This window comes from Haliotis rufescens, unplaced genomic scaffold (assembly GCF_023055435.1).
Source record: "Haliotis rufescens isolate VD_foot unplaced genomic scaffold, xgHalRufe1.0.p SCAF_4, whole genome shotgun sequence".
Taxonomy (NCBI): domain Eukaryota; kingdom Metazoa; phylum Mollusca; class Gastropoda; order Lepetellida; family Haliotidae; genus Haliotis; species Haliotis rufescens.
The window spans coordinates 37323319-37429994 of NW_025964112.1; the positions used below are offsets into that span (position 1 = coordinate 37323319).

The 106676-nt window shown below is 40.5% G+C and overlaps 4 protein-coding genes across 12 annotated transcripts; all 4 read right to left on the reverse strand.

Moving 5' to 3' along the window:
• Positions 1-2292: 2292 nt before the first annotated feature.
• Positions 2293-20042, reverse strand: LOC124134694 (protein phosphatase 2C-like domain-containing protein 1). Of its 3 annotated transcripts, XM_046499711.2 has the most exons (7): positions 19915-20042; positions 18846-19098; positions 13699-14778; positions 11423-11524; positions 10113-10336; positions 9001-9021; positions 2293-3155 (listed from the first exon to the last, which is right to left on the reverse strand). In XM_046499711.2, exons 1-7 carry the CDS (start codon positions 19972-19974, stop codon positions 2577-2579), a joined length of 2319 nt encoding a protein of 772 aa, XP_046355667.2. In that variant the 5' UTR covers positions 19975-20042; the 3' UTR covers positions 2293-2576. The 3 variants fall into 3 exon arrangements, with proteins under 3 accessions (XP_046355667.2, XP_046355669.2, XP_048238356.1); XM_046499713.2 differs by lacking the exon at positions 9001-9021 and having other exon boundaries at positions 19915-20039; XM_048382399.1 differs by lacking the exons at positions 18846-19098; positions 19915-20042 and adding an exon at positions 16885-17209.
• Positions 20043-21492: 1450 nt separating this feature from the next.
• Positions 21493-35276, reverse strand: LOC124134748. The gene is made up of 9 exons (XM_048381560.1): positions 35185-35276; positions 34756-34902; positions 32878-33053; positions 28878-29037; positions 28509-28682; positions 27231-27330; positions 25068-25226; positions 23621-23653; positions 21493-23223 (listed from the first exon to the last, which is right to left on the reverse strand). The coding sequence occupies exons 1-8, from the start codon at positions 35274-35276 to the stop codon at positions 23621-23623; spliced, it is 1041 nt and encodes a 346-aa protein (XP_048237517.1). The 3' UTR covers positions 21493-23223.
• A 1707-nt stretch (positions 35277-36983) lies between these two features.
• Positions 36984-53038, reverse strand: LOC125372425. Its single transcript, XM_048382440.1, has 6 exons — positions 52938-53038; positions 43734-43824; positions 42058-42162; positions 40542-40565; positions 40219-40245; positions 36984-37188 (listed from the first exon to the last, which is right to left on the reverse strand). Exons 1-6 carry the CDS (start codon positions 52938-52940, stop codon positions 37040-37042), a joined length of 399 nt encoding a protein of 132 aa, XP_048238397.1. The 5' UTR covers positions 52941-53038; the 3' UTR covers positions 36984-37039.
• A 12110-nt stretch (positions 53039-65148) lies between these two features.
• On the reverse strand, positions 65149-84557 carry LOC124134690 (cell wall protein AWA1-like). 7 transcript variants are annotated; one of them, XM_048382333.1, is made up of 14 exons: positions 84301-84556; positions 77572-77646; positions 76430-76565; positions 75198-76363; positions 74662-74750; positions 73609-73670; positions 73226-73255; positions 72490-72671; positions 71345-71522; positions 70667-70846; positions 69915-70032; positions 68570-68722; positions 67677-67719; positions 65149-66965 (listed from the first exon to the last, which is right to left on the reverse strand). In XM_048382333.1, exons 2-14 carry the CDS (start codon positions 77636-77638, stop codon positions 66952-66954), a joined length of 2418 nt encoding a protein of 805 aa, XP_048238290.1. In that variant the 5' UTR covers positions 77639-77646; positions 84301-84556; the 3' UTR covers positions 65149-66951. The 7 variants fall into 7 exon arrangements, with proteins under 7 accessions (XP_048238290.1, XP_048238289.1, XP_048238291.1 ...); XM_048382332.1 differs by having other exon boundaries at positions 75198-75287; positions 75327-76565; XM_048382334.1 differs by having other exon boundaries at positions 75198-76036; positions 76130-76565; positions 84301-84554.
• Positions 84558-106676: the final 22119 nt, after the last annotated feature.

Below are 106676 nucleotides of genomic sequence, written 5' to 3' on the forward strand. Positions count from 1 at the left end.
CCTAATAGTAATATCGCAGCAGCAACAACTTTATTACAGACAGGCTCCACACACTGCAACCTAATAGTAATATCGCAGCAACAACATTACAGACAAGCTCCACACACTGTAACCTAATAGTAATATCGCAGCAGCAACAACAACATTACAGACAGGCTCCACACACTGCAACCTAATAGTAATATCGCAGCAACAACAACATTACAGACAAGCTCCACACACTGTAACCTAATAGTAATATCGCAGCAGCAACAACATTACAGACAAGCTCCACACACTGTAACCTAATAGTAATATCGCAGCAACAACAACATTACAGACAAGCTCCACACACTGTACCCTCAGTAGTAATATCGAAGCAGCAGCAACAACATTACAGACAAGCTCTACACAATGTACCCTCAGTAGTAATATCGCAGCAGCAACAACATTACAGACAAGCTCCACACACTGTACCCTCAGTAGTAATATCGTAGCAGCAACAACATTACAGACAAGCTCCACACACTGTACCCATAATAGTAATATCGAAGCAGCAACAACATTACAGACAGGCTCCACACACTGTTCCCTCAGTAGTAATATCGCAGCAGCAACAAAATTACAGACAAGCTCCACACACTGTACCCATAATAGTAATATCGAAGCAGCAACAACATTACAGACAAGCTCCACACACTGTACCCTCAGTAGTAATATCGCAGCAGCAGCAACAACATTACAGACAGGCTCCACACACTGTACCCTCAGTAGTAATATCGCAGCAGCAACAACATTACAGACAGGCTCCACACACTGTACCCTCAGTAGTAATATCGCAGCAGCAGCAACAACATTACAGACAGGCTCCACACACTGTACCCTCAGTAGTAATATCGCAGCAGCAACAACATTACAGACAGGCTCCACACACTGTACCCTCAGTAGTAATATCGCAGCAACAACAACATTACGGACAGGCTCCACACACTGTACCCTTAATAGTAATATCACAGCAGCATTAACATTACAGACAGGCTCCACACACTGTACCCTCAGTAGTAATATCGCAGCAGCAACAACATTACAGACAAGTTCCACACACTGCACCCTCAGTAGTATATCGCAGCAACAACATGTAGGGTCCACAAATCCAGACATACACTGTATGTTGGCGATATCTTGGCAATAACAATTTATGGACAACAAATTTACACTCAACACACTGTACGTTGATGGAGATATCTCAGCAATAACAATAGGGTTCACAAATCCTGAACCACACACTGTCACTGTCACTGTACCCTTGTAATATCGCACCCTTGTAATAGCCACCCTTGAAGATCCGCGTTACAATAGGTCTTCAGCAACCCATGCTTGCCATAAACGGTGACTATGCTTGTTGTAAGAGGCGACCAACACAAATCCAAGCTCCATAATCTGTACCCTTAATAGTAATATCACAGCAAAAACAGTTGCGTTCACAAAACCCTTAATAGTGATATCGCAGCAACATCAGAAAAGGGTCCACGAATCTAGGCTCCACACACTGTACCATTCTAGTGATATCGCAGCAACATCAGAAAAGGGTCCACGAATCTAGGCTCCACACACTGTACCATTCTAGTGATATCGCAGCAACATCAGAAAAGGGTCCACGAATCTAGGCTCCACACACTGTACCATTCTAGTGATATCGCAGCAACATCAGAAAAGGGTCCACGAATCTAGGCTCCACACACTGTACCATTCTAGTGATATCGCAGCAACATCAGAAAAGGGTCCACGGATCTAGGCTCCACACACTGTACCATTCTAGTGATATCGCAGCAACATCAGAAAAGGGTCCACGAATCTAGGCTCCACACACTGTACCATTCTAGTGATATCGCAGCAACATCAGAAAAGAGTCGATAAATCTAGGCTCCACACACTGTACCATTATTGTGATATGGCTGCAACATCAATACATAAGAAACGTACAACTTTATGGATAACAACTTCTGGTTTATTGAATATAGCGACGTAACTCTAGCTTCATAAAGGTGTAAGAATCTACATCAAAACCTTGCTATATGTAGTAAGCCAGAAGTTGTTATCGATAAAGTTGTACATTTTCTTATTACTCACTAACTTCCAGAAAGCCACTCAAACAAGTTAACATCAATACAGGGTCCACAACGCTGCTTTTAACAGTATTACAGTTATATCACGGCTTGTAAGCTTAATGTTGGAGGAAAGCCCGAAGTGATGTAGGTCTCAGACGTTTACCACTTCGGTGAAACCCATGAGCACAGGTATGGTGTTGACAAACCTAGAAAAATAATCGGGACGAACCGGGATTCGAACCCACAATCATAGGTTTCTGGTGTGCCCAAGGGACGCAACTATGCGAATCCCTGGCACCTTAGACGACTGGGCCATCCGTGCCCCCAGAACCACATAAAGACAGATTGCTAAATACAGTCAGTCAACCATTAATCAATATATCTCAACAAAAGTTAACATTAATTCAAAACAAATTAATAAAACAAAATCCATCAAGTAAATTTTGGCAGGGAAGATATCACAAAGTATCAGCTAGTACAATCTTTTGGTCAGACACCGCTCCCTGGAAGCAGCATGACCATGACGGATATATTGTCCTTGGCGCCCGCCAACAGTGCCGCCTGTACCAAATACTCTGCCATGTTCTTCGCCAACTCTCGCTGCTTCTCCTCCACTGTCTCTGGAACATGGTCGGGAATGTCTGCATGAACCGGGAGGGTCAGATAGTCAGGGTCAAGGTCGTGACCCTGATCTAAATCTGAAGCATCTTCAACATGGCTCCCAATCTCTGTTTTCAAATCTGCTTCAATGGTCAGTCCAGTCACCTGTCCATTCTTAATCTCTTCAACTGGTGTTGAGGTAGCTTGTGCATTTTCACTCATGTCATCTCCTTCGGACTGACATATATTCGATAATTCTTTCATAGCAGCTTCTACTTCAATATCAGGAAGGTCACCCTGTTCAAGGTCATGGTTTGAAAATGACACTTTTCTGCTGTCTGGCTTGTTAAAAGTGGCCCTCATGGCCTCAGCTTGTTTGGCCTTCTCGTTGTTTTCGATCTCGTCAAGGAGAGGCCGGAGACTGCAGGACATGCTGCTGGGCGGGGGTATATGGTGTGTAGGCAGCATCTGCAACAGTTACAGCATCATCTCTACTTTACAGGTTGTATTTATGTTACAGCCAATGTGTAAAATGACTGAAACTTTCACTTAGGCAATTTACAAAACGCCAAAATATTTTAGTCATTTTTCAATTATTTTTCCATTTATAATATCATGATGTCAAATTCCAAACATTTTCATGCCCTATTTCATCAAGCAGTGGCAAAAATGAAAATCAATGCATATTTTTTCATTTTTTTGCTTTTAATCCAAGCATAATTCGTTGATTGAGATGTTTTTAAGCCCTTTTGAATTTCTTAGTAACTTTTTGTCAATCTCACAGGAAACTAAGAGCAAAATGACTGAAATATCTTGTTATTTTGTAAATTGTCAGTCATTTTACAGATTTACTGTAAGATATACACTACATTCCTCCATCACGTGAGGCTGCCAACCCCTTTTCGTACACAGAATTCAGGGGTCTGTTTAGAGGGTAATTGGAACTCAGCAATGTTGAACATGGAACTCATATAACATCACATTTGGTACTCAGATTCAACATTTGCCAAAAATTAATCATGCATGTTAAGGTTTCCTGTATATATATTTGTTCTGATATTTCTTCAGTAATCATAGGAGAGGTTGGCAGCCACTCATCTCATCATGTTGGGCCCATGAGGCTTCCATGAGTCATAGACAGATGCATTTCATTCGTTGACTAAACATAAACACACTGCACTACTTCATCTCAAACATATCATATGTATCAAGGATGCTACAGACAATATGAATAATCAATTTTACTGTGCCTGACCTCATAAAGCCTACATCATTCCATATGTTAACTATAGAACATGAGTGAGTGAGTTGGGTTTAACGCCGCTTTTAACAGTATACACAGCATGTCAGCTTAATGTGGGAGGAAAACCAGAAGTGATGCAGGTATCAGACATTAACCACTTCTGTGAAACCCACGAGCACGGGTATGGTGCTGACAAACCTAGAAACATAATCGGGGCGAACCGGGATTTGAACCCACGATCATAGGTTTCTGGCGTGCCCAAGGGACGCAACTCTGCAACACGAATCACAGTGCCTTAGACAACTGGGCCACCCGTGCCCCCTATAGAACATGAGTGAGTGAGTGAGTGAGTAAGGTTTTACGCCGCTTTTAGCAATATCCCAGCAATATCACGGCGGGGAACACCAGAAATGGGCTTCACACATTGTACCCATGTCGGGAATCAAACCCGGGTCCTCGGCGTGACGAGCGAACGCTTTAACCTCTAGGCTACCCGACCGCCCTATAGAACATGAAGCTTACTTCTTCCGAAATCTAAGAAATTAAGAAGTGACCCATTTTACATAAATATGTACAGAAATTAGCACTGCCACCACAAAGCCTACTGCCAAAATCCCTTTGGACACTTGTGTAGTTTCTATTATCTGGAGAAGGTTCTTCACTCAATCATTTCTTGGATTAATCAAATACCCAATTCTTTTCCAGTTGCCTTAAGTTTTCATTTAACTTATTAAAACTATGCTTGGTAGTAAACATTGCAAACCTGATTTTGCAGATTTAATGAAAAATTTAGATGCTATCAATTCTACGATAAAAAAAACGTTCTCATCATGGTCCTCCTACATGTTGATGATGTTGGAGATTTAACCTATTTCGCACAGTGTGTGATTCTGTGTTACTGATTAGTGAGTGCGGTACAGTTTGACCCAACTTTTTGCACTATTTCAGCAATGTCATGGCAAGACTTCACAATGGCGTTCACACACTGTTTACTTGCTTTTTTCTTGTTTAACGTCGCACTCAGCAATATTCCAGCTATATGACGGCGGTCTGTAAATAATGGAATCGGGACCAGACAATAAAGTGATTGATACCATGAGCATCGATCCCAACAAATGGAATACGATGACATGTATCAACCAAGTCAGCGAGCCTGACTGCCCAATCCCGTTAGTCGCTTCTTACGATAAGCATAGTCACCTTTTACGGCAAGCATGGGTTGCTGAAGACCACGGATGTTCATGGGTCTCACACACTGTACCCAAGTGGGAATTGAACCCGGTCCTTTGTTGTGAAAAGCGAAAACTTAACCACTGGGCCTCCCAACACCCTCAGTGATGAGGTTTGACAAACACATGCTCCACCTGGTGAGATCACATCTATCTAAACCTGTCCTCTATTCTACAGTGATGGACTAAAGGCCACAAATCTGTCATGTTACTCCAGTGCAGTCAAACATAAATCTTTGGCGAAATGGAATTCTAGAAAAATGGAGGATCAACTGAGATCATTTTTCACATGGAATTTGTTATTCAAACTTCGTATAGTTTTACTCAAAAAATCAAAAAGACTTTAGAAGCAATATCCAAAGTGTTATAAGCCAATCTCATTAAAATTAGATCTCAGTTTTCTCTACCGCTAAACAAAGGTCTGAGGACATCCCATTACAGTCACGTCAGAACTACCTTTCGCGAACTTTGACCGACCAATGAAATGACTGACAAGAAATCGACATTAGCCGATCAGAAGGCAGCTTTCTCGAGCTTTACGACACTAGTTTCAAATTGGTGACTCCGTTTCGAAACATATTTTGACGTATTCTCAATTAAAATTTTAAAACTGATAAAAAGAACATTCTGGAATGGCTTATAGATGGCCTAGATTGTATGGATAGAATAATAAAATTCATAACTGTCGTTTGGAATACCCTCCGTTAAATATTTCGAGGTTGCATGATTAGAAAACACATTTCGACTGTCACTTTCATGATCTGGTTAGCGACGCTCTGATTGGTTGGATGAAAGGCCGTTCTGACGTGACCCTTAATCGGATGCCCTCAGATGTTTGTTTGGCGGAAGCGAAAACTAAGATCTGATTTTAATGAGATTGGTTATAAGCTTATGAAATTACTATTAGTAATCAAAAGAAATCCATCTTAATTTGCAGTTATATGTATTAAAAAGGCTTCAGAAACACACAGAGTGAGAAAATAAGCACATGACATGAAGTTTTCAATGTTTACTGCAGTTCTATGCTGCTATGTTAAAGGCCCTTGGCCCAAGACTGTGGCAATAGAGGACACTAGGACCTATGTTAAAATCACACATCTAATAAACTGTTGGTTCCCTCTCAAGAATCAAAACAAAAGATGTAAATAAGCCATTTAAGCATAATATCAAATCAATCAGTGTTATACCCAAACCAAAATATTTACACAACCATTGTTTAAAAAGTGCAAGTGAGAATAAAATACAAAGTAAGCATTTAGCAAAGGTAGCAATGTCACATTTCCCCATTTTAAATAAAATTTCCAATAAAGAAAATAATCAATCTCAGAAATAAAGATAATGTTTTTTCAAACATCAGCATTTAGACAGACATGCGTAAAACATGTTTATCAATCTAGTGAAACGTTTAGACTTAACCCTGACAGGATACTTAAAGGGAGAGTACTCTGGTAGACTCAGGTAAATTAGGAGTCCCAGCAAATATGATTGTTTATTTGTGGCTAAAATCTTAAGATGGATATCAACCTAGCAGTTGATTAAGGCCCTAATTAATCAAAGACAATGGGTCAGTTTGACAGAGGTCACTAATTGTAATGTCTACACCAAGACCAAGATGGACATTGGACCTACAGTTCTAATTTTACTTTATGTGTGTATTCTGTTACTGTAAAGGTGAGTATTCTGTTACTGTAAAGGTGAGTATTCTGTTACTGTAAAGGTGAGTGTTATGTTACTGTAAAGGTGAGTGTTCTGTTACTGTAAAGGTGAGTGTTCTGTTACTGTAAAGGTGAGTATTCTGTTACTGTAAAGGTGAGTGTTATGTTACTGTAAAGGTGAGTGTTCTTTTACTGTAAAGGTGAGTATTCTGTAACTGTAAAGGTGAGTGTTATGTTACTGTAAAGGTGAGTGTTATGTTACTGTAAAGGTGAGTGTTCTGTACTGTAAAGGTGAGTGTTCTGTTACTGTAAAGGTGAGTATTCTGTTACTGTAAAGGTAAGTGTTATGTTACTGTAAAGGTGAGTGTTCTGTTACTGTAAAGGTGAGTGTTATGTTACTGTAAAGGTGAGTGTCATGGTGAGTATTCTCTGTAATTTTATATGTGTTTTTCTGTTACTGTAAAGGTGAGTATTCTCTGTTATTTTTTTTTGTATTTTTGTTTTGTTTTGTATAGTAAGTGAGTGTATTGCTATCCGAGGCCATAATATTTATACCACTAATATCAATCTTACCATTAATATCAATCTGCTTAACAACACCTTCTGAAACTCATTAAATAATTTTACTTGTGTTTTCTAAAATTGTCTCTATATCTCTTCTTACTTGCACAAGTCACTACCCTGGGTCTTATCGGAAACAGGACTGAGAAATACAATTTTAATTACTAAAAAAAAGTTGGTGTATTCCTGGAATGGTAGATCTACTGTCATACAGGTATATTGTATTCTGAGAGACGTGTATTGTGTAAAAGTACCAAGATACATACATGCGGTTATCTCCCATTAGTCACACGTCCCATTTGTCACACACCTCAAAATTCCCAGTTGTCACACAGCCTGGGGGGATGCAAGGAGGGGATTAATTAAGACAACACCTACCAAGTAATGGACCAGTCCTAACTGGAGTACCATTCACAGGATTACCACAGAGACCAAGGTATACATACTGATTGCCATAAAGTCTGCAAAGGAAAATGTACAACAGTCGGAGACTTTGTACGGAATATCACAGACTACACCCATCCCCGTGAAGATGCCGAATGTCTAAAGTTTGTGAGCATCTTGAGGAAGAGGGGCCCTACAAAGAAGCAATGGATACAGCGAGCTGCGGCACTGCCACACCTCCCTCTTGGACAAGTACAAGACACTTGGTTTGACGCCATGGATGAGACACTTTAAGTTCCGAATCTTATATACGAGTCAAAGTATAGCCTTTATGATATATGTATCCATTCTCTGTCAACTAAAGTTCGTTTCAAGGCACCAATAGTAGTAATCTGTTGGTTGCTGTTAATAATGGTGAATTGTGCGATCTTCTGATTGTTTCACACACGATTTTGCCGAAATTAATTAAAACAATATTAAAAGGAATTTTGAATAAAATTAATGAAATCAGTTACAATCATAGTCAAGATATACAATGAACACTTTTTATAACCTGACAGTGTAATTACAAGATTACATTGTGTACTCCAGTATGGATTTGTTGACATGTTATTTCGGGTGTTTCGTGCTCACGGTAATGTCTTTGCGTTGAGGGAAAAAACATCAAAACTCATTATGGCGTGTATAATGAGCACCCCCTTCTACACATCTGTGTTTTTTGGAAAAAAAAAGTGCACACTATACTCAAGAAAATATGGTATATCTTTATATAAGTACATAAAATACAAGATTACTTTTCTACTTTTCTTGAATCACTCCATTCTAATACTTAGGTAACACAGGGTAGACCAGTCAGTGCCTTCAGCCAGAACCTACGTTGTGTTAAGGTGTGTGACAAACGGGACATGTAATTAACTGGAGGATACCTCATTTCAAGGTAAGTGGATCAAGGCTACTGTGGTAGACATTACTGATTAGTCAAATGGCTATCTCATATATTAATTTGATGACATCATTTACAACTGGATGTGTTAGGAATCTTTGCTGCAACATTTTCTTCCTAAGATTATGACAGCCTCTGTATCTATCTTCTCGTAATCCGCTATGATGTAACCGAGAAGGGTTTAGTACTATCAGAGTGGTGACGGAAGAAACAGAAGACATACAGTACTCTCTGAAACTAAAACACCCAAATGAAGAGAGTTGAAAGTTACATGTAAAACTCCAACCATTTCCATTACCTTCTGTAATTTTCTCAGTCGCTTCATTAAATAAACAATGAATTAATATTATTATATATCAACATACAAAATATATGCATTAATATGAAAATAATGTATGTGTTTTTTGTTTAACACTGCACTTAGCAATATTCCAGCTATATGATGACAGCCTGTAAATAATCTTGTTTGGACCAGACAATCCAGTGATTGATATTGTGAGCAGTGACCAACGCCATCAGGGCACAATGACACGCTATCAATCTGACCACTCAATCAATTAGGTTGCCTCTTACAGGCAGCATAGGTTTCTGGGGACCATTTCTATTGGAACCCCACTGATGAAAATAACGAAAAGTGATAAACATGCACTGACATTTCTTCAAACTGTCGCTCGCTATTCATCAATGATAATGTCAACAATGTTCAATGGTCACAATCATCATCATAATTGAAAATGTCATTGATCATATAGAGGGTGGGGCTAGTTATTTCATCCATGGCTGTAAGAAAGAGACAAAATACATCAAATACCAAATCCTCTTTCAATCAATTTACTGCCGACAAAATACTACATTTGGTTTTCAAAAGAAGGGGTCCAGGCCCCCTGGATCCACCCTCTGGATCCACCCCCTGGATCCACCCTCTGGATCCACCCCCTGGATCCACCCTCTGGATACGCCTATGCTAAAAATGCATTTATCAATTTTCTTCATTTACAAGTTAATCAACCTGCAAAGGTGAAAAAAACAAAATAATTTTAAAAATCTGTATTTCGTATCCTTGTTTTTGGCATATTGATGTGGTGGAAAAAGATAAAGAATGAAAATGTCTTAATCTTTATATAAATGCCCATTTTCTTCATGACCCTCCTAAACTTGTGCACCATTTTCAGATGCCGCTGTCCATGAACAGCTCATGATTGGTGACAATCACGACAACACTTATGAAATGTTGACAACAAATTGATGACAATAACAAACATGATGATAAATAGGACAAAAAAGATGACAATGACAAACATGACACATATGGCATTTCATACATTATTTCATAGGTAACACTACAATATGACAACTAGATAGCAACAACTGCATAAAATGTTTACAGCCTAATGTTGCATGTGAGTTTACCTTAAGCAGTAATGATGTGACCTCTTGATCTGAAAATATTTCCCACACTCCGTTAGTGGCGAAGACCAAAAACTGGGCGTACTGGTCAATAGGCACGCAGGTAGTGTATGGCTCCACCTGTAGGCATTTCTTCAGACTGAGATCACCATGGTTACCTAGCCCACGGGTGGTTGCCACGACGCCATTCACCTGGCATTCACGGGAACTTTCACTGAGGGTACCTCCTGCAAACACCAACATAATGTCATGACAATGATTTGTGATTTTATTGTCCTCCTTTCTGTTTCCTCACTTGATATCCATCTTCCCGAGGCAAGGGAGTTAACTGACCATAAAAAGTCCAGTTACCACCCTTGGTGAACTAGGCTGGAATTCTGGAGTGACATTTTGACTTGACAAACAAGGCTGTGCATAGTCCAATCAAAATCGCAATACGAACTAGACATCCGGTTTGTAAACGACATGGATTTCAAAGTGCAGATGATGGTCAACTGCAGGATTTGCAAAGCATGTGTACCGTCAATACGGGCGTCAACAGATATTTTCCAAATCTTTTCATATTTTTAATCAAGGTGCTCAGGTGATTTGATGCACTTTGCGAGTTAAGACCAATTTTATTACAATATTGATCTTGATTATCGATCAGATCGTCTTGATTGGGTGCCGCCATTTTGTTTGAAGCAAACGCATGGGATCTGAGAGATGGGTTCTGATTGGTCAATATTAGGGACATAGAAGGGATATAACTCATTATGGCCACTGGTGGTGCTACGATTGAGCCTGGAAATTCCAGCCTAATTTGGCAAGGATGGAAACTGGAGTTTTATAGTCACTTAACACCCATGCCTTGTGAAGATGCTTATTATCCAACAGAGAGATTATTATAATGAATATCTCAACACTAACATTTACGAAAATTGGAGTTAATTTCATTTTATAAAATTTATTTTAACATAGGGAGGCAGAGTTGTCTCCCTTATATGTTTTGCTGTTTGGTTCAGGATAGTTAAGAGGAACAATTACCACCCATTCCCAATGGGGGTGCTTTCACATGTTTCCTGTTGCGTTATCATCACAGTCATACACAAATATGAAATATTGTGTTTTACAGAGTTAAGATGGCAGAAGTAACAAAAATTGAAGAACGGAAGAAAACTGTACAACCAGTATCCTTGAGGGTTTGTGCTCAACTGGGACACCATTTTCCTGCATATTATCTATGTGTCTCATTTAAAGGTCTCAGATAATACAAACTGAGATTTCAAATCAGTTATTAAGGTATTTATATTAATGTCTATATTTGCACCTACCATTTTTGAGAACGCGGTTCCGTTCCTTTGGATTGCTAGGTGTGTGGTCCTTCGTTAACCTGTACGGCCTGTTTCCTCGCACCAGTAATCCATGGATATTACCTGAAAAGAAACGGAATATCAACAATAAGAGTGAGTGAGTGAGTTTGGTTTAATGCCACTTTGAACAGTATTCCTGTTTTATCACGGTGTCTCAGCCTAATGAGGGAGGAAAGCCCGAAGTGATGCAGGTCTCAGACGTTTACCACTTCGGTGAAACCCACGAGCATTGGTATGGTGCTGACAAACCTAGAAACATGATCGGGGCGAACCAGGATTCAAACCCACAATCATAGGTTTCTGGCGTGCCCAAGGGATGCAACTCTGCACAGCGAATCGCGGCACCTGAGACAACTGGGCCACCCATGCCCCACTCATGTGGCCTGAAGAGATGCAGGTCTCAGATGTTTTTTACCACTTTGGCGAAACCCACGAGCTTGAGTATGGTGCTGACAAACCTAGAAACATAATCAGGCCTAACCAGGATTCCAATCCACAATCATAGGTTTCTGGCATGCTTAAGGGACGCAACTCTGCAAAGCGAACACTATCAATATCTCAATGATAAAAAATTTAGCAGTAATTTAAACATTAAACCAACTGTGTTAGTGAGTGAGTATGGTTTTACGCCGCTTTTAGCAATATTCCAGCAATATCACGGCTGGGGACACCAGAAATGGGCTTCACATATTGTACCCATGTCAGAAATTGAAACCCGTGTTTTCATCGTGATGATCGAACGCTTTAACCACTAGGCTACCCGACCACCACTTTTAACCAACTAAGGAATGTAATATAGGAACAACAAAGAATTATAATCGCAACAATCTGAGATTGAAAGAGGGAATTTTGACAACCTAGGGAGCCAACTCTGAACAGGTAGATGCAACACCTGAAGCATCTTCCTGAGGCAAGTGAGTTGATGGACTATAAAAGTCCAGTTTCCACCCTTGCCGAACTAGGCTCTTGCCTCGGGAAGATGCACCTGAAGGTAATGGAACAAATTAGAAGTAGACTGGTAAGCAATATTAACATTAAAAGCAGCTTAAAAATAGCGTAAATTTGACAAGTCAAATGATAATGAGATTAGAGATTTCTCACATGAGATCAAATGAAATGGTACTGGGAGAATGGTGAGAAATGAAAAGACTACCGGAAAGTGAAAAGATCACATGAATAAATTTCAGAGCTTAACACATTGTGTGCATACAGTGTTCCATATTTAGGATTAAAAAACCATGGGGACATGTATTGAAATACTATATGCAATGCAATATATAGTCAAACTCCATTATCTCAAACATAGCGAGACCGTGTTGTAACTTTGAGATATCCAGACAGTCGAAATAGCGAGGCACAAACATTCAGACACAATAGGTAACAGTATTAAAGATCCATAGCAATACGATTGTATACATGAGAAAGTAGGAACACAACACAACAAAATTCTACAGTAAAGTCAAAGTTGGGACCGAGACTAAAGTTCAAGACAGCACTATGTACTTTTGTCTGAGATACTGATAAGCAGGCAAATTTGTATACATTTGTATAATGAGGCTGTCAGGTTCTAAGCATAGGGTCAAGATATCAGTACATTCAAGATAAGGGGGCACGGGTGGCCGGAGTCATCTAAGGTGCAGCGATTCCCTGTGCAGAGTCGCGTCCCTTGTGCACGCCAGAAACCTATGATTGTGGGTTCGAATCCTGGTTCGCCCCGATTATGTTTCTAGGTTTGTCAACACCATACCCGTGCTCGTGGGTTTCACCGAAGTGGTAAACGTCTGAGACCTGCATCAATTCGGGCTTTCCTCCCACATTACGCTGACACGCCACGATATAACTGGAATACTGTTAAAAGCGGCGTTAAACCCAACTCACTCACTCACTCACATTCAAGATAATGGGGTTCAACTGTATAAGGCTAAAAAAAAAAATAGTCTTGGTTCTCAAGCACTGCTCCTATCATCATAAAGTTTTGTTTATATTTCCATTTTCCCAAAAAAATCTTTAAACATTCCTCATCTAAAACACACGACCCTGGCAGTGAAATGCTACAATATTTAAGAACAACATGATTTCACCAAAATTAGTGTAAACAGAACTTGGTTTACATACTAGCTTGAACAACAACAAAAAAAACCAAAAAAACTCCACCCGCCTACATAATATTTTCAAAAGCCATTTCCTGAGAACCAATTATTTTTTATTTTTTCAAGCCTAAGGTATGTATTACAAACCTGCATTAGCCAGATGAACTAGCCCCAGTTGTATTGCAGGGTCCACATTCCCTCCTTCTTCCCCATCCTTCCCAGGAGAACTCTCCGACCCCTTGGAACTGTCCCCAGGCTCTGTAGCATGTACAATGGCAGTAAGAGCAGAACATCCACTCCAGCGAACCTTGGAACATTCATCCTTCCCATAAGATAACAAGATGTCCAGCAGGTGATATGCCTTCTTGAAGGCACTGGATATTTTGGGTGAGAGGGGGTGCTTAGGTTTGGAAGACTTTTTCGTCTTTGTCTCATCATCAACTTCTGGCAGCTTTCTCTTGTCCTTCATCAGTAGGTCATATTTAGCCTCACACAGAGCAATGATCTGCTGAACGATGTCCATACTCTCTTGGTGGAGCAGAACTCGCTCACTGTCCTTTGTGTCCGGTCGGTCAAACTTGTAGTGGGAGATGTCTGTCACGTCTGCAAGGTTGTGGGCTGAAGTGGACTTTGTTTTGGGGTCAAATTTGGCCATCTCATTAAGCAGAAGTCTGTGAAGCTCTGATGCTGCTACTTCTGCAGCAAAACGACCATGGTGGCCATCAAAAAGAGCAAGGTAACATTTGTCGCGATCATCGCCAAAATAATCTTGAAAGACCCTAGTATCCTCCATGACACTTTTCCATCTTTCATTCTGGCTTGAACACAAGCCTACAGCTAGAGTACACGATGGGCTGCAGTTCAAGGACACTCCATTTACATGTGTGTTAATGTTCTGTCGAATCTGTCGACACATGTCATACGTATCTTCGATATCAGACTTCAGACGTTCATAGGCGTCATTGATCAATTTTATGGCTTTCGGGTCAATAGGATTTGTCTCTGTGGCGTCACTCTTCATTCTGCGGAGGATGGCGTTTCTCCGCTTGAGGAGCGCCTCAGCATTGTCTGGCAGGGTGGAACACTTGAACTTCATCAAGGCGAGGGCGTTGTGGAAGCTACGGTGGTCAACTAGGGTCCGGATGTCGATGAAGATGCCACACTTGTCACACCTCACAGTAATGTCAGGCTTGTTGGTGTACTCTGTCATCAGAGTGTCTGGGGTATCTGAAAACATCATCATCATCATCACAATCACAATCATCATCATCATCATCATCATCATCATCCCTGTTTCGGGGCAGTCAGGTAGCCTTGTGGTTAAAGAGTTCGCTCGTCACGCCGAAGATTCAGGTTCGATTCCAGACATGGATACAATGTGTGAAGCCCATTTCTGGTATCCCCCGCTGTGATATTGCTGGAATATTGCTAAGCGGCATAAAATCAAACTCACTCACTCATTCATCATTTTTTCGGGGCAGTAGGGTATCCTAGTGGTTGAAGCATTGGCTCATCACGCCAAAGACCCGGGTTCGATTCCCCACATATGTACAAAGTGTGAAGCCCATTTACCGGTGTCCCTTGCCGTCATATTGCTGGAATATTGCTAAAAGCGGCATAAACCCATACTCACTCACGCACTCATTTTACAGGTTATCTGAAAATCCTCATTATCATTATCATTATGATAACCATCAATATCAACGTATAAGCAATATATTTTGGTATGAAATCACTCAAATCAAGCTCAGTACCGGTCTGTAAGAACTACGCTCCTCCATCACTCATTTGGCTGCTATGGCGTGGTCATGCTGGTCTGTTATTAGTAATTTAAATGAAGCCAAAAGAAGTCATACCCTGTAGGTGAGGTGAAATGGGGTTTAACGTCGCGTCCAAGATTATTGCACTTATATAGCGATGTACATGCACGTGTGTGTGTGTGTGTGTGTGTGTCTGTGTGTGTGTGTGTGTGTGTGTGTGTGTTTGTGGCTGCTGATGCCGATTTATAGTGCTAGCTCACTGAGATACCATGCCGCAGTTTAACATGAATACCCCACTCAGACACAGTATACTGACTCCGAGCCAACCAGTCCTTGTTTTAGCCCCTTAATGCCGAGCGCCAGACAGGGCAACAAGTACCATCTTTTAATGTCTTTTTGTATGAAGCGGCCGGGGATCGAACTCCGGACCTTTCGCTCTCCGAGCAGATGCTCTACCACTAGACCACGAAGGCGGTTTCATACCCTGTAACCTATAAGTTGTTTTTCAATCATTTATTGCTCAATTATACCATTTTTAGTGCTATTGTCATTGTATACTGATACATGCCTTGTTACATTGCATGTTAACCTGTATGTGTGTCTGTATTTATAGTACATACATGTATATCTTTGAGCCTTTCGGAAAGGTAAACCAAATTCGGGTTATAAAATATCATCTTATCTTTTCTATCTTCTGTGCCAGTCAATGAACAAAGTCAAATCAGCCCTATTTAAAAGCTGTAAACATCAAATGCGTTCAATGAATGAGATGTATATTAGCCAGGATTCAGGGCTTGAAGGCCCTGGTCAGGTCCAGGGCGAAGCATTGGTTCGACAAGGGAGTTACCACACTTGCCAAACTAGTCTGGAATTTCATGGCTCAATTGTAGCGCCACCAGTATCTATTACGAGTTATGTCCCTTTTATATCCCTCCTATTTACCAATCAGATCTCACTTCTCATATCACTTGCATTTGCTTCAAACAAAATGGCGGTGCCCAGTCACAAGGATCTGATTGATAATCAAGATCTTAACTGTAATAAAACGGGTCTTATCTCGCGAAGGGAATCATATCACTTGAGCACGTTGATTAAAAAAATGAAAAGATTTGGCTAATATATGTCAACGCCCAGTTGAAGGTACACATGCTTAGCAAATCCTGCAGTCGACCGAAACCTGCACGTTGAAATCCATGTTGATTACGAACCAGATGTCTAGTTCTATGTGATGCATAGACTCGTTGGTGGAGCCAAAATATAACTCCGGTATTCCAGCCTAGTTTGGTAAGGGTGGAAACTGGACTTCTATAGTCAGTTAACTGCCTAGCATCAGGAACATGGTCAACACAAGTGTAAGCCCCATTGAGGAAATAGGGATGTTGTAAGAGGCAACCAAATTGATCAGGTGGTCAGTTTCGGCAACTTGGTTGATTACATGTCTTTGTACCCGTGAAAATCGTTGTTCATAATATCAACCACTGAATCAATCATTTACAGGCCGCCATCACATAGCTGAAATATTGCATAGTGCGGCGTTCAACAACAAACAAACAAACAAGACCGAATTACTCACGAAACTTCTTGTAATAGTAATACATCATCAGAGGCGTGAGGTTAGATTTGGATCGGCACTGACTAGGGCTTCGTTTGAACCCTGAACGTCGTGGCATTGTTATAGATTTTTCTTTTCTCGTCCAACAACTGTCTCCTGGTTTATTTCACAACACACTGACACTGAGCAGTAACTGTGAAACAACTATACCACCAGTTCTTTAATACCGTACTTCCTAAAAAATAGTACATTATGAAGTACGACAACTAAAACAGTTCATCATTTAAGAGCCATTATAAAAAACAAAATTGCCCACAGATAATCTTCTGATTTATAATATAGACATTTTTTTGTTTAGCCTGCATAAATATATAAGGAAATGTATGCATTCATAGTGTTTAGTAACTGAATTGAATATCGAGTTTATTACATGATATACGGTATAATATGATAGCTTAATCTGATGATATGTCATCCATACTGGCCAACACAGAGAGCTAGATTTAGCAGATAGCACAGACAAAAGACACAGAGGGAAGTAAACCAGAAAACACTGGAACATGTATCACCTGGGATCAGAGCGATTCAAGGAACAATAGTTAATGCTGATTTTAGATTAAACAACAAACCATTTTAGAGATTACCTTATTGAAAAATATTCATTATATGATGACTTTAGCAACTATAAATAATTCATTAACTTCTGATAATAACACTGTATCATGACCTAGGTCATTTGAAATAACAGTGTATTGTCTCAGTCTCTAAGTCTTAGGCCCCCAAAAATATGTTTTATGTTTCTGTTCTTTTGGTTTTGTTTTTGGACGAGACTTCTTTTTTCCTTTTTTTCACAAGCTCATTTGCCTGATCCAACAACACAAAGAAAGACGTAGCTGTCTCTGGTACTTTGCGGGATTCAGGAAAGTTCAGTAGTCAAGACAAGTTGCACTTGACAGTCCAAAAAACCCTTTATCATACTCCTAACCCCACCCTAAACACACACAACCTGTTCAAACACGAACAGCATTGTGTGTCATGTGCAGTTGTACTTCCATTTTGGGGAAAGCATGTAAGAGTTGCCTGCTCTTGGTTAAAAATTAAAAAAATAATAGATGCAGGGGATGAAAGTAATGCGAGGAGGACATAACCAAAAGACCAGAAACATTAAACATATTTTGGGGGGGCTAAGACTTAGAGATTAAGACAATACACTGTTAATTCACAAGAGTCGTCCAACACCAAAACCCAAAGACCAGGAGCATACATGCAATTTTTCTGATTGAATTGTTTTAATCATCAGTTAATATTTACCAGAAAAAGAGTTGTATGGATACACCACTCTTTTTACCATATTTTCTTGAGTATAGTGCGCACTTTTTTCCTAAAAAACACAGCTGTGTGAAAGGGGGTGTGCATTATACATGCCATAATGAGTTTTGATGGTTTTTTCCCCCAACGCAAAGATATTACCATGAGCATGTACCACCGGAAATACCATGTCAACAAATCCATACTGAAGTACGCAAATTAATCATGTACACTGTCTGGCTATAAAAAGTGTTCTTTGTATATCTGGACTTATGTTTGTAACTTATTTAATACATTTTATTAAAAATTCCTTTTAATATTATTTTAATTAATTTCGGCAAAATCGTGTGTGAAGCGATCGGAAGATCGCACAACTCACCGTTATTAACAGCAACCACGGTCAGATTACGGCTACTGACGCCTTGAAAAGAACGTTAGTTGACAGAGAATGGATACATAAATTCTTGAGTATAGTATGCACTTTAGCATAGCTAGTAGCTTGCATAATATTTGATAGTTGCAATGACCAGTTGGATTAAACATGATTTGTATTTGTAAGTCCCAGGTACACGTGACAAAAAAAACCTGCACCAGTAAATGGGTGCAGAAATGCTTTAAAGAACAGAAAAAAACCTTCCTCATTAAGAAACACAAAAGTGATTGTCACATCAAACCTGTTCTCATGACGTTTTGTCCCTTAAACAATTCTGTGGCATATTTTGATGCCAGAATGTGGTGTAATTGTGACTCATTGTGCGCCTCCTTCTTCCCCGCATCCTTGCTGTCACCCTTCCCTCCCTCCTTCCCTCCCGTGGGGGTACCAGAGAGGGCGTCTTTCTCCAAGTTCTTCATCAAAATGCTTAGATAGGATCTCTTTTCTGAAGTTGTTGGGCTGGGATTTCTGTGTTGTGGTGTGTAAACTGGAAACTGGAAACAAAATCAACACAATAAAATAATTTTGTTAATAATATAGACACATAAATAAAAACAAGCAAGTAATAAATCATGAAACAAATTGATTCATGGTCAGATGAAGGAAAGAAAAAACAAATTGGCTGGAGTGAGTGAGTTGGGTATAACACCGCTTTGAACAGTATTCCAATTATAGCTTAATTTTGTGGTAGGAAGCCCAAAGCTAGGTTTCAGACGTCTAAATTACAACACATGAACAGGTATGGTGCTGACATGCCTAGAAACATAACATAGTGGTTGGAAGAGGAAAGAAAAATATGAATGAATGAATGAATGAATACTACATTGATAATGATAATAATTTATTAATATTTCCAATATCAATTCAAATTATTTGAACTTGCATTTTGTCCATATAACATCCAACGAGAATTTTCGAATATACAACAGATAAATCTACACTATATAGCAGGCACATATTTAGATATAAAACGTATAAATTAATCTTATTCTCACAATAAATGGGAACACTTAAGAGAAACTATACGCCCTAATCCCTGTAACAAAGGACACTACCCTTAAGCAGAGCTTGAGATAATCTCGTGTCGCTCAAACCCGAATTGCTAGAGCCGAAACATAATCTTCCCCACTTGCGTTACAACACACACAATCTTAGGATCAGTCATCTTAAGTATTTACTTCATTCCTGCTAGGGAATCTCTATTCTTGATGTTTGATCAAATTTCAACATGTAATCTATCACGACATCGACATATCGCATTCAATGGTGTCACCTTCAATATTATCTGTAACGAGGCATTGTTAACTAACCTGCGATATTGACAGCCTTACCGGGCTGTTCGGTGCTATGTACACGTCGACCTGTGACATCGTAACCAGGAGAACTGTAAACAATCTACCGGAAGTCTGGCTGTTCCGTTCTCCTCCCTGGTAATCGAAATAATGCGCGTACGCCCTTGTTTCTGCCTCAATTTGCTTATATTTTATTGATTGACTATATATTTTAATTCTATCCAACGAAATGTACATATTCTCTGAAATAATTAGACATAAGATCTTGTGTTTGTTTATTGAAATATATAGAGGTGGTTGATAAATCTCTTTTAAACGAAGTTATCCCCCTTTGCAATCTATTCATATTGGAAAACTCTTATGTACCAAATGAGAAGGAAATTGCGAATTGATTTTGGAAATTATTGAAAGTGTACGTTATGTTCCTTTTTTCTATCTTGTCGGAGGCATTCCGTTGGCAGATTATTGACATGCATGGCACAGGTATGTCCTACAGAGCCACTGGACGTACCATCCAAATGACAGAAATAATGAGTTGTTATCCATAAATTGTCTGTACGGTGTTCAGTGTCTGCAAGACTTCAAAAGTTGTGTTTTTGGAACATAATAACTTTGCACGAGTCACTGTTAATGGTTTATAGATATCTAGTAATATACATGGAAGTAATATGTGAACCAGGGTCATCGGCGTCACGAGCAATAGGCTACCCTACCGCCCGTTTTCTAATTGAACTAACAACGCTTTTTTTACAGTGAATCACCGATATTACGTATTGCCATTAAAATTCTAAATATTAACTAATCATGAGTAGGGTGTCATGTCCATTGATCGATTTGCAACATAGTGAGTGAGTGAGTGAGTTGGGCCTAACGCCGCATTTAACAATATCCCAGTTATATCACGGCGTGTCAGGAGGAAAGCCCGAGTGATGCAGGTCTCAGACGTTTACCACTTCGGTGAAACCCACGAGCACGGGTATGGTGCTGACAAACCTAGAAACATAATCGGGGCGAACTGGGATTCGAACCAATAATCATAGGTTTCTTTTGTGCCCAAGGGACGCAACTCTGCACAGCGAATCGCGGCGCCTTCGACGACTGGGCCACCCGTGCCCCGATTTGAAACATAGAGTCCATCTTCGTACACAAGACCCGATGGATCACTATTTATTTGTTCGGTAGTCACAAAGACCGTCCGAGTTTACAGCCTGGAAAATACTTTGAATTCGTTGTAATCCTTTCTTGCTTATCCTAGCCGCGATATGGCCACAAATCACAAACAGCAACATGATTAATGTTCACAACCATCACACTCTCTCCCTATTCTGTAACCAGTCGGGGCGGTCGGGTAGCCTAGTGGTTAAAGCGTTCGGTCGTCACGCCGAAGACCCGGGTTCGATTCCCGACATGGGTACAATGTGTAAAGCCCATTTCTGGTGTCCCCCGCCGTGATATTGCTTGAATATTGCTAAAAGCGGCGTAAAACCATACTCACTCCACTCCACTCACTGTAACCAGTCCTAGCCACCATGTAAGAAGATGAAGGTGACGTCATGTTCGTAAGAAGAATATTATAAAAAAAGAAGATACTACAGATTGATGTGTTTTGTTTATTTTTCCCTGAGATAATACAATGTTAATATCAACATCAAATCACAGTTAAAAGTATTGTGCATCCTGCTATGTAGCCTCTACATGCATTCGCTATATTATAATCACGATTCGGATACAAAGTTCGTTCAGTTCGTGTCACGATAAATAATGAAATCCACCTATGATATTATCAGAGAATAACCAGCGAATTACGTATTATCTGTCCCTGGTGAATAAATGGGGTTAATCCCGAGCCCTTGAGGGACAGATATTTCGTAATTCCGAGTTTCGAGTAGCTTATTCTGAATATTACTCTTGGTGGCGTTAAACACAACTGACACAGTCATTAGATAATACCGATACTGTATTTGAATTTCTGAACCTGTACAATATGTCATATATGTCTCATTGTGCAGACATTAAGATTCTCTGTTAATGTTACTGATTCGTAACAGTCACTGATCATGTATAAATATGCAAGGAAACAATATCACTACCTTGGCAGGTTATTAACTGATCTGCACGTTTAAAACATTGTTTAATGTTTACTTTGGAAGACCAGTAGTCCCTGACCACGTGGACTGGTATAAATTATGTATGATGTGAATACATCTCTAGCGTACTCAAGGGACGCAACTCTACACAGCGGCGCCTCAGACGACTGGGCCACCCGTACCTCCTACTCGACTCGAGGATGTTGTTGATGTTGTCATGTTAGAACTCAATTGTATGTTTTCTTCTTTTCTTATCACACCGTCCTGTTTGTTTGTTATACATGTGTATGAGTAGGCCCATTTCCGGTGGAACCCTGGGGCTTTATGTCTGAGGAGATATATCTGGTTCATTGTGCGCATGCGTGTTTCAAATGAACCATCCAAGATGGCTGCATCTTGGTCCAGGAACATGGCAATCTCATTCAATCAGATCTTGGTTCCCGCTGCCGTAGGCGAAAAATAAGATCTGATTTTAAATAGATTTGAACAATGATAACATGAATAAATAGTGTAAGATATGGATACAAGCGTTTGAAAGTAAATATGTATAAAACACTGCGATGAAGATGACTTATTCCAATTTCCTTTTTTAACAATCCAAATAAATCAAGAAATGAGAGGACGGAGGATCAATTTTCCTTATTTCCATACACATGTCTTTTGACATCTAATATGTTAACACGAGTCGATAAACGTATGAACTCCGAGGCTTGCTAACTAGATACAGTGGCAAAGCGATAAGTGATGTCATTTGACCGTGACGTCATGGTAACCCATGGCATCACGGGCGTCATGGTAACAATTTGCAAATTGTTGTGATGCAATTATTGTAGCGACATCTCCCATGAGATATCGCTTGATCTCACCCCAATGATGTCTCCGGTGCAAGCCAGTTTTGTATGATAGAGAATCTCACCCAGGTGTCTCTTGCACGCTTTAAAACTTTTATTGACGAGTATTGATATATTTTATTTCAAAAGACACAAGGGTGAGATTCGTTTTAAATCATTCTTCCAACTTTTCCATTTTGTCTTGAGTGTAAAAGGTTATGCTAACCAATTTCAGTTGCTGAGAGATTAGTGACGTCATTTGATTGTGACGTCTTGGTAACCGATGACATCACAATTGTTTGCACAGCATTCAGATGCATTTTCATTGCAGCGATATCTTCTATGGAGGCCAGTTTAGGTTGATAAATATAATGATTCTTTTGGACGCCTTGTAGACTTGGATGATCTCTCTGAAAACAACAACAACCAGAATACACAATGTCAGTTTCTTTAACTAACGGTCGTGCAAGTTAATTAATCATAGGTTCGCGTCACAGTGTGAGCTATTTATTAATATATGCATGTAAGGTTGTCTCAATAAAATCAAGAATTGATAAAATCAAATAAATTCTGCTAATTCAATACCAATCCAAAGTAGTGTTCTTCACGTCATTGAACTTTTTCACAAGTACATTTTGTTGAAAAAAGTATCTGTCATCACATATTTTGTAACGATTACACCAATATTTTATCATTTAATTGATAACCATTACATAGATTTAGATAGAAAAGATTTAAAGAAATATTACCAATTTTATGAATATTGAAATCTTAAAGTTTTTTTATGATATTTAAATTTGAACCTACCTACAATCTCAGTTGCGGCCGATTGATTGTATACTGGAAGAAAACATTCTGATGCATGAGTAATATATACTTTGGTTACTTCGTCATATAATCATTAGCTGTACTTTCAATTATACCAGGAGGTTTTCTCAATGTAGCTCACGGTAGATGGTGAGTGAGTGAGTGAGTGAGTGAAAAATAGAACCATATAAGTGAGTGTGCTGGGTTTAACGCCGCTTTTAACAGTATTCCAGTTATATCACGGCGTGTCAGCTCAATGTGGGAGGAAAGCCCCAAGTGATGCAGGTCTCAGACGTTTACCACTTCGGTGAAACCCATGACCACGAGCACGGGTGTGGTGCTGACAAACCTAGAAACATAATCGGGGAGAACCGGGATTCGAACCAACAATCATAGGTTTCTGGCGTGCCTTAGACGACTGGGCCACCCATGACCCCGGTAGTTGGAGAGGTGAGGTGATGTTAAATGGTGTATAACAAAACAAAACGATTCATCTGTAAATAGGAAGTCAGTCCAAAATTCAAGATGATGGCATTCCTAAAGACACACAAAAATATAAATGTCCCTACATTTGAAGTTAGAGGGCTAATTTCAACATTCTTGCACTTAAATAGCGACATGCATGCACTTGATTGTGTGTACGCGCGCGTGTGTGTATGGCTGCTCGTACTGGTCCGGACCAATGCCGGTTCTATAGCGCTAGCTCACGGAGACAACATGCCGCAGTTTATCACAGACGTTCACGAATGGTAGAGATACTGGTCATGGTAGACTATCTGGACAGGATCGGAGAATACGCCTTCATCACTGAGGGGCAGGTTTAAGTCTGCTTCATAACTCAACACAGAGTTCAGGGCTGTCACCAATAATGTGTTATCAGCGCCACTATTAGGAACTACTTAAAAGAAGCTGCTCTTCGATGTCACCGCACCCTGAACAGAATTACCCAACAGCTAAACACAGGCGTTTCAGAGTGAGTGAGTTAGTATTGTTTTACGCCGCTTTGAGAAATATTCCAGCAATATCACGACGAGGGACACCAGAAATGGGCTTCACACATTGTACCCATGTCGGGAATCGAAAGCGGGTCTTCGGCATGGGTTGCTGCAGATCAGTTCTAATCAGAACATTCACGGGTGCAGGGCGTATGCATACGTTTTAAGATTTTATGGGGCTAGCTGGCGACATAGTCGCCTCAACTCACTGGTATAAGAAACAAGTAAAGAAATATAAAGGCAAATTTAAAACCAAAGATATATGTTAAATAATTGCATTTTACAGGTTTACGGTTTGCAGAAAAGAGTACTCGGCAATTACTTTACTTGAGGATTGGAGGTCAGGCATGGTTCATTTTCGACTCGATCCAAAGTTAATCCCCAACTTAAGACCCACGTTCACATAGTGAACGTGTCACTGGCCAATCCGTATAATATTTATTCTTACTTACATCAACTTCTGTGTCTATGTGATCTAGCCGTGGCACAAAGTCTGGGAACTGTTCATCAATCTCATTGGCTCCCCACACCGAGCCTGTACGACCTTCTGAGCGATGCAACTTATAACTCGGCGTCGCACCAGGGCTCGCGGTACTTGCGAAAAACGAGGGCTGGAAAAATAAATCTCAATTTAGTGTAAACATTCATGGTATACTGCGATACCACAACGATTAGATAATTATTAAATGACAAAATGTATTATTCGTAATAAACAGGGGCCAAATGATATATACTGAGTTGTTTGAAATTGAAAGAACCGTTGTTAAATTTGATTATCTAGATTTTTGTAGTTATATAGCGACGTGCATGCACGTGTGTGTCTGTGTGTATCTGTGTGTGTGTCTGATTGTCCGGACTAATGCTGGGTTTATAGCGCTGGTCCTCTGATAAACCATGACGCAGTTTAAAATGAATACCCCACTGAGACACAGTACACTGACTCCGAGCCGACCAGTCCTTGTTTTAGCCCCTTAATGCCGAGCGCCAGACAGGGCAACAACAAGTACCATCTTTTAACGTATTTTGGTACGACGCGGATCGAACCACGGACCTTCCGCTCTCCGGGCGGACGCGCTACCACTTGACCACGGAGGCGGTCGTAAAAGGTGTTATGTGGCTGGATAATGTTGTGTAAGGATTGGTTAATGAAGACAGGGATAAGAAATCTGTTTGCAACCACATGACCCCTACTATGTTGGAAATGACTACAAAAACAAATTTATTGATTTTCAAAGATACGATGTTTAAGATACCCATTAGCAGTTGTGTATTATGCGATTTTTTATTTAAATTTTTCAATAAAATTATATTTAATATTTATGTTTTTGGACATATTACCGCTAAATTAAGATATTCAAACATATCAAACATATGATACAATCAACTGAGAAGTCTGGTTTCTCTTTCTGCTTAGTTTCTATGACAATTAATATGTATACGTGATTTTACGAATTGAATGGTCTTGTAGTGAATTTTATCATTACGCGTTCAGTCGCGACAAGACTTACTTTGGGGGAAATATGTGTGAGTGGAAATTAGGCTAGACCTTTTAGTTTATGGAGTTTTGACCCAAACATTTTCAATCTCATTAAAATCAGATCTTAGTTCTCGCCATCGCTTAACAAAGATCTGAGGACATCCGACTGGTCACGTCAGAACGACCTTTCGCGAACTTTTCAGGTCGGCAGGTCGAATTTTTTTTAAAAATAATTCTAATTTCTAATGTCTCATATTTATATATTTTTCTATTTCCCCAAAATGTTCAGCAGGCGAGACAAAGTGAAGAGAAATGCAAGCAAGAGAAATGAGGATAGAAACAAGTTTAGAGTCACCTCCCTTCCGATGGATCATGACATTTTCGTTGTGTTTTTTACGATTCATTTTCAGTGGGAATTAATTATTGCATTTAAAATAACCTATATTGATGAGACAGTAAATAATTAGTATTTTATAACATTTCACTTATTTCTGTTCAGCTGAATGAAAAAATGCTGCTTTTCATTTTAATTAGTTTCAATAATTAAAATTTTTGGAGTCGGAGACTCTTGCGACTTTGAATCTACGAGGATCAGTTGTCACGTGACAAGCAGGAGACAAGTTTTGAAGTGTTTCGACATAGAAGTAGTCATGTTTCCTATATAGATGTAACTTAATGCGCGACGGGCTTTGCAGAGCTTGGTAGAATTATGCAAGACACTCAATCTGAAGTATATCACACTGAAATACTGCCATTACCCTGAACTGTACTGATGGCAGTATAAACACGCTTGATTATAAACAAGAGTGAGTAAAACTTTTTAACAGTATTCCAGTTATATCACGGCGTGTCAGCTCAATGTGGGAGGTGATGCAGGTCTCAGACGTTTACCACTTCGGTGAAACCCACGAGCACGGGTATGGTGCTGACAAACCTAGAAACATAATCGCGGCGAACCGGGATTCGAATCCACAATCATAGGTTTCTGGCGTGCCCAAGGGACGCAACTCTGCACAGCGAATCGCGGTGCCTCAGACGACCCGTGTCCCCAGTATAAACAGGAGAAAAAGTCAGTACATGCAATGTAGCTTGTGAAGGTGGTGTGACACAAAGTGAGTGTGGTAAAAATTATACACACCATGAACATATTTCTTCCAAATCCTCTAGATGACCTCATTGTGTCCCAGCGCTGGTACACCCTCGTTTGTCGCTCGGACTCCGTGTACCCAGAATTCCCACTGTGGAGGAGTGTCAGTGATTTATTACATACTTGAAGAGATAAACATGTGTTTTAGATTTACGGGTATTATTGAGTATTCATTCAATGCCAGTACATGTCATGTCCAACTGCATGAGCCGAAAATCGAAATGTTAAATTTACGTGCATCGAGTCGGGAGAAAAACATGCTATGTTTTTAAAGTCCGACTATAATGACGTCAAATTGATTGACTTGAGTGATTGAGTTGGGTTTAACGCCTCTTTGAACAGTATTCCAGTTATATCACGGCGTGTCAGCTTAATGTGGGAGGAAAGCCCGAAGTGGTGCAGTGGTGCAGTGGTACATACAATCATAGGTGTCTGGCGTGCCCAAGCGACGCAACTCTGCACAGCGAATTGCGGTGCCTGAGACGCTTGGCCACTCGTGCCCTCTGATTGACTTCAGAACAAAGGGTTTTTGAAGAAATCTTTTCTTTCGATGTGACGTCGTCATGGTTGGCGATACTGTTGCCAGGCCATTATCAAGGCAGGGTTGTAACACGTCATGAGTTTCCACTGTTTTGGTTGCTCTTCATACAAATCATTTTCACATTTAACGTTGTATTCTTTGACCATGGTCCTATCATAATCTCATCGAGTCTGGACCAGATAATCCAGTGATTGATAGAATGAGCATCGATCTACGCAATTGGGATGCGATGACATGCATTAACCGGGTCAGCGAGCCAGAGCTCCCGATCCAGCTAGTCGCCTCTTACAAGCATAGGGGGCGGTCGGGTAGCCCAGTGGTTAAAGCGTTCGCTCGTCACGCTGAAGACCCGGGTTCGAATCCCGACATGGGTACAATGTGTGAAGCCCATTTCTGGTATCCCCCGCCGTGATATTGCTTGAATATTGCTAAAAGCGGCGAAAAACCAAACTCACTCACTCACTCACTCACTTACAAGCATAGTCGCCTCTCACGACAAGAATGGGTTGCTGAAGACCTATTCCACCCCGGATCTTCCCGGGTTGCCAGCAGGTTCTAATGCCAATTCAGATGGTGGTTAAACCTAAGTGAGTACTTATGTAGTAAACCTATGTAGTATGCCAGAAATATTCAGCTTTAGGCGCTGTCTTAAACATTTAGGCTTGAAACCAAAATGTTATCTTCACATTGAAAAGGATGAGACTTTTATAACAGTAAGGTCGCCATACCTGGAAATCTCTTTCGACCTCCTGTGCCTGCAATACATAATACCGAGAAACGTCACCAACAGAACCACGATAGCGCCTCCTACACCGCCAGATATTGCCAGCACCATCTCCCATCGCAACTCGGCCTCTGAACATTTATCACCAGAGTAGTTGTAGAAGTCGTCAGACTCGCACCTGCATAATTATGATAGCAAAATTTGATTTTCGTTCAGCGAAGTCGTGAGAGAACTTAAAGTGATTATTATGGTTCGTTAAAACTATTTGCTTCTTTTTTACGTGTCAATATAGCAAATAAATCGACCAAAATCAAAGTATACCAAAACATAAAATATGTATTAAACTAGGAACGAATATAAATTAATAACGTACTTGCACACGATGTCCCCTGAGATACCATGAACTGTGCAGATGCCATTTCCTCCACATGTTTCATTCGAACAATGGTGTTCACAAGTGCTCCCAACGCATTTGTACCCCCACGGACAAAATACATTTTCTGCGTTACATAAACTCAAGGTCGTTTCCGAAGCTGTAATACAAAGCAATTATATTTATCTTACTCTGGTACAGGATCGCCAGGGTAATCTAGGTCAGGAAAGCACCATAAAGGCAAAATACTTTTCGTATACAATTGGGCACTTTTCCTGACTATGTGGCAAAGTGTGCAGCAAACAATGTCCGCTAACGCGAATGATCAATATACATGTATTTGAAACAAACGTTTTTCGGCAATGTGGATTACGTTCTGTGAATGGTACATGGCTTTCTGATAACAAATAAACCGTTTAACAAAAGAAACGGCAACAATCAAAATTGTTTGTTCCTAAAACAGAACAGGACCAATGTTAAGGAAGATACTTGTATTATCAAACGACTCAACAACATCATTGATTATGCAAATTATGCCGCAAATGAGAACAAAAGTGATAGTACTGTGTTAGTTTGGAGGATGGGTCAGTTGTTCAGTAATCGATCAACGATCAAGACGGAAATCAGCACATGAAACTCCCTTTAATCCTTCAGAAAGTCACACTTGTCAGCCAATATCGTGTATGCCCACCACTGGCATCAAACGACGGTCAGAGGATGTGGGACGTCTAATCATAAGAAATGGAATCCGACGCCATTCTTCTCGGAGGGCCAAATGATATAACTGGTCGTGCTCTAAATTGAAGGACAATGTGAGTGAGTGAGTGAGTTAGGTTTAACGCCGCTTTTGACATTATTCCAGTTATATCACGGCGTGTCAGCTTAATGTGGGAGGAAAGCCCAAAGTGGTACAGGTCTAAGACGTTTACCACTTCGGTGAAACCCACGAGCACGGGTATGGTGCGGACAAACCAAGAAACATAATCGGGGAGAACCGGGATTCGAACCCACAATCATAGGTTTCTGGCGTGTCCAAGGGACGCAACTCTGCACAGCGAATCGCGGCGCCTTAGACGACTGGGCCACCCGTGCCCCCAAGGACAAGGTGACCCCACTTGACTTCCATGTATGGGGCCTTGTGTTATCTTGAGTTCTGAGCTTCTATCACAAGAACGGAAGTACAACAGGGCGGAGAACTCAATGTAATGCTGCCCAGTGATATTTCCGTCCAAAATCGGCCATAGACCGCACCCAAACCAAAACGATTCGACGTCATGACTTTCGTTCTCCTCGTCGGCGGTAGACTCGAACTCTTCTATCTCCTCTGAAAAGCTGGAATCTGCTCTCGTCTGTGAACTTGATTCGTTGAAAGTTTCGGTTCTGCCAGTGTCTTCGATGTTCCAGTGTTAGCGTAAGTTCTGATATTTAACGGAGTTTTCAGGACACTGTCAAGTGACTAACAGTTCGGCCAACGTCAGTCGCCGTTGAAAACCAATGGAGGACATGTAAGTAGCGGTTTCCTGGGTGATGGTGACAGAGTTCTGCCACCTGTTCCTAGGCTCGGGGGCGGTCGGGTAGCCTAGTGGTTAAAGCGTTCGCTCGTCACGCCGAAGACCCGGGTTCGATTCCCGACATGGGTACAATGTGTGAAGCCCATTTCTGGTGTCCCCCGCCGTGATACTGTTGGAATATTGCTAAAAGCGGCGTGAAACCATACTCACTCACTCACTCCTAGGCTCGTCTCCTGTCCGTCAGACTGCCTGTAACGGGCCATGAGCCTAGCGACTGTCACTCGGCTGCAGTCAAAACAAACAACCGTTTGCTTGCTCTTGTAGCAAATCTTGGTATGGTATTTGTCTCTGTCCAACGGTTTGGGTGTGAATGAAATGTACAGAGTACATTCTATGCCGTATCTTTGTTGGCATACGACATTTGCAGCAACGTGTTCACTTCAAACTGAATGTCCACTGATCTGGGTATCCTCAGAATATTTTGTTGTGTTTGGGCGATTGATTCTAAACCATTTTGTAACACTATTCAGTGTTAGATAACGTTTCTTTTGTTCGTCAGTTCGGTTCAATATTTTATAAGATATAGTACATTGTTGCACCGATGCTTATTTTACAGCTAGGGTCTACATGCAAAGGTACCACTACAATACCAACATCATACATCAGTTATGTCGAGACATTTGTGTTCGGCATTTTATGAGCTGAAGGTTGAGATGTGTACACGAATGTTCAGCTTGTAAATTCCCCATACACTCCGCAAATGACAACTAACGAATGCATAATGCCTTCATAAGTTACAAAGACATTTCTTCAGTGAATTATTTTGTGTATGGCAACATTATATATGTCTTGTGGGCGTCAACTGATAATTCTCAGTACGAAAAGCCTCAATTCTTTCATGAATTTAAAAATAACACGACCTTTTTGGTCAATAGGGGCCATCAAAACAAAATAATGATTGAAACAGACGATTTCTTTCACAAGAATATGATGACTTCTTACACAGTATTTGTTGGTAGGTATATTGTAATAACTATATGTACAATTACAGGTTCCTAAGGAGTGAGTGAGTATGGTTTTACGCCGCTTTTAGCAATATTCCAGCAATATCACGGCGGGGGACACCAGAAATGGGCCTCACACATTGTACCCATGTCGGGAATCGAACCCGGGTCTTCGGCGTGACGAGCGAACGCTTTAACCACTAGGCTACCCGACCGCCCCCGTTCCAAAGGCAGAGTTGCAGTCATGAAAATATAAGTGAAACTACATTTCAAAACACAGTTGATCTCCTAATTTTATACCGACTCTATAACTATTTGCCTTCATGATATTATCTGCACAGCCCTGTCATCGACGTGTACAGTATTTTACAATGCGTCGACTTGTCAATATGTCCAATACATTATACTCATAGCTAAAATGGATAGAATTATCATTTAAACGCCCGTATGTTATCAGAAACTGTAACTTGATAATGCCCTCATATTGCTTGACGACGGGCCATTATCACGCTCGTTGTTAGGTGACGTCAAAGGATAGGATAGGTGACGTCACGTTCAATAGTGACGTCATCTGGTTTGTTCTATGACGTTTCCATAATTGTTAAAGTGGGTCAATGACATTCGCGTTGATTGCAGTAAATGTTTCAAAACCGATATTGTTGTTTCTTTATATTTGATAACAAATTTTATCATTTAACTAAAGCATTTATCCATGACATAAGCTTATGACATAAAAACATGTATGTCATACCCCAATGACATAAGTATGCAAATTAGATATGCAAATTAGATAACCGGAAGTGGGACTTTTTTCGCCGGTGCAACATGGATACCTTTGATGTTGGAGACATTATTTCAATTATTCTGCAAAAGTCTGTTCAAGTATTTTGGTTTAAAATAATCCGAGGAACTTTTTTTCTCAGCGAAGGAATATGCCATAAAGGAGTTAGGAGGTTGTTTATTTTTGATTTACACGGCTATGGAAAACATGTATCACTACGCACGATCTATACGTAAGATTTCGACAAGTTGCTGATGTTAATGTTTAATGCAATTATTCCTTAATTGGGAAGCAAAAATGTGAAAATGATAAATAGAATTCATCACTCGTGTTTTTTAATATGGGAAATATCAACCTCGTCCCGTTAATCAGTATTTGCCTCGCCAAAGGCTCGGCAAATACCGATTAACTAAGACTCGGTTGATATTACCCATATTAAAAAACACTCGCGATGAATCCTCTATCTATCCGTTTTAGCTATAATAACGTTAAAGCTATTTTTCAGGGCCTTATCAGTTGCAGAAACCCTCGATCTTTTCAACTGCCCTCCTTCGTAGGGCAGTTAATGGAAGACCTCGCGCTTCTGTAAATGATAATGCCCTGAAAATTAGCGTTACCCTTATAATAACATCATTGATACGAGAACATGGCCTAAAACTGTTACACAAAGAAACTCATCAGAAATTAACGTTACACCGCCATACCTTCCGCTGCAGCCTCCTCCCAGGACCCAGTGTCATCTTGTACAGCGAAGACAGTGGATATATTGTTTACAGCTTGACATGCGTCCAAGAAAGCTGATTTGAACGCCTCATCGTCTTCTTTGTTTGCCTCTACCGCATTTGACCTGCATTCTGTCTCCACATTGACACTTCCCTGACTTGAAGAAAGACAACATTTTAGTATCATTCTTGTGCATAGTCAGTACCTGTATTTAGTTGAGAAAAATTCTGAATGTATAAATCTTTTTAAAAAAGTCTGCGTTTGATCTGCAACTATATAATTCATCTGCCATCTATATAATTCTATATTCAGCTGGACAACATTATTTGCTGTAAGCAGACAGACTAATGGTTGAACATTCACACTGTTCCTTTCGTCACATAATTAAAAGTGACAAAATCCTTTCCATATTTATAAGAAATCTCTGCAGAAAGCAGATTCGATTGTACGATTCAGACTACACAATGAACATCTGCTTATGAATCACTGTCAAATAGTGATGGTACCAAGTGTTCGCGAAAAGGTAAGCGTGTCCTGCTTACTTGAAAAATCACGGGAACATATAGTACAAGCCATAAAAGGGAATTGCATCGGACATCATTTTGGTCACTGATGCGTCAAATTTGGCAATGTCCCCCACATTTCTACTATAAAACCTTTTGAAATTTACTAAGGTCTTGAATGTTTGTTTGTTGTTTAACGCTACACTCAGCGATATTCCAGCTATATGACGGCGGTCTGTAAATAATCGAATCTGACACAGACAATCCAGTGACTGACATCATGAGCATCGATCTACGCAATTGGGATACGATGACATGCATCCGCCAAGTCAGCGAACCTGACCATTCAATCCCGTTAGTCGCCTCTTACAAGCATAGTCGCCTCTTTGGACAAGCGTGGGTTGCTGAAGCCATATTCTAACTTGGATCGTCACGGATCAAACAAGTTTTGAGCAAGACTCGTATGGCGCTCTTTGAAATCTTGGTAGAAAGAGTATGTTCGATTGCAGCGGAAAGGTTGAGAAATGTGAACACCAAAGGCTGGAGCTGCTAGGATAACCTCCTTTAAACGCACAGTAATACTGCACTAACCATGGTATGACAACACAGTGATCACCCATATTCACTTGTGTCATAGTTCGACAGTATGGGAAGGTATACCACTTAAACAACCTACTTCGTAGTTTTGTCTCTCGAAATAGATGTCCATTTTGGGTCAAATGTTTCATGACAACAAAGTAATCTCATTGAAATCAGATCTTTGACTTCAAATCGATGCCTCTCTCCGTCAAGATCAGACAAACCCTCCTTACAAGGTCACGTCAGATTAATCCTGAGTGAACTTTGACCAATAAAAAAGCATGCTTTGGCTCTTGAGCTTTCTAAAAACGATCCAGTTCTACCTCTGATGTAGTTACGAGTTTCGGCCTAAACAAACGAATGACAGAAATGTTATCTCGATGGCATATCGTTTTGGGGCTTTGATGCCTTGGCGCTCAGAATATAACCACAGTGTGTCCTTTTATATTCTGCATTAAGAACTGGCTGTTTTCAAGATCATTTTGCCTTTTTCGAATGCCTCGGGTCAAGACTCAAGTAGCCTCCTCTAGAACGTTTACCCAACGTCACATCCAGCGCCTTGACCGAGGTAGGTATGGAATAGTAGTAAAACCTCTGATTGTGAGTGAGTGACTTAAAGTTTAAGGTCGCATTGGCGTTATTTCAGCCATATAGCAACGCTCTGATTGTAATGAGATTGGGAAACGTGACTATATACAGGGGCTACCGATGTCAGTCTGTATATAATCACGTAATTGGAACTGAAATTGTAATGTGACATTAAGAATTAACGCTTACGTTTTGCTGGTGATAACGATTTCCTGGAATCCTGCTGTTCCATTGAATGACGTTGTTAACTGAAAATATATCAAATATAACAACGTAAAACGGGGACTCTTTGAATTGTTAGACAGGTCAAAGTTAAATTTGATAACAGATGCGTGTCTGTTTGAAAAGAATGACTTTATATACTCTCCAAAAAGTAGTGGATATTCGAAATTAACATAATGCAAAGAGGTATGGCGTGAGGGTAATAGGCGGATAAGGAAAAGGACACTCAACAGAATATGTTGGCGGTGTATTGTCGGGGTACAAACAAGCAAGAACGATGACATTGGTGTGAAGTAAAAACAGGAACGTTTGAGAAGACCTGATCAATAACAGGCCATGCCCATAATTGGTCAACCATTCGTTTATACGGCGTGGCATGGTCCGTATCCATCTGACAATGGCAATTTGAGGGTGTCTTGTCCACTCCTCTTGCAGCACCTAACCCAGTTCTGCTCACGTAGCAGGTGGCCTTTGGCGTCGGCGTTCATGTCTCCCGATGACGTCGCAGACGTGCTCCATGAGGAAAAGTTATGGAGTCATGGCTGGCCATTGCATTCTGGTGATGTTTTGCTTCTGGAGATAGTCAGTTACGATAGGCACGACAGGTCACGAGAGTCTTGAAAGACAAAACGTGGACCAGCATGGCACGCAAACGGAACAACAATTGGCGCCAGTATGCAGTGACCATTCCATGGACAATAAGGAATAACGTTTTGGCAGTCATAACGATCCCGTCCCCTATCATTACATTCCCAGCATCAAATCTGTCTTGTTGCCTTACGCTGACGTTTTAGGACGCCTCCATACAAGTCCACGCTTATCCAGAAAGCCAAGAGTGAATATGGACTCTTTGAAAACATTACACAAGACCATTGGCGATTCCCCAAGTTTATACGCTCAAACCACCATTGACGTCTCGCTAGAATGTCGATTTGTTAATGGTGGAACAACACGTGGTCGCCGCTTATCGTCTGGTCAGTAACTTTGGTGGCCTGGCGCAAGTGAACAGCGACTTGATTGGCTGTTTAGGCTCAGTTTCTTAAAGCCAAGATTCTGATTAATCGATCCTGGACTTGTGTTGTAGACCAAGGACGCCCTGTACGGGGATAAGCTTTACTGCGTCTGGACCCGTGAAGATTCCCGAGTAGAATAGGTCTTCAGCAACCCATGCTTGTCGTAAAAGGCGACTAATGGGATCGGGTGGTCAGGCTCGCTGACTTGGTTGATACATGTCATCGATCCCAATTGCGTGGATCGATGCTCATGCTGTCAATCACTGGATTGTCTGGTCCAGACTCGATTATTTACAGACCGCCCTCATATAGTTCGAACATTGCTGAGTGCGGCGTTAAACAACAAACCAACTAACCAACCAACGTTACTACGTCTGGATAAAGCTGTTCCAAGGTCTGCAAATCACAGACAAAGACACGTTGAACATATCCGGCGTTCATCACGTTGTAGGCGACACATTCCAAATGATCACAAGTACTGCATTGAAGCAGGAGAAGACAGCCTGTGTGTTACTTCGGATAATGAAAGGCAACAATACTAATGCCTCTAAGAGATTTGACGACCTTTCACCGAAGTGTACAAAATCAGTGACCCCCCTACCCACCTTCACGTAGGAATTACATGGTCCACGTGTAACGTTTCGGGGGTCTTGAGAGTTTGGGAGTGTGGTAGGGGTGTCACGATCAATTGAAATATCGATATATTGCTTTTGGTAAGCACTTAAAGTCAATAAATCGATTCTTTAATCAGTTTCCGATCAATAGTATCGATTTCAGTTAGAAATAGCGATAGTTTCGATTGTATTTACTATATCAATAAAATACATGCAATGCTGTTCCAATTTTGTTTTGAGTCGTAGTAATTTACACATGGTAATGTGGAAGTTTCTTTTTCTTAAATTATTAGGATAAAGAAAAAAAATCAGTCATAATTATCTCAAACTTTACTTTTTATTTGTTATGGTTATCACATTCAAAGGAAACTTCAGTTCCAAGGTTTAATTCAACTCTAAAATCCGTCTAAAATGACACACTGAAAACTATCGATATTTATCACAATAGTTGCTTGCAATATCAATAGTTATCGCAATAGTTGCTTGCAATATCAATAGTTATCGCAATAGTGATTTCCAGACCAATAGTCACCCCTAGAGTGTGGTTCCTCAAATGGTCCATCTTGGCCAGTCATTATTCAAAGCTGATCTTTCTTCTGACGACCGATCATAATACATTACATTTCATGATACCCTACTTTTCAGGAGAGGATGTGAACTGGATCTCTCTGAACATACCACATCTATAAAGCTCTGTTCCATAGTGTCATTGAAGTCTGTGAGATTCATGTTGGTAATTTTGAAATCCACTGTAAAAGTGTAGACGGCCCCTTCTGCAAATAAATTATCAGGTAATGGTGATTAATATTTACATATCCAAATGGTTGTAGGTTTGTTTGTTTGTTTGTTTGTTGTGTAACGACGTACGCAGCAATATTCCAGCTATAGGACGGCGATCTGTAAATAATCGAGTCAAGACCAGACAATCCAGCGATTGACATCAACCATCAAACGTTTTGAAAGATTTGCTAAGGTCTTGAACGTTTGTTTGTTGCTTAACGCAGCACTCAGCGATATTCCAGCTATATAACGGCAGTCTGTAAATAATCGAGTATGGACCAGACAATCCAGTGACTGACATCGTGAGCATTTGGGATACGATGACATGCATCAACCAAATCAGCGAGCCTGACCACCCGTCATATCTACTCTTACGAATCTCCATATGTTGGAATCTGTGCCATATGTCTCAATACCAGACATTTCGATCCAGTTAATCATATCTGCTACCTAGTTATTATTCAGTATACCTTCTTTAATAAAATATTCCTGTCAATTAGAGGTTATTATTTGTTATTTTATGTCATGTCCATATTTACCCGAGACATTAGAGTGAGGGTTGAAATGACAGTGTCGTTGAAATTTTTCTAGTCTCGTTAATCCGACATCGTTGGTTGCACATGATTGTGTCGGATTAACGAGTATGTCGGATTAACGAAATTAAACGTCTTCACGATAGATAATAACCGTGTGTACCTTGTTATAAAATCATTAAAACAAAGTTTTTATATTGTTATGTTGTTTATTCATTGATTCCTTAATTTATAATTGATGACATTGCAAAAATAATAATAATTTTCCTATTTATACATTACAACAGAGACATTACCCACTGAATTTATTACATCAACGACACAAGTCTCCTCGTGTAAATGCAAGTGCTACTGTCTTAACAACTTGCTTCATCTACTGAAAAATAGTCTGTCAGTGTTTTCTGTAGTATTGGACAAGCTCCTCACACTGATGGCCCGTTCGCGGAGCTCTCTATGCCACCACTGCCACAAGTCACGGCTCTCCACTGTGCTTGGCGGTTCTCAACCATGCATGGTGTTGAACTCGCAACCGCGACCGTCGTGTTTACAAACAAGTGATGACTGTTGTGGTTGGTTGGTTGGTTGTTTTACGCCGCACTCAGCAATATTCCAGCTATATGACGGCGGTCTGTAAATAATCGAGTCTGGACCAGACAATCCAGTGATTAATATCATGAGCATCGATTCACGCAATTGGGATCGATGACATGCATGAACCAAGTCAGCGAGCCTGACCACCCGATCCCGTTAGTCGCCTTTTACGACAAGCATAGTCACCTTTTACGGCAAGTATAGGTTGCTGAAGACATATTCTACCCCGGAATCTTCACGGGTAGATGACTGGTGTGACGCCCAATACTTTTCTCCTAGCTTGCTTATTTTGTTTGTTTACTTGAGCGTCTCCCGGAGAGCGGAAAGACCACGGTTCGAGCCCTGGCCGCGTCATACCAAAAGACGTTAAAAGATTGTACTTGTTGTAACCCTGCCTGGCGCTAGGCATTAAGAGGGAAAAAAAGCTAGTCGGCTCGGAGTCAGTATACTGTTGGGTATTCATGGTAAACTGCGGCATGGTATGTCATAGGGCCAGCACAATAAAACCGACATTAGTCTGGACTAGCAAAATCAGCCACACACACGTTGCTATATAAGTGCAATAATCTTAAACGCGACGTTAAACCCCATTTCGAAGCACCGTATCTTTATTAAAGAGCAACTCAGATGTTGTAATTTCTACGTTAAATATAAGTGACGTAACCTTGACAATGGTGGCCGCAGCGTGACGAGTCGATTTCACAGTTACCAAAATACGTTGATGCTGCACGTTTGGATAACGGTTCGCTCAGTCGAATAAGGCGCTACAGTTACCGTAAGTTTCGCCCCTTAACTATACCAGGATACGCTGCAGTTCAAAGTAAGTGTCGTCCCTTCACTATAACCAGTATGAATTCCTGGTGATGATGATGATGATGATGATGAATACAATTTTATTATTATTATTATTATTATTATTATTATTATTATTTACAGATTAAAATAATAAATGCATGCAAAGAGGGTTTGGGTGATCCTGGCACAGTCAGGCTGGTTAGGCTCATCATCAGCTCAGGGCCCTGTCCCCTCTACACGCAGCCCAGACAGCGAATGGGACTTCTCCCAGGAAGCGCTGCCTAGTCAAGCCCACTGAGAACTTTTCGGAGAATGTGAAGACTCCCCAGCACTGCAGCCTTATGCATTACCCAGATTGTCAGAAGGGCTGTATTCCTGGTAGCAAACCGGGTACTCTCCCAATGGCAGTCAGGAGTTTGGGAGGTACCAAACCTAAGGCACCGAGAACAATGGGGAGTCGGACAACTTGGTACTTGGAATGCAAGCGCGACATTTCGATTTGCCATGTTTTTCCTCAATCTTGTCAATCACATAAGTGTGAAAAGGGACAGAAAATTCAATGATATAAATGATTTTATTGGATTTATCAAAAAAGGACAAGATCAGGTTTGTCGGCCTGGATACGTCTGAGGCTGTGTACGGGCCTATTCCAAAGAATTTTGTATTTATCATTTTCCATGACGCCCTCTACATATTCTGGGTCGTACCATGGATGGACCTCTGTGCCAAAACCACAAGCATGGCGAAGACGGTAATAAAATGATCGAGTCACTCCATCATGTCGCTTAAGATACTGTGTTTGTGCAAAAGCTAGGTATCCAATGACAATGTGTTGGACAGTCTCACTAAATTCATTACATAATCTACATTTCATTTTTACATTTTGATGCAAAATCACTCATTGACGGTTTCGAGTGGGAAGTGACTGATCCTGAGCAGCAAACAAAAAGCCTGCTGTTTCACTTTTCAGGCCAGCCGACCTCATCCAAGCGAAGGACTCTGCAGGGTTGCTGAACTTCTCAACACACTGCACATAAACTCGATGCAGTGGTCGTTCAGATAACTAACTTACGTGAATAACTTAAAGGTAAATGATGTACTCACCTGTGATTGGAGGCTGCGTTGGATAACCTGTTGAATGACATGCGTTTTAGTGAAATACCAAATTATCCATTGAAAACTTTCTTTCTTAGTCTACATCTAGCTGAACTGAAAGCATGTTATTAAGTCTTGCGACTGTGCAAGGAAAGCTGAAACATTCAAGTGCAATTATGGTGACAGACCATGAAAACCAAGCATGTCTTTGCGTTTCGATTCTAATTTTGTTATGTATGTTCAATTGTGTCATTAAAACATAGGTGCTACTCAAGCTGGCTTTATCCTCAACTCACTCACTTGTAAAGTTTAACGATAGCCGATGTACTTACTTGGAGCTTGTGTCGTTAACTCATCTGTTGCAAAATAAAACGGTTTGTTGAAATGTCAAGTTATGTAATGAAAAAATGTTTTCTTTTCTACACATACATCCCATGTTCTATGAGACGAGCATATGTCTAAGAACATAGAACCTAATAACTATTATTTTGAAATATTTTTTACGACAAAGTGACTTTGGACAGAGACTTCAAGAACCATAATATATTCTAGTTGTTTCCGCAGAAAAAAACACAACAGCTAAAAGTAGAAATATAGTAACGGGGAGTACGTGTAGACGAGTTCACGTTTCTAAAAACTTGCAGCTTATTCAGACGTTTCAATTTTTTTTTGCGCTGTTTCTGTTCAAGTGTGTCTTTAAAACACATATATTAATCACACATAGAAAAAGTCGATAAAAGTTTAAGACTCCGAGGCTTACCTTGAAGTTTTAAGATTTAATCGACTTGTGTTGATATATTTCATATGTATATTACGAGGGTGAGATTCTATTTATCATCTAAAATCATTCTGCCATTTGTTCAGTTTGCAAAAGGAAGTAATAACTAGGATCTTGAGTGTAAGAAATACAGCTTGCCAGCATCCGTAACAGCGGGGTAAGTGATGTCATTTGACTATGACGTCATGTGTTACTATGATGTCACAATGGTTTGCAAGGCATTGCGATGTATTTCATTGTAGCGATATATCCTAGGAGATCTCGCCGAAGCGATATCTCCTGTGGAAGCCAGATTTTGATGATAAATAAAATCTCACCCTCGTGTCTTTTGATCTCAAATATATCAACACGAGGTGATACAAGTGAAACCTCCGAGGCTTTTATCAACTCTTCTCAACGAGTGTTGATATATTTGATATCAAAAGACACGAGGGTGAGATTTTATTTATCATCCAACATCATTCTTCCAACTTTTTCGACCGCCTCCTTGGTCTAGTGATAGAGCGTCCGCCCGGAGAGCGGAAGGTCCGGGGTTCCATTCCCGACCGCGTCATACCAAAAGACGTTAAGAGATGGTACTTGTTGTTACCCTGTCTGGCGCTCGGCATTAAGGGGCTAAAGCAAGGACTGGTCGGCTCGGAGTCAGTATACTGTGTCTGAGTGGGGTATTCATGTTAAAGTGCGGCATGGTATCTCAGTGAGCTAGCACTATAAACCGGCATCAGTCCGGACTAGTACAAGCAGCCACACAAACACACACACGTACATGCACGTCGCTATATAAGTGCAATAATCTTGGACGCGACGTTAAACCCCATTTCACCTCACCTCCATCTTTTTCAGTTTGTAGACAGTAATAAGCAGTGTCTGAAGCGTAAAAAGTACTGCTAACAGCTTCAGTAGCAGAGCCACTAGCGATGTCATTTGATTGTGACGTCATGGTAACCAATGACATCAGTTTTGGATGATAAGATAACTTACATCTTAAGTTTATTTATCTCTCTTTCTTCCCGTATATTCACTGTCCGTTACATGAGCCGAAGTATGTTTAATACGAGTGTTACACTTACCCCCTGAACCCAGTTCCAAATCGTCAGCTTCTCTCCTCTCCCTGGGTACTGGAGGGTCAGTGACGAGATACAGGTCCTCAGCGGCCAGGTCAAGGTGTACATCAGCTGTTGTTGCAGCAACAGGATTTTTGCACATGTAATTATCTTATTTGGAAGGCGATTAAAGAAGGAATGGGCTCCACGCAATTGCGAGTTGGATCGATGTTTGAGATGAACGCCCGAATCCAAAAAAGATGTACACAATTTTATTTTTTTGTGGTGATGGAGGTGTGTGTGTAAATTCCGTGTTAGGCTTCGGAGGGAATTGTTAATCCATGTCGCATCTTTGTCAGTTGTATCTACGTGCTATATATCATCTTGTGTGTGTTCGTAAAATAAGACATCTTTTGCTACAAGATGCACATCAAGTGCCGCATTGACCACGTTATCTCCAGACGTTCTCTCTTCCCATAACATCAGGGTGCATATATACTGACCACAGTTTGCTTGTACAGTCCTTCTGACGAAGTGCACGACAAGAGAACGCCCATCTTCCGAGGCAAGCGAGTTAAATGACTGTAAGAGTCCAGTTTCCACCCTTGCCGAACTAGGCTGAAGTCCGGAGTTACATTTTGGCTGGACTAACGAGTTCATGCATAGTCCAATCAAAATCGCGAAACGAACGAGACAGCCCGTTCGTACAAAACATGGAATTCAACGTACAGATTTCGAGCGACTGCAGAATTTGCTGAGCTTGTGTAACGTCAACTGGACGTCGACATATATTTTCCAAATCTTTTCATGTTTTTAATCAAGGTGCTCAAATAATTTGATGCACTTCGCGCGGTAGGACCCGTTTTACTACAATAGAGGTCTTGATTATCGATCAGATCGTCTTGACTGGGCGCCGACATTTTGTTTGAAGCAAATACAAGTGATATGAGAGATGGAATCTGATTGGTCAGTAGGAGGGACATAGAAGGGATATAACTCTTAATAGCCACTGCTGGCGCTACGATCGAGCTACGAAATTCAAGGCTAGTTTGGCAAGGGTGGAAAGTGGACTTTTATAGAATGTGGACTCCCTTGCCTCTTGAAGATGGAGAACACCACACTCACGCACACACATGCGAATGGGTTTCAGAAACAAAATACTTATGTGTGACTGGTGCGTACGTTCGTGTGCGTGTGCGTGTGCGAGTGCGCGAACGTGTGCATGTACGTAGAGATTGACACTACATCAGTATACGGTACTAGTCAGTGCTCAACATAACAATGAAAAATCATCTATGCGCCACATCGACTGGCCCACAAACAACATGTTCACCCTGCTGCTTCTATCGACTCCACGGATTACGTTTGTTTATTTGTTATTTAACGCCGCACAGCAACATTCCATCTACATGACGGCGGTCTGTAAATAATCCAGTCTGAAACAGACAACCCAGTGATTGATATCATGAACATCAATCTACGCAATTGGGATACGATGACATGCATCACCCGAGTCAGCGAGCCTGACCAACTGATCCCGTTCGTTGCCTCTTACGACAAGCATAGTCGCCTCCTGCCACACGCATGGGTTGCTGTAGACCTATTCTACCCCGGATCTTCACAGGATGTCTCCATTACGTAGTAACGTTGTTTAAAGACGTAGATAATATAAATTGCTTCATATGACATTCCAATGAAGTTACCGGGTTCATCTTCTTTGTCCCATGCCGCAGTCAGTCCGACAGAAAAGAAAACGGCTGCTTGTATGATCATTTGCATTCGACTGTATACCTTCTGAAAAAAATCAGTTAAAACATCTGTCTCCATTGTTCAATGAATGTTACCTCATTCATAATTATTTATAAATTCCTACTTACACCTTCCTGAATTTGATCCGATAGAGAAAACAAGAAATGCAATTCAAGTCGGTTGTTTTAAGCTAGTGTGTGAGTGTGTGAGTGTGTGAGTGTGTGAGTATGGTTTTATGACGCTTTTAGCAATATTCCAGCAATGTGTGAAAGTAAAGAAGGGCGTTTTTCCCTGGTTCATCCTAAGTCAAATTCGCCGGATGCCGCAGTGCAGTACCCTGGATGCTATGAAATGTCTACATGGTACACGGATGCCAATTTTTCAATGTTGATATTTACTTTTTGACTTCTAAAAATTGACAAACTAACCAAATATTTAGCACTAAGGTTATGAGTATGTATGGTCATACATTAATTTAAAAAACACGATTTTATTTTATGTGTACCAGCTGTGTACACTGATTTGACTCATGAGGTCTTAAATTAGATGCCAAGACCAATGAAGTGGTATGTCGAATGCCTAGAGAGGAGGATTGGCCCAATCATAACCGATTCAGGGGCATACTTTAAGAATGACGTTAATGTTAACTGAAGCGGAATAGCAACTGGCATTGTAAATTAACACCCCTCCACGGTAAAAAGTCTCTACAATAAACTATCATGATTTAATCGCCTGCTTCGCTACTCCTTGAAGTCCGATATGTCCAGAACCACGCCTATCTTTGACAATAGGTCTTCAGCAACCCATGCTTATCGTAAAAGGTGACTATGCTTGTCGTAGGAAGCGACTAACGGGCGAATTTGGGCGAATGTTTTCAGCATGGTTGCGTTTGAGAGATTCATTATGATTTTACAATATTTTTCATTGAGACGGGTTTTTCCCAGCAGTTTATGTTGGTTTCTCCTGTTTGTTTTAATAGTTTTTCTCATCAAATGGTTATCAAATTACTTAAACATGAACAACGATATCGTTATGAGTAGTATACTGTAACACACTATGATCTATATTATTTTCTGTGCATTTAAGGATGAAAAACATATCTGGAGACTGTGGGCAGTTAATTGTGTACCATTCTGTCATGAATTGCCATAGCCAGGGTCGACTAACACACATCCTTAAATCATACACCCGCTGGCGACACAGGTATTCCGACAAAGTTTGAAAATTAATCATTTTCATAGGTGTCAAAACAAAACATATTTTAGAATCCAGCTAAGGAACATCATTATACAACATGCCCTGATTAACTGATCGAGTTCACAAGAAACTATATCAGTGTATTGAATTCATCATCGATCAAAAACCGTTTCCATCTTTTTAGTAGGATTTACATTTATCCTAAACTCGTATAACACATGAAGTCAGTGTACCTACCTGTTTAAAATGATACACACTTTTCAGTCATACTGTTAACTGAATACACAATGGAATTCCATTCTCAGGATGAAACATTATCCGTGAATAGGGACCAACCTAGGTCTCTCTACCTAGTGACTCTTTAATTATGACTATATATTTGATATCCAAGCATAGCCTAATCATGAAATTTCTCACATTTGTTCAAATCCTTTTAAAAACCTAGAGCAAGGCTTTGATAAATCCGTTGTTTCTTGTTACTTCCTGTTCAAACTTAAATCGGATGTCATGTTGCATTATTTTCTTTTGTATGATGGAAGTATATTGTTATAAACTGTTATAACGAAAGATTTAAATAACAAAATAGCAGTAGTACCGTTTGAGATTCGGTAACAGAACAGTTCAATTACAAGACAAGCTGCAACTTTGTCATATTCATGAAAAAAACCGTCATTTATTTTCAGGTTTGCGGTTATTATTAAGGATTTGAGGCCCGGAAATTACAGCTTTCAAACAGACAGCATTCAAATGTTATTTTTTCCGAGTAGAAGTTCGTTTTTGTTTTCAACCAATCAGGACATAGCACACTTCCATTCACGTAACAGATAGATGTGATTACAGGAAATATTTGTAAACTAGCTCTTGGTCTCTGACAATATATAATTTAGACAGAAACAAACAACTCAATTTAAATTGAAAGAGGCCCGCTGAGATGGGAGTTTCAGAACCTGTGGAAAATCTAGACTTACTTTATTAGGGCTCTATCATTACAGTAAGGGATGGGCGTAAGGGAAAATAATGTGGTTCAAGGACTGTGAGACAGACTATGAATATTTGGTGTGCACAAAACAACGATGTCAGCTCAATTTGTAGGTTTGGGGGATGCTGGGTAACACGGATGACCACTGTCAGGGAATGTCTGCTAATGTTACAGGCAAACTCTGTCCCAAGAGTAACGTGCACCCATTTACAAAACGTGGTCGTAGTCATACATTACATGTCAACTCATCTGTAACATATTGCACTAAAAAGGGTACTTCAGGTTCTCCAAGACATATACAATTGTCAAATTTGAATTTAACACGTCCCATTTTAATTCTGGAAACCCAAAAGTCCAGAAACTCTACGGTCTTTGCCGACTCTCGGTCAAAGGTATTTACAAAATTAAACATGCCGTTTTCATGGGAACATACCAAGGAAGAAAAATGAAAAAAAATTGTTCAAAAACTCAATATTTACACTATCTCGCCCATGGGCCTGCCCATGGGCGAAGACTGGCCCATGGGTAGGCCCATGGGCAGGCCCATGGGCGAGAATACGTTCCTTTACTTAAAACACATGTTTTTGTTTCGCAAATACATTAAATGTATTTATTCAAGTATCATGACACAAAATTTAACTCATTTTAACTTAATTCAACTATTTGTTTCGATATTGAAATATTTCGCCCATGGGCGAGAAAAGGGTTTGGCCCATGGGCGAGAATATGTTCCTTTACTTAAAACTCATGTTTTTGTTTCGCAAATACATTAAATGTAGTCATTCAAGTATCATGACACAAAATTTAACTCATTTTAACTTACTATAACTATTTTATAGCGATATTGAAATATTTCGCCCATGGGCGAGAAAAAGGTTTTGCCTATGGGCGAGAATATGTTCCTTTACTTAAAACTCATGTTTTTGTTTCGCAAATACATTAAATGTATTCATTCAAGTATCATGACACAAAATTTAACTCATTTTAACTTAATTCAACTATTAGAATATTTCGCCTATGTTTTCGTCAGTCCCTTTGAATAATTAACTAATTGTGTACAGAGTATATTGTATCATGTGAAATATACTTTATATTATATCATTACATTACTATTTAAAAGGGCCTTTGGTTGGATGTTTCCTTTACAGAAGTTTTACAAATTTCACCTTTTTTACATATTGCAACGATACGCCAATTCCTTGGCGACATTTTCCAACACATTAAAGTTTAGTTAGTTTCTTTTTCATTTCCCATTTTATGTCTCGTTGAAACATCACACTGGGAAAGTAAGTGACACTAAGTATGCAATATACAGGTACACGTGCGCGTATTTTAATGGCAACAAAAAACGATTCCTCTTTCATTGCATAACGTCTGGCTGGATATCTTACATTCTAACGAAATCTCGAAATAATTATTTCATTATATGCGGTGTCGAACTGACCAATGGGAATTATGTTTACAGGCGATTGAGGAAAACTTGAGTGAATATTATAACACTAAAGCAACTTTTAAATGCATTGTCACTTTTGGTATGAAAATGGTAACAGTTCAGAAAAAACAACAGCCTTCTTATGATAATTCTCATATTCTCATTAGGACGTTGTATCTAATTATAGTGTCGGCCTTATTTACAGGTGATTCTACAATACCTGCTCTCGGTCAATTACGATCTACCACACCACGCGTGAATAAACAGTTATGCAGGTGTTGCTGTGGGCAAATACCTAGCCTGAAAATGTATATTTATTTTGTGGATACATGTCTTACAAATTTTCGTTGATATGTGGATATTTTAAGCACAAAGACAAAAAAATGTTTATGAAAGATGAATTAGTGCCTTGAAATATTCATCGAGATGTGTATCATCGTTTAATGGGGTCATTCAATAAAAGTATATTTGAAGGAGATATCAAAGGAGCCGCCCAATATACACAGTGTCGTCCGGTGAACTACCATTCCACCCTGTCAAAAATAGTTATGTAATCGGTACACAAATATATTTGATGCGGTGTCAGTGTGGAAGGAGTTTGAATTACGTCTCAGGTTATTATTGTTTGGAGTTCACATTTTGGGGCATTTCAGATACTTATTGAACAGCGTTCACCTGCACATGTCCACTTTAGTGAGACAGACTGTAACCAAAAATGCAATGAGCCGTAGCTCCTAATCATCCCATCAAGTCAGCTCTGTTTTTAAGCGCATAATTATGTTTTTACATATTGAAATAAAAGGAATTAAAAAAATCATATTTAACAAACCTACACAGACAGACAGACAGACAATAGTTTATTAACGTCTCACTCCTGTACATACATAAAACAGCTCTATACAACCTGACATAGATAAAATGTACAGAACCATTCAATAGAATTATGAGAGACGAATTATCACAGAATTTATACATAAATGATATAAAGATGATATAGTAAAAAGTTATCGATATAAAAGATGTTTTCTACGATTAAGAATTAAAAAGCAGACTTTGGCAAGTATAAAACACACACTGGAGTCACTGAAAATAAAACAAAGTTTGTCGATATCAGGTAGCAATACATTCATTAAAAAGAGTTGCCCTGATATCATCATATAATACGCAGTGAAACAAAACATGGCGACTACCGGGATCGGGTGATCAGGCTCGCTGACTTGGTTGATGCATGTCATCGTATCCCAATTGCGTGGATCGATGCACATGATTTCAATCACTGGATTGTCTGGTCCAGACTCGATTATTTACAGACCGCCGTCATACAGCTGAAATATTGCTAAGTGCGGCGTTTTACAACTAACAAACAAACAGAATTTTGAGGAATTCACAACAATCACTATGACGAGGTATGCATATCTTGCAATCAACCTGAACCCAGTTACTGGAATGTCAAACCCGCTTGGTTAAAACACGAATTGCAGTTAGATCCGCTATATGCTGTAGATCTCTTGTAGTCAAGAGATGCAATAGCGAGGCAGAACTATGTCAATTTATGAGGGACAGACAGCTACTCGAACATATAAAAACATAGCAGCCAAAGATAAAAATGAAATCATAACATGTACGAAAATAGAAATCATATCAACACAAAAAGAGAAAGTGTATGAGTACTAAAACTTGCAATAGATACGTGAACCCTACGACAGTCTACAACACACTGACATCGCATCAAATTATTTGTGTACCGATTACATAACTCTTACTGACAGGGTGGGGTGGTAGTTCACGCGAGAACGGACGACACTGTGTAAATTGAGCGGCTCCTTTGATATCGCCTCACAACATACTTTTAATGAATGACCAATTAAACGATGATACACATCAGGATCGCGGAGAAAATACAAGATTCGTTCTCGTTGGATATATATATCAAGGCACCAATTCATCTTTCATAAACTTTTTGTGTCTTTGTGCTTAATATATCCACATATCAACGAAAATATGTAATACATGTATCCACAAAAAATATACATGTACAGGCTAGATATTTGCCCACAGCAACACCTGCATAACTGTTTATTCACGTGTGGTGTGGCAGATTGTAATTGACCGAGAGCAAGTATTGTAGAATCACCTGTAAATAAGGCCGACACTATAATTAGACACAACGTACTAATGAGAATATGAGAATTATCATAAGAAGGCTGTTGCGTTTTTCTTAACTATTACCATTTTCATACCAAAAGTGACAATGCAGTTAAAAGTTGCTTTAGTGTCACAATATTCACTCACGTTTTCCTCAATCGCATTGAAACATAATTCCCACTGGTCAGTTCGACACCGCATATAATTAAATAATTATTTCGAGATTTCGTTAGAATGTAAGATATTCAGCCAGACGTTATGCAATAAAAGACGAATAGTTTTTTCCATAAAAATACGCGCACGCGTAACTGTATATTGCATACCTTGTGCCACGTAATTGCCCAGTGTAATGTATAAACGGGACATGAAATGGGAAATGAAATAGAAACTAACTAAACTTTAATGTTGTGGAAAATAACTCCAATGAATTGGAGTACACGCACATGAATTCGTATCATAAACTGTCAAAACGTTTTGAGAGGTTAGGCCGGATTCATTAAAGATCGCTACAATATGTAAAACAGGTGAAATTTGTAAAACTTCTATAAAGGAAACATCCAACCAAATGCCCTTTTTAAATAGTAATGTAATGATATAATATAAAGTATATTTCACATGATACAGTATACTTTGCAAACAGTTAGTTGATGCTTTAAAGGGACTGACGAAAACATGGGCGACATATTTTAATAACGCCGTAAAATAGTTGAATTAAGTTAAAATTTGTTAAATTATGTGACATGAAACTTCTAAGAACTATGTTTATGCGACACTAAAACACAAGTTTTGAGCAAAGGGAAATATTTTCGCCCATGCGCCTGCCCATGGGCCAAACCTTTTCTCGCCCATGGGTGAAATATTTCAATAACCCTTTGACATAGTTGAATTAAGTAAAATTGAGTTACATTATGTGCCATGAAAATGGTAAGAACACCTGCATGTATTTGCGAAACAAAAACATAAGTTTTGAGTAAAGGAAAATATTCTCGCCCATAGGCAAAACCTTTTTCTCGCCGATGGGCGAAATATTTCAATATCGCTATAAAATAGTTGAATTAAGTTAAAATGAGTTAAATTTTGTGTCATGATACTTGAATTACTACATTTAATGTATTTGCGAAACAAAAACATGAGTTTTAAGTAAAGGAAAATATTCTCGCCCATGGGCAAAACCTTTTTCTCGCCCATAGGCGAAATATTTCAATATCGCTATAAAATAGTTATATTAAGTTAAAATGAGTTAAATTTTGTGTCATGATACTTCAATGACTACATTTAATGTATTTGCGAAACAAAACATGAGTTTTAAGTAAAGGAACATATTCTCACCCATAGGCCAAACCTTTTTCTCGCCCATGGGCGAAATATTTCAACATCGCTATAAAATAGTTGAATTAAGTTAAAATGAGTTAAATTTTGTGTCACGATACTTGAATGACTACATTTAATGTATTTGCGAAACAAAAACATGAGTTTTGAGTAAAGGAACATATTCTCGCCCATTGGACAAACCCTTTTCTCGCCCATGGGCGAAATATTTCAATATCGCTATAAAATAGTTGAATTAAGTTAAAATGAGTTAAATTTTGTGTCATGATACTTGAATAAATACATTTAATGTATTTGCGAAACAAAAACATGAGTTTTTAGTAAAGGAACATATTCTCGCCCATGGGCTAGATAGTGTAAATATTGAGTTTTTGAACAATTCTTTTTCATTTTTTCTTCCTTGGTATGTTCCTATGAAAACAGCATGTTTAATTTTGTAAATACCTTTGACCGAGAGTCGGCAAAGACCGGAGAGTTTCTGGACTTTGGGGTTTTCAGAATTAAAATTGGACGTGTTATTTGATTTTGTTTGTTGTTTAACGCCGTACTCAGCAATATTCCAGCTATATGACGGCGGTCTGTAAATTATCGAATGTGGACCAGACAATCAGAGCATCAATCAACGCAATTAGGATACGATGACATGCATCAATCAAGTCAGCGAGCCTGACCACCCGATCCCGTTAGTCGCCTCTTACGACAAGTAGAGTCGCCTTTTACGGCAAGCATAGGTTGCTGAAGACCTATTCTACCCCGGATCTTCACGGGTCTGCATCGGACATCATTTTGGTCAATGATGCGTCAAATTTTGAAATGTCATCCACATGTCTTCTATAAAACGTTTTGAAAGCATTAATGAGACATTGGATGTTGTAATCTTGATCAAACAACTTTTGAGCAAGAATCGTATCACGCTCTTTGAAATCTTGGCAGAAAGAGCATGCTCGCTTGTACCTCAAAAGTTGTGAAATGTACACACCAAAGGCTGGAACTCCTGAAATATTGCTTGACAGGAAGGGAAAAGTTCACAATTGGTAAATGTGGATAATTGTTTGTCACTCTGAATCTTTATGAATAGATCGAAATATGAAACAGATGAAGCGGTCTCACTGGTCTCCTTTATTTCTAGTTCAGGGCCCTGTTCCACAAAGCGATCGTAGCACTAAGACAATAGTAACACCCATACTTTAACATAGACTTACGACAATCGTAGCGCTACGATCACTTCGTGGAACGCGACCCAGATGGGTAAATCAGTGGACGGTAAGTGGCTATTTGGTGGTTATTGAACGATATCAGATCATCGATATACCTGAGTCTAAAGTCAACGATATTGGCCAAATTACTTTGTTTTGACTGCTTATCTGAGCAGAACTTTCTGCTCATGTGTATACAGAAACAGATGAACAAGAACGGGAGGACGATTCATGCCCATGGGGGTGCATGTTTCTATACCTAAATGTCCTACCCCCAAATTTTACGTTTTGTTTGTTTGTTTGTTGTTTAAGGCCGCACTCGGCAATATTTCAGCTATATGACGGCGGTCTGTAAATAATCGAGTCTTGACCAGACAATCCAGTGATTGATATCAGGAGCATTAATCCACGCAAATGGGATCGATGACATCCATCAACCAAGTCAGCGGGCCTGACCACCCGATCCCGTTAGTCGCCTCCTACGACAAGTATAGTCACCTTTTACAGCAAATTTCTGAAGACCTATTCTACCCCGTCATATAGCTGGAATATTGCTGAGTGCGGGGTTAAAAAAAACAACCAACCAGCCAATCATATGGATTTCACCGCTGTTTTGCCCCTACACGCCCTATGGAATACTTTTGAAGCAATTAATCCAGACTGATTATTATCTGACTTTGACGTTGCATATTTAGTTATTTACATGTATTTACCTCCCATATCTTTTTTGAAACCTTCCTTCTTTACAACAACTTCAACCCGCTTTCAACACAAGGAAATAGACCCAGAAGCAAATACAATATTAATGTAAGGATAGCGACAAAGTTCAAATGATCTATTGTGGTTTAATAATATTTTGAAATGGAAATCAAATACATACCATATTGAGTTTTTGTGTTACAAATAGCCAATAGTCTGTTATCCCGACTACAACCAGTAACACTGCATACTGGAATCTGTGAATCTACCAGTGACTGCAATAGAAAAGTGACTGGGTGCAGTGTCATTGCTCTTGTTCTTTTATAGCAGACTGAAATAACCCCCAAGTACTGCTCGGTGATTGGTCACAATGTCATGCAGCAGTCCTATATCAGTTACCTGGATTGCATTTGATTTAAGAGACCTGGTGCAAGAGTTGTGAAAGGTTTATCTTGACTTTTGAAACCAAACCTTTCAAATAACACCAGCTTACACGGTTCCGCTATAAAGTCTATAAAGTTTTAGACAAGTTTAAGATTTAATAATATCAAACGATGTTCAGTATGTCTTAGAGAGCAACATTACCATTTATAGTATATCGATTTGTTAATTTTTTAACACGGACGCATGCTTGTTTCAAGGTTTAAGGACTCACTTAAAGGAGTGTAAGTGCTCCTCCATGTGGACTTAAAGGAAAGCGGATGCTCCTTGAGGCGAGCTCGACACCAGTTACTTCAACGCCATCAAGCTCTATTTCTAGTCCCTTCTGTGTTCGCTCATCGTTTCATATGAATATTTACAGTCATTCCAACCACACAAGGAAGAGACACGCATATTGTATCAAATATCCTGCTAAGCTCAGTGACAGCCAAATCCCCAACGTATATACACATATGATCAAATAGGCTGTAATGTCAACACAAATCGTGATTCAAATGTGGTTAGTCGCACTCAGCAATATTCCAGCTATATGACGGCGGTCTGTAAATAATCGAGTCTGGACCAGACAATCCTGTGATTGATATCATGAGCATCGATCAACGCAAATGGGATCGATGACATACATCAGCCTGACCACCCGATCCCGTTAGTCGCTTCTTACGACAAGCATAGTCGCCTTAATGGAAAGCATGGGTTGCTGAAGACCAATTCTACCCGGATCTTCACGGGGCGAGTATACTGTGTCTGAGTGGGGTAGTCATGTCAAACTGCGGTATTATATCTCAGTGAGCTAGTTCTATGAAACCGGTATACTCCGGACTTAGTGCAGACACGTTCCGATATGAAGGAAATAAACTTGAACACGACGTTGAACCATTTCAACTGACCTCATGAACTTTAGATAACAAAAAATACAATATTGCCAGCGATAAAACAATGTCATGCTTTCAATAAATACGACATAATTCCGAGTAGACTGTTGGAGCTCATTTATCTCCCAGTCTCAACAGAGGAGGATTGTGGTGTCAATTCCCTTACGGCCGCTCACGATCCCTTACGTGGCTCCTACTTCATTTGACTCGTGTAGATTCGGGTAAGAATAGGTGTTCAGCAACCCATCTTGCCGTAAAAGGCGACTCTGCTTGTCGTACAAGAGGTGACTAACGGGATCGGGTGGTATAGGATCTATACCGAAACGTCGCCATAACAGTCAATGAAGAAGTTATTATCCATAACTTATGTCTACATTGTCATCCGTCAACTTTAAGAAATGCCTAGTGTCAAACAATCCATGCCTATCCATGCTATGGTGGTTTGAAGCTGATATGCTACCCACCACCCGTACTTGCCTTAAGAGGCGACTATGCTTGCCGTAAGAGGCGACTATGCTTTCCGTTATAGGCGACTATGCTTGCCGTAAGATGCGACTATGCTTGCCTTAAGAGGAGACTATGCTTGTCGTAAGATGCGACTATGCTTCCCGTAAGAGGCGACTATGCTTGCCGTAAGAGGCTTCTATGCTTGCCGTAAGAGGCGACTATGCTTGCCGTAAGAGGCGACTATGCTTGCCTTAAGAGGAGACTATGTTTGCCGTAAAAGGCGACTATGCTTGCCGTAAGAGGCGACTATGCTTGCCGGAAGAGGCGACTATGCTTGCCTTAAGAGGAGACTATGCGTGTCGTAAGATGCGACTATGCTTGCCGTAAGAGGCGACTATGCTTGTCGTAAGAGGCGACTATGCTTGCCGTAAAAGGCGACTATGCTTGTCGTAAGAGGCGACTATGCTTGTCGTAAGAGGCGACTATGCTTGCCGTAAAAGGCAACTATGCTTGCCGTAAAAGGCGACTATGCTTGTCGTAAGAGGCGACTACCGGGATCGGGTGGATAGATGCTCATGATATCAGTCACGGGATTGTCTTGTCCAGACTCGATTATTTACAGACCGTCGTCATATAGCTGGAATATTGCTGAGTGCGGCGTTAAACAACAAACCAACAAACAAACCCAATGCTGCTCCACCACACCACCGAAACACACCTTATACCGAGGGCCTATGTGGTTGTTACACTCTGTGTTTATGGGGAAAGTGACAGTTAAATATCGCTGTACGAATACTTAACCTGTAGTCATTCAGCACCAAAAAAGCATATTTACAGCACGTTAACTCAGGTACTTCACGATCACAAGTGATACGCCCATAATATCGATGTAGCTGGTTTCATGGCTGCGACCTGGTGAACCATGCCTGCTCTTTACAACGAGGGCTTTCTTTAATTGCCGCAGTCTATTCATCAGATATAAAAATGCTCCCTTTTTAGATGTATTTTTCACAACAATACTTCAAGTGATTTTTAATAAAGATTTACCATTGCACAAATATGGATATTTTAAAGAGAGCGAGTTTAAGGGTTTAACGACGTTTTAAGAGAAAAGGGATCTGAGCCGGATTATATGAAAAAATATAATTTTTTGAATGCTATACAGATAATGACAACTTAGCTCAAAAATTGTCTGATCAGGGTTTCAAAAGTGATACCCCAGTTAAGCTTTCAAAACGTTTTATGACAGACACGTGAAGGGCATTTCCAAATTTGATATAACAAAAATGATGTCCTATTCAATTCACTATTTTCACTTATGCAACATGTTTCCGTGTGAAATGTTGACTTGCCTTTGCATGTGTTTGTGGCGGGTGAACAGTTGACCTGCCTTTGCATGCAAGACCGCAGATGTGGTAGGATAGGCTCACCTCTTCGCGAACACTTGTTATCATCACAATTTGATAATGGATCATATGATACAGTCGGAATAGTGCAACCGAGTCTACCGTATGATTAATCAGAACCAAAAGACGTTAAAAGATGGTACTTGTTGTTACCCTGTCTGGCGCTCGGCATTTAGGGACTAAAACAAGGACTGGTCGGCTCGTAGTCAGTATACTGTGTCGGAGTGGGGTATTCATGTTAAACTGCGGCATGGTATCTCAGTGGGCTAGCACTATAAATCGGCATCAGTCCGGTCTAGTACAAGCAGCCAGACAAACACACACACGTCGCTATGTAAGTGCAATAATCTTGGACGCGACGTTAAACCCCATTTCACCTCACCTTACGTATGAATATTGAGTGTATTGTGTCTCTTTTAGTATCAGGTTAAGAATTGTCCTGCAGGATTTAGGGAACGGTAACATATGGCAGTCAAATCTTTACCGAATTCATTGTTTGTTTTGTGAGATGTAGTAGGAATTCCATTGTGAAGTATGAAGGTCCCCCAGCCATTTTGTATGACTCGATGACCGTCTTTAATATCGTCCTTGACTGCAATTACTTCATACATGTATATAACCACGTCTTTCAGTTGCACCAACGCAATGTTTGTCAGGGCTTTTTTCAGTTGTTTGCATTACGACAAGGTTTGTCTTATCTCTCCACTCAACAAGAACTGTTCTGTCACTCAGCCACATGTTACCAGGTGTTAGTTCTGGAGATTTATAACTATACAGTGTTTTTGTGCTATTGTCTGCCCATTTCCCGAGAGCGGTACTACATTATCTCGAGTTACAACTTTTACCGTTACTCACCATTGTCTACATCTGTCTGATCGACATCACGATATCATCCATTTTCAACTAATCATTCATTTGTCCTTATTTGTATCTCATCCTTATTTGTATCTCATCCTTATTTGTATCTCATCCTTATTTGTATCTCATCCTTATTTGTATCTCATCCTTATTTGTATCTCATCCTTATTTGTGTCTCATCCTTATTTGTATCTCATCCTTATTTGCATCTGAAGCAAGTTGTTTCCCATTATCTGCATCTATTGCATCGTTTGTTTGTTTGTTTGTTTGTTTGTTGTTTAACGCCGCACTCAGCAATATTCCAGCTATATGACGACGATCTATTAATAATCGAGTCTGGACCAGACAATCCAGTGATTCACATCATGAGCATCGATCTAGGCACTTGGGATACGATGACATGCATCAACCAAGTCAGCGAGGCTGACCACCCGATCCTGTTAGTTGCCTAAAACGACAAGCATAGTCGCCCTTTACGGCAAGCATGGGTTGCTAAAGACCTATTCTAACCCTGATCTTTACGTGTTTTAAGCGAGTTATTGCATCGAGTCCAATTGAAATGTCCGAGGGAAGGTCGGAAGTTACTGATAAGAAGAATACATATTGTCGTCAACCGCCTGGGCGTATGCCCAGAGAACGGGAGGTAGGTGGTTCGATCCCTGGACGCTTCATATCAAAAGATGGTACTTGTTGTTACCCTGGCTGGTGCTAAGGAGATAAAACAATGAGTGGTCGGCTCGGTTTCAATATTTATCTGTGCTAGTAAATCTCTACGGCTTGGGGTCTTTCCTCGAATTAAAAGCAGTTGGAATTGGCCGAAATATGTCCGAAATCTTATTTTGTTTCATTTTCTCGCTGTGTGGGATAAACAACAGCATTTCGTAATTCCGTCAAAACATTATGACGGTGCAGGCAGACTGTTAACGACTAGAGTAGCTTCCATTTGATAAAGGACAATTTCTCCAGCGATTGGATCGATGGATTGCCGCGAAATGCGCTCACTGACAATTTTTAAAAGGTTTCTGTTGGCAATTGTCTTTTTACTTTACCGTAGTTATGGCTCTGTCTAAAATACATCTTTCAGTTGGAAATATATTTGCTGTAGTCACTGACCGATCGACAAATCACCGACATTATAATATATATATCAATCGGCACATGCCCAGAAAACATGCAATGTTTAGATACCATTTTTGTAAGATGAAAATACTTATTTTCATGATAGAATTTAAGAATGACTTTATATGACAAATAAGTTTTAAACGCTTGTTTGTTTTAGGATGTTAAATATGACCTGTATTAGGAATAAAGTATGTATTTTGCAGAAAGGACATTTACCATCTCAAAACACACTCGCGTGATAAACTCCACTTTCCTAACACGTGATATTTACGAGACGGAAACACACGCAGCAAATAATCTGCATTTATCCTCAACTGATATTGGTGAACTAGTAAAGCCTCGAACGTCCCCTTGGTAACCGTATCTAGGAAAATCAATTGTTGAATTATGAAGGATGTTTGAATATAAATACCCCGTAGTGGATAAGAAAATATTTGATGAGTACATTTTAATTTCCATCAATTTAACTGTCATTTTTTCAACAGTTGGATTTTCATCTGTTTATCCCTAATATCAAATCTATATACAGTTATTAACAAGTACATTTCACAACGAAACTCAGCAGCAAAGTGAGCAAGTCGTTAACTTGAAATACCAAAGAGTGAGTGAGTGAGTGAGTGAGTTGGCAATATTCTGGCAATATCACGGCGAGGGACCAGAAATATTCTTAAGCATTGTCCTCACTATACGATATTGCCCCGTACTTCATTTGAAATCCATAGTTTAAAAATACTCGTACACAACACAGGATATTTTTTAACGAATAAATACAAACGTTATCAGTAGTGTTTATTGAGTCAACATTCAACTTATACAACTCAAACCTGAGAACTTGGAATTGGGGACAGACGAAAAATAAGACGTTTATCAGACTTGTCCTCTATATGTTGGAATGTTAACTGCGAGATATTCAGAGATTCGACACGTGGTACAGTATATGGAATCTCAATAATATTTGATTATGTGTGTATTGTTTAACACCACACCAAGCACTAATTCCAGCGACACGACGGCGGTCTGTAAACAATCGATTCTGGACCAGACAATCCAATGATTGCCATCATGAGCATTGATCTACGCAATTGGGATACGATGACATGCAACAACCATGTCAACGAGCCTGACCCCAAGATCCCGTTAGTCGCCTCATACAACAAGCATAGTCACCTCTTCGGACAATCATGGGTTGCTGAAGTCAATCCAGTTAGCATCTATCCACGTAATTGGAATACGATGAAAATCAACCAAGTCATCGAGCCTGACCATTCGATCCATTTAGTCGCCTATTGCAAGCACACATTTATGTTACTTGGTACGTATATTCTTACCCGGTATCCTCGGGACGAGCTCAAGGACGTACATTTTCCACACAAAAAATACAAAAGATATCAGAAAAGTAAATAGAGTATTTACCACTACCACAAGGTAGTATATTTGCTGATGGATTACAGACAACAGATGAAACTGACTTGACAAATCCCTCCACGGAGGCACTTCATATGCTACTTGTATATCACCGGCCCCGCTGATCTGCTGTTCAAATACATGAATACACTGGCATAGATAACACGTCTCCGTTCGCCATTAGCCTTTGAAGGTTAAGCATCAGGTAGCTCTTTTAAGTTTTAGTCGTTCCCAATATAGAGTTCACAGTAATGATGTCCGTATCTGTAATACGACAAATCCACTCCCTAAAACGTTCTCAAATCGCTACATTTTTACCCCTGTCAGGATTAATGTGCATTCGACTTTCATTCCCCGCTCCCTGGGGAGTATACATCGGTACCAGTTCACTGCTGGTCGAACAGAGGCACATTTCGAACACAGTCGCTTGCCTAAGGAGACACGACTTGTGCTTCTGTGTGTGGCAGGAAAGAAGCCCGAGACATTCTCTGGAGTGAAGCTGCCGAAAAAGGGGTCCCATTCAACTACTCTCCGAAACGTTGCTTAAATTTATTTGTGAACTGTGTTCTTTGCACAGGACCACGTGTCACCACTAGCACCGTAAATTATAAAATGAAACAAAAGTTGGTAGATTTCCATAGCGGATATGGAACTGCGAAGTAAATGTGTAAATGAAATTCACCAACGACAGACAAAATATTATTTGGAGAGATGCGTCTTTGAAACACATGAATTCGTAAGGTACACAAGTATAATATTTTTAAAATAATCTCTACGGTCAGAAGAGGTACAACTCATTTGCCCCTAGGTCTCAACAGAGGAAGGTTGTGAGGTCAGTGCTGTTAGAGCTCATTTGCCGATAGGTCTCAACAGAGGAAGGTTGTGAGGTCAGTGTTGTTAGAGCTCATGTGTCCCTAGGTCTCAACAGATGAAGGTTGTGAGGTCAGTGCTGTTAGAGCTCATGTGTCCCTAGGTCTCAACAGATGAAGGTTGTGAGGTCAGTGCTGTTAGAGCTCATGTGCCTCTAGGTCTCAACAGAGGAAGGTTGTGAGGTCAGTGCTGTTAGAGCTCATTTGCCGCTACGTCTCAACAGAGGAAGGTTGTGAGGTCAGTGCTGTTAGAGCTCATGTGCCGCTAGGTCTCAACAGAGGAAGGTTGTGAGGTCAGTGTTGTTAGAGATAATATGCTCCACAGAAGAACCGTAATTGTCAACACGGCGATAACTTGCGTACGCTCTCGTGACGTGCAGAAAACCATGAATAGACGGATTGCATTAAGGCACGTTGACAAAGATAAACCAAATTGAAGTTTATGGATTTATAAACACTTGGGAATAAACCAAGCTAAACCAAGGCTTAAAGTAAGCAAATACCAGTAGATCCCACACACAGCGTAAGATAAAGCTAACGGGCAAATAGTGACAAGTTCGCAACTCTTGTTATAACCAGGCAGTACTATTGTACAACTGACCCGATCTGATACAGGTGTACAATTGCCATAACGCTCATCCAACTAGGTTTCAAGAACATCGACTGAAATCGCCTGTTAAGTAATCAGCTTCTGGCTTCACAGCTGGGCCCACTTGCACAAAGCGATCTTAGACAGAAACCCCAGCCTTGATCTTGTGTCGGGGACCGACGGTCGTCGATCATCCATATAATGTATTTTATAAACAACATATCAAATTATTTTTAACCTCTGCAGTGTTTAAATGTCAAACAGGTTTTTAAAAAAAGATTTTGCACTAAATTTGAACAATGTATATTTAGAACACACGTAAAAGGCAACTCAGCCTAAACAAAATATTTTCATCAGGACCCGTTTTTAAAACAGTTTCCTGACAGCAAACTCCTGCAGTTTCAAACTTACCTGAAAAACATATTAAACAGACTATTGTTTATATGGCATTACAATTTGAATAATGAAACTTCAGTCATAAACGTGTTTTAAATAACACAAAGTTTAACTGTGAACTTAAATTCAGATCTTAGTTCTCACTACCGCTAAACAAAGATCTGTGGACATCCCATTACTGGTCACGTCAGACCTACCTCACGTGAACTTTGACCAACCAATGAAATGACCAATCAGAGGGCAGCTTTCTCGTGCTTATTTTGATAAATTCTCGATTACAAGTTTGAAACCTGATCAAAAGAGCATTCTTGAATGGCTAACGGATGGCCTAGATTGTATGGATTCAGTCATTAAAGCCGTAACTATCGTTCGGAATACCCCGTGTTAAAGTTTTCGAGGTTGCATGATTAGAAATCACATTCCGACTGTCACATTCTTAATCTGGTAAGCGACGCTCTGATAAGTCAGATGAAAGGTCGTTCTGACGTGACCCGTAATGGGATGTCCTCAGATATTTGTTTAGCGGCAACGAGAACTTAAGTCTGATTTTGATGAGATTGACCTGTGAATTGCCGAGGCAAATATCCCTCCCTTTCTATACTGTTTGAAAATGCCAATAGGATCTTCCCTGATTATTAAGCTTACCGCTAGGGACAATTAGTTTCCTTTCTAAATCTAGCACGTTACCGGGAATATTTCAAAGTCGCTGACATCTTATCTCAAACGTTACATCCTGTTCGCCAAGTACACCACTTGGTACATTAGATTATTTTGATCATGGGGACAAAAAAACATCATTAAGACACAGAAGTGGCAAAAACAAGCATTTTCCTTCTTTTCTTCTTTCAAACAGAGGAAACATCGTTTGGAGCAACTATCGCCACACTGTGTTATAGTGTGGGAGGGGGCACGGGTGGCCCAGTCGTGATTCACTGTTCAGAGTTGCGTCCCTTGGGCACGCCAGAAACCGATGATTGTGGGTTCGAATTCCGGTTCGCCCCGATTATCTTTCTAGGTTTGTCAGCACCATACCCGTTTGTCAGTACAACGTCCGAGACCTGCAACACTTCGGGCTTTCCTCCCACACCGTGATATAACTGGAATAGTGTTAAAAGCGGCGTTAAACCAAACTCACTCACTCACTCACTCACTCACTCACTCTAAAGGGAAATGAATCGTATAACACAATACTCTGTGTAGAGAACACACACTGCACGAATATGATCAATTACTACTGGCGTTGAGTGCATGTCATATCCGTAGTGTGGAGGTGCCATTTATTGTTTAGTCCAAATACCGACCATAGTCCCCGGGCCATAGTTTACAAATATGACAGTACAATTCTGTTTAACAGCATTGCGTGGTGGGGAAACATTGACAAGTGATTAGGTTTGATTTGAAGATATTTAAAATTTGAACTTTTGAAAATTTGGATTAAGGAAGAAATACCGTTATATTTACTGTGTATACAATCAGTAAAAATGGAACTCATTTACAATTTTATTCAAAGTACGCATAACATGTGTTTTTCTGTCAATACTTATATAGGGTCCATTCCGGTTCGTCCAGATTATGTTTGCAGTGTTGCCAGCATCAAACCGTGCTCGTGGATTTCACAGAGTGGTGAACGTCGGATACATGCTTCACTCTGGGTCTGCCAGGCACACGCCATGATGAAGCAGGAATACTGTTCAAAGCGCCGTTTATCCCAAATCACTGACCCAGATAGATAAGATTGTGAGCAACATTCGCAATTTTAACTCAATAGTAACAACTGTTTTGTAAAATTATGTTTTTAAATACTGAAGTACTATCATCAGAAAGTTACAAAAACATTACTAAAGGGCTGTGTCCTAATTGTACGAGTCTCACCGGCAACCTTTCGGGTTATATAAATTGGGATTTTGTATGGAGACTGGATATTCCTTCAGCTACAGCCAATATTATTTGTTAAAACTGAAAACTAATATTATTTTGTGGCAGACATTTCAAACATTTTCTAGGCCATTTTGTCTCGATAAAATAACTATAAAATGGCCCTTCAGTGTCCTAAGCTTTTATAAGGTCGCGGTCATAAACATCTGTTGTTTCTGTAGTTTGTAATGTGAATATCGTGGCGGAACAGGCATCAGCTGTGGAAGAGTTGCACTGATTGAAGCGCTCATAAAATGTAGACTTACCGCTATGTTTATCAGTGCAGTATACTTTTATCATCTGTCAACAAAATGTAAACCCAGTCAATATGACAGATTTTTCGAATACAGAAAAAATCATTTGAACGTGACACGTATGGACGTCTTTGAGGCGTTAGGTGTTTTAATTCTGAATCGAACAGTAAGAATTATTTCACGTCAATTATTCATTCATGACAGCTTAAACCTTCATGTATAAAGTGAGTACATATTGTGGGTAGATATGGCATGCATTTGCTGTTATCTATCACGTATTTCTACGCGTGGGAAGCATGCCAATTTTAGGGTCACCTGACTTGTGGCGACATAGGGATTCCGGGTTAGAATCGGTCCCCAGGAACCTATGCTGGTCATAAAAGGCGACCAAATTGACTTCGTGTCAACGTACTCCGACAGGGAGGATTATTGCTCACAATATCAATTACTGGATTATCTGATGAAAACTCGATTACTTCCAGACATCCGCCATATATCTGGAATATTGCGGAGTGCGGCGTAAAACAAGAAACACAAACAGCACTAACCGAATAGTGACTTTAATCAGATGTCGAGTGTTACCGAGTGTCATCAGTATTCTAATTATTCCCCATAATTCCCCTTTATTATGCTCCAGCATCATAACCCTACCTGTGGGTTTCATTAAACTGGCAAAAAAGGGCAGTGGGGACAGCCTAGTGGTTAAAGCGTTGGCTCGTCACGCCGAAGACCCTGGTTCGATTCCCCACATGGGTACAGTGTGAAATTTTTCATTTTCCAGTGTCCCCTGTCGTGATATTGTTTGTACAGTAGACTACGGTTATAACAAACTCGAGGGGACCACTTATTTTAGTTCGTAACAACCGTAGATCGTTATAAGCATACATACAGCATATATACAACAAATAGTCGGGACTAAAAATAAGTTCGTTATATCCGTCAGTTCGTTATAAGAATGTTCGTTATAAACGTACATGTAGTTTACTGTATATTGCTAAAAGCTAAAATCATACTCACTCACTCACTCAAACAGGCAAACGTCCACGATGTACGTGACTTTACTTGTCTCTTTGTATTTCTCCCACACGGAGCTGACATGACTTACAACTGAAATGCTGTTTCAAGTTCGAACTCACTCGGGGCCACGGGTGGCCCAGTCGTCTAAGGCGCCGCGATTCGCTGTGCAGAGTTGCGTCCCCTGGACACGCCAGAAACCTAAGCTTGTGGGTTCGAATCCCGGTTCACCCCGATTATGTTTCTAGGTTTGTCAGCACCATACCCGTGCACGAATCGTGGGTTTCACCGAAGTGGTAAACGTCTGAGACCTGCATCACTTCGGGCTTTCCTCCCACATTATGTTGACACGCCGTGATATAACTGGAATCATGTTAAAAGCTGCGTTAAACCCAACTCACTCACTCACACACGAAATGAGCTCAATATAACATAAAGGGCTACTGAGTAAGGGAGGCGTTACTGAAGTAAACTCACCAGTTCTATAATCACTGTTGGGGCGGTCGGGTAGCCTAGTGGTTAAAGCGTACGCTCGTCACGCCGAAGACCCGGGTTGGATTCCCGACATGGGTACAATGTGTGAAGCCCATTTCTGGTGTCCCCCGCCGTGATATTGCTGGAATATTGCTAAAAGCGGCGTAAAACCATACTCTCTCACTCACTTCTGAGTAAGGGAGGCGCTACTGAAGTAAACTCGCCAGTTTTATAATCACTGTTGTCCTCCGCTGAAAGCGCCTTAAAGCCTCACTTACTCACTCACAGACAAATAATTAAAAGTATTTAGCTAATAAAGAACTCAAACACAATTTGACAAAATAATTCTTTGTTTGTTTCTTTACATATATACAATAATGGCAATAATAAAATATACCAACAAAACATAAGATATATTACACTTCCTGCCATGATATTATGACCATGATCAACAAAAGCATGTGCTTCTCGTCTCAGCTAGTCACGAGGAAATATGTACATGTATAAGATCAATCAATAGAAAAAAGGTTATCACTCCCATTCACACAATGTCGATTCTGAGTAAAATAATCATAATGAATTTTAACGAATATGACTCTAAATACCAATTCAAAGTACTTTCGCACGAAGCAAACCAAACTACCACCAAACCCCTTGCACCTATAACAATGTCAACTATTGTCCCGGGGGAGCGAAGTCAGACAAACAATGACATTGACATTACTCGCATGGCGTATTTGTTCCTTGGCTTATCCATAAACCGACCCAGATTTTAAAAATAATAAAATAAAATAAAACATTGGAGACATTTTTAAAAGAAAGCCAAAAGGAATAAGAAACCATCTTATTTGTCATTCACAAATATTTTTAACTCACGTTTCTATATTTATCGTGATCAACAATACTTCATATAATGTTCTTAAATTGAGTTATAATATATATTTCGATAACTGACCCTATGATCTTCCGTAAACCAATTAATTAAATACTTCAGGCATGTTTGAGTAATATTTAATCAATGACTAGTCCATGTAACTTAAAATCTCAAAATATTTTATTTCTTGTTGTTTTAAACACGGGACTCTCACAGACTGATATTCAGAGGCAAGTGTACGGCTATATCATCTCAAATGATCTGCAGGATACATAAGACAACAGTGAAACCCCTTCAATCCGGACTGTGCCGTTCCCGGCCAAAATGCCCGGGTTAACATATATCCTGATAAACGAATCATGGTTATGGAGTTGTGTCCCTTTGCGTATGCAAAGACGTTCCAAACACTATCGCCCCGAAGGCAGTTTCCGGATGAACGAGGCTCCACTGTATCAAGTATATTTAATACTCCTTCTGTTGGGATGATATGTTGTCATACCCACACGGTAGCAGCAGCACCTCGTATATCAAACACAACATACAATTCAGACAGCTTGGTCCATCAGTTACGTTGAAGCGATGTGGATATTGGTTTAAATATGTATGGTATGAATATACGAAACAACAGCTCATTCACTATATGAATATAATTTCATAACTACTATATTTGATAATACTGGAATGAACGGTTGAGCATTCAATGAACGTAGCTTTAACGGTAAATATGAACGGAATAACAGTAATTATATATCCGTTCTGAGAACAGTTAATATATTTCGAAATGTGATATTAGGTAATTAATTATATTGAGACAAGACAAAACGTCTATATGTCACTGTTTTTTTCAGGAAATATAACAAACAAAGAACACCTTCCCTCCGGCAATGCTGTTATAAACGTGGTTGAATTGTGTAACCTTGTATAATACCGTTCAGTAATGCGAAATGAGTTATGGAAACGTTAAGCTACACATTCGTGGCATTCGTATTCTCTTTGATGAGTTTGATGAAATGTTGGTGCATACAGCATGATGATCACATGCAAAACATACTCGTCTGATGATACTGTTAATACTTGAAAATATGATACTGGCTCTTTGATGAGACTAGAGCCGTGGTTGTCATTGGCCATATGATATTCGTGACTTCAAGCACTGTCTGGACCTTGGTGAAGCACTTCCAGGAGTTCTTCCACAGCGGGATTGCCAGGCCATGGACGTATTCGGAACCACTTTCTGGGAAATCAGTGCTCCTGATATGTCCTACAGTTGATCGTCTGTACAGAAATAAACCGTAAGTGATTCCATGACATTTGATTGGCTAAAACGAAATACAATTTTGCGTTAATGTTGCAAAGCTAGGAACGAAAAGGCCGCGCCAACTAGCGGTCTGGTGTTTCCAGATTGGCTGATAATAAAGTGGGCGGGGCTTGTTGCATCGTGCTGAAGGAATCACCGATTTCGTTTAATTAATTTTGTGTTAATGATTAAATAATCAATCTATTAAGGTATTGTTGGTGACATATTTATTTATAAGAATTGACTTCAATAAATGATTGCGTTTATGGAGGTATAAACTTAAAAACCGGTGTGCTACGTCTGCTTACACAGTGTACATACCGGTACATACCGGTTGAATCCAGTTTGGAGACAAGTATGGGTTACTGGCCATAGAGGTCTCTTGTTATTGAATCCAACAGGGAAACAAGTATGAGATGCTGGGTACATAGTCTGTCCCTGAATTCCCACAGCGAGACAGGCAGGGGATACTGGGGACCTATTCTCTCCCTGAATTCCCACAGCGAGACAGGCAGGGGATGCTGGGTACATATTCTGTCCCTGAATTCCCACAGCGAGACAGGCAGGGGATGCTGGGTACATATTCTGTCCCTGAATTCCAACAGTGGAAACAGGCAGGAGATGCTGGGTACATAGTCTGTCCCCAAATATGGAGATATAAATTCACTGATTTGACAATCAGTACATACCTCCAACAGCCTTCGGAGACACCTGTGGCCTCTTTATTGTATACTGGAAACAAAAGGTGCATTGATAACAATATATGGTATTACTACACAAACATCACTGGATCGACAAGAGGAAACTATTTATTTACGATAGAATTATAAAATGTAATAAACATTCCTGGACTCGAAATGCATACCGAAGGATGAATATATGACCTTAATAGAATGACACAGTGAGTCATAGTTGTGACGTTTATACAAGATTGTTTCTGGTTAGTAATAAGGATGGCCATTTCATTGAGGGTTGGGAAGAATTTATTATGTTTAACCCTGGAATTACTGCACAGAACAAACGGCTTGTCTCGTTAAACGGTGGATCAAAAAACATTGGTCAAGTGAGTGAGTGAGTATGGTTTTTTCGCCGCTTTTAGCAATATTCCAGCAATATCACGGAGGTGACACCAGAAATGGGCTTCACACATTTTACCCATGTCGGGAATCGAACACGGGTCTTCGGCGTGACATTCTACTCCTGAGGTCACACGTGACGATTTGACATAACGAGATAAAAAGTAAATGTAAAACATCAACGCCATAGACAAACTATATACATAAGTAGTCTCGATTATCCGCCGAAACTCATTCCACTGAACATAAAAGGCAAAGTTGCGGTGAGTCTTAAATGAATTGATCACTCAAAATCAGTGATGAAAAGGGTAAGCATGTCGTAAATTTAAGAGAGACTATTGTGTGTGACATTTATAATCTCACGAAGGTAACTCAAAAAACGGATAGAGTAAATTGTGGGAGACTTGTATTAGCTTTTCAAGACGTTGAGTGGCCAATCAGATGGATGTTGAGTGAGGATAACGTTGTCAGGACAACGGAATGGCATCAACGTCCGCAATACTCACACTCCTGTCGGTGTCGATGTTACTGAAACCCGACTTGAAGGTCTTCTCGGCTCTGTACTGCTTCTCCATGGCGGCGTTGGCCTCAGGCGAATGCAGCCATGACCTGTTGTCTGACTGGTAGAAGTACGGGTCGTAGCTATCAGGTTGGTAACCCTGGAGACATGAGATGGGGGTCATGCATAATGTAACTGTATTGTTAACTTGAAAAACATACAAGTCATCCATTGTATGTCTGATGTTCAGTCATATACTAAGCGTTTCCAGGTCTGTAACTTCGTTTTGTTTGCTAATATTGCTATCCGCCGTTGTTGGATTGCTCCCCGAAGTCCGTTGCATTATGGGAACAATAAGGGGGGATAATTCGTTAAGGGAGGTAACAACTCTTATTTAACAGGGCCAAACGGACTAGGTCGCCCTTAGGCTATACTTCCAACAGCAGCGTTTGTCAGGGCTATTAACAAACGCACCAGACATATGCATTGGCAGATAAAGCGGGAATAAAAAGAGGATTTCATGTGTCGAGTGAAATATCTATTTTTCAAATCACGCGATGAGAGAAGCATGATATACACGAGACACATGAAATATCCTATTTATTTTCTACTTTTTGCGTAGCTGTCTACCGGAAAAATAAATTATTTCGTTACAAATGTAAAACCTTGAAACGTAAATTCTCCCTACCTAACACACAGGACGATTCACCACCTATTGTATTTGCGACTAGAAAAGTAGTTTTGTGTTTGCAAAATCTTAAAAAATATAAACAAAAGTAACATTCACAGTCATCCATATAGATATGATTATATACAGAATCAACACTTATAACAAAAACCATTCTTGAAAACTACGAGACCCCTGTTGGAAGCGAAAGAATACACGCTGGTCGAGTAACAAAAATGGGCTTTGCGAAACGAACAGTCTCGATTAACGAGTTAAATGAGAAATTTACAGTTTATAACTTATAAAAAGGAAGTCAACAGTTTTTGTACGGGCAAGACACTTACATGTACGATAAAGGGACACAATTTAAGGGGAGCTAAGTCTTGTATGACAATATTTCCATCAAAGTATTATGTTCACTGCAGTTCAACTTTGGACAACCCTGTCTTTCGCCGTGCTTTGGTTACTGGTGGCCTATAGCCCGTGTTTAAACAGTTATAAATAATATTGTTGGCAAATTTGTTTTTAAATATAACTTTGTATTCATGACTCACGTGTGCATACATCAACTTGTTCTCGTCGCTATATGGCTGAAATAATGCCGATGAGACGTCAAATGTTACCTCACTCACTCACACACTTGATGGCGGGTTAATGAGAGTGAACGAGATGACAATTCCATTACCTCGTTGCTGTGCGCCATGTTGGAATACTCTGACTTGAAGCGGGGGTTCACCAGGGATCTGCGTTGACTGAAATCTTGCAGTGAAATATCGTGTCCCCCTTCGGAGTAGCCGTCAAGTCTGGAGACAAGAAAATTCTTCATAACAGTTTGACAAAACAGATGTATACTACTCAAAAGAAGTTAAAGAACATCCGAGTGTTTCATATTGCTACAGTTACTCTGCCATGGCATGCCAGATTAACTATAGAATATGAAAACGTCGGGCGGCCTTTAGTTCCTCTGAGAAGCATATGTTTGAGACTTGGACGAGCATATTTATTCAAGGAACTTTTGTGTGATGCTAGAATGCATCATGATGTCTTTTGTTGAGGGTATAATTTGTGTATACATTGAAAATATAACATGTATATATCACAAGAGTTATTTTCTTTTTTTTTGTTATTTACATACGTTTTGCTATAAATGTAACTTGCTTCTTAATTCTTTACATGTTATATTATTTTACAATTATTGTATCAATACTGTTTTATCACATTGTAACTGTAATTGTTGACAAAAGGATCTTTACGTTACGTCTTGAAGTTCTCTTAATGTGGTCGAGCTTCTACAAAGTATCAATGGACAGAATTTACAATACACTGTAATAATGTTCATTTTCTTATTTTACTTTTAGTATTTTCTTTAAAGCTGGTATCCTCAAAGTGATAAATGTGTTGGTACGCCATTGTTATCAGGCGAGGTATAATCCTTACAATGACCGCTCAGTCTTTGGCGCCCTTCTTTTTCTGATACAGCAACAGATGACGGCGACAGCGAGGATGAGGATGATGCCTCCGCCGACGCTGCACGTAATGACCAGTATGTACACCCAGTTCATGACTTTGGTCAGACAGTCGTCACCACTGTAGTCGTACAAGCCGTCACTGGAGCACCTGGGAAAAACATGAGTTGACTGGGTGAGTCCGTGGACATAATCATTACAGTATCATTGCTAAATTAATAAAACTTCCACTTCCATTCAAAACAACAAGCTCACGCAAAGCGAGTATCAATTGTGAGTTCATATCTTCGACCAATACTTGTATGAATGGGGGGCACGGGTGGCCCAGTCGTCTTAGGCGCCGCGATTCGCTGTGCAGAGTTGCGTCCCCTGGACACGGCAGAAACCTATGATTGTGGGTTCGAATCCCGGTTCACCCCGATTATGTTTCTAGGTTTGTCAGCACCATACCTGTGCTCGTGGGTTTCCCCGAAGTGGTAAACGTCAGACCTGCATCACATCGGGCTTTCTTCCCACATTAAGCTGACACGCCGTGATATAACTGGAATACTGTTAAAAGCGGCGTTGAACCCAACTCACTTGTATGAATGTATATCCACGCTTGCGAATTGTTATTCTGCAGTGGTTTAATAGTGTTTGGTGTACTTACTGGCATTTTGCTTGAATGGAACTCTCATCTATACCAACAACTTGACATTCCCCATGATCCCCACACTTGAGAAATTCACAGCGATGGTAACACAATTGCTTGGTTTTATTACATATCTGATTGAAAGCACAGATATCCTGTCCAACTGCTCCGCAAAGATTCCCCACATCCTCCGCAACTGCAACATAGTTGAAAATGCATTCGTTGTATTTATCTTTGTCTGTTTGTTTAGGTCTGTTGTGTCAACATACAATCATGTTCTGCTTCAAGGAAATTATACGTTTTCTAAAAATGAGTAAAAAAAAATGCGACTGTGAAATAAACTACTCAACATTAGTTTTGCTTAGGACCACACCTTAGGCTGACGATGACTATTTTGGACCTTAGCAAATGTTGAGTAGTATAGAAAACTATTCATTTCTCACTCCTTGTCAGCAATTCGGTCACGGAAAGGCGTTGGCATCTATGCTTAAGGATCGTGTCAATGAGCGAAGCAATCACATATATCTGATATCAACTCAAAACTGACCTGACCGCCTCCGTGGTCTAATGGTAGAGCGTCCGCCCGGAGAGTGGAAGGTCCGGGGTTCGATCCCCGACCGCGTCATACCAAAAGACGTTAAAAGATGGTACTTGTTGTTACCCTGTCTGGCGCTCGGCATTAAGGGGCTAAAACAAGGACTGGTCGGCTCGGAGTCAGTATACTGTGTCTGAGTGGGGTATTCATGTTAAACTGCGGCATGGTATCTCAGTGAGCTAGCATTATAAATCGGCATCAGTCCGGAATAGTACAAGCAGCCACACACACACACACACACACACACACACACACACGTGCATGCACGTCGCTATAATAGTGCAATAATCTTGGACGCGACGTTAAACCCCATTTCACCTCACCTCACCTCAAAACTGACCTGAAATTAATATACTGTGTACATTCGAAAACGTGTTGGTGACGTACAGAAACGTACGTTACTTTGAAAACAACCGCATCTGCCATTTTTCACTCACGTCATCTAGGGTGTAGACGCTAAATGTTGCAGTTGTACTATCATAATTCATATATACGTAAGTGTGGATTGAGGAATTTAAACATGCATGGGCATCCCTGTGAACTGTCCCACAATTTTCAATCTACTTACACTGCACGAGATCTTCCTTGTAACTTTCATCGGGGGAGAACGTGGCGTTGGCATTTTGAGTAATTGTGGCATTCTCAATGGCATTCTTCACATCGTCGACCCACAGATTTGCTTTGTCTGCGTCAGGTGTATAAACATCCCTAGCAGTGAAGGTGGCGTTTAAGTTCTTCCTTGTTTTAGGTCTGCAATATATCATCTATGCATTGGATATTTTGTCAATCGTATTGATCCTGGAAAGGATGTTATTTAACTTATCATACTAGTAACAATTCAACACTTACTAAATGTTTCAATATGGTTAGGCAGTTTTATAAGTAGTTTTATAAGGCTCAACTTTTCATAAATTAAAAAAAAGGTGATTTGAAATACTGTTTTTTAATCCTTTCTCAGAAACACACTTCGGGTTAGTGATTAGACGTTAAGATCACTTATTCACTCACCATGATAGGGAAGTACTTCAGTTCATGAAGCGCATAAGGAAGACTTCTAGCATAGAATATAAGACGAATATATCGTCTGTATGACGTACATTACGCGTTGAAGCGAAAGTGGCGTAGTTATTAATAATGAACTATTTACCACTCGAGTTTTTTTTTTTCAGTTCGTACCATTCACACTATACTTATCACACCAAATCGAAATGTGTTATATATATTGTATGCAATGTCATAGTATGCCGAAAATGAATAACTCCCACCCACCAACCTCCATCAATCTTCAACCCTCGTATACTCACCCTGTGTCTCGCTTCCGCCTAACGGTCTTTCTGCAAGATAACGGACGTACAAAGTGAGGGTGATGACAATCAACAGCGTACAACTAATTTTATTCATGGATTGAACCGCCTCCGAGGTGTTGTGGATGGAGCGTCACCGAGTGCGGAAGGTTCGATCCCCGGCCGCGTCATACCAAGAAAGACGTTAAAAGATTGTACTTGTTGTTACCCTGCCTGAGAAGCACAAGACCACGCACATACGTGCGCATGTTTTCATCTCACCTTATTAAGCTGTGTTTGAATCTTGTATAGACTCCCTGATAATATGTATAATGGCTTTGCAATATGTCCCAAACGCAATTAAGAATTTCATTACAGAGGTAAGAATATATATTTATACGTACATGGTTGTAGTATCAAGCCTCAATTCGTAGAAACCTTTCACTTCCTTAAAGTACGTTCTGAACTGAAATTGGAAATATGAATAGTTATGTTGATTAAAAAACTATTGCAACATATTCTTTGAGTGGAGATTTAAGAATTGAATTGCGCCAAGGACGGAGGTGTTGGGTGTGGGAGCGGTGTGTGTGTTTTTGTGTGTGTGTGTGTGTGTGTGTTGGGGGGGGGGGGGGGGGGGGAGGGGGGTGGTCATGGCAGTAGTCCAAGGCACCGCAATTCGCTGCATCCCTTCGGCAAGGTAGGAGGTTTGTGTTTCACGGTTTGTCAGCATCATACACCCAAGTCTGCAACCTGCATCACTTCGGGCTTTCCTCCCACATTAAGCCGACACGCCGCGATATAACTTGAATACTGTTCGAGGCGGCATTAAACCCAACTCACTCACTCACTTTGTTGGGGACGAGTTGTTGCTGTCCACGTATTTGTTCATGGTGTTTTCCTCCATGACGGTGTGTTGATGCAATGACAAGGTATTGTTTGTTCCGTTGGCAGACAGTGAAACCTTTGATCAATGACCAATATGTGTTCAGTTGTGATGCTGTTTCAGTGGAACGTGTTCTATTATTCTCACGCATACCGAACCCTAGATAAGATTTAAGTTTCATACCACTTCTACCCAAGTAGGGTGAATTTACGCATTGTGATATGAAATAAAACCTGTTTGAATTTGTGTTATAATATTTTCTTTCTTTTATTTGTTCCTTGTTTACAATTGTATAGCCAAAAGGTGGTAATCCGACTAGTGGTGTCTCTCGCTTTCATGAGATTCCTTCAGTTCTGCCTTGAAGTTGCAAAAATTCTGACGTCTCTCAATTTTTTTTAATGAATAAAAAAAAATAGTTCCAGTGTCACAGGTCACGGTTATACAATCAAAACTAATATATCGAGGTCAACCTCGTACGACACACGTATGACGTACAGATTTAATATCTTACCACACGTCTCGTCGCCATGTGGGTAAAACATTCTTATACGTCATGTGTTCTTGTGCTACCTACCACGGCAAGGATGGTGAATATACTCTCTTGTGCTGTGCTCTCATCTCCATCTATAATAACTGTGAAGTGAAACGCGTACAACGCACCATCTGAAACATACGTGCAGGATACATTCATACATACATCAATTAGAGCGGCAAGAATAGCTGATGGTATAAATGCATTGTCCATTCTGATATGAAACATCTTTGAGAAAATCATGATTTTAACTGAAATGCTTTTCCCCAGATGTAACCATCCAATAAAAGAACTAACAATACAATCACGGAAGGGTAGATCTGTTCCTATACGACCTAGCTATAGAATAGTGGGGTACCCTTTATTACACAATGGCACCCCAAATGAAGTACAGTCAAGTCCCGTTAATCTGGTTGGTTGCATATGATTATGTCGGATAAACGAGTATGTCGGCTAAACGAGATTAGGTGGTATCAACGAAATTAAGTAGTGTCAACGTTCGTGATCGAAAATGGGACAACTGCACGATAGATAACGATACGAACAAGTTGTAATAAAAACCTTTGTTATGCACTTACCCAGAGAAGGTGTTTTGACGGGAAAAGATGTTGAAGCAACAGGAGCCAGTGTTGTTGGAACTGTCGTGTTGTTGTCTGTTGTAGACCCGCCTGCCGTACTGCCAGTTGCACTGTCTGGTGTAGACCCGCCTGCCGTACTGCCAGTTGCACTGTCTGGTGTAGACCCGCCTGCCGTACTGCCAGTTGCACTGTCTGTTGTAGACCCGCCTGCCGTACTGCCAGTTGCACTGTCTGTTGTAGACCCGCCTGCCGTACTGCCAGTTGCACTGTCTGGTGTAGACCCGCCTGCCGTACTGCCAGTTGCACTGTCTGTTGTAGACCCGCCTGCCGTACTGCCAGTTGCACTGTCTGTTGTAGACCCGCCTGCCGTACTGCCAGTTGCACTGTCTGGTGTAGACCCGCCTGCCGTACTGCCAGTTGCACTGTCTGTTGTAGACCCGCCTGCCGTACTGCCAGTTGCACTGTCTGTTGTAGACCCGCCTGCCGTACTGCCAGTTGCACTTTCTGGTGTAGACCCGCCTGCCGTACTGCCAGTTGCACTGTCTGTTGTAGACCCGCCTGCCGTACTGCCAGTTGCACTGTCTGTTGTAGACCCGCCTGCCGTACTGCCAGTTGCACTGTCTGTTGTAGACCCGCCTGCCGTACTGCCAGTTGCACTGTCTGTTGTAGACCCGCCTGCCGTACTGCCAGTTGCACTGTCTGTTGTAGACCCGCCTGCCGTACTGCCAGTTGCACTGTCTGTTGTAGACCCGCCTGCCGTACTGCCAGTTGCACTGTCTGGTGTAGACCCGCCTGCCGAAATGCCAGTTGCACTGTCTGGTGTAGACCCGCCTGCCGTACTGCCAGTTGCACTGTCTGTTGTAGACCCGCCAGTCGTACTGCTAGTTGCACTGTCTGTTGTAGACCCGCCAGTTGCACTGTCTGTTGTAGACCCGCCAGTTGCACTGTCTGTTGTAGACCCGCCAGTCGTACTGCCAGTAGCATTGTCTGTTGTAGACCCGCCAGTCGTACTGTCAGTTGCACTGTCTGTTGTAGACCCGCCTGCCGTACTGCCAGTTGCACTGTCTGTTGTAGACCCGCCTGCCGTACTGCCAGTTGCACTGTCTGTTGTAGACCCGCCAGTCGTACTGTCAGTTGCACTGTCTGTTGTAGACCCGCCTGCCGTACTGCCAGTTGCACTGTCTGTTGTAGACCCGCCAGTCGTACTGCTAGTTGCACTGTCTGTTGTAGACCCGCCAGTTGCACTGTCTGTTGTAGACCCGCCAGTCGTACTGCCAGTAGCATTGTCTGTTGTAGACCCGCCAGTCGTACTGTCAGTTGCACTGTCTGTTGTAGACCCGCTTACCGAGACTGATGTACTGGATGAAGCTAAAATGAAAAGATGTGCATATTTTAGCCAAATTACTCTTTCGCGTCCTGTGCCATAAATGACGAGCTTGTCATCATTATTCGTTCTGCAAGTATTGTCTTATCATATCATTCACACGTTCAGATAGACCGCCTCCGTGGTCTAGTGGTAGAGCGTCCGCCCGGAGAGCGGAAGGTCCGGGGTTCGATCCCCGACCGCGTCATACCAAAAGACGTTAAAAGATGGTACTTGTTGTTACCCTGTCTGGCGCTCGGCATTAAGGGGCTAAAACAATGACTGGTCGGCTCGGAGTCAGTATACTGTGTCTGAGTGGGGTATTCATGTTAAACTGCGGCATGGTATCTCAGTGAGCTAGCACTATAAATCGGCATCAGTCCGGACTAGTACAAGCAGCCACACACACACACACACACGTGCATGCACGTCGCTATATAAGTGCAATAATCTTGGACGCGACGTTAAACCCCATTTCACCTCACCTCACACGTTCAGATACATTTGAACGAAAGAACTCAATGTTCTGATCTGATTGGTCACTGAGAGGCTTTAAATTACAATACCTTGTTCGTGTGCATTCATACATCTCATACAGGGCCCACTTGCACAAAGCGATCTTAGCGCTACGACTGTCGTAAGTCTAAGTTAAAGTATAAAAGTTACGATCCTCTTAGCGCTAAGATCGCTTTGAACAACTGGGCCCTGGTTTGCAGGTTTTAATATGCCGAGTTTTGGGTTTCGAGAAATGTAAATGTAGAATTTTTGGGTAGAACACAAAATAAAACGACTAAGAGGAATGTGTTACAAATTTAAAGGACACCAGAGAGCTTGGCATTTTCGCTTTTTCTGTCAAGGACGATGAGATGTCTGCCTGAAGAAGACCGTGAGGCCTTGAACAAAACCATGCAATATTTGCTTCATTTTCTTGAGGTGTCCACTGCGCGTTCCAAATATAATTTACAAAATTAACATTTCATTGAATAAACAGTTCTCTCCTAACTAACTTACCATATGATGAGTGGATATGTGCGGATATCATCAAGAGCGCATAAAATATATGTCGGGAAGTCCCCATCTTGGTACCTGAAAAATGAGTGATAGCTACATGCAATGTGCTGTTGAAAACACACGTTACCCTCGACATTAAGGGGCTAAAACAAGGATTGGTCGGCTCGGAGTCGGAGTATACTGTGTCTAAGTGGGGTATTCATGTTAAACTGCGGCATTGTATCTCAGTGAGCTAGAACTATACAATTTTAGAACAAGCACATGCACATGCATGCAAAAATCTTGAACGCGACGTTAAACCCCATTTCAACTCACCTTTTGTAGGACAATAATTTCAGTAATTAAAAGGCAGAAATTCTGCTGGTGTACATGTGTTCTCATGCAGAACGTAATAATTATAGGAATAATAAGGTGGCATCCAGGTTGCATAAGGCACTCACTCACTCACTCTAGTATTGTTTGTTTGTTGATTCCAGCTATATGACGGCGGTCTGTAAATAATCGAGTCTGGACCAGACAATCCAATGACTAATATCATGAGCATGGATCTACGCAATTGGGATACGATGACATGCATCAACCAAGTCGGCGAGCTTGACCACCTGATCCCGTTAGTCGCCTCTTTCGACAAGCAGAGTCCCCTTTTGGTTCTCTTGTAGAATACTCTGTGTACATTGCTTATAAGCTGGAAAAGTGAGTAGTGTGTTACCTTGTGAAACATATTAGTGAGTGAGTTGGGTTTAACTCCGCTTTTAACAGTGTTCCAGTTATATCGCGGCGTGTCAGCTTAATGTGGGAGGAAAGCCCGAAGTGATGCAGGTGACGGACGTTTACCACTTCGGTGAAACCCACCAGCACGAGTATGGTGCTGACAAACCTAGAAACAAATTCGGGGCGAACCGGGATTCGAACCCACAATCATAGGTTACTGGCGCGTCCAACGGACGCAACTCTGCACAGCGAATCACGGCGCCTTAGACGACTGGGCCAACCGTGCCCCCGTGAAAATATTAAACGTCGATATGCTTTAAAGACAGGTACTGGCACTAAGTTATTTTTATTGCACTATCAATCAGATATATTTTCGCAATCGGACATTCGACCAGCTCTCCTCTTAACTCTCATATGTGTATGACATCATCGTATCCTTGTTGCACATAGCAACCACTTGACAACGCCTGTAAGTAAATCTGGCTCAAGAACCGTCTGCCATGGACATTTAAATGACTGCTATGTTCCAAGTGCACTTTACTGTGATCGATCGGTGTGTTAAGTCTTAAAACAGAGTTACGTGTTATCACATACATGATATATACTGAGCAAAAGAAGTGAGGGATCATGAATATTTTTGGGGAGACTTTTATGAAAACATGTGCTCAGTCTGCACCACAAAGAATAAAAACTGACCACGAATAAAGACCACTCTACAATATTATATTGCAACATATGATGAGATAGTTAAGCTTTATATAGGTCCTCGTGTTTTCCAACAAGTGTTTACACATAACTCAAAGCCAGTCATCTGTGCGTCTTTGGGAAGCCATAAATCCCAACCTGACATTATCCACCAAACACAAGTACACAAAAAAGCTGCTAAGAGTTTAGTAGGATTGTAAGACATAAATTCACCCGGATTTCCACAAGGTTCTTGGATACCTTAGTGATTGAACGAACAACCCTTATAACCATTCTCCGAATCGTGTACTACCCACGTCATCAGCGTGTGAGAGATTGGTTGATCATATCTGTATTTATGTAGTGTAGGGCTACATCCACGTGTCACAAAGCTAAGCACCTCGTTCAAAATTCAGGGGCGGTCGGGTAGCCTAGTGGTTAAAGCGTTCGCTCGTCACGCCGAAGACCCGGGTTCGATTCCCGACATGGGTACAATGTGTGAAGCCCATTTCTGGTGTCCCCCGCCGTGATATTGCTGGAATATTGCTAAAAGCGGCGTAAAACCATACTCACTCACACTGTACACTCACACTCACTCAAAATTCAGAATTGTAAACGCCCCGAGATAACCTGCAGATCTGATCGGTATGGTGGTCTAACAGACGTCATATACCACTTCGATATATGGCTCCAAATTTCTTTGATGTGGCGAAAAAATCAACCGCTACACTGCCTTAACTATTGAACCTTTTTACTGACAGGTGACATTAATAAAAAGTGGGATTTGCAGCAATCATCAGCTCATCTGGACAAATTGCAAATATTGAAAGATTTACCCCGTTTTGGTCATCCGTCAATAACCTGAGACCAAAACCATTCCTTATTTGGAAGTGACCTCGACCTTCACTGATAATTAGTGATACAGGAAGGGCATCCACGTGAACGCATACGATAACAGTTGTATCATTATAACAATTCTAAAAGCTTGGTTCATTTTTTAAATAAAACTTATCTCATTAGCCAATTGGGTTTTTGTCCTACCGTGTCCTTTGTCATGCCAAATCGTTTTAATGCTGTTTCTATGCATGTGACGTAGATGAGATTATGGATGTCCCTTAGAGTTGATGATTTAATTTACATGCAACGCACGCTTTGGTCGCATAATCAATCCTGTTTTGAAGTCTATAGGTTAAACAGTCTGAATATGTATGTAGGTTGTATCATCTACTTTATGTTCTATACAGTACATAATGATTTCTCGTGCACAAAGTCGCAGCAGAACGTCAACGGTAACATTGTAGCTGGAAGGTGAAGGTCAATGAGTCACAGGTACACAGATTCACGTGGGTACCATGGGCATCTTATAAAACCATGGGGCGGTCGGGTAGCCTAGTGGTTAAAGCGTTCGCTCGTCACGCCGAAGACCTGGGTTTGATTCCCGACATGGGTACATTTCTGGGTACACATGGGTACAAGCCCATTTCTGGTGTCCCCCGCCATGATATTGCTGGAATATTGCTAAAAGCGGCGTAAAATCAAACTCACTCCCTATAAAACAATGACACATTGAGAGATTTGGCATATGGTTATGAATGTTGAAGTTTGGGATTGTTTGTTTGTTTGTTGTTTAACGCCGCACTCAGCAATATTCCAGCTATATGACGGCGGTCTGTAAATAATCAAGTCTGGACCAGACAATCCAGTGATTGACATCATGAGCATCGATCAACGCAATTGGGATACGATGACATGTATCAACCAAGTCAGCGAGCCTGGCCACCCGATCCCGTCGGTCGCCTCTGACGACAAACATGGGTCGCTGAAGACCTATTCTACCCCGAATCTTCACGGGTCAGTTTGGGATTGATACCTACATCAATAAAATGACTGTATCGGAAACCATTATGTTGTTCAAAATGTTTTTGAAAATGTTTATTAATTCATTTGAATGTCGTTTTAATGGATGTATGTATAGCAGGTGTCTAATGTTATATAAAAAAATATGAATATTTACAGTCATTCCAACCACACAAGGAAGAGACACGCATATTGTATCAAATATCCTGCTAAGCTCAGTGACAGCTAATCCCAAACGTATATACACATATAGGCTGTAATGTCAACACAAATCGTGATTCAATACCAAATACAGATTTGTGTGGTTAGTCGCGATCACGTTCTCCTCACAGAGAGTTCGGGAGAGGTCACGTGATCATGTATTGACGCAGGGGGATGCACGTCATGCCGGATGTCAGCCGGTGGGTGTACAGTTACCCCATATGTCTGTGTGGGGCGTGAGGTTATGTTCCAACAGTTACTGTTTTATGAATGGTTACACGAAAACATTATAGCTACTATGGATATCATTGAAGATCCTACTTTGACCCGAAATGTAAATTTATTTCTGTGAGTGTTCGCTCAAAGGGTGTCGTTAAGTTGCCAGAAAATGTGAGAAGCCCATTGCTGGTATTGATCTCGGTGATATTGCTGGAATATTGCTTAAATCGGTACACTCACTCACTCACTCACTCACTCACTCACTCACTCACTCATTAATATCCTTCTCAATGAGTGACAAGTGAATTTATTGTTTTTGAGAAATCTGTAAGGACTATGTTTAGAGCAAATATAGATGTGATAAGACAGCGGTATGACCCATACCTGTTTGTGCGTCGTGTTATCGGGTCGTGTCTGACAGTTCGACGTGGACAATTTATACATAGATGTCAAATCGTCTTAACATCCTAGCTGCAATTGTAAGGCGTGGCCACATTCTAATGCGTAGTACAATATATCTAGCAACCAAAGCGCGTTATAGATAACAGCACCATACAGGACATACCTATCAATGATGTAGACCTCTAAGATTAGAAATGATTAGGTACCTCGACACATCCATCACACTGTGCAGTAGTACGTCAGACATAACCAACATCTAGGTAGATGGTGGGTAGATCTACGGTGACAAAATTACCCCTATACTAAGACACATATATCTAGGGGTGACAATAATTACCGCTTCACAAAGGCGCATATATCTAGGAATGACGATAATTACCTCTTCACAAAAACGCATATATCAAGGGGGGACAATAATTCCCCATTCACAAAGGCGCATATATCTGGGGGTGACATAATTACCTCTTCACAAAAACGTATATGAAGGAGTGACAATAATTACCTCTTCACAAAGGCGCATATATCTAGGTGTGACAATAATTACCCCGATACTAAGACGCTTATATCTAGGGATGACAATAATTACCGCTTCACAAAGGCGCATCTATCTAGGGATGACAATAATTACCTCTTCACAAAGACACACATATCTAGGGATGACAATAATGACCTCTTCACAAAGATGCATATATCTAGGGATGACAATAATAACCTCTTCACAAAGACACATATATCTAGGGATGACAATAATTACCGATTCACAAAGGCGCATATATTTAGGTGTGACAATAATTACCCCGATACTAAGACGCTTATATCTAGGGATGACAATAATTACCTCTTCACAAAGACGCACATATCTAGGGATGACAGTAATTACCTCTTCACAAAGACGCATATATATATGGATGACAATAATAACCTCATCACAAAGACACATATATCTAGGGATGACAATAATTACCGATTCACAAAGGCGCATATATCTAGGTGTGACAATAATTACCCCGATACTAAGACGCATATATCTAGGGATGACAATAATTACCTCTTCACAAAGACGCACATATCTAGGGGTGACAATAATGACCTCTTCACAAAGACGCATATATCTATGGATGACAATAATAACCTCTTCACAAAGACACATATATCTAGGGATGACAATAATTACCGATTCACAAAGGCGCATATATATATGGATGACAATAATAACCTCTTCACAAAGACACATATATCTAGGGATGACAATAATTACCGATTCACAAAGGCGCATATATCTAGGTGTGACAATAATTACCCCGATACTAAGACACATATATCTAGGGATGACAATAATTACCTCTTCACAAAGACACATATATCTAGGGATGACAATAATAACCTCTTTACAAAGACGCATATATCTAGGGATGGCAATTATTACCGCTTCACAAAGACGCATATATCCAGGGGTGACAATAGTTTCCCCGATACTAAGACGCATATATCTAGGGATGACAATTAGGATGAATTATAGATAAGTGAAGAGACTGACACATAGACAGATGCAGGATGAATGAATGAAGTTGAATGAAGTTGCATGAAGGAACGAAGGTATGACGTTTTACGCCACTTTTAGCAATACCAAGAATTAGCTGTCCACATAGTACCCATCTGTGACGAGCAAATATATATATATATATATATATATATATATATATATATATATATATATATAATCAACACCAGAGAACAATCGGTCTCCGTTGTCTGCCGAAACAGATTCCATTGGGCGTGAAAAGCAAAAGTGACATGGTAATTGTATGAATGGATCACTGAAAATAAATGAGGACATCAGGTGTTCGCGAAAAGGGTAAGCATGTCCTGATCTATCGGTCGCAACCTCACTCACACAATTTGCATAAAAAAGTTAGTGTTTGTTGCCTAAACTCATGGCAACACCACAACGCCCAACAGATGGACAGACAGGTATACGGACATATCCAGTGGTGTGATTTTCCACAATGTCATGTAAAACAGTGGATAGGAACATTAAGCTATTTCCATAGGCGGAGTACAAACAGGGAACGATGTAACTGCGAAATATAGACAGCCATACGAACAGACACAAATATAGATAAACCGATTGACAATAAAACAGATATATAAGAGTATTGGTTTAAAACAGTTTTGTGATGACACGTCTAGACATAATACACCGTGTTCTGTATGATATAGTCGGAATCGTACAAAACTTTCAGCAGAGATTTATATTATTACGGAAAGGGTGTTGAGGCTTTTATTTATTATTATTAATCAGTTTCCTTGATCAATTCTTTCTTTAAGACTCTTAGTCAGGAGTATGGCCTTCAGATTATATAACTTTCCTTGTTTGTGACAGTGGACAAACAAAACTCGCAAAAGGACTAATAGTAACTGATCGATAAGAGAAACACACTGTAAGTATATCTGCGATAAGCTAAACAAATATTTCCTCCATAAATGATTGATTAAAATATCGCATTGCTGTTATAATTAAATAGGATGTTATATACGCCAGTGAAACGATATTTCAGTATCTGGATTTTTTTATTTCAGTCGGAGTTTCCTTAACATGGGAAAAATAAAGTCAAACTAAACACAGGTAAAAAAATAATTAATAAAAGTCTTTACCTCACAATGGCGAAATACACCTCCTGATAGTTCCCTCGGATATACGAATGTACTGAGGCAGGTAAAGCCCGACACGTTGCTATCTATATCCGCTAGGCGCGACACTGATCGTGAACACACCTGATCTCACATATACCCCGGGTTTTATGGGTAAGTGGAACCCCACCCGTACGTGCCTACAGTTTGACCTCGATTAACCGGCTTTTATGTATTCTGTGTACTCACCAGTCCTTATCAGCCCCAAACAGTTTATGACGTAGTAACAATCTTGCCAGGTCAATAAATAATAAAACATGAGGCATTGCTCAATCTTTGGTATGTTTACTGGTAAAACGCAATGAGTAGTAATTCTTAAGAAATACATCGACAAATTGAGCTTTGGGGAGGATAAGTGATTATGCGTGGCCATTACTGTGACATATGGGGACATGTTGGAGAGTACATTGGTCGTTTAGGTTTGGTTGGACGATAACTAATTACGTTCTGTTGTCATACTTTGTTATGTGATATTTCCTTCACATGGGAGTGTCAGCACTGGGTCGTCATGTGGATAGTCGATACGACCCAGAAATGAGTTGGGTCAGCAGCTGTGTTTGGCTGGCCCATCTGCTGTGTCATATGTAGTACAGTGTGGTCGAAGGCTTCCATGTGTAATGTTCTATCCTTTCTGTAAGCTCTTTAAGTTGACTTTTTATTTAGCGTGACTGTTCAATCATTTTGCACTATGAAAGAAATAGAGAAGTATGTTAATGGACCTTTTTGGCCTACATACTTCGAATCAGATGTGTTTAATTATATGATATTGGAGAATAAGAGATAAATAATAGTAATAATAATAGTAATAATAATAATAATAATAATAATAATAATAATAATAATAATAATAATAATGATAATGATAAGGATAAAAATAATGTCCAAGACTCATGGTGAAAAGAAGGCATTCCACAGTTTTCGTAAACACGCCAAGGATGTGGGACATTATATCAATGTCAGTGTTGATTTTGTTGATGGTTCTGTACAGATGGACGGTACAGAAATGAGTGTCAACCAAGCGAAGTGCCATATCAAATCGACCCAGACTCAATTTTTCAAGGAGAGGCTATCTGAACGACCACTGGATCGAGTTTATGTGCAGTGTGTTGATAGGGTCAGCAACCCTGCAGAGTTGGTTGGCAGGAAAGTGAAACAGAAGGCTTTCAGTGTGCTGCTCAGGACCAGTCACTTCCCACTCGAAGCCGTCAGTGTGTGATTTTGCATCAAAATGTAATTAAATATGAAATGTAGATTATGTAATGAATTTAATGAGACTGTCCAAAACATTGTCAGTGGATGCCCAGCTTTGGCACAAACACAGTATCTTAAGCGACATGATGGAATGGCTCGATCATTTTATTACCGTCTTCGCCATGCTTGTGGTTTTGTCACAGAGGTCCATCCATGGTACGACCCGGAATATGTAGAGGGCGTCCTGGAAAATGATAAATACAAAATAATGTATAAAAGAGTTTCTTAAATATAATATATATATCTATATATATATCTATCTATATCTATATATATATATATATATCTATCTATATCTATATATATCTATATATATATCTATATATCTATATATATCTATATATCTATATATATATATCTCTCTCTCTCTCTCTCTCTCTCTCTCTCTATATATATATATATATATATATAAACCTTCAGACATTACTGTGATAGTGTTCGTATGAAGAAGTACTCTGTTTGAGTTATGACAACACTAAACACATAAGTAAGCATAAAATGTGTCATAAAGCTTATCTTTGAGGCTTTCGGGAAGGTATTTTGTAACATGAGCAAGTCTTTGAACAAGGCTGATGTTCATACTAATTGAAGATTAAAAGATATGGTAAATAATTCATCTTCGGTCACGAAGCTGCTCATACACAGATTTTAATCTGAAGATTGAAAGATTGGTCCTTTCATTCATTTTAGCCATACGTAAGACCCAAAGTCCAAACTTTCAAGTATAAGAAATAAATAAGCTTACTGTGAACATTTGAACATTTCTGATAATTTTCAAACCAAAAGTTTTCCCCAAACGTTTAACTCGACATTTCCAGTGTGCAAAACACGGCCCTCAGAATTCGACGTTCTTGTACCTCGTCCTTGACAAGCTTTAACTTATTGACATTATTACGAAGTTTGCAAATGAATCACATATTCCTCCTATATGAGCTTGTACTTAAAAATTTCAGTCATGGATTACGTTTCTCGTTAGTCAAGTGCTGCGTGACAGCTGGTAGATATGTTTACCGCTACTTCTGGGTAACGCTCACACGTATTACTCTTAAAATTCAACATGGAGCAGATAACCGATAGATGGCGCGATTACCTGACTGACACTGTAATCCTGTATACAAAGGCAGTGTGTACTGACCTTCAACTCTCTGCAAGCTAGAGAAACTATCTTTGTGCTAGATGTTATAACTACTGCCAGTATCAAAATCAAATGAAATATCTACAACTATTTTGAGTATAAATTATTAAAATGGCCGTTTTTATGAGATAAAGAAGAGGTCAGGTATTTCAATATAGGACAGAAGCACGACTCCTTTCAAGTAGTGAGAACTCTCATTACTGACGTCGATTCGTCAATACAATGTCAGATTATTAATAACGTATATATCGACTTCCCCTTTCAGGGCCATTCGAAATTCATAAGAAATCTCTGCGGAAAGAAGGTCGACTGCAAGCCTCCAATCACATCACACCATAAGCAAGAGTCCACGAATCAGTATCAAACGGCGACCACCACAGGTGCTAGAAGTTCAACGCCAGAGAATAACCAGTCTCCGTTATCTACCGTAACAGATAACAATTGGTTCGTAAAAGGAAAGATATTGGTGAAAATATGAATGAATCACTGAAAATCAGTGATGACACCAGGTGTTCGCGAAAAGGGTGAGCATGCCCTGCCCTACCGGTAGCACCGCCAGTCTCACAATTTACATTAAAATATGTAGTTGTTTGTTGCCTAACGCCGCACAGTCTTGAAGCATTGACCAAATATTAAATCCACCGCCCACCACCACCCTCAACCCCTCCTGGAATATTGTTTTGTATGACCCTGACAGCCAACTGGTGTTGCAGGAATTCCAGGTAAAGTAAATATTAATGCACATTTACAATGTTTATATTTGAGAAATAAGTACACCTCTATCAACGAAGAGTCAGGTATTGAACAAGTTATTATGATAAATAAATAACTGCCATCTTGGGGAAACATTGTTTGATATTTATTTTTAAGTTGGCATGATTTTGAGCAAGACGGAAGTTCAAAATAATAGTGATAGGGTCTTGCTGTTTAATACAAACTAACTCGCACTCATGTTTTACGACTGCTTAAAGTCTTTCCTCCCGTTGATTGGCGTGTATAGGTCATCGTTCATGTGTTAATGCTCACCGTGATGGGTTTTACGATTTAACTAGTCATGCTTTTATCTTAGTCACACCCAGTTGTTGATACCGAGCAAAGACAATAAATACCTTTGGAACACTATCAGCGAACACTGCAGTCGAAGGAAGGTGTGTTCGTGTACGTCAGTTGACAATGTAATGGAAGTATTATGTTACTACATTAGGCTTCCTTATGCATTTCTGCATAAGTGTCTGAATCAATGAGACAAAAATCTGACTTCCTTGTTGGAAGTTTATTTGACGTTAGTTTGACTTTTGTCGGACGTTGGTTTAACGTTAGTTTGACGTTTGGTGGACGTCTTTGACCTTTGTTTGACCTTAGTGTGACGTTAGTTTGACGTTCGTTTGACGTTAGTTTGGCGTTAGTTTGACGTTCGTACATGCATGTTCTTTTTTCTAGTGAAGCCTGTAAATAGACACCAAATATGAATTCCCAGATATGACAAGAAAACATTGTTAATAGTTATGGTTATTCTAGATGAACATTTTATACTAAACGCTCCAACTTGATAAGCGTGTCTTTGTTAATGGCTCAACATGATACCATTCATGACTACATGTATGTGTTCCGTGATAGATTTAACAAACCAGCCGATGGCACACCATAAATTCGTAATTATTATACCAGACATATTTTCTTTTACGTAACACTTTAACTTGATATGATGAGTCTTTATTAACGACTGAAAAGGATTTCAAATTATTCAACTATATATTCCCTGATAAATTTACCAAAACCGTCGACAGCACAGCACAAATTCGACTCAGGTCACGCATACCCACCATTTAGCTAATAGGGGAGTTGGGTAACCTTGTGGTTAAAGGGCCAAGTTTGGTTATCTAAAATGGCACGTGCGAAGAACGCCCCTCTATGCCAAACGTGGCGTAAAAAACAACACTCACTCACACACTCACAAAATCACCCACTCACACACCCACACACTATCAGGTCTTTTTAAAGTTTTTAGGACATTTTGATTACATTCATAACTGACAAAGACATTTGCATAGGTTTCTGAGTAATTTTAAACAGATGGAAGATAGAAGCTATTCATATTTCGATATTGATAAAACAGTCACATGAACATGTCCTATGAACTCATTCAAATCACAGTTTAAACTAGTATGTTTCACCTGGGGTATCTGTCACATTCACTGCGCCTATCAATATCATGTAGTCTTATGACGATTTCCATGTATAGTTTCAATTTACCCATATATTGGTATCCGCGCCTCAGAGCCTCACGTGTACCGAATTCACGAACCTCACACGATGTTAACAGTGTTTTAATATCAGAATGTTAAGTTGAATGTTAACAGTGTTTTAATATTAGAATGTTAAGTTGAATGTTAACAGTGTCTTAATATTGGAATGTTCAGTTGAATGTTAACAGTGTTTTAATATCAGAATGTTAAGTTGAATGTTAACAGTGTCTTAATATTGGAATTTTCAGTTGAATGTTAACAGTGTCTTAATATTGGAATGTTCAGTTGAATGTTAACAGTGTTTTATTATTAGAATGTTAAGTTGAATGTTAACAATGTTTTAATATTAGAATGTTAAGTTGAATGTTGAATGTCATTTTATATCAGATAAAGTGAAATATGTCTCTGCGCTCGGAGCTTGTTGTCATAACATTTTCAGACAGTGTTGTTTGGATTCGGTCAAAATGCCTTACTCTGCCGCTGGTCACATTAGGCCTATACACAGAACGCTAGCGAGCCAACTTTATTGGAATAACTGCCCACAACGTGAAACCCAGCTGCTGGTGTGTCATCGTTCCAGGCAACGTGGTTTATTGCTCATGCAATCAATCATTGATTTTCCCAGACTCGACTATTTACAGGTCTCCGTGATATAGCTTGAATATTGCTGACTTGGGAGAAAAATACCTCCTCACTCAGTGTTAATTTAGTCCGTCGCTACTGCACTTTTGGAAGCGTACAGATGCAGATAGTAGTATTCAGGAATAATGCGTTATTACGGAGAAGGTATCGTCCCACGTTAAACAATGGCCTACATATAAGGCAGAGGAAGCGTTACAACACATGTGAGAGGTATCAGTTTCTCTGTACCAGTTGAACAAACATCAGCGTCTGTACAGTAGGAATAACGGCATTAGGTTAGAATTAGGTCACTCAGGGAAATCAGATGTGAATATTCATGGTCGGTTTTTTTTTAGGTTTGACATCAACATCGTGAGGAAATACAATGTCAGAGGATACATTGATGGCTATTTGAATCATTGCTGTTGAATGGAGTCGTGGATATTGTACTGAATCATGACTAGTTGTACTGACTCGTGACTTTTGTACTGAATCATGGTTGTTATACTAAATTCGGTAATTTTACTGAATCATGGCTATTATGCTAAACTCGGCCATTGTACTGAATCATGGCTATAATACTAAATTCGGTCATTGTACAGAATCATGGCTATTATACTAAATTCGGTCATTATAAGGAATCATGGCCATTGTACTAAATTCGGTCATTGTACTAAATCATGGCTATTATACTAAATTCGGTCATTGTACTAAATCATGGCTATTATACGAAATTCAGCCATTGTACTGAATCATTTCTATTATACTAAATTCGGTCATTTTACCGAATCATGGCTATTGTACTAAATTCGGTCATTATACGGAATCATGGCCATTGTACTAAATTCGGGCATTGTACTGAATCATGGTTATTATACTAAATGCGGCCATTACACTGAATCATGGCTATTATACTAAATTCGGTCACTGTACTAAATCATGGTTATTATACTAAATTCGGTCATTGTACTGAATCATTGCCATTGTACTAAATTCGGTCATTGTACTAAATCATGGCTATTATACTAAATTCGGTCATTGTACTGAATCATTGCCATTGTACTAAATTCGGTCATTGTACTGAATCATGCCTATTATACGAAATTCGGTCATTGTACTGAATCATGTCTATTATACGAAATTCGGCCATTACACTGAATCATGGCTATTATACATAATTCGGTCATTGTACTAAATCATGGCTATTGTACTAAATTCGGTCATTTTACCGAATCATGGCTATTGTACTAAATTCGGTCATTATACGGAATCATGGTTATTGTACTTAATTCGGTCATTACACTGAATCATGGCTATTATACGAAATTCGGCCATTACACTGAATCATGGCTATTATACTAAATTCGGTCATTGTACTAAATCATGGTTATTATACTAAATTCGGTCATTGTACTGAATCATGGCCATTGTACTAAATTCGGTCATTGTACTGAATCATGGCTATTATACGAAATTCGGTCATTGTACTGAATCATGTCTATTATACGAAATTCGGCCATTACTCTGAATCATGGCTATTATACTAAATTCGGTCATTATACGGAATCATGGCCATTGTACTTAATTCGGTTATTACACTGAATCATGGCTATTATACTAAATTCGGTCATTGTACTAAATCATTGTTATTATACTAAATTCGGTCATTGCACTGAATCATGCCAATTATACTAAATTCGGTCACTGCACTGAATCATGCCTATTATACTAAATTCGGTCATTGTACTAAATCATGGTTATTATACTAAATACGGTCATTGTACTGAATCATGGCTATTATACACAATTCGGTCACTGCACTGAATCATGGCTATTATACACAATTCGGTCATTGTACTGAATCATGTCTATTGTGCTGAGTAATGGCTGTTGTATGTTATCATGGTTTTTGTTCAGAATCGTGGTCTCAGGACCATTATCGAGGTTGAACTGTCGATGCACAGTAATTGTCCATGAGCCGATGACGTCATGTCCAGTTAACATTGATATCGCGCATCAATGTAGATGGGCAGACTTCATGTAATGAGCACAATACTGTTGTGCAGCAACATTCATTAAAATTCCAATTTTGCTCCACATCACATCTTGATTGAAGAGGCATTCATTCTTGACAATCCGTGACCCTTTTGTTTGTGTCCTAACGCCGAATTACCACGGCGTTCTGTAAATAATCGAGTCTGGACCATACATCGAATTATTAATATTAGAAGCAACTATCCAAGCCTTGGGGTAGGATGACAACAGTTCAACAAAGCTCCCGAGCTTGACCATCCGATCCACGATCTCCTCGTACGGCGCGCATGGTGGCTGGGTACCAATTTTGCGCCGGAACCCCAACTGGGTTAAATAAGAGTTACCCACCTTGCTCACTTGTATTCTCTGATCGGAGTAGAGTTACAAAAAATATGTTGAGAGGTTTCATCATCGTTAATGTTTTCTGAATGTAATCATAATAAATATTTTCTGAGAAATGCTAAGTGAGTATCTAAAATCGCTGGATTGTTTATGTACAGAAAATGCCTTCCTCTGCCCATGACTCATTGTGAACATTGGCCCGTATTGTTCTCCTATAATCTCAGAAGGTAATACGATATTCAATATCTGGTACGGTAAAACCACAAACAGGATTATGTCATAAACGCCGTGTTTCAAGTGCCCTATGTGTACAGACGTGCCGGCAAGCGCAATCTATATCTTATCAAGTCACAAAGAACATTGTCCAATCATGAACGCCGATATTTTGGTAGGGTATAAAAGAGGCTGCATGGTGCCTGCGTTGTGTTTATCTAGCTTTTAGCATTACGTGGGCCATATCACGGCGGGGGAACTAAGAGTGGGTGACACACTGTAGAGAATGAGTACGGTTTTACGCCGTTTTTACTAATATTCCAGTAATATCACGGCGAGGGGCGTCAGAAATGGGCTTCACACATTGTACCCAAGTGGGGATTCGAACTTGGGACTTTCGATGACGAGTGAGTGATTTAGCTATTGGGCTACCCGAATTGCAACATTTATGAGTGAGTGAGTGAGTGAGTGAGAATGGTTTTACGACGCTTTTAGCAATATTCCTGGAATATCAGGGCTGGGTACACCAGATTTGGGCTTCACACATTGTACCCATGTCGGGAATCGTACCCGGGTCTTCGGCGTGACGAGCGAACGCTTTAACCACTAGGCTATACGACCACCCCTATGACCCGTATGAATATTATCCTACTGTATGACATGTTACAGAAGACAAATCACAAATCAATGTTGAAGGTATAGTCAAAATTATTCGTTTGTCCTTTCATCTTCGACATAAGGGAAAATATCGACTTTCAAACCAGCTACATAACGATATACCATAGTAGTAATAGTAGTAGTAGTAGTAGTAGTAGTAGTAGTAGTAGTAGCAGAAGTAGTATCGCCTGTGAAAAGCTGTCTGTTCAGATAACACGGCTTAAAATGTACAATCATAGTTGGAATGACGTTAACACGAAATCATCGATTCTTGCCAAGTTGTTGTCGAGATAGTCCATGCTGGGGATCAAGTGGTCATTATGGCTGCAACATTATGATGTACAGTAAACTACGTTTGTAACGAACACGTTTATGACGGATATAATGAGCTGGTTTGGGGTCCCGACCACTTGCTGTATATAAGCTGTATATATAGGAAACAACGAACTGGCGGATATAAGGAACTGTGTTTTGATCCCGGCCATTTGCTGTATATATGCTTATAACGAATTTCGGATATAACGAACTGAAATTAGTGGTTCCTTTGAGTTCGTTACAACCGTAGTTTATGGTATGCTTTTATTGAAATACGGTTATAACGAACAAAAATTAGTGGTCCCTTTGATTTCGATATAACCGTAGTATACTGTGGTTGAATTATACCTGGGTCTATTTTAACAAGCGATCGTAGCACTGAGGCGATCGTAGCTCCTATACTTTAAGATAGACTTACGACGGGCGTTGCGCTACGATCGCTTTGTGAAACAGGAACATTGCAGATTGTGTGTCGAAGTGGAAGGTTGCTCACACTATTCCTGGATAACGGGTTTGCCTGGCCAGGTTGATTTAATTTCGTCTCCCCGAATGCGGATATTCGAGTACTCACGACTTACTCACTCACCCTATGTACATACTCAATATGTTTTTGTTTGTTTGTTTGTTGCTTAACGCCGAACGCAGCAATATTCCAGCTGTATAACGGCGGTCAGTAAATAATCGAGTCTGGACAAGGCTATCAAGTGATTGACATCATGAGCATCGATCCACGCAATTTGGATACGATGACATGTATCAACCAAGTCAGCGAGACTGACCACCCGATGCCATTAGTCGCCTCTTTCGACAAGGATAGTAGCCTTTTACGGCAAGCATGGGTTGCTGAAGAATTAATCTACCCCGGATCTTCACGGATCCACTCAATGTGCGGGTCAACGCAAACGTCATCGTGTTCCATTGGTACGGCTACATATATATTCCTCAAAGTTTGCTGAGGTTCACGTTTTGTTGAAATAAAAAATCATCCAACAAATAAAGACTGAAATATCAGGACTGAAAACTTCAGGATTCCAACGTAGCCGAACATGGCTGCTATGGAGCGGGTTCAGTAATGATTTGGGGTGGGATGAGTAGAGCTGGATGAACAGATCTTCATGTCCTACAGCGTGGCACGATGCCAGGGGGGTGTTACAGGGATGATATTCTGGATGTTTGTCGTTTCAGTTTTGGTCAGATTCTCTCATTTTGACGGGTGATCTGACTGATATTTGATCACATGTTGTTTGTTGGCATTGTGTGGCACATGGCAAGGGACTTTTGTTCATTAAACATGTCTTCAGTCGGAATGGTACAATCGACTTTTGACAAATTTCTTAAGAATATGGAAATGGTTTTGTTGCTTTTATTCATGATCACACGATATTGTCTTTGGCTATTTCAACGGATGCACACAATTTCACGCATTACCTGTTGAAGTGGTCCTTAGCAAACTTTGAGTAGTATATATCCATTTAAGACGTCATTGCCGTGAGTGCGTGTCAGTTTGCGTTTTGTTATCGGTGAGATATTTTACATTTCCCACAACCTTGAAATAAAATGAGAAGCAAATTCCCAAAGCGGCACACGGGCCGTACACTCATGCTGCACACTGCAGTGACGCTGAGGGGCTTCATACAAAGTTTTACAACTTCACTGAAACTCCATACAGGGCATGTATGTAGCTCGTCTAGTATACTGTTAACCCAGTCCGAACAGGGGCTTAAACAAAAGTAATGAAGGACTTTCCATAGCACTTTCAAATCTCTGCTAAAATCCGTTGTACGATTCCGATTGTATCCTAAACATGTATTTATGAATCACTACGAGTATCAAATAGTGATGATACCAGGTATATGGGTGACCTACCCTGTCCCGTAACACCAGTCACAAACACATGCAACGGCATGTCAAGCAAACACATCTTTGAACATAGTTTCAGGTATAGAACGGCGTCGCAGGTTTATGTGTAATGGGGGCTCAAGGAAAGCCGAAAATGATGTAGGCCTTTCGATAGAACCAACGAACACGGGAATGGTGCCGAACCAAGGTTCATAATCGGGTCGAATCTAGGATTAGAACCGGCGACCATAGGATCATCTTTACTTCAAAACATCAGTGTATAATGTATTTTTCTTACTCGAAATGCGGAACAGGTTGAGCAGGCATTTATACTAGAAGACCTGGTTGGCTTCATAGGGCGGGCTTCCCTATCCAAAATATTACGGTGTTTATGTTGTTTGTTTGTTGTTTAATGTGGCACTCTGCAATATTCCATCAATATGTGTAAATAATCGAGTCTGGACCAGCCAATACTCTGATTAATATTATGCGCATCAAGCCAACACACGAGCCACTTAGTTCCCCCGTACATCAAGCACATGTTGCAGGGGTTCTACATTCTTACCCCACCGGTACTTATGTATATAGGATATACCTGTTCTCGTCAGCTCCCCCGCCGAGGAAAGTAAACACGAGGAGAGTTATAACCCCCCGGTGAGGGGGTAGTTTGGCGACACCTCCTGACATTCCCCTTAACACACACCTACAGTGACGGACAAGGAAGTCCCATTACCTAGCCCACAGATACAGGTAACTAGGAGGCAATGTGTACAACACTACGCGCTGCTTTTATTTAAAAACACTTACAAGATACGTCATATTTATTTTCGTAAGGAAGTCCCATTACCTAGCCCACAGATATAGATAAACTAGGAGGCAATGAGTACAATACTACGCTCTGCTTTTATTTAAAAACACTTACAAGATACGTGATACATATTTTCGTAACGTGATATAGGTGTATCCTATATTACCATAGATCACAGGACACTTACATACACTAATACTGCGCATGATATCAAAATAGCAATGTCTGGGTAATGTCTCATTGATAATGCTTACATGTACAACGGGCTATATACGATCGGTTGGAAAGATTCTACAGATATACGAATGAAACAACTGTACTGTCGCCCCCAATATCTTCAATAAACAATATGAATTCTAGTTCAACACTGACTCCACTCAATTTATAGAACAATGGAGTCGTAAAGTTAAAAAGATTTAGTGAGTGTTATACCTGATCTTGAAGTCTACATTTGACTCAATCAACGTACAAATCAGGGTCAAACGTGTTGCTAGTCCTGTTTAGAGAGTGTGTGACAGCGAATGGAGATTACAACAGCGAGTGTTTGAAGCATTATTTAACCATGATATAAACGTCCTCCCCGACTATGGATATTTTATTAAGGCATACATAAACCCAGCGCTCACACATACAAGTAAATCTGTTCTACGTCCGCACGCATCATTATACTGAACATGATGGCATGTATGAAATTATTATTAATTCATTAAAATCTAGGTTGTGCCAGATTTCCTTGAAACATGTAAATAACGTAATGTAATCAAATGTTTTATAGTTTATATTGCGTGTGATCTGCTACAAGAAACCTAGTATTACATTACGGGTTTTTTATATTTTTCAGGAAAATTAGAAAATTTAAAAATTTACCATTGAATATTAATATCAAATTATTTGCGTTATTGTATCAGTCTGTCATTGTGTACAATGATCAAAGTAGCTGCATTATTGTAGATTTGTATCATTGTGAGTAATTATGAAAATAGTTGTTCATTGTAGCTGTCTATCATTGTGAGAAATGATCAAAATTGTGGTGTATTATTCGTAACTATGTTAGTAACATAGCTTGGCTATTTGCGGCGCCTTATGTGTCATTATCACGATAAAACCTCATTGTTTCGTATCTACATCGCGTCCGTTCTTTGCAGATTAACAATTTAGTACCGCGACTGTAGCCGACAGTGCCGCGTTGACGTCGCGTTACGCATGCGACAACTAATTATACAGTCGTTGTCTCGTATCTATAATCATAACGAGGAAGATCCATTGGGCAGTGTTGCTTTAAATGTAAAGCAGCTTGTAATATATGCGAATTGTCAAGCTGTAGTCGGTATCCGGATGTGATCCTGCATCCACGTAACTTAAAGTTTTACTGGATTAGATCATATCTAAAAATGCATCTGCTCGGTAAATACCTACTATGTACGAAAGCCTAATGATGCCACTTTGGTGGGATTATTTTAAAAAAAATCGAAATCTCTCGTTATTTCGTTATTTTCTCGAAATTTCGAGGTCTCTCTTGTCAATTCGATTATTTTCTGGTTATTTCAATTATTTTCTCGAAATAACGACTTTTTTCTTGTTATCTAATTCATCTCAAATTTCGACTTTTTGAAATAAACTTGAAATTTCGAGAAAATGATCGAAGTCACGAGAAATACATCGAAATTTCGAGTTTTTCTAGTAAACTTGAAATAACGAGAAAATAATCGAAATAAAGAGAAAATAATCGAAGTAACGAGTAAAAAGTCGAAATGTGGAGAAAATAAACAAATAATAGATATAATGAGAACATAAATATACATAATTGTTTTATATATCCTATCAAAGTGGCACCAATAGGCTTTCGTAATTATGAGGTCGAATTTCAGGAAATGACAGTGCATAAGGAAACAGATCTGTCAGGTATGTTGGGCTGGTCTCTAATTGACCCGCATGGGTCAGGCTATGTTTTCTGGAGCGACAGGACAGTGCGTGTGAACCGACAATCGTATTTCATATTCTCGGAAGGATCGGCAGACCACTTTTAGATACAAGAAATATATGGCAAAGCGAACGTTAACATTCTCGTACATGTAAGTGACACATGATCGTACTATCTACCTTTACCAACCCACGTAACCTGATTCGGCAATAACAATAACAGCATAAGAGTTATGACTTGTGTGTGTTTCTCCAGGTAACGTTAAAGTCATTTTCATGATACCGACGCTATGTATCAGCCACACACACACACGTCTAGACCGTGCGGCCATGCTATTACGCCACAGCGGAGTTCATTTGCTCCGTTCAGAGCGTCCATTGCCGCCGACCAGCACGGTAACACCGTTATCACGCATCGTAAAAGATCTGTTATAAATCACAAGTAGGGGTGACGGGACTTTGCATCGAGGACCATACAGACTGGATCCTGCTAGCACTCCCAAAAACCCAAACAAGGACGCTGATTGGTCATCTATAAATACATCATAATATAAGGTGTGTGGCAACGATCAGAGCTGATAACAGCGGCATAGATCGACAGTCCTTGTGTGTTGTTAGTATTGCCTTGTGGCGTAAGGGGAAGTATAAACACGACCGTTACACAACATGTTATTACCCGAATAGGAGTTAACTAAGAAAAGTACTCGAATAGCAGTTAACATTTTAGAATCCGAACAGGAGTTAACATGTTAGTATCCGAAAATGACCCGTGATGATCCGGGGTGAAACAGGTCTTCAGCAACCCATGCTTGTCGTAAAAGTTGACTTTATTTGTCGTAAGAGGCAACTGACGGTATCGGGTGGTCAAGCTCACTGACTTGATTGATATATGTCATCGCATCCCTATTGCCTGAGTCGGTGCTCATGATGTCAATCATTGGATTGTCTTGTGCAGACTCGATTATTTACAGACCGTCGTCATAAAAGCGGAATATTGCTGACCGCGGCGTTAAACAAGAAACAAACAAACAAAGTACCCGAATGTGAGTTGACATGTTATTACCCAATTAGGAGTTATCTAACAACAGTACCCGAAAGGGAATTAGCATGTTAGTACCCGAACATGTGTTAACTAACAATATTATCCTAAAATAAGTTAACATGTTATTATCTAAATAGGAGTTAACTAACAACAATACCCGAAAGGGAATTAGCATGTTAGTACCCGAACAGGTGTTAACTAACAATATTATCCGAAAATGAGTTAACATGTTATTATCTAAATAGGAGTTAGCTAACAACAGTACCCGAGAGGGAATTAGAATTAGTTCCCGTATAGGAGTTAACATGTCAGTACCCGAATTGGAGTTAACATGATAACATGGGGCTCGTTCTTTTGCTTTATGAAATCAGTGAGTGAGTGAGTGAGTGCGTGCGTGAGTGCGTGAGTGAGTGAGTGAGTGAGTGAGTGAGTGAGTGAGTAAGCGATTTGGTAAAACGACACCAAAAGACATTGTGCTGACCAAGGGTAATAGTAGGGCACTTTCCCATTAACGTTAGTGAGTATGATGTAACGCTGATGTTAGCAATACTCCAGAAATATTGATACGCCAAATTTGGCCTCCACATAATGTACCAAACCCGGGTTTTTACTACCCGACTACCCCATCGCCCTAAACCCGTACATGGTCGAGTACTCAAAGAAGTCCAGATCACCCAAGCCCTGGGAAGAGGCAAGCTGCCTCAATCTGAATGTTAAATCAATAAAGAAATCGATACAGGAATCGATACACAGACACCATTTAGATTTCACAGCAACAGTGAAATATTATATTTTACGTCCGATTCTAGTGAATACCGACACACCATGTACGCCCTGCCTTTCCTCCAGTGTGCCATCTCTGCCCCGGTGGACTTAATTTATTAACTGAGCAAGAGAATAGACGCGTCTAGATCCGTCTTGTTGTATACATGTGAATCTATATCCACTACAGATATCTCTGATCGTGTATCAATCTCTAACACGACTATAACTCAATTAAGACAGATACCATATAACGATCTTATTTTGTTTCTTCTAACCTTTGTCACACAAGAGTGTTTTAGGTAACATATTCTAAAATTAATCATATAACTACAAACATGTCCTTCATTGGTATAAGGGGAGGTCGGGTAGCCTAGTGGGGATAGCGTTCGCTTGTCACGCCGAAGACCCGGGTTCGAATCCCGACATTGGTACACTTTGGTATACTTTGGTATTTACAGTATCTGTAACACAGCGCACAACCTTTCTTGGCGGAGTTACTTCCCTTACACTGTCATCGTCGCCGCTATCAAAGCCACGATGTCCATGTACACACAAGGATGTATAGATGACGTTGATGTACACGGATTATCGTAGAAATGTTTGTAGAAAGGTGTTCGATTGTACCCTAAATGTTGTGAAATGTAGAAACCAAAGGCTGGAGCTGCTGGAATATTGCTTGACATGAATCTGAAGTCAGCTTTCCGAAGTTGAATTAGCTAGTTTTTTGTTACTCTGAATCTTTACGCAAAGGTCTTAATATGAAACTTGAATAAAATAACCGTTGAAAACAACGTTACATCTAATTCAATGACTGAATCAGTAAACCCGTGAAGATCCGAGTTATTATTTTCTTCAGCAATGCTTGTCGTAAGAGGCGACTAACGGGATCGGGCGGTCAGACTCGCTGACTTGGTTGATGCATGTCGTATCCAAATGCGTGGATCGATGCTCATGATGTCAATCACTGGCTTGTCTGATCCATACTCGATTATTTACAGACCGCCGCCTGGAATATTGCTGAGTGCATATGGGTACACGCAGTGTGATGCTTATTTACAAAGTACAAACTATGCAAATACCATCTACAAACATGTCCCTGGCTATGTCACATAACACACCGCTGGTCGGCGACACAGAATGACAATATCCACTGTGATTCTGTTCCACATGCGTATGCGCCTCGTATTACATCTAGGCCAAGTCTACGTAAACACCAACAGTAAGTTAAACAAACAAAACACCGTATATATAGAACCAGAATAAATGATTTTGTAATCCATTTATTCTTGTATACAGTTTTCAAAAAAAGGTTCTTAAAATGAAACGTAGGCCAAATTGTTTATTTGTAAGTCGATGTGAGGTCACCACTGGGTTACGGCTGTCTTAGAATATCTTTCTTCCAGGTCTTACCCAAGTAGATATTCCCTTTTTTTATTTCCGTTTTTAACCATGGTTTTAAGCCTACATATTCCATCGTATCCATAATGCCACTGCTTCCTTTTTTAGGTGTCCGTGTTTGACGTTATGTAACCAGGGATCAAGGAACACGTTTCTCATGAACGATCAACATAGTTTTGATCATGTTGAACCAAACTGTAATTTGTCATTTTTAAAAAAAAACTTTGATGTGCTGCTTCTGGTATCAAATGTCTATTCTTCAATTAAAAGCCTGCTTATTCCAATGACCTGTTTGTTGTTAAGAATGCCCATCCTTGACCTTAGCGACCTCCATTGGTAGACAGGACACGCTGTCACCGTATCGCGGCTACCGATGTCTCCCCGTACCATGATGCTGCCGTTCATGTCATCCATCGAGGTCGCCTACCTGACCCAGAGAAAGGAGGTGTATGTTGAGAAAATAATTGTTACATATCACCGGGCGTGTCTGGTTTGTTCGCGTATGAGTGCCATACCCGTTACACACGCCTATTCACAAGTGTCTCTCCGATCCCTCCCTGTGATAGATAGTGGACGCAGGGAACCTCAGTCGTGTGTGTCTGTAGGGTAGTGACTGGACTGGAGAACCGATCTAGCGTTTATGGTGTTGTCAAGTGTGTTAGATAAGGCGGCTTAATTACCGTGGGTGTGGATTTCAGTTGACATGTGAATAGATTCTTGTAATGCATGTTCTTAAAAATAGCCCAACCCTAAAATTCTTATTCTGGATACTAAGGGCACACCCTTCATGATCAAGAGAACTTATATCTCTATGCGTTTTCAGCATGTTTCCTTGGGGCCAGACAACTTGATATTCTCTGTGGAAGGGTGTCTGAGATTTTGGATGGAAACTAAAGATTCTTTGAAACATTTTGAAACATCTTGAAACACCTTGAAACAATGTATATTTGGTACCTGACACTGTCTTTTTTTAACAGTCTGAGGCATAAGCAATTTTTTAAGCATTTTGGGGGTCATTTTATTATTTTTCAATAATATCAACCTGGATATCAAATGGTCGGTGTCTAACATAAATATAGCCCTGGCCTGTAATTGATAAATCCTATCTAAAAAGTTAATTGGTGACAGGTTTAGTGTGTTTACATATCTTCTGAATGTAGGTGATCGATATTATGAGTTGAATGGACGTGTCCACCAAGAGATTGAAGTAGAGGGGAATACATATTACTGTTTGTTTGTTTGTTGTTTAACGCCGTAAGCAGCAATATTCAGGCTATATGAAGGCGGTCTGTAAATAATCAAGCCTGGACCGGAAAGTCCAGTGATTGACATCATGAGCATCGATCCACGCAATTGGGATACGATGACATGCATCATCCAAGCCAGCGAGCCTGACCACCCAATCCCGCTGGTCGCCTCTTACGACAAACGTAGTCGCCTCTTACGACAAGTCTTGGTTGCTGAAGACCTATGCACGGGTCTACACACTGATGTACCCTTACAAGTTATATCACAAACACTTATATTCAGTGAACTATTTCTCAGTGACAACAGATCTGTTTTGTGCCCCCCAGCGGACTTATGGTAGCTCAAAGTGAGAACAGGGACAAGCAAATGACGTCACATCAAACATTATGGCGTCATGATCTCCGTATAAACTGGTTAGTCGACTTGTATGCGTTCCTTAACATGGCGACTTCCACTTTACCCCTATCACGTGTTGTTAACCGCTTGTCCTGCTTCAAACAGCGTTATCCACTTGACCCGCATTAAATGGTGTTAACGCTCTAAGTTTGATATTCTCCCCTTGTGTTATCACTTATAAAAAAAAATAGTGTTATCCAACTTGACCAATATCGCCTTGTGTTATCCCTCGATCACTATTATCAAACTTGACCCACATCGCCTTGTGTGTTATCTCATTTGACCCACATCGCCTTGTGTGTTATCTCACTTGACCCACATCACCTTTGGTTATCTCACTTGACCCACATCGCCTTGTGTGTTATCTCACTTGACCCACATCGCCTTGTGTGTTATCTCACTTGACCCACGTCGCCTTGTGTGTTATCTCACTTGACCCACATCGCCTTGTGTGTTATCTCACTTGACCCACATCGCTTTGTGTGTTATCTCACTTGACCCACATCGCCTTGTGTGTTATCTGACTTGACCCACATCGCCTTAAGTGTTATCCCACTTGACCCACGTCGCTTTGTGTGTTATCTGACTTGACCCACATCGCCTTAAGTGTTATCCCACTGACCCACGTCGTCTTATGTGTTATCCCACTGACCCACATCGCCTTAAGTGTTATCCCACTGACCCACGTCGCTTTGTGTGTTATCCCACTGACCCACGTCGCTTTGTGTGTTATCCCACTGACCCACGTCGCTTTGTGTGTTATCCCACTGACCCACGTCGCCTTAAGTGTTATCCCACTGACCCACGTCGCCTTAAGTGTTATCCCACTGACCCACGTCGCTTTGTGTGTTATCCCACTGACCCACGTCGCTTTGTGTGTTATCCCACTGACCCACGTCGCTTTGTGTGTTATCCCACTGACCCACGTCGCTTTGTGTGTTATCCCACTGACCCACGTCGCCTTAAGTGTTATCCCACTGACCCACGTCGCTTTGTGTGTTATCCCACTGACCCACGTCGCTTTGTGTGTTATCCCACATCGCCTTAAGTGTTATCCCACTGACCCACGTCGCTTTGTGTGTTATCCCACTTGACCCACGTCGCTTTGTGTGTTATCCCACTGACCCACGTCGCTTTGTGTGTTATCCCACTGACCCACGTCGCTTTGTGTGTTATCCCACTGACCCACGTCGCCTTAAGTGTTATCCCACTGACCCACGTCGCTTTGTGTGTTATCCCACCGACCCACGTCGCTTTGTGTGTTATCCCACATCGCCTTAAGTGTTATCCCACTGACCCACGTCGCTTTGTGTGTTATCCCACTTGACCCACGTCGCTTTGTGTGTTATCCCACTGACCCACGTCGCTTTGTGTGTTATCCCACTGACCCACGTCGTCTTAAGTGTTATCCCACTGACCCACGTCGCTTTGTGTGTTATCCCACTGACCCACGTCGCTTTGTGTGTTATCCCACTGACCCACGTCGCTTTGTGTGTTATCCCACTGACCCACGTCGTCTTAAGTGTTATCCCACTGACCCACGTCGCTTTGTGTGTTATCCCACTGACCCACGTCGCTTTGTGTGTTATCCCACTGACCCACGTCGCTTTGTGTGTTATCCCACTGACCCACGTCGTCTTAAGTGTTATCCCACTGACCCACGTCGCTTTGTGTGTTATCCCACTGACCCACGTCGCTTTGTGTGTTATCCCACTGACCCACGTCGCTTTGTGTGTTATCCCACTGACCCACGTCGCTTTGTGTGTTATCCCACTGACCCACGTCGCTTTGTGTGTTATCCCACTGACCCACGTCGCCTTAAGTGTTATCCCACTGACCCACGTCGCTTTGTGTGTTATCCCACTGACCCACGTCGCTTTGTGTGTTATCCCACTGACCCACGTCGCTTTGTGTGTTATCCCACTGACCCACGTCGCCTTAAGTGTTATCCCACTGACCCACGTCGCTTTGTGTGTTATCCCACTGACCCACGTCGCCTTAAGTGTTATCCCACTGACCCACGTCGCTTTGTGTGTTATCCCACTGACCCACGTCGCTTTGTGTGTTATCCCACTGACCCACGTCGCTTTGTGTGTTATCCCACTGACCCACGTCGCCTTAAGTGTTATCCCACTGACCCACGTCGCTTTGTGTGTTATCCCACTGACCCACGTCGCTTTGTGTGTTATCCCACTGACCCACGTCGCCTTAAGTGTTATCCCACTGACCCACGTCGCTTTGTGTGTTATCCCACTTGACCCACGTCGCTTTGTGTGTTATCCCACATCGCCTTAAGTGTTATCCCACTGACCCACGTCGCTTTGTGTGTTATCCCACTTGACCCACGTCGCTTTGTGTGTTATCCCACTTGACCCACGTCGTCTTATGTGTTATCCCACTTGACCCACGTCGCTTTGTGTGTTATCCCACATCGCCTTAAGTGTTATCCCACTGACCCACGTCGCTTTGTGTGTTATCCCACTTGACCCACGTCGCTTTGTGTGTTATCCCACTGACCCACGTCGTCTTATGTGTTATCCCACTGACCCACGTCGCTTTGTGTGTTATCCCACTTGACCCACGTCGTCTTATGTGTTATCCCACTTGACCCACGTCGTCTTATGTGTTATCCCACTGACCCACGTCGTCTTATGTGTTATCCCACTGACCCACGTCGCTTTGTGTGTTATCCCACTGACCCACGTCGTCTTATGTGTTATCCCACTGACCCACGTCGCTTTGTGTGTTATCCCACTTGACCCACGTCGCTTTGTGTGTTATCCCACTTGACCCACGTCGTCTTATGTGTTATCCCACTTGACCCACGTCGTCTTATGTGTTATCCCACTTGACCCACGTCGCTTTGTGTGTTATCCCACTTGACCAACATCGCCTTAAGTGTTATCTCACTTGACCCCCATCGCCTTGTGTGTAATCCCACTTGACCAACGTCGCCTTGTGTGTTATCTCATTTGACCCACATCGCCTTGTGTGTTATCCCACTGACCCACGTCGCTTTGTGTGTTATCTCATTTGACCCACGTCGTCTTATGTGTTATCCCACTTGACCCACGTCGTCTTATGTTTTATCCCACTTGACCAACATCGCCTTAAGTGTTATCCCACTGACCCACGTCGCTTTGTGTGTTATCCCACTGACCCACGTCGCTTTGTGTGTTATCCCACTGACCCACGTCGCTTTGTGTGTTATCCCACTGACCCACGTCGCTTTGTGTGTTATCTCACTGACCCACATCGCCTTAAGTGTTATCCCACTGACCCCCATCGCCTTGTGCGTTATCCCACTTGACCCACATCGCCTTGTGTGTTATCTCACTTGACCCACACAGCCTTGTGTGTAATCTCATTTGACCCACATCCCTTTGTGTGTTATCTCACTTGACCCATATCGCCTTAAGTGTTATCCCACTTGACCCACATCGCCTGGCGTGTTATCTCACTTGACCCACACCGCCTTGTGTGTTATCTCATTTGACCCAAATCGCCTTGTGTGTTACCTCACTTGACCCACATCGTCTTATGTGTTATCCCACTTGACCCACGTCGCCATATGTGTTATCTCATTTGGCCCACATCGACTTGTGTGTTATCTCACTTGACCCACACCGCCTTGTGTGTTATCTCATTTGACCCAAATCGCCTTGTGTGTTATCCCACTTGACCCACGTCGTCTTATGTGTTATCCCACTTGACCCACGTCGCCTTATGTGTTATCTCATTTGACCCACATCGCCTTAAGTGTTATCTCATTTGACCCACATCGTCTTAAGTGTTATCTCACTTGACCCACACCGCCTTGTGTTGTCAAAGGCGCCGCGATTTGCTGTGCAGAGTTGCGTCCCTTTGGCACGCCAGAAACCCATGCCATGATTATGGGTTCGAATCCAGGTTCGGCCCGATTATGTTTCTAGGTTTGTCAGCACCATACTCGTGCTCGTGGGTTTCACCGGAGTGGTAAACGTCTGAGACATGCATCACTTCGGGCTTTCCTCCCACATTAAGCTGACCCGCCGCGATACAACTGGAATACTGTTAAAAGTGGCGTTAAACCCAACTAACTAACTCACTCACTCACTCACTTACACTGGA

Excerpts from the sequence above, each read along its gene's own strand:
- LOC124134694 (XM_046499711.2), bottom strand. The coding sequence starts at position 19,974 with ATGTCACAGGTCGACGTGTACATAGCACCGAACAGCCCGGTAAGGCTG. Across the intron at positions 14,779-18,845 it reads ACAAAACGTCATGAGAACAG|ATACCCCAGACACTCTGATG; the intron begins GTTTGATGTGAC and ends TGATGTTTTCAG. Across the intron at positions 3,156-9,000 it reads GACTGAGAAAATTACAGAAG|ATGCTGCCTACACACCATAT; the intron begins GTAATGGAAATG and ends TAACTGTTGCAG.
- LOC124134748 (XM_048381560.1), bottom strand. The coding sequence starts at position 35,276 with ATGAACGCCGACGCCAAAGGCCACCTGCTACGTGAGCAGAACTGGGTT. Across the intron at positions 28,683-28,877 it reads TCAGGGGACATCGTGTGCAA|GTGCGAGTCTGACGACTTCT; the intron begins GTACGTTATTAA and ends ATAATTATGCAG. Across the intron at positions 23,654-25,067 it reads ACATAGACACAGAAGTTGAT|TATACAATCAATCGGCCGCA; the intron begins GTAAGTAAGAAT and ends GTTTTCTTCCAG.
- LOC124134690 (XM_048382331.1), bottom strand. The coding sequence starts at position 77,638 with ATGGGGACTTCCCGACATATATTTTATGCGCTCTTGATGATATCCGCA. Across the intron at positions 70,033-70,666 it reads CCAAAGACTGAGCGGTCATT|ACTTGACGGCTACTCCGAAG; the intron begins GTAAGGATTATA and ends TCTTGTCTCCAG. Across the intron at positions 68,723-69,914 it reads ACATGGCGCACAGCAACGAG|GGTTACCAACCTGATAGCTA; the intron begins GTAATGGAATTG and ends TCATGTCTCCAG.
- LOC125372425 (XM_048382440.1), bottom strand. Across the intron at positions 42,163-43,733 it reads GGACAAAGAAGATGAACCCG|CTGATGTACACCTTGACCTG; the intron begins GTAACTTCATTG and ends CTGCAACAACAG. Across the intron at positions 40,246-40,541 it reads GTTAACGACACAAGCTCCAA|GTTATCCAACGCAGCCTCCA; the intron begins GTAAGTACATCG and ends GTCATTCAACAG.